Source organism: Ictalurus punctatus, chromosome 4 (genome assembly GCF_001660625.3).
Source record: "Ictalurus punctatus breed USDA103 chromosome 4, Coco_2.0, whole genome shotgun sequence".
Lineage (NCBI taxonomy): Eukaryota > Metazoa > Chordata > Actinopteri > Siluriformes > Ictaluridae > Ictalurus > Ictalurus punctatus.
In genome coordinates, this window is record NC_071284.1 from 32,382,207 (window position 1) to 32,500,396 (window position 118,190).

Sequence of the window (118,190 nt, forward strand, 5' to 3'; positions counted from 1 at the left end):
GTGCACGTAGGCATCGCCGCATGACACTGATTACTCTCAGAGGTTTCGTCCTTGGGTGAAACCCCCAACTTCTCAGCTACCACTGAATGGTCTCCTGTGCAATAGGTCCATAAGCTCCAATAGTCTCTCAAGATCCAGCTTAATCTTGCTCAATGTTGATAGGATTGACCCTACGCATGTTGGGATAGAAACCCACTCATTGTAGTAGAATTCTTATAACCCCTAGAAAAGTTGTCCACTGCACGGGGAACGCATACTTTTCTGAGGTTCAACCTGAGCCCCAACCTCCTCATGTGGGTGAGAACACCATTTCGATGTTGAACCGCCAGTTCCCTGGATCGTGTTAGAATTAACCAGTCTTCCAGGTAGTTTAGTACACGGATGCCCTGGAGTCACAATGGAGCCAGAGTGACATCCATGCACTTTGTGATGGTGCAAGGGGATAAAGCTAGTGATATTTCTCTGTGGAAACATTCACCTTTTAGATCTATCGTCACAAACTAGTCCTCAAACTGAATCTGTGGAATGATAAGTTTGGGCATCAACATCTTGAACCTGTATGTCTAAAGAGTACAGTTCAGATGACGCAGATCTAAAATTGGCCACATACTCCTCTATTTTTTTCGGACCAGGAAATAATGACTGTAAAAACCTCCCTCCCTCAGGGAGCTAGGTACATGTTCTATGGCCTCTTTGAACCAGAGGGGTCAGGCTCTGAACTGGACCTAGTAACCCTTTTCATTGGTAGACAGAACCCATGGAGACACATTTGACAGTAGTTTCCATGCTGCCATATGGTCTTTTACTGACGTTAACCATTCCACATTCTATTGGAGGGAAAGTATCAGATTTTTGTTGGCCTGTGACAGCTTGCTGACCAGAGAAGACTGAAAACTTGGGACAGCCTTGGCCAGGGGAGACCCTACAGTAGTAGTGGGGGCCAACTGCCCTAACAACCTCATGTCCCATGATACGTCCATCTGTGGCCCCTTAAGTCCACTCCTTCTTTGTCTGCTTGGCCTTTATGATCCTTCTCAGATCAGGCCTATTAGCAGGCTGCGACAGTGGCCACCCGGTTCCCCTGGCTCTGCACCATGGGAGGCAGGCTGCCACACTCGCCTTCTGTGCCTCCCTCGCACTAGCACTGGCAAACTCAACATGATAGGGAAGGAACTGTCTGAACACCACCGTATGTCTAGCTCACTCAGCAGGTCTGCTTGGTAGGTAGGCCTGCAACACTGCCATTGTATGCAGTGACCCACAAGTGAGACCCACTGCCACATAGGCCTTGCCCACCAATGCTGAGGTTGGCCTTACATGGCTTGGATGCCAAAGCCAGCCCTCCTAAGTTACCTGCTACCTCGATAGAGAGAGGTAACATGCAAGAACCTCCTCCACCTTCGGCATAGCTAAATAGCCATACCATTCATTCCCCACGATGGCCGAATAATCAAACATTGTGGGGTTATAAATACAGCTAGTGTATGGTTTTCCCCAGAAGGGTGATATATCATCATCCACTTACATAAAAAATGGGCGTTTTTTGCAGTGTGAGGGACATTTATTTTCACTGGTTCACAGGTGCCAATTTCATCCGTGGTGGAATGAACTTCTAACCTCAATCCGGACCGCAGAATCTCTCACCATCTTCAAAAAACAGCTAAAGACCCACCTCTTCCATGAACACCTAACCAACTCATAAATAAATAAATAAATAAATAAATAAATAAATAAATAAATAATATTGCACCTCTACTCTGTGCACTTTGCTTCTTCTGGAACTCAATTAATGGATCTTGTATGGTAGCACTACTTGTATTGTTCTCTGCTTGATATATCACTTTGCTTGTATTTTTCTCATTTGTAAGTCGCTTTGGATAAAAGCGTCTGATAAGTGAATAAATGTAATGTAAATGTAAAAAAAAACAAAACAGTGGAGAATGTAGTCTGCAATTGTCCAGGCGTTTCATCTACATATTCACTTCCAACTTCCAACATCAATCCGGACCGCAAAATCTCTCACCATCTTCAAAAAAACTGAATAAAAATGAAATAAAAGTGACAGGTTTGATGGGCCAGAGCGTTCTTTCATAAAAAAAAAAAAGCAGTGGAGAATATAGTCTGCAATTGTCCAGGCTTTTCATCTACATATTCACTACATGATGGTAAGTTCTCTGGAATTTGGGATAAGGAGGCTGGAGAATAATGCAAATAATTCTTTAAATATATTTTTTAATGATTCTACATTTTGTTTTTAGAATGTCTAGCATTGCTCATTATTCTTTCATATCAAAGATCCGTATGTATGGAGCATAGATGTTCAAAGAAATGTTTACCCAACATATAGTACTATTGTGAAAAAAGGAATAGAAAACATCACAAACATGGTAATGTGAAGGTAATGCAGGCTGTCATATTGTCACACCTCCTTTGATCATAGGCCACAAGTGTAAATTTACCATAGAGACTTTACATTTTGATTTGTATAAATACCACACATGCTTCCTGTTCAACTTGATGACACATCAGACCACACACACACACACACACACACACACACACACACACACACACACACACACATCTCATCTCTTGATCTGTAGTGATAAATGGAGTCAATCTTTACACTCTTGCATGTTGTAATGGCCATTATCAATTTTTCCAGAGCTAATATGACTACTTGTACCCTGCATGGAGAGTCTGTATACCCACATATATGGAAGAATGGTGACATCATAGTTGGAGCAGTTTTCCCCTTTCACAGTAGTTGGGAAATCACAGATTCATCCTATTCAGCCAGGCCATCTACAATGAAGTGTATGAGGTAAGTAGCAGAAGAAAAGGAGTATTTAAGGCATTTACTGAACATCTGTTGGAATCAAGATATAAATCCTGATGCATATGCCGTAAAGTTACTGTTAGCTAAATAATATTAACTAATGTAAGTGGACCTTTTTCTGATTTATAATCAGTCTGGATTTCAGAGCTTTCCAGTATTCACAGTCCTTGATCTTTGCAACAGAGGAGATCAACAACAGTTCATCTTTACTGCCTGGAGTCTCGCTTGGTTACAAGATCTATGACACCTGTGGTTCCACAGCATTGGGGGTTAAAGTGGCAATGACGCTTATTAATGGAAATGAGAACTCAGCTTCTGATGACATCTGCACAAAGCCAGCCCAGGTGCAAGCCATAATAGGAGAGACATACTCATCAGTGTCCATGGCTATAGCAAAGAGTGTAGGACCTTTCAGCATTCCCTTAGTAAGACTATATATATATATATTTGGTATTACAACACCATTCTAAAGTAAAATAAACAAACAGATGGGAAGAAATTGTTTAGTGTATTACTGATATTAGTTTGAAAAATCCTGACTGAACCTAATGCTTGAGATGCCTGTGAATCTTATTTTAGATCAGTTACTTTGCCACTTGTGAGTGTCTCAGTGACAAGAGGAAATATCCCTCATTTCTGCGCACTATTCCCAGTGATTATTACCAGAGCAGAGCACTAGCAGAGATGGTTAAGCACTTTGGCTGGACCTGGGTGGGAGCAATAAGAAGAGATGATGATTATGGTAACAATGGAATGGCCACTTTTACCAAAGTTGCAGAGCAATTGGGCGTTTGTTTAGAATATTCCCTTCCATTTTTTAGAACCTACTCACAGGAGAAAGTGCTGCGAATTGTTGAGCAAATTAAAAGCTCTACTTCTCGAGTGATAGTAGGATTTCTCACTCAGTGGGATTTGGAAATTTTGGTGCATGTGTTTTCTGAACACAACATAACTGGATATCAATGGGTGGGAACAGAGGGCTGGATCGCTGACCCAATAGTGGCCACACTGGATAAGCAGAACATTCTGCAAGGAGCCATAGGGCTAGCTATCCCCAAAACAAAGGTGGCAGGTCTGAAGGACTTCATTCTAGATATAAAGCCACTGAAGTCTGTAGGAAGTGCCATTTTTACCAAATTTTGGGAGACTTTGTTTAAGTGTAAATATACAGTGCAGAATGTTTCAGAGAACTCACCAGTCTGCACAGGAGAAGAGAAACTGTCTGAGATGGAAAACGCTTTCACTGACATGTCCTTGATGCCCATTTTCAGTAATGTATATAAAGGAGTGTATGCCATTGCCCATACACTGCATGAACTTCTTGGCTGCAAACAAACATGTCCTACAAATAAGCAGCCCAACCCTTTCACAGTGAGTTAATACTGATAGACAGTTTTTCACATAGACTTTTAGCCTTTGTCACATATGCTGATCTAGTTTAAAACAAATCTGTATTCATTTTTAACCAAAAAAACACAATTTAATTTTTAAATTAACATATACATATGTTACATATGTTATATATATGCTATTTCTCAAGTTTTTAGAACACCTCAGAAAGGTACGTTTCAAGACCAAAGAAGGTGAAGAAGTTTATTTTGATGTAAATGGTGACCCACCAGCAAAATATGAAATAATCAACTGGCAAGTAAATAAAGATAAACAAAGTGAATTTGTCACTGTTGGACTTTACGACTCCTCTTTTCCTGCTCCTGATCGATTATCAGTAAACATGGCCTCGATTGTGTGGGCACAAAATTCAAATAACGTGAGTATAACATAAATTGTACAAATTGCAATTTGGATTTTTATTTTTTTTTTAAACATTCCCTAAATGTCAAATATTTTGTTAAATAATGCCATGTCTATTGTTTATTTAAATTGTTTAATAATGAAATGTAGACAAAATGTTGAAGAACATATTTAGGATTTAATTATGCATATTTATACCGTTAATAGGTACCAGTATCAATATGCCATGAGAGCTGTCCTCCAGGCACCAGAAAGGCTGTACAGAAAGGAAAACCCATATGCTGCTTTGACTGCATTCCATGTGCTGCAGGAGAGATGAGTAATATGACAGGTAAAAAAAAAAAATCCTTGCAGCAGATTGTCCAGGATGCTCAGTAAAATAAAGATATTTTAAATACACTGTGAGAACTAGCATTAGGGTTAAACATGTGCATTACTCTGTCTAATTTTTTAAAAAGATTTTCTTTCTCTCACTCTATAACAGACTCTATTAAATGTGAACAATGCCAGCAAGATTACTGGTCAAATGCACACAAGGATGAATGTGTAAAGAAGGAAATTGAATATTTGTCCTATGAGGAAACTATGGGAATTTTGCTAACAGCAGTGTCCATATTTGGTGCATTTATGACAATGGTAATAGCGATCATATTTTTTAGATATAAAGATACACCGATAGTCAAAGCCAACAACTCTGAGCTGAGCTTCCTGCTGCTCTTCTCTCTGGCTCTGTGTTTCCTTTGTTCACTTACTTTCATCGGACAGCCCTCTGCATGGTCTTGTATGCTGCGCCACACAGCATTTGGGATTACTTTCGTCCTCTGTATTTCCTGTGTTCTGGGAAAAACAATAGTGGTGTTAATGGCCTTCAGGGCCACACTTCCAGGCAGTGATGTCATGAAATGGTTTGGGCCTCCACAACAGAGACTCAGTGTACTTGCCTTCACTCTCATACAGGTGCTTATTTGTGTACTTTGGTTAACAACATCCCCCCCTTTTCCATTCAAAAATCTAAAACACTACAAAGACAAGATCATTCTAGAATGCCATTTAGGCTCAAACTTAGGTTTCTGGGCTGTGCTTGGTTATATAGGACTTTTGGCACTTTTATGTTTTGTTTTGGCTTTTCTGGCTCGAAAATTGCCTGATAATTTTAATGAAGCTAAATTCATTACATTCAGCATGCTAATGTTCTCTGCAGTCTGGATCACTTTTATTCCAGCTTATGTGAGTTCACCTGGGAAATTTACTGTAGCTGTGGAGATATTTGCCATTTTAGCCTCCAGCTTTGGTTTGCTGTTCTGCATTTTTCTTCCAAAATGTTATATAATTATGTTGAAGCCAGAGAAGAACACTAAAAAGCAAATCATGGGAAAAGTTAAGTGAGCTAATAGTTTAAAAATTAATCAGTACTATGGTCCTATATAATTGTCCACTTATTCTTAAACTTAGTTGATCAATATATATTAAGACAACTAATTTAGTTGTCTAAATTAAATATGAAGTATTTTTTCCCCAAAACTTAAACCAACATTCATAATAAAAATATGTACACCCTACAATTCAGTAACATGTAGAACCATCTTCAACAGCAATAAATTGAAGTAAACCTTATTTGTAGGAATTTCTTTTTATTTGTAGGAATTTATCATTCACTCACATAGTTTTGGAGAAATTTTGGCCACTCTTATTTACAACATTGCTTCAATTCATTGATGTCTGAGGACATTTGTTTATGCACAGCTCTTTTTAAGATCCCACCACAGCATCTCCATGGGGTTGAGGTCTGCACTTGTGGCTGCAAAACAGGCCAAATCATCACCCCTCCACCAACCATGCTTGACAGTTTGTATGAGGTGTTTGTGGTGTTAGGCTGTGTTTGGTTTTCGCCAAATATGGTGCTGTACATGATGACCAAACATGTCCATTGTCATATATTTAGTAGAAAAAACAAATACTATGATGGATTGTATATTCGATTGATGTTTTTTATTTGCTGATTAACTAAAAGAATTAACAATAAAGAACTCTTGTACAAATGCACCTGGAGGAAAATTCAATTTCTGCATGCTGCCTAATGGTGCACCGCCTTTTTTTTTTTTTTACCACATGCTCTCACAGCCAATCACAAGCAAGGTCAAAAGTCAACTCAAAGTTAACAACATTCAAATATACATTTTGCTTAGAAACAAGATTACACATACATTTTAATACACAACATCAACTTGGTCTAATCGGTCTAAAGGATATTATTTCAGAACTTTTGTGGTTTGTTCAGATGAATTCTGCAAACCGTTTGCAAGTCATTCTGCCATATTATTTTTGGTGAGTAGGGGCTTTTTCCTAAGCACCCTGCCATGAAAGCATCTGGATCATACCAAGGGTACAGCCTGTTCAAAAAGACACTCGAGCCCGGGGTGGAATGAATATCCAGGCTGTAATAATGAATGAATTTGTGTGGTGTAGACCACACTGCAGCAGCACACACATGTAAGGATACCCGTTTGGACAAAGTATTCATGGGGGCGACCGCCCTAGTGGAATGAGCCCTTATGCCCAGAGGCGTAGCAAGACAGCGCACCTCATAAGCATTAGAGATTGCTTCCACTATCCAATTAGAGTTGCGCTGCTTAGACACAGCATCACCTCTACTGTCGCCGCCAAAGCAGACCAGCATCTTCTCCGCCTTATGCCACTGGCTGGAGCAGTGGACGTAAGTACAGAGAGCCATTACTGGACACAGCAGGTGCATTCTCTCTTGTTCCGGTATGGGGAATGGAGGAGGGCAGAAAGCCTGCAACACCACAGGGTGGGCAGCCGATGTAGGCACTTTAGGAATATAATCCGGCCTAGGGTACAGGAAGGCCTTGGCTAATCCAGGGGCAAAATCAAGGCAGGAAGGGACAACAGAGAGAGCTTGTAGATCTCCTACTCGCTTGAGAGATGTCAGGGCCATCAGAAGAGCTACCTTTAGAGTCAGAAGCTTCTCAGAGGCTGACTCTAAGGGCTCAAATGGGGCCCCTGACAGACCTTCCAGGACGACAGAAAGGTCCCAGGAAGGTATGCGTAGCCTGCAGATGGGCCTCAGCTGCCTAACACCACGCATGAACCTCGAAGTTATAGGATGTTCCCCCACAGAGGCTTCATCAACAGGGGTGTGGCTGGCCAAAATGGTGGCCACATAAACCCTGATTGTGGAAGGAGCCCTCACCGCTGAGAAACATTCTTGGGACATCCAGGACTGTAGCCATTGTGCAGTTCACTGGGTCTAGCTGACGTTCCTCACACCACAAGGAAAAAAAAGCCACCACTTGAGCGCATACAATTTCCTTGTGGATGGTGCTCTAGCGTTTAACATGGTCTCTACTACCTCAGTTGTGAGACCAGAATCTGTCATCTGGTGCTCCTCAGGGGCTAGACCCACAGTTTCCATAGTTCTGGCCGAGGGTGACAAATCAGCCCTCCGGCTTGAGACAGTATATCCACTCTAAAGGCTCAAATGGGGCACCTGATAGACCTTCCAGGACCACAGAAAGGTCCCAGTAAGGTATGCGCGGCCTGCTGATGGGCCTCAGCCACCTGACACCATGCATGAACCTCGAAGTTAGAGGATGTTGTACAGTGGATCCCTGTCGATGGGAATCTCCCAAGGAGTGCCATCTAGCAGGGATATTATCTCTGAGAATCATATTCGAGCTGGCCAATAGAGTGCTACTAGCAGAAGACATAGAATCTAGGTGAACTCTTGCTAGAATGTGTGGGAGCAGAGCGATCGGGGGAAAAGCATACAGATGTGACCTTGGCCACATGTGCACCATGGCGCCTCCTTGGAGGTGAACACATGCAGTCCCGCTTGGCCAAACCTCGCCATATGGACTCCACCACTTGTGGACGGAGCCACCAATTCCTGGGCCTCAGCCCCTGCCTCAACAAGATGTCTGCCCCCATATTCCCAGAATGTACATTGCACTCACTGACAAACTTTCTTTCTGCCCAGAGAAGAATTAGTTGCACCTGCCTGAACAGGGGGTGCAGACATAATCCTCCCTGGTGGTCAATGTATGAGACCACTGCTGTGTTGTCTGTAAACACATGGTGACCTCTCAATTGAGGAAGAAGGAATTTCAGTGCTAGAAATATGGCCCACATTTCTAGGCAATGTATATGCCGCTCCAGATGAGGGCCGCTCCAGAGACCGTGAGCTGGACAGCTGTCTAAGACCGTGCTCCAGCCCATGAGGGAGGTGTCTGTCATTACTGTCTTGCACTAAGGAGACACCTAGAGTGTGACCCAAAGCTAGAAACAGGGGACACTCTAATTCTCAGAGCATGTAGGCATCACCGCATGACACTGATTACTCTCAGAGGTTTTGTCCTTGGGTGAAACCCCCAACTTCTCAGCCACCACTGAACGGTCTCCTGAGTAATAGGCCCATAAGCTCCAATAGTCTCCCAAGATCCAGCTTTATCTTGCTCAATTTTGATAGGATTGACCCTATGGATGTTGGGGATATAAACGCCCTCTTTGTAGTAGAATCCTTGTAAGCCCTAGAAAAGTTGTCCACTGCATAATAGCCATGCCGTTCATTCCCGACAATGGCCGAATAATCCAACATTGTGGGGTTATAAAGCCTAATATTTTGTCATGCACTTCTGGAAGAAAGGGGAGTTTTCCGCAGTGTGAGGGATTTACTTCCACTGGGGAGAAAAAGGCTCATCCAGCTTTTGTAATCACTTCAAGCAGCTCTTTATATGCTGCTCTCAGTTTTTATCGCATCCTTCTGGCTCCTCGGAGTCAGAGAGGAATTATTAACATCATTTTTTATCAGTTTTTTTTTTTCTCTCAGCAGGGTTGGCTCGTTCTACAATTTTGGTCTATGTGGTTACCATCTCAGCCAGCCATGCCAGTGTTGTGCACCATGGTGCTATGTGTGTGTTTTCAGTTTTTGAGTTTTTTATAGTGAAAAGTGAAAAGCCTGTAGCTAAAAAAAGGAATAATGTACTGAGACCCTGTTACAAAAGGAGGTGGAGGACTCACAGGGGCTATGTAGGCTTGATATATCTAGGCAGTACCAGAGATGCAGCTGGCGTTCCCAGTCCTTGTGTCACTGTGATGAAAATGGCCTGAAGAATAACCAGAGGCATATTTGAACCTCTTCAAGCATGGTATGGGGATGGCCAGAGTCTCAGTTGTCAGTTTATGTCATTTAGTCCTTTACCAGTTTTCATGAAAAGCCCAACTCATGGCCCCACTCTACATATTGTGAATCAGCTGAACATCTCCAGAGGTTTCATTCCTCGATTCATCAATCTTTAGAAGGTTGGCTGCCTGTTTGTATCTGCACAACAGCTCTGAGACCCAGTGCAGTGATTGACGAAACTGGTGAACCATCTGATAGCATATTTGCGGCAGGTGGCACCCCCTCCTCTGTCAACATTCATTCCCAACCCTTCTCCCATTCCAGCATCCAGAAACAATGAGTAGTCATTCTTAAACCATTTTCCCAGAGCTGGGTTACTTACTGTCCTACCCCTGTTCCTATCCCCCTAAATCATCTTTCCATCTCTCCCACTATACAAATGAAACCTCCTGAGTGCAGGGATAAGGCCCAGGCAGTGAAGTGAATTGTGGGACAAGAGTTTGAGTTACACCATCAAATCAAGAGAGAGTAATCAATGATCAGTTTATCCAGCCAAGAGCTGTATTTTTCTACCAGGTGGTGAACGTGGAACCCCAGAAGTGCAATTGAATTGTGAAAGTATTGTCATGGACTTCTTTGTGGACTGAATGCATTATTGAGAATTGGTGCAAGCATTATCAGAAGGTTACAGAGTTTGCACCCTGCAACCCCCTAGCAGCTTACTTCTCCTAGAGCTTACAGTGAGCCTGCCAGCCTTGCCTCCTGCACTGTTCCACCAGCTCCTGGTACCTGCTGAGCTTCTGCTCATTGGCTGCACTCATGCAGTGCACCATGTCTAGGTTGAGTTCAGCTATTTTCCTAGATCCACTCTGAGTTGCCACTCTGAAGCTATTTTGAGGAGACTTGCTCTTGTCCATGGCTGTGGACAGAGCTTCTATCCAGCAAAAGAGAGGTATTCTTTCTGGTGTTGTAGTGTTTGCTGGAGAGGATGGCTGAGGTGACAAGTTTAATTACTGCACTGACCACCTGTCATGGCACCAGCAGTAGAACCCATCACCAAGGGCTTTAGGGCAGCTGCTAAGGAGATGTTTGAGAGACCCTGTCCTATGTGTGCATTTAGCAGGGCTTGCTATGGTGTTGTAGACAGCTTTGGATCAAAAATCAGATGCAGTGGACCCTGGGTAAAATGGCTTTCTGGTAGATCCAGGGCTTGAATCAACCAGGCAAACACAACGGAACCAGGTCCCCGCTGCCTTCTCATGCCTTCACTCTGTGTACTAACCCACCTTTACAGCTTCCTGGACCCCTATCTAACTAGATTCCTTCATGGCAAACTAAGCAGTTGGGGTGTTGGAATTACGTGGGCTTTATTATGGCCAAGCTCCTGCTCACTTGCTGGGTTAATCAGGGTGTTATGAAGGAAGGTGTTGATCTCTTCTAAGCACTCAGTGCAACTGCTCTGCATATCACCGGGAAGTTGCTTGGTGAAGCCTCAAGGGTTAGCAAGGAACAATACCCATTTATCTCTTTCCTTCCCTCGTCTGCTGTGCCGCTCTGCTATGTGGACCATCATGAGCTTCCTCCTCCGGATGTTCCACAGCTTTGCTTGTGGCTTCATTCTTCCTCATTTGCTGCCTTGTACTGCTGCTTTAGCTCCTTTTGCAGATTATGTATTTTGGTGGACCTGCCATTTACAGTATGGTGTAAGCTTTCTTGGTCAAATTCTCAGATGCATAGCTGACAATGATGGTGGTTATTGTCTGCATCAAATGCATTGTCCATGCATTGCCTTTGGCAGTTGTGTGTAGGATTCTGTATTAAATTGATTCATAAAGTCATGTACCATCTCTAAAGAATGGGCTGGTCCAACAGATTAATCAAATGCCTAAAAATATGAGTTGTTAGTTTGTATTTGAGGATGATAGGAATTGGATATGTGGCTCAAACCAGTTATTCACAGTATTAGTGGTCCTGCAAGTCTCCACAGGATTAATCCAGTTTCATTTGTTGTATCTGCAGAAGCCTAAGAGAAGTTTAACTTTTCAAAGGATTTCTTGCTCACTTGGATTAGGAGCATTGGTGCATGTATGTACTGATCACTGGCTACAAACGAGTGGTATCTGGAACAACAATAATAGATCTAAAGGACTTCATTCTAGATATAAAAAACAATTAAATCCATAGGCAGTCATTTTTATACAATTTTGGGAAGTTCTGTTTAATTGTAAAATTAACAATGCAGAATGATTCTGCACTGGAGAAGAAAGTCTGTTTGATGTGGGAAAACACCTTCACTGATATGTCCTTAATGCACATTATCAGTAATGTGCATAAATGAGTTTATGCCATTGGGCATACCCTACATGACCTGCTTAGCTGCACATAAACCTATACAGTAGCAAACTGATTCTCTCACTATGAGTTAAAAGTGGTGCTAAGACACTGTTTATGCACTGTTTAAGTCCCAATTCACTATATGAAAAATGCAGGATTCCTGTAGAAAACTTTTAAAGTATATAATTTTTATTAACACATGGACTTTATTTAATAAAGCTTTTATTTAAGCTTGATTAAAGAACATAAATAAGTAAATTATTGGTACACATACCAATTAAGTAAGCTAACAGTATTATTCATTAATATAGCCCTGTATAAAGCATATGGCCATGTAACCATAATTTAATACATTGACCATTTTAACATTATGTATTTTGTATTTTGTTTTCTCCCACACTTAAGATATTTAGGATGCTTGCCTTAATTATAATAATATTCTATTTTAAAATGCTTCTTTTGTATCTTTTTCCAATAAATTCCCATAATGTGGAGTGTGGTGTGTACTGGTTGATTGATTGATTTATTGAATCAATGAATGAATGAATGATTGAATCAAAACATCCTTTGATTGTGGCTCATGTGTCTAACTATACCATAGAGGATTTGCATTTCCATTTGTATAAATACCATTAAATCCTTCCTGTTCAACTAACTAACAGATTAGACCACAGACGTATGCATCATTTGTACTCTAGAGCAGCATAGGTAGATGGAGTCAATATTTACTGTCTTGCATATGGTAATAGCCATTATCAATTTTTCCAGAGCTAATGAGACTACTTGTAGCCTGCAAGGAGAGCTTGCATACCCATCTTTTTGGAAGGATGGTGATATCATAGTTGGAGGAATATTTCCATTCTATAGTAGTTGGGAATTCACAGACTTGTCCTATTCGGTCATGCCACCTCCACTAAAGTGCGCAAGGTAAGCATTACTGAAAAAGGATCATTTCTAATTTTATTGAATATTTACTATGATATATTATGATAAATTATTATGATCATTTTATTTTATACTAAAATAATGAATTTACTACTCTATCTGATTTTTTTTTTATCAGCTTGGATTTCCGAGCCTTTCAATACACACAGTCCTTTATGTTTGCAGTAGAAGAGATTAACAACAGTTCCTCTTTACTGCCTGGAGTCTCGTTGGGCTACAAGATATATGATACCTGTAGTTCTTCAGCAATGGGAGTTAAAGTGGCAATGACACTTATTAATGGAAATGAGAACTCAGTTGCACATCAGGTCTGCACAAAACCAGCCCAGGTGCAAGCCATAATAGGAGAGACATACTCATCAGTGTCCACAGCTATAGCAAAAAGTATTGGACCTTTCAACATGCCCATAGTAAGAATTTAAGCCATTTTATCAATAATATGACTATTACACCACCACTTTAAAAAATGAGAGAAAAGTTACAGCTAATAAGGCATTGTTACAACTCACGTTTGGTGCACTGTATTGTGCAAAATGAATGAACATAATGCCTCTGTTAATGTAATTTTAGATCAGTCACTATTCCACCTGTGAGTGTCTCAGTGACAAAAAGAAATATCCATCATTTCTACGCACTGTTCCCAGTGATTACCACCAATCCAGGGCCCTGGCAGAAATGGTCAAGCACTTTGGTTGGACCTGGGTGGGAGCAATAAGAAGAGATGATGACTATGGTAACACTGGGATGGCTTCATTTACTAAAGTTGCAGAACAGTTGGGCATATGCTTAGAATATTCCCTTCCATTTTTTAGAACCTACTCACAAGAAAGAGTGATGAGAATCGTAGAGCAAATCAAAAGCTCCACTTCTCGTGTTATAGTGGGATTTCTTGCTCACTGGGATTGGGAGATTTTGGTACATGTATTTACTGAACACAACATCACTGGATACCAGTGGGTGGGAACTGAGGGGTGGATTGCTGATCCAGTAGTGGCCACACTGGATAAGCAAAATATACTGCAAGGAGCCATAGGACTTGCTATTTCCAAAACAACAGTAACCGGTCTAGAGGATTTCATTCTAGATATAAAACCTCTGAAATCTGTAGGCAGTGCTATTTTTACTAAATTTTGGGAAGCTCTGTTTAATTGTAAATATACAATGCAGAATGATTCGGGGGGCTTACCAGTGTGCACAGGAGATGAAAAGCTGGCTGAAGTGGAAAACACCTTCACTGATATGTCCATGTTGCCCATTATCAGTAATGTGTATAAAGCAGTTTATGCAATTGGCCATACCCTACATGACCTTCTTGACTGCAAACAAACTTGTCCTACAAAGAAGCAAGCTGATCCTCTCACCGTGAGTCTGAAGTGGTGCTAAGGCACTGTTCATGCACTTAGGCTAACTTTGGCACACACATTCTCTATTGAAAGAACAAGTCACTTTATTGTGAATGCAGTATTCCTTACTGTAGAGAACTTTTAAAGTATATAATTATTATTAACACATATAAACTAACGTTCTTTGCTTTTAATTATTGTTATTTTTCAGTTTCTTGAACATATCAGAAAGGTGCATTTCAAGACCAAAGATGGTGAAAATGTTTATTTTGATGAAAATGGCGACCCTGCAGGAAAATATGAAATAATAAACTGGCAAGCAAATAAAGAACACCCACATAAATTTGTTACTGTTGGATTTTATGACTCCTCTTTTCCTGGGCAGAGTCGCTTATCTGTAAACATGACCTCTATTGTTTGGGCAAAAAGTACTGATAAAGTAAGTATAAGGGAAAATGTATTTTGGGCATGTATTTGTAATTTTCTATCATTCTTTTAATATTTGTGCAACATTATATATTTAAAAAAATATTTTTGCCTTGGTCCTAGGTACCAAAATCTGTATGCAGCGAGAGCTGCCCACCTGGAACAAGGAAAGCTGTGCAAAAAGGAAAGCCTATCTGTTGCTTTGACTGTGTACCATGTGCTGCAGGAGAGATTAGTAATATGACAGGTACAAAAATACTTAGATTTTGGGAAAGTTGCAGTACAAAGCTTGCAGCTGTCACCTAAAAGTTTGCAATTAATTAATACATTTATAAATTATGTTGTGCATATGTATATAAAATAATTTGAGTAGGATGCTTGATCTATGCAACTTTATTCATTTCAGATCCTTTAGATATATGATACAATTAACATTCAGAATGCCATGTATTTGAAAAGTTGTCAAATTTCTAATTTCTCTAAAGTATAATATACACAATTCTTGCTCTTTCCAAAACACTTAAAATGCAAAACAAAATTTTAAATACATTTTATATTTTAGATTGACATTATTTAAATGAACACCGTAAATTATACGGAATAAAATGAGTCTTTAATAAATAATGACAGATGAGAGAAACAGCTATTTGAATGGCAGTGTGCAATATTTTCTCTACACTAAGCCTACACTATTTAATGTCCAGACGTTTCAAGAGATGGCTACTGTTAATTAGAAATTAATCTTAAGACAGAAAAATAGCTTTAATAACCTTTCACAAGTATTGAAATCTGCTTATTATTATGCAAGCATATCTAATTTTTCTTTGTCTTACTCTTTTTATTTATCTGTTACAGATTCTATTGAATGTAAACAATGTCAGCAAGATTACTGGTCAAATCCACAGAAGGATGAATGTGTCAAGAAAGAAATTGAATATCTGTCATATGAGGAAACTATGGGAATATTGCTCACAGTTGTTTCTGTTGTTGGTGCATTTATGACAATGGTAATAGCAGTCATATTTCTTAAATACAAAAACACTCCGATAGTCAAAGCCAACAACTCTGAACTGAGCTTCCTGCTGCTCTTTGCACTTGCTCTATGTTTCCTTTGTTCACTTACTTTCATTGGACGGCCCTCAGAATGGTCCTGTATGCTGCGTCACACAGCATTTGGGATCACGTTTGTCCTCTGCATTTCCTGTGTTCTGGGAAAAACAATAGTGGTATTAATGGCCTTCAGGGCTACACTTCCAGGTAGTAATATCATGAAATGGTTTGGACCTCCACAACAGAGGCTCAGTGTACTTGCATTCACTCTAGTACAGGTGTTAATTTGTGTTCTTTGGTTAACAATATCCCCTCCTTTCCCCTTCAAAAACCTAAATCACTACAAGGAAAAGATCATTCTGGAATGCCATTTGGGCTCAACCATAGGATTCTGGGCTGTGCTAGGTTATATAGGACTTTTAGCTCTTTTATGTTTTGTTTTGGCTTTTCTGGCTCGGAAGTTGCCTGATAATTTTAATGAAGCTAAATTCATCACATTCAGTATGCTCATATTCTGTGCAGTTTGGATCACTTTTATTCCAGCTTATGTCAGTTCACCTGGGAAATTTACTGTAGCTGTGGAAATATTTGCCATTTTGGCATCAAGCTTTGGTTTGTTATTCTGTATCTTTTTTCCGAAATGTTACATAATTATACTGAAGCCAGAGAAGAACACTAAAAAGCAAATTATGGGGAAAATACCACTTAAGTAAACTAACATTCCATATGTTATTCATTAATATGGCCCTGTATAAAACATATGACTAAGTAACCATAACTGAACACACTGGATATTTTACCATTAAGATCTGTTCTGTACCTTTACTCACTTAATAATGGATTTTGCATTTTGTTTTCTCCCCCACTTAAGAAGCCCTATGGCTCACTGAAATAGGGCATCCTCCTAATATTTTAGAATGCTTATTTTCCAACAAATTCCCTCAATGTGGGGTGTCTGTAGCACAAGCACCATTTATATAAAATGATTGATTGAATGAATGAAAGAATGAATGAATACATTTTGAATACATTTAAACCAGGGGCATTTCTATGGTTTGATCAATACTGGGCAGGCCCAACAAGAATTTAACAGAAGTACTTATAAGAGGGTCTGGGGCATACTCTCCCAGGAATAATTTTTTTTTTGCAAAAACTGCACCAAAGCATTCAGTTCTGGTGACACTGGGATTAGTATTTATTTATTTTAATTAAACATACTAAGTAAGAATCATTAATGAAAGTATGTGCTGCGGATCATTTAATTAGTTCAATTTTACATTTAATTTACTATAAAGGGGTTTGTTAAAATTGACATAGACTTAGACATTTTTGTAGGTATCAAAACTGTTTGGTTTATGACAATGACAAACTGATGTCATTGAATGAATGTTTATACATTGGAATTCGGTTTTACTATGGTAATTTTTAAACAATTACTAACAACATTAACTTCATCAGTGCAAGTTTATATTTTATTTGATACTTGACCATACATAATTTTTTTATTAAAATCCCTGAAATATATATACATTGTTATAAACTCTGAAAAAAATTTATTTTGAAATACTAGGCTGGCACCTGAAATCCCATCACAATAATACAAAAGTGACTTTTGAAATAACCTGTATATAAATCAACAAATATAAAAACATTTTCATTACATTTACGATCCTAGTCTATCACAGCCCCCAAAAGAAATGCATTATGTACACGAATTTCACAATACACAAGCGTATACTGGAAGAGGCCACTGAAACTGTTAAATTAACTTCTAAACCTTCTAAATTTGTTCCTGAGGGCCGCCATCCTGCAGAGTTCCCTAATCAAACACACATTAAAAATCTGACCAAAGTCTTCAGGATTACTTAAAAATTACAGGCAGGTGTGTCTAACATTTTTGTGAGTAAACTAACTAGCACCCTAGATGCACAAATCACTTCAAAAGACTTTCAGTAGCCATGTTTCCGCCATCATATTTTTATGCAAATTTTGGGATACAGCATAAAAAATTCTGAATGGAAAAATTCAGTGAAGACCGCATGTCTATTGTTTGCGTGAACACTCCTAAAAACTCTTCACTTCCTCCTTATTTTTTCAGAAAAAAAAAAATCTTTACTTTTCTGTCCCTCACCTCTTTGCAAGTATGAGTCACAGAGTTCAGGAAGTGTGCTACTCCTTGCTCCCATTTTATTACAGAGGGGAACAGACACACTTTCTGTATGAAGTGTCTGGGAGTAGAGCATGCAGCAGCAGCCCTTAAGGGGACTGACTACACGCATTGTGTATGCTTCACAATTAGGCAGCTCCACTCTTGGCTCACTCTCTTCTCAGCTGAAGGGAGTCGAGTTTCAGAGCCTCAGGGCTCTGGGCTGGCTGGCTCACGTCCTGGGGATCCGGTATGGATCTGGAGGAGGAACCAAAGATGAATGCTTATCAATCTCTTGCTTTTTCCTGCAGATCCGACTCTCCACTTTCAGGTTTTGGAGCTTGCATCACTACTTCTCCTTCTGGGAAGTAGAGTCAACCCACCCTCTCTGAGTTTGAGGAGCAAGATGAGGGAGCCAGTGCACTAAAAAACAGAGATAAGTTCTCAATCATTTAAAGAGCTGCTTGAAGTGATCACTAGGGCTGTAGAAAAGCTAAGTTTAGACTAGCCCAGGGAAGAGGAAATGGCTCGTAGCAGGCTGGAAGAGCGTTTTCACCCCTGTGAAATGATGAAATATCATGCTTCTGGGGAAAACCATACACCAGCCGTGTTTATAACCCAGTCGTGTTTATAACCCGTGTTTAAAACCCTCTGTAGGAGGCACTTGCGAGCTACCTCTCTACATCAGAGGGCGGGAATTTATTGGAGCTGACTTTGCCATCCAAGCCGTGTAAGACACCTTGGCGTTGGTTGGCAAAGCCTATGCAGCAGTAGGTCTTACTTGTGGGTCACTGTGGCAGTGTTGCAGGCCTACCAAGCAGACCTGCTGAATGAGCCTGACAGCGGGGAGGGAATTGGGCCTGAGGCAGTGACAGGAGCTTTGCCACACCATTCATTTCTATCTTTGGGTGCCTTTCAATGGGTAGCTTGGTTGTGGTGGAGAGGCACCTATGGCTCAACGTCTCAGGTATGGGGGATAACGATAAAGCCTTACTGCTGGACACCTCTGTTGAACCTTCCGGCCTGTTTGGGGGCGTGGTTAACAGCATTGTCGACAGGTTTCGTGAGGCAAAACAACTGATGGCAGCATTCAGTCATTGAATATGGTTCTCAAAGATAATATCCCTGCTAAATGGCACTCCCTGGGAGATTCCCTTTTGCAAGCATCTACTGTCTCAAGCCAAAGGGTTGATTTATCACCCTTGACTGGAACTACAGGAAATGCTGGTCTGGCCCCTGATGGGCACCAGCTCATAGATTTTGGACTCTCAAGTGAGGTTGTAGAGATCATCTTGAACATTAGAGCGCCATCCCTGAGAAAATTGTATGTGCCCAAGTGGCAATTTTTTGTCTTGTCATGTGAGGAACAACACAACCGAGTAAACTTTGCAATAGCTACATTCCTGGAGTTTTTACAGGGACATTTCTCAGTAGGGTTGGTGCCTTCTTCAATTAGGGTCTATGTGGCCATCATTTCAGTCAGCCACACTCTTATTGATGGAGCCTCTGTGGGACAAAATCCTCTAACATTGAGGTTTATGTGTGGTGTCAGGTGGCTGAGGCACATCTGCAGACAGCGCATACCTTCCTGGGACCTATCTATGGTCCTGGAAGGTCTGTCAGGTACCCCATTTGAGCCCTTAGAGTCAGCCTCAGAGAAGCTTCTAACTCTAAAGGTAGATCTTCTGCTGGCCCTGACATCTCTCAAGCGAGTAGGAGATCTACAAGCTCTCTCTGTGGCCCCTCCCTGCCTTGACTTTGCCCCTGGATTTGCCAAGGGCTTCCGATGTCGTAGGCTGGATTATATTCCAAAAATGCCTATGTCCGCTGTCCAGCCAGTAGTGTTGCAGGCTTTCTGCCCTCCTCCATTCCTCACACCAGAACAAGAGAAATTGCACCTACTGTGTCGAGTAAGGGCTCTTTGTACTTATCTACACTGCTCCTGGCCAATGGTGTAAGTCGAATCAGTTGCTGGTCTGCTTTGGCGGCAAGAGTAGAGGTGATGTTGTGTCAAAGCAGCTCAACCTCAACTCAACCTCAACTCTCCCCACCTTCACACAGTATGTTAAATGCCACACTAGGGGCAATAAAACATTGTATCTGCTGTATGCAAACACAAAAGATGCATACAGTTCTTCACCCCTTCCCCCACTTGGCCGCTCAGATCACAACCTGGCCCATCTGCTGTCTGTCTACATACCTTTGGTGAATAAATAACCTCCAATCACAAGGTATGTGAGAAAATGATCTGAGGAGACCAGTGAGGCACTAAGAGACTGTTTTGAGTCTACAGAAAGGGAAATTCTCTGTAGTTCGCACGGCGAGAACATTGACAGTCTCACTCACTGTGTAACGGACTACATTAATTTCTGTGTGAAGAACACTGTGCCTAAGAAGAAGGTTCTGTGTTTTTCCAACAACAAACCCTGGGTGACTCCAGAGCTCAAAGCCCTTTATAAGAAAAAAGAGACTGTTCGTATTGGGGGAAAAAGATGAGCTGAGGAGGGTTCAAAAACAGCTCAGAGGGGAGATAAAGGAAAAGACAGCTACAGAAAAAAGTTGGAGGAGCACCTTCAACAGAACAACATGAGGGCGGTCTGGAGGGGACTGAAAACAATTTCAGGTCAGAACAAAGACAATGGGAGGGGCCTTGCATCTGGCAACCGTAGCAGGGCAAATGAATTAAATCTGTTTTTTAATAGATTTGATTCAGCTCCATCTCCTCCCCTCTCCTACCAGACCTCAGACCTGTCAGCGACTCAACTTTTTCCTCTTGGGCCATTAAGCACTGTCTCCTACACCCCCAGGGCTCCAGGAATATCGGCATCATCCAACTCTCACCTCAGAGCTTCTGAGATATCAGCACTACACAGCTCACACCTCTCCACTGCTCACCATCCCTCACTCGACGAGGTTTCACACCCCTCCCCCCAATGCCACTGATCAGGATTCGCCAACAACTCCCCCCTGCAGTCTCTCTCTGACACTCAGGTGAAGAAGGAGCTAAAGAAGATCCAGGCAAGAAAGGCCCCGGGCCTGGATGGAATCAGCCCCAGACTGCTTAAAGACTGTGCAGATCAGCTCAGTGAGGTCATCCTGCAATTCTTTAATCTGAGTCTGAGACTAACGCGAGTTCCAGTACTGTGGAAGACTTCCTGTGTGGTTCCAGTACCAAAAATTGTGCCTCTGAGAGAGCCAAACCACTTCAGACCAGTAACCTTAACTTCACACCTGATGAAGTCTATGGAGAGGATTGTACTGTGACAGCTGCGATCCCTAGTGAGCTCAGAGCTAGACCCCTATAGTTCGCTTATTGACCAGGCATGGGGGTTGAGGACACCATTATTTATCTGATGCACAGATAACTTCTACACCTGGAGAATTCTGGGAGCACTGTGAGGATCATGTTTTGTTTTTATTTTTCCAGTGATTTCAACACAATTCAGCCATCACTACTTAGGGGTAAGCTTTTGGGAGCTGGAGTTGACCGCCACCTAGCTGCATGAATCACCAACTATCTCAGTGACCGACCACAGTATGTGAGGCTTCACGACTGTATGTCAGATGTGGTGGTTTGCAGCACGGGAGCACCGCAGAATACAGTGCTCGCTCCCTTTCTCTTCACCCTCTGCACAGCAGACTTCAGGCATAACACTAACAGCTGCCACATGCAGAAGTTCTCTGATGATGTGGTCACTGTTGGATGAGTATCAGAGGAGAACGATCAGGAATTCCGGGAGGTCATCGCTGACTTTGTCAACTGGTGTGAATTAAACCACCATTGCCTCAATGCCAGCAAGACAAAGGAGATGGTAGTCAAGCTCTGTAGGAGGCCAACCCGGTCTACGCCGGTGAGCATACAGGGTATTGACTTCGAGAGGGTGGAGACATATAAATTCCTGGGTGTTCACCTCAACAATAAACTGGACTGGTCCACAAACACAGATGTCCTGTACAAAAAGGGCCAAAGTCATCTCCACCTGCTGAGGAGACTGAGGTCTTTTGGTGTGTGCAGGATCCTGCATAAAACTTTCTATGACACTGTAGTAGCATCTGCTATCTGATATGCAATAGTTTCCTGGGGAGTTGGGAGCACAGAAAGGGACAGGAAATGTCTCAACAAACTGGCTAAGAGGGCTAGCTCTGTCCTGGTCTGTCCTCTGGCCTGCATAGAGGTGGTGGGGGAGAGGAGGATGCTAGCTAAGATGACGTCTATCATGAGCAATTCCTCTCACCTCCTGTATGAGATACTGGGGTCCCTGAGCAGCTCCTTCAGCAGCAGACTGCTGCATCCTCAGTGTAAGAAAGAGCACTACCGCAGGTCATTCATCCCTACTGCAGTCAGACTCTTTAATGCAACAACAACATAATGTAGCACTGCTAGCTGTTTTTCTTTGCATCATTTACCCACACATTATTATTATTTGTTGCTCACTCTATTGTTAACTGTGCAATAATCAATTTATCCATTCATGTATATAAACAAGGTGTTACTCATCTGTATATATTCAAATTTGTATTCACCTGTACATACATCGAGGTGTTATATATATATATATATATATATATATATATATATATATATATATATATATATATATATATATATATATATTAGAATATTATATACTTTATTGCAATTCTATTCCTATTTACTGTGTATCCTTTCCTATCTGCTTTTTTGTGTAATTGAGCTGCTGTAACAAGGGCATTTCCCCAGTGTGGGATCAATAAAGGTTATCTTATCTTATCTTATCTTATCTTATCTTATCTTATCTTATCTTATCTTATCTTATCAAAATACAAGTATTATGAATTATTTACCTGATTGTTTGTCTCCAACTGTTCTGTACAGACATATCATATTAGTTATTCTTCTGGACTAATATTATGTCACACATATGGTCTATATGCAGGATTCACCTGAAGGAGAATTATGCCCACTATAAATGCCAGTAGCCTTGTGAGAAAGCAGTCATAAGCTCATTTCCATTTGTTATAAAATTTTAGCAATATATTCTATTAGATGAAGTAGTCCCTTTCAATACATTTTTCATTTATAGTTGAAAAGGCTTGTAAAGCAGGCATGACATAATGGTAAATACCCAAAGACATCACAAAAATAGCTAAATAGCTAAATAAATAAATAAATAAATAAATAAATAAATAAAATAAAAGAAAAACACACTCTACATGATAAGAAAAACTACACACAAGACAAAGAGATAATCAATAGTTTGTACTAGGCCATGAAAAAATACAAGCTAAAAAAGAGACCTAGCTATTTAGTCATACCTCCTTCATCCCACTAGTGTAATGTTCCCATAGAGATTTTTTTCACTGTTATAAATGCCACAAAATCATTCCGATTCAACCAACTAGGACAACAGCCCTACCAGACATAACTGATATCACCATTCTATAGCTGAATAGGTAGATGGAGCCTTTACTCTTTACTCTTTTACATATGGTAATGGCAATAATAAATTTTTCCGGAGGTAATGGGACAACCTGTATATTGCAAGGAGAACCTGCATATCCACAGATATGGAAGGATGGTGATATCATTGTTGGAGCAGCTTTCCCTTTTCATAGTAATTGGGAGATCACAGATTTGTCTTATTTGGTCATGCCACAACAAATGAAGTGTGTGAGGTAAGAACTTGAACATGCCAGATATTGATCATTATAATCTTAAACAGCATTGTATGACACACAATTAGACAGTGGTGCATGTTTTCATATATCTCATCCTAAATTAATATTACTGTATCTTTCTCTGATTTTTAAAACAGTCTTGATTTCAGAGCCTTTCAGTATTCACAATCCTTAATCTTTGCAATAGAAGAGATCAACAACAGTTCCTCTTTACTTCCTGGGATATCATTGGGTTACAAGATCTATGACACTTGCAGTTCAGCTTCATTGGGGGTTAAAGTAGCCATGGCACTTGTTAATGGAAATGAGAACTCAGTCTTGGATGAACACTGCACAAAGCCAGCCCAGGTGCAAGCCATAATTGGCGAGACATATTCTTCAGTGTCCATGGCTATTGCAAAGAGTATAGGACCTTTCAGCATTCCCTTAGTAAGAATTTTTTTTTATTGTACAGTTTTCTCAAATTTAACAAACTCAAAACAAAATTACCCTGTAAAATTATGTTGACGTTTTACACCTTATGGCAGTTCAAATTTATTAAAGTATGAAGAAAAATTATTATTAATCATAATGCCTGTGATAATTTTTTGTTAATATAATTTTAGATCAGTCATTACTCTACCTGCGAGTGTCTCAGTGACAAAAGGAAATATCCCTCATTTCTACGCACTATTCCCAGCGATTATCACCAGACTAGAGCTTTGGCCGAGATGGTGAAGCACTTTGGATGGACCTGGGTGGGAGCAATAAGAAGAGATGATGATTATGGTAACAGCGGGATGGCTGCATTTACTGAAGCTGCAAAGCAGTTAGGCATCTGCTTAGAATATTCCCTTCCATATTTTAGAACTTACTCAGATGAAAAAGTGCTGAATATCATTGCGCAAATCAAAAGCTCAACTTCTCGAGTGATAGTTGCATTTCTTGCTCACTGGGACTTGGAAATCTTACTCCATGTGTTTTTTGAACACAACATCACTGGATACCAGTGGGTGGGAACTGAGGGCTGGATCTCTGATTCAGAACTAGCTGCAAAAGATAAACACCATATACTGCAAGGAGCCATAGGATTAGCTATCCCGAAAACAACAGTGACTGGTCTAAAGGACTTCATTCTAGATATCAAACCACTAAAATCTGTTGGCAGTGAGATTTTTACTAAATTCTGGGAAGAATTGTTCAAGTGTAAATATGCAATGCAAAATGATTCAGTAGACTCTCCGTTGTGTACGGGTGATGAGAAACTCTCTGAGATGGAAAACACCTTCACTGACATGTCCCTGATGCCTATTTTCAGTAATGTGTATAAAGCAGTATATGCCATTGCCCATACACTACATGAACTTCTTGGCTGCAAACAAACATGTACTACAAAGAAGCAGCCTGATCCTTTCACAGTGAGTTAATAGTGTTGCGAAGACATCATTTTAGCACTATAGCTAAATCAAATGCTACTCTTTTACTGAGAATATACTTTGCAAACATAGAGCACTTTAAATGTGAAATAATTATTTCTATTTATTCAGTTCCTAGAAAATCTGAAAAAAATGCATTTTAAAACCAAAGAGGGTGAAGAAGTGTTTTTTGATAAAAATGGTGACCCTGCAGCAAAGTATGATATAATAAACTGGCATGTGAATGAAGAACATGCATTTGTTACTGTTGGACTTTATGACTCATCTACAACTGGTCATGATCGATTAACAGTAAATATGGCCTCAATAGTATGGGCACAAAATACCAAACAGGTGAGTACAAGTGAATTGCAAAACGCAGTTGCATTTGCCTTAATAAATGCTCACCTACAGTAATACACAGTATGAAGACACTGAAATACAAAAATACCTTTCTCAACCATAGGTGCCAATATCAGTGTGCAGTGGGAGCTGTCCTCCTGGCACAAGGAAAGCTGTGCAGAAAGGAAAACCTATCTGCTGTTTTGACTGCATACCATGTGCTGAAGGAGAGATCAGTAATATCACAGGTACTGAGACTTCTAAAAAGGGAAATAAACTAGAAAATGATTTCTGTTGTGAATATTCAAGATATGTTAATTCACAAAAAGTCTAAAGTGTGCGCAAGTTGTGTCTGGTTGTTTTAAGAGACAAGTAAAGATACTGTGTGTATTTTTTTTGTAACAGGAACAACTCAGGTTCTTTGTAGATCTAAATTTGTATTATATAATGCTGATTACTTCTCCATGAATCTAAACTTCCTTGTTTTTTCTTCCATGTATTTTCTCTCTCACTCTGTGACAGATTCCATTGAATGTAATCAATGCCAGCAAGATTACTGGTCAAATCCTAACAGAAATCATTGTATCAAGAAGGAAATTGAATATTTGTCCTATGAGGAAACCATGGGAATTTTGCTGACAGCTGTTTCTATTATTGGTGCATTTATGACAATGACTATAGCAATCATATTATTCAGACATAAAAATACACCAATAGTTAAGGCCAACAACTCTGAGCTGAGCTTCCTGCTGCTCTTTTCTTTGACTCTGTGCTTTCTTTGTTCACTTACTTTCATTGGTCAACCATCTGGTTGGTCCTGTATGCTGCAGCACACAGCATTTGGTATCACCTTTGTCCTCTGCATCTCCTGTATACTGGGGAAAACAATAGTGGTGCTAATGGCCTTCAGGGCTACACTTCCAGGCAGTGATGTCATGAAATGGTTTGGGCCTCCACAGCAGAGACTCAGTGTTATAACTTTCACTCTCATACAAGTCGTTATTTGTGTGCTTTGGTTGACAATATCCCCTCCTTTCCCTGTTAAAAAACTTAATTACTACAAAGAAAAAATCATTCTAGAATGTCATTTGGGCTCAACTATCGGCTTCTGGGCTGTGCTGGGCTATATAGGTTTTTTGGCAATTTTCTGCTTTGTTTTAGCTTTTCTGGCTCGGAAGTTACCTGATAATTTTAATGAAGCCAAATTTATCACATTTAGTATGCTAATATTCTGTGCAGTTTGGATCACTTTTATTCCAGCTTATGTCAGCTCTCCTGGAAAATTTACTGTAGCCGTGGAGATATTTGCCATACTAGCATCAAGCTTTGGTATGTTATTCTGTATATTTCTTCCAAAGTGTTACATAATAATACTGAAACCTGAGAAAAATACTAAAAAGCAACTTATGGGCAAAGTGTAATTTACACAAATTAGTAGCCTGTATGTATATGTGTATATGAATGTTTCTGTTGTAATATGAACCTCAATGACTGTATTTTGGCACTAATTACAACCCACATAAAAAGTATGACCAGTCTGTGTGCTTCCTTCTATGAAGGGAGAATGTCTCAGACTTCTACCACCACTGGATACAGTACGAACAAGCATTTGCTTACATTCAGGAAAGTAATTTATATTATCAGTAACTATCACTAATATTTTGTTATTTTGAAAAGCTTGTTCTACCAGAACACTTATACAGTAATGATATGTCATGACCAATATGTAAAGTATTCTTTTTAGTTATATTAGATTGCATTCTGGGGACATGGTGGCTTAGTGGTTAGCACGTTTACCTCACACATCTAGTGTTGGGGATTCAATTCCTGCCACCACCCTGTGGTGTGCATTCTTCACAGCCATCTCTGTGTGTGCAGAGTTAAACCTTAGGAGTCTGCAGAGGCATCTGCAGGATCACATGGATTAATTTTTTTTATAGCAAAAACAACGAGTTAAAATACTTATGGTTATGGCCATGTAAAGGGTCTACTATTATTTGTGTCCACTCACAATAAAAACAAACTGTTGTGCTTTTGTAAAATACAGAAAACAAACAGGATGCACTTTCCACTGAGTCCATCTCTATGAACTTTTATATGGAGCATGTATTTAAACTGAAGACAAACAGCGTATAATTGTTGCACAGACATGAGAAATGTGTCTATAGAAACCTTGAAATGCCTCCTTTTAAATGAACTGGTTAAAAACCAAATCTCTAACTCTAATTTTTATCTCAGCTCATGTTAGTGTTGATCTAGGCATAACTGTCATGAAACGGGAGGCGAGTTGGATGCAAGTGCAGATTTTAGTTTAACAAAGACCCAAACAAAAGACAAAATATAAACGATGAACTCATGGAGAAAGTTAAGATACATAATCATGATACAACACACATGAGACATGAAAAGAAAGACAAGCAAGACAGAGTCCTGTACAAAACATGACTTATATATCTATGCTAATTAACCAAAGTGAGACTCAGGTGTAACCAGTCATGTGACATGAGCATATGCGTAGCAGTGGCTGTTGGGAATCATAGTTTTGTAGTAGTTCCGGCAGTCCCGAGTAATGCAGGTGTAGTGATGTCCGAGGCAAAGCAGGGAGATGAAGTGACTTTTGTGGTGAGGCCGTGACCCGCATTGACATCTTCTGTGGAGCAGAGTGGTAGGGGAACATACTAAAAGGAGACATGCAGCGGAGCGACATCCTCAGCCGACCAAGGAGGCAGAGTGATGTCCTCAATAGAGCCAGGCAGAGGTGTGTAACAAAAATAGTGTTTTTTGTTAAGAGTGGGCAATATTCATTCAAAGACTTCAAGTGCAGAAATATAGAGGCCATACCACAAGATGCAAACCACTCATCAGCAGTAAGAATCAGAAGACCATATTGGAATTCTCAAAGAAATACAGATATCAACCGGCCAACCGGAACATGACCGACCTTCATCATTGAAAGATGGTTGAAATAATGTCAATTGTTGTTTCAACATTGAAACCCGAGGGTCACTGCAAGACACTCAAGCCTGGGGTGGAATCCATGTCCACACTGTAATATCGAATGAATGCATGTGACGTAGACCACCCTGCCACAGCATACATATCCTGTAAGGGTAACCCTTTGGATAAAGCCTTCAAGATTCCTAGTGGAATGAGCTCTTATGCCCAGAGGCGTAGTGAGACCGCGCGCCTCATAAGCGATAGAGATTGCTTCTACTATCCAATGCTTCACTGCAGCATGACCTGTACTGTCTCCACCAAAGCAGACCAGCATCTGTTCCGACTTACACCACTGGCCAGAGCAGTGGACGTAAGTAGAGAGAGCCCTTACTGGACACAATAGGTGCAATTTCTCTGTGCAATTTCTGGTGTGAGGAATGGAGGAGGTCGGAAAACCTGCAGCACTACTGGATGTGCAGCAGACATAGGCACTTTAGGAATATAATCTGGCCTAGGATATAATAAGGCCTTGGCTAATCCAGTGGCAAAGTCAAGGCAGGAAGGGGCAACAGAGAGAGCTTATAGATCTCCTACTCACTTGAGAGATGTCAGGACCAGCAGAAGAGCTACCCTTAGAGTCAGAAGCTTCTCTGAGGCTGACTCTAAGGGCTCAAATGGGATGCCTGAAAGACCTTCCAGGACCACAGACAGGTCTCAAGAAGGTATGCGTCAACATCTTGAACCTGTATGTCTGAAGAGTACGGTTGAGTACAGCTGTGATTGTGGTTTCCTGGTTCCCGGGCTCTCCACAGGGGGAGGTGGGCCACCACACTCGCCTTCTGTGTCTTCCTCACACTAGTGCTGGCCTGGGCTCCACTCGTGGATGCTCGGGTGAACTCGACATGTTGGGGAAGGAACTGGCTGAATGCCGTTGTTTGCTTTTTCACCTCATGAAATGAATCAGCGATGGTGTTAACCGCACCGGCCAGAAGCTCCAACAGGGGCATCCAGCAGCAAGAGCTTATCCTTCTCCCCCATCCCTGAGAAGTTGAGCCATAGGTGCCTCTCCGCCGCAATCAAGCTACCCACTGAACAGCCAATATGACGGGCCTCAAGAGCCCTCAAAGGCCACTGCAGCATGCTCCACCACCAGATACTTCACACAGAAAGTGTGTCCGTCCACCTCCATAATAAAATGGGAGCAAGTCATAACACACTTCCTGAACTCTCCCTGACTCATACTTTTCTTTTTTTTCAAAGGGATTGTTGAGTGAATACTCTACATGCTTTTTTTTAAATTTCTTCAAACTGAACCTGAAACTGGACACTTCTGTTGAGGGTGACAGTACGAGATGTTTTGTTGTTATGCTATTTATAATAATTACTAATTATGATATTACATAAGTTTATTATATATAGGACAGATAGTATATAAGTGTATAGTTAGTAATATTGTAATATTACTTCAGAGTAACATTATGAAAATGAAAAAGCAATCGAAACAATGTTCTTAAAAAAAAAATCAATAAATTAATTTAAATGATTAAAAACATTTTTAAAACATTAGTACTGTGTTTGTTACCCAGAGTACAGTGCGTCAGCAATTTTCAGTCCAATTATGCATGAAAACCTTTTAGGTGTGCAAGAATAAAGCTGAAATAAAAACATTCAAGAGAGGGGAACTTTTTGTTTAAACACGGCCATTTATTGCTATCCTCAAACCCACCCTCAATTGACAAAAAATATTTTTACCTCGCAGACTGTCATAAAACACTCTTCTGTCAAACTCGACAGAAAGAAAATAAAACTCACCAAAACCATCTTGGCTTCTCTTTCTGTACTGTACCAACAGTCATAGACTCTTTTTGGTTAAAATAAACCCTTAGCTACTTCACTCATGCGAAAACGGGAGAGCAGCAGGGTGAAACAGCCAGCAGACATGTAATTCTGTTCATTCACTGGCTACAGATGATGTAGTGATACACTATAGTGTAAAATCAGAAAAAAAAAATGAAAAATTCGAAATAATTCATGAAAAACATAAAAAAAAATGACAACCATAAAATAAACCGTACCAAACCAGCCAGTGAACAGGAGTTGTGTGACTATTTGATGTGAATCCTGTATTATTGCCTGGTATATTGTAGCCATGTTACAGCCAAGTTACAGCAAGACCAAAATATACTGTAAAAATATTCACGCTCAATCAAAATTACCCAGAATGCAATGCAAACTAAGGTATTTTACTGTATTGTTGAAATGTGGTATTGTACTGTAAGATTTTACAGTACTGTGCGGCTAAATCTACAGCCAACAGTGTAAGTTTTTTTTTTCTCTGGGGAGATGTTATGGATAAAAATATTAACATTTAATTAAAAATGTCTGCAAATACGCTACAAAACAGGCAGAAAGATTATATGTAATAAAACATACACACTACTAGGCTGCCACTGCATCCATTAGGTAAACAAAGGCTAAACAAAAGATTGAGGCCTACATATTTCACATTAGTGCTGCTTATATTTGCAAGTCACACCTCCTTTTTTCCCCACCAGTGTAATATTACCACAGAGAATTATTTCACATTCTATCTGTATAAATACTACTAAATCATTTCTAATCATCTAAATGAGACAGCAGGGCAGGCATATATTAACCATTTCCACTGTTCTATAGCTAGACAAATAGATGGAGCCCATTTTTACTCTTTTACATATGGTAATGGTCATCATCAGTTTTTCTAAAGGTAATGGGACTGTTTGTGTACTTCAAGGAGAGACTACATATCCACTGCTATGGAAGGAAGGTGATATCATTATAGGTGGAGTTTTTCCCTTCCATAGTAATTGGGAGATCACAGACTTGTCTTATTTGGTCATGCCACAAAAAATGAAGTGTATTAGGTAAGAAGTTTAACATATCTGTCACTGATTAATGCTATTTAACAGCATTACGTCATTCACAATTAGACAGCAATGACAAATTTTGTTGTAAATAATGTGACTATATTTTTCTCTGATTGTTATAAATTAGTCTTGATTTCAGAGCCTTTCAGTATTCACAGTCATTGATCTTTGCAATAGAAGAGATTAACAACAGTACCACTTTACTGCCTGGAATCTCACTGGGGTTCAAGATATTTGATACCTGCAGTTCATCAACAGTGGGAGCGCAGGTTGCAATGACACTTGTTAATGGAAATGAGAACTCCGTCTTAGATGAGATCTGTATGAAGCCAGCCCAGGTACAGGCCATAATCGGCGAGACATACTCTTCTGTATCCATGGCTATTGCACAGAGTATTGGACCTTTCAGCATTCCCTTAGTAAGAATTTACACAATTTTTTGCAGTTCTTAAAAGGTATGCAGTGTTGAAAAAGGAAAATGTGGAGTTGGAATTGTATCCTGTAATTTACTTTAATTTTCTCGTGGCATGTTATAATTGGCATTTATGAGCATGTACAAAAAATCATGATTAAACACAATGCCTGAGATTTTTTTTTGTAAATATAATTGTAGATCAGTCATTATTCCACCTGTGAGTGTCTCAGTGACAAGAGGAAATATCCATCATTTCTGCGCACTATTCCTAGTGATTATTACCAGAGCAGAGCACTTGCAGAGATGGTCAAGCACTTTGGCTGGACCTGGGTGGGAGCAATGAGAAGAGATGATGACTACGGTAACAGTGGGATGGCTGCATTTACTGAAGCTGCAGAGGAGTTGGGCATCTGCTTAGAATATTCTCTTCCATTTTTTAGAACCTACTCGCAAGAAAGAGTGCAAAGAATTGTCGAGCAAATCAAAAGCTCTACTTCTCGAGTAATCATTGGCTTCCTTGACAACTGGGACTTGGAGAGTTTACTGCCAGTATTTTTTGAGAACAACATCACTGGATTTCAGTGGGTTGGAACTGAAGCCTGGATCTTTGATTCAGAACTGGCAACAATGGATGAACACCATATACTGCAGGGAGCTATAGGGCTAGCTATCCCCAAATCAAAGGTGACAGGTCTACAAGACTTCATTTTAGATATACATCCACTGAAATCTGTAGGCAGTGCCATTTTTACTGAATTCTGGGAGGCTTTGTTTAACTGTAAATATGCAGTCCGAAATGATTCAGAGGACACACCAGCCTGCACTGGTAACGAAAAGCTGTCTGAGGTGGAAAACACATTTACTGATATGACCCTGATGCCAATATTCAACAACGTGTATAAAGGAGTATATGCGATTGCTCATACCTTACATGAACTTCTTGGCTGCAAGCAAACATGTCCTACAAATAAACAGCCTGACCCATTCACAGTGAGTTAATATTACTGATAAGACACTATTTTAACACAGGATAATCCAAATAACTATTCAAAATGCTTTAATATTGAATGCATTGTGCCTTACTGTGTACTCCCTTATCACGTTTTAATGTGCATTATTTCCATTTTTGTTTTATTTCTACAGTTTCTACAACACCTTAAGAGGGTGCAATTCAAAACCAAAGAGGGTGAAGATGTTTTTTTTGACAACAACGGTGACCCTGCAGCAAAGTATGAGATAATAAACTGGCATTTGAATAAAGAGAATCAGCATGAGTTTGTAGCTGTTGGACATTATGACTCATCACTAACTGGTCATGATCATTTATTTGTAAATATGACCTCTATTATATGGGCACAAAATACAAATCAGGTCAGTATTAGTGAGAAATGATACACATTCTCCATAAAATCTTTCAGAATATTTAAAAGGTACTGAATGTTTGCAATTAAATAATCAGGTTAGGTTGTTATATATGTTTCTTGAGTATAGGTGCCAGTATCTGTGTGCAGTGAGAGTTGTCCTCCTGGCACAAGGAAGGCTGTACTGAAAGGAAAGCCCATCTGCTGTTTTGAATGCCTACCATGCGCTGAAGGAGAGATCAGTAATATGACAGGTACTAAAAATTATTCCTCTATTACTTCATATTCAATAAACTGTATGATTAATTAGCTGACCAAGGGTTTATTCTTTTATTAAAGTATAGGTGGTTTTTGTAACACCAACAGTTTTATTCATCTCATCTTGATTATTATCTGCAGTATCTAACATCTTTTCTGCTGTATATTTCCTCTCTTATTTTGTGACAGATTCCATTGAATGTCAAGAATGCTATCAAGATTACTGGTCAAATCCTAGGAGAGATGAATGTGTGAAGAAGGAAATTGAATATCTGTCATATAAGGAAACTATGGGAATTTTGCTAACAGCTGTTTCTATTACTGGTGTATTTATGACAATGGTAATAGCAATCATATTCTTTAGACATAAAAATACCCCAATTGTCAAAGCCAACAACTCTGAGCTGAGCTTCCTGCTGCTCTTTTCTCTGACTCTGTGTTTCCTCTGTTCACTTACTTTCATTGGTCAGCCCTCTGAGTGGTCCTGTATGCTGCGGCACACAGCGTTTGGGATCACCTTCGTCATCTGCATCTCCTGTGTACTGGGGAAAACTTTAGTGGTGTTAATGGCTTTCAGGGCTACACTTCCAGGCAGTAATGTCATGAAATGGTTTGGGCCTCCACAGCAGAGACTCAGTGTACTTTTTTTCACTCTCATACAGGTCCTTATATGTGTGCTTTGGTTGACAATATCCCCCCCTTTCCCCTTTAGAAACCTAAAGAACTACAAGGAAAAAATAATCCTAGAATGTCATTTGGGCTCAAACGTGGGTTTCTGGGCTGTGCTGGGTTATATAGGTTTTTTGGCTCTGTTATGTTTTCTTTTGGCTTTTCTGGCTCGGAAGTTGCCTGATAACTTTAACGAAGCCAAATTTATCACATTTAGTATGCTGATCTTCTGTGCAGTCTGGCTCACATTTATTCCGGCTTATGTCAGCTCCCCTGGAAAATTCACTGTAGCTGTAGAGATATTTGCCATTTTAGCATCAAGCTTTGGCTTATTATTCTGCATATTTCTTCCAAAGTGTTACATAATAATACTAAAACCTGAGAAGAATACTAAAAAGCAACTCATGGGCAAAGTTATGTGAACTAGCAGCCTTTTATATTTCAGTATGCCCGTTTTTATACTTTTTAAAGCATGTGACCCATTCGAAATTAACCTCAGCTGTATAACATTTACGACTAAGCTCAGCATATTTTTTTCTTTTGTGAGACAAATTATGTAAAATGATTTTGAATTAAGTGTACTCTGACAATTTTAAGTGTTAATACAAAGTGTAAATACAAATATGCTAAGGAAGTAATGTTATAACTGAGATTCAGCTGACGAATGTTTACTTAATTTTACAAATCTAATGACAAGAAACATTATTATAGCATAGAAGGTTCCAACTTTGCCTAGAGAGGGCCCAAAACAAAAATGAACAAGAAACTTGTTTAAAGGAAAACAGCATTTCCTTTGTTATCACCCCTGTGTGTTATAAACACCGTTTACATCACTGGCTGCCGGATGCCCTGAATCAACAGACAAAATGAGTCAGTCCATTAATTCTGGGGAGCTGATCACAACTTGATAATGACCACATGCAAAAATGGCTGTATCGTCTCTCACATCACATCTCACCAGAGGTGGGTAGTAACACGCTACATTTACTTCATTACATTTACTTGAGTAACGTGTTGAAGGAAAAAAAAATAAAAAAAAACTTTTAAGAGTAGGTTTAACTGACCATACTTATACTCTTACTGAAGTAATTTTGTAATCACAGAAATGTACTTTTACTTTGCTACGTTCGCTGTCGTTCCTCCGCTCCTGATAAATGTTAATAAATATGTGATTTTAATAATTTGTTTATATCACATATAATGAGCTCGCCAGTCTCGCAATGCGTTGCAGTGGTCTGAATGCAGACGTAACAACCGCTCACTTATTTAGTGGCTCAGTCCTGGAGAGGGTAAGAAGCGAGCGTGTAGAGGGAAGCAGGACATGCGCATGCACACACACACACACATACACACAAACATACTAAAACACACTCATTCTACACTCTCTACTCATACTTTCTCTTCGGTTCTGTTCCATAGTCTGTTCTTTTGTTCTCTCTTGTCTTGTTTAAATGCAGATGCTGACAAGTTTGTGTTGTTAACATGTTAAGACAGTCAAGCATTTGGAAAATGTTTGTTGTTTCATGTGTGTGAGACAGGTTCTGTGTTGGATTTGCTGCTTCAGCTTGAACCCAGGTTTTATATAATATAAACTGAACAGACAGACTTTCAAGGAGAGGTGTGACTTACAGTTCTCCATGTAGTCTGAGATTCAGGATTTTCCCTTCATTTTAATCAGATCCAAAGTACCTAGTAACTTGCTACTTGATTAGTCTTCTCATTGCATACTTTATTACTATTACTCATTACTATTACTATTATTACTATTATTAACATCATTACTTTTACTGTTATTTAAATAATTATTTTTATAAGTAATTTTGCTTGTACTTGAGTAAAACATTCGGCTTCTCTACCTACCTCTGCATCTCACACTGTAGGCCTAAATGTTTAAATGTGAGGCAAGGAAGCACTGAAACTCAGTTAAAAGCTAAAAGCTCATTAACGTGTTATACCCAGCATCACTTTAATATGCTCTTTTTTTTTTAAAACCCAAAACATCTTCATATACACTAAGCTTATTTTGTCAAGCTAATAAAAATTTTATTGGATTGTATGCAGTGGTAACACATGGTTATAATTATCTGACAGTTCAATGTGTATATGTGCGCAATATATTTAACGTATATACATATACGTATATAACGTATATGTGCACAATATATTTATTTAGTTTATCATAGTGAGAAAGCACCTAAATGAAGCCCTGGGCTCCAAGAATGACATCAGATAGATCAGCACAAAGATGTGCTTTTAAAGTGTGGGCATGAACAAGCCAACCTCCAACCTTTTGCAAATGACCCTTTATTCGTTTTAATCACCCTTTAATCATATTGAACAGGAAATGAACAAAATGCGAGACGATACTGTTTAAAACCACCTTTTTAATCATTTTTCATGGATTTTACTGGAGTTACTCTTTATTGCTGTCAGATGTAAATATAATTATCTGGTTTTCAAATTGTTCACTTTGCTTTATTTTTTTATTTTTTTATTTTTATTTTTATTTTTTTTTAAGCGAAGTTTCAGGCAGCTGAGATGGCGACAGTTGCAAGTAAAAGTTTTATTACAAAATATAGGCAAACAGTTCCAAATCATGAGGCAAAGATCGAGTGTGATTGAGTCCAGGTGTGAATGGCCAGTAATCAGGAGAATGTAAAAGTGAAAATGGTTATGTCTCGATCAGCTCTCTTGATCCCTAGGTCATGAATCTGTGTCTACACGAGTTTGGGCACTGGTAAGGATCCTGGCTCACTACACATTGGGACACTTATAACTCAATTTCCGGTCACAAGATTATGTACTCCATTGGAAAACGTCATCAAAAATGAAAAACTTAAAAATATTTAAGTTTTATATGTCATATAAACTTGTTAGCTTAATCACATGCATTTCTTTCATGGTACTTCAAGCAGGATCATGCACTAGCTAGTGGATTTTTTAAATTATTAAACACTTAAAAGTCATTAGACTCAAACAAACTGTACACAGTAAAATCCCTAGTGTTGAATTAACAACCAGAGTGTTTATATGAGTCCAATGGATTCATATAGACTATTTTGTCTATATGCTACATCTGCCATGATTGTCTTGAGAATGATGAAACTTTTCCATGTGACACTCAAAGGAAAGTTTTTCTCTGATCGATTGGTCAGTAGTAAACAACCAACCAGTGGACATTGCCTTAATTTAGGCATTTTAAATAAGAATCCTTGAATAATGTTCTGTCCATTACAATGGACACAGTGTCTGAAGGGGTTAAAGTAACAAGCTAAACAAAGTCTTGAATCCTCCTTTAGGAATAGTGATGCTCATATATGCAAGTCACACCCCCTTTGAGTGTGGCCATCTAACATTATTGAGAATCTGCCTCACCAATTTGTATATAAATCCAGCAAATCCTTTTTGCTTACTGCACATCGAACTGAAATAAAACATATCGAGTATGCTCTTAAGAATTCTATTACTAGATAGATAAATGGAGCCAGTCTATACCCTGTTGCATGTGGTAATGGCCATTCTTAATTTTTCAAGAACTAATGCAACTACTTGTAACATACAAGGATGGCCAGTGTATCCACAGCTGTGGAATGATGGTGACATCATAGTTGGAGGTATTTTCCCCTTACATAGTAATTGGGAGATCAGAGATTCATCCTATTCAGTCATTCCACAGCCACTGAAGTGCATAAGGTAAGCATTTACATTTACATTTATTCATTTAGCAGACGCTTTTATCCAAAGCGACTTACAAATGAGAAAATACAAGCAAAGCAATATCAAGCAGAGAACAATACAAGTAGTTCTACCATACAAGATCCATTAATTGATTTCCAGAAGAAGCAAAGTGTGCAGAGAAGTGGTGTAAGTGCCAAAGTGTTTTTAATTATTTATTTTATTTATTTATTTATTATATAAAAAAAAAACAGCATGAGGAACGTAATATTTAAGAAATTGGTCAAACATGTATTACACTAGAGTTTCATGACTCCAAAATAACAACTCAGTGATTGAACTCTTTAAGATGATTTAAATTAAACAACTATCATTATATTTTTTTCTTGTTTTTTTTTTTGACCAGTCTTGATTTCACAGCCTTGCAGTCTTCACTGACCCTGATTTTTGCAATAGAGGAGATCAACAACAGTTCATCATTACTGCCTGGAATCACATTGGGCTATAAGATATTTGATACATGTAGCTCTGCAACAATGGGGGTTAAAATGGCTATGGCACTTGTAAATGGATATGAGAACTCAATCTCAGATGAGCCTTGTACAAAGCCTGCACAGGTGCAAGCTATAGTAGGTGAGGCATATTCAACAGTGTCTATGGCTGTCGCAAAGAGTATAGGACCTTTCAGCATTCCTCTAGTAAGAAATTATTTATTAACAATCAATTTTATAAGAACAACATTTAAATAATAAAAATAAAGGACAAAAATGTAACTTTTTATATTACTAACATTTAATTTTATGTACCATTTCAGATCAGTTATTTTTCCACCTGTGAGTGTCTCTCTGACAAGAGGAAATACCCCTCGTTTCTGCGCACTATCCCTAGTGACTACATCCAGAGCAGAGCCTTGGCAGAAATGGTCAGTTATTTTGGCTGGACCTGGGTGGGAGCAATAAGAAGAGATGATGACTATGGTAACAGTGGGATGGCTGCATTTACTGAAGTTGCAGAGCAATTGGGCATATGCTTAGAGTATTCCCTTCGATTTTCTAAAACATACTCAAAAGAAAGAGTGCTGAAAATTGTTGAGCAGATCAAAAATGCCACGTCTCGAGTGATTGTGGGATTTCTTGGCACTCGTGAGCTGGAGGTCTTGCTCCATGTTTTTTTTGAGCACAACATTACTGGATTCCAGTGGGTAGGAACTGAGGGTTGGATCTCTGATTCAGAATTGGCCACACTAGATAAGAACAACATACTACAAGGAGCCATCGGACTAGCCATTCCCAAAACGAAGGTTACAGGTCTACAAAACTTCTTTCGAGATATAAGACCACTGAAATCTGCAGGTAGCATCATTTTTAAAGAATTCTGGGAGACTCTCTTTAAGTGTAAATATACAGTGCAGAATAATTCAGAGGACATATCAGTGTGCACAGGAGAAGAGAAATTGTCTGAGGTGGAAAACATCTTCAGTGACATTTCCCTGATGCCTATTTTCAGTAATGTTTATAAAGGAGTGTATGCTATTGCCCATACCCTACACAACTTTCTTGGGTGCAAACAAACATGTCCTACAAAGACTCAGCCTGATCCTCTCACAGTGAGTCAGCAGTGTTTCAAATTCCTATTTTTTGCACTTGGGCCTCAGAGCTTTGATATATACTTGTAACAGTAAGCAGGCAGAATATTGTACTGTTATGAATAAAAAGCATGAGTTAAGCAACCTAATGTTAATTACAATATAGACTGTGCTCTGTCTTAACAGTTTCTACAACACCTTAAAAAAGTGCATTTTAAAAGCAAAGAAGGTGAAGAAGTTTATTTTGATGAAAATGGCGACCCTCCTGCAAAATATGAAATAATAAACTGGCAAGTAAATGCAGAATATCAACATGAATTTGTGACTGTTGGACTTTATGACTCCTCTGTCTCCTTGAGTGAGCATCTAATGATAAATATGACATGTATTGTGTGGGCACAGAATGACACTCAGGTGAGTAAAAAGGTAGACACTGTAAATTTGGTACAGTCAAATCAGTCCTCTAATGAAGTGAGTAGTTACAATGTGTATTTGAAAGTTAGAAGTTAAACATATCATGATATGCATTTTGAGATTATTAAATGTTTTTCTTTATCATAGGTGCCAAAATCTGTGTGCAGTGAGAGTTGTCCTCCTGGCACAAGGAAGGCTGTACAGAAAGGAAAGCCAATCTGTTGCTTTGACTGCCTACCATGTGCTGAAGGAGAGATCAGTAACATGACAGGTACAAAGACCCCAAAAGGGAAACAAATATGAAGTAGATTTATATTGCTGCTGTCACTAGATATTTGAATTCCTTATTACAAGAACTGCTGCAGAAGTAACAATAATATTTTGCTTTCTGCTGTTGTTTATTTCCTTTCTATACAGATTCCATTACCTGTGAACAATGTCAGCAAGATTACTGGTCAAATCCTCAGAGAGATGAATGTGTAAGGAAAGAAATTGAATATCTTTCTTATGAGGAAACTATGGGGATTTTGCTAACAGCTGCTTCTATTATTGGTTCATTGATGACAATGGTAATAACAATAGTATTATTTAAATATAGAAATACCCCAATAGTGAAAGCCAACAACTCTGAACTGAGCTTCCTGCTTCTCTTCTCGCTAGCTCTGTGTTTTCTTTGTTCACTTACATTCATTGGTCAGCCTTCTGATTGGTCCTGTATGCTACGTCACACAGCGTTTGGGATCACATTTGTCCTCTGCATCTCTTGTGTCCTGGGAAAAACTGTAGTGGTGTTAATGGCCTTCAGGGCTACACTTCCAGGTAGTAATGTCATGAAATGGTTTGGGCCTCCACAACAGAGACTCAGTGTTCTTGTATTCACTCTCATACAGGTGCTTATTTGTTTACTTTGGTTAACAATATCCCCTCCTTTCCCCTTCAAGAATCTAAAGCGCTCCAAGGAAAAGATCATTCTAGAATGCCATTTGGGATCAGCTATAGGTTTTTGGGCTGTGTTGGGTTATATAGGACTTTTAGCATTGTTATGTTTTATTTTGGCTTTTCTGGCTCGGAAGTTGCCTGATAATTTTAATGAAGCTAAATTCATCACATTCAGTATGCTCATATTCTGTGCAGTTTGGATCACCTTTATTCCTGCTTATGTCAGTTCTCCTGGAAAATTCACTGTAGCTGTGGAAATATTTGCCATTTTAGCATCAAGCTTTGGTTTGCTATTTTGCATTTTTTTCCCAAAATGTTACATAATTATATTAAAACCAGAAAAAAATAATAAGAAACAACTGATGGGTAAAATCCCAGATAGTTGAGTAAGTACTATAGGTATTCACTTAGAGTATAAAAAGTTACTTACTTATAAAAAGTCTACACATGCCTGTTAAAATGGTAGGTTTTTATGAAGTAAAAGAATGAAACATGTCACAAGCTAAATCTTGTCAGATCTTCCCCCACCTTTATTGTGAAATTACAAAGAATACAAGTAAAGTGAAACACAGGGGGATCCATCAAATTCTAAGGGCATCTCCTGTGCACAGCCTGCTTCAGGTCACCCCACAGATTTTTGGATGTATTCAGATCTGGGCTCTGGCAAGTTCATTCAAAAACTTTTTATCTTCTTTTGGTTAAGCTATTCCTTTGCTGTTTGTCGTTGTATGCTTAGGGTCATTGTCATGCTGGAAGGTGAAATTTCTTTTCATGTTCAGCTTACTAAAACTAACTGGTATTTGTAGCTATTCCTGATTCCCTCCACCTTACTGTATAAAATGAGTCTATATTGATCACATATACATATGCACAGTGAAATTATTTTCTTTGCATACCCCAGCATGTTAGGAAGCTGGGGTCAGAGCACAGGGTCAGCCATGATACAGCACCCCTGGAGCAGAGAGGGTTAATTGCTTTGCTCAAGGGCCAAACAGTGGCAGCTTGGCAGTGCTGGGGCTTGAATCCCTGATCAGTAAACCAGAGCCTTAACCACCAAACCACCACTGCCCATAAAAGCCTCAGTTCTGGCTGAGGAAATGCAGCCTTAAAGCATTCACTTATGGTATGGTGGCTAGACAGAAGCCCTTTCTCACTAAAAACATCCAAACTCAACTAAGTCACCCAAGACCACCCAAATTCCACAATTCCAAAAGGTATAATAATTAACCATTGTAATTGGTCTCATCAGACCATAACACCTTTTCTCCACTTGTTGATGATGGTCTTCACAATGTTCCTTGGAAATTATTTTATACTCATCTCCTGATTGATACCTTTTGACAAGTGAGACCCCATACATGCTGTGTAAGATCTTTGCGGACCATGGCTTCAGCAGTCAGATGAAACCAAGAAGATATCAAGAAAATGTATGGGTGTGAAGACTATTTATATCCATTGTACATTTGTGGCATATATATGGCCCTGAAATCCAACCTGGAAGCAACACCTCAATCTAGACACTTAAATATATATATATATATATATATATATATATATATATATATTTACTGTAAAAAGCTGTGTCAATTGGTTCCACACAACTACAATTAAATTATGTACTAGAGAAATTCAAGAAAACAGGACAAATGGTATTTAAATAGATGCAAACCATTTGTACTTGTTAACATTTTGTGTCGTGTATATGTCCCTTTTACTTGATAATGTTATCTTGAACTAAAGGAAACAGAGTAATAGCAACATAAAGTTATGTATTTCCATTATCTGATGTAGTTAAGTAAATGTAATTCAGCTGATTTTAATTTGATCTACAAAACTGCCACCACTACCAATAAATATAAACTGAGAATATTTTCAAAAGTTACATTTATTATAGCGAATATTTATTTGCTAATTGTTATAATGTCACATACACCACTTTTTAAATTTTCCAATAAACTTAAAATAAATTCACTTCAAAATTAAAATCAGTTTCTCATTGTTTAAAAAAAAAAAAAAACATTCTGCTGAACAGTAAGTTAAGAAAAAATACATGTTTTTGCAATTTCTTTCTTCCAAAAAGACAAAAAGTTAAAATAGTTAAAATAAGAATGTGTGTAAAGGAGACAAGGAGTATGCCCCAAATGCTCTATTATTCATTTAAACTTTTCGAGCTTTCAGAAATTTCAGAAGTAGTATACAGTTTTCAATTGTCCATACTGAAAATAAAAAGTCACAGTTCAAAACATTTTCAAACAATTTCAAAACACAGTCCTTTTAACAACAACAACAAAATCCTTCTTGCAATTGTCTTGGATGCTCAAATCATTCAATCATTTTTTTTTTCTTACAGTATCTGGATTTTGTGTGAATGCTTGTGTGCATCAAGTATTATTACGACCTTCTGAAACAACTCAAGCATGTACTTGAGGTCAGGTGGATCGTTCAGGTTCAGGAGCTCCATGCACCTGGAGATGCTGGGTCAGTAGCTTTGACAATGTAGATTCCATTACCTGTGTGAGCCATTTCTTTCTCAGTATTCTCAAAGTCCACATCCTAAAACAAGGCACAAAATAAGGAAAACAACTTTCACTTGAATTGTCCATTGCAATTTATCAACAACCCTCAAATATAATATACTCTTTTAGAGATTTGAGAGCCCAGCTGTATTTGCATTGTCATTTGGGTTTCAGATCAAAATACGAATATGAGCTTTTGTTTCCGGGTATTTTTATGTGGATGTGTTACAAGACACAGCACAATTTGTATCAGACCACCCAATTTTTAGCTGAGCAAAAGTATTGGAACATGTGACTGACAGGTGTTACTTGTTAAATTGATTGCTTAAACACTAAATAGCTACAACTGGTGAATATATACAATGTTTGATATATACAAAAATACATCAATGTGACTATATATACATGTAGTCAGCAAACCGATATCAAAGGGCAGATCACTCTCAGAGTCAGGACAGGTAGAGTTCAAAAACCAGAAACATCACAAGATAAATATAGATCAGACTATCAAGCACAACCACAAAGGCAAAATTGGTGAGCACTGGCTTCTGGCGTTGTTAAATATTGTCACCCATAGATGACATCATCTTTGGTTCGGAAGCAGCACACAAAGCTGAGGGAGCAGCATCCAAGGCAGGGCAGGAAGGCCTGGACTGGATTCTGGAACGGCCCAACCTGCACAGATTTAACACATCAAAACACACAAAACATACCCGCAGAATATTGCGATTTGTACCAATATAGACACAAAAAGAGTCGGAGAGAAACTCATTAGGTTTAAAGAGCTGACCATCTTTAAAAGAGCTATAATGTTTTTGACAAGCTGCATGATAATTAACAACTCAAGGATTTTAAGATGGGCACAACTTGGAAAGACTGATTTGTATATATTTTACTGAATCAATGACCTCAAAATTGTCTCTGTAATACTGCATGAACTTGAAAGCAGTGGATAAAGGATCATCTTTTGATGTAGCTTTCAGCAGAGGGTTACATGAAGATAATCACAGTTGTATCACCTTGAATCCGTAGTCAATGTCGATTCTCTCGCATATTTGTTTTTTTTTGTTTGTTTTGTTTTTTTTTGTATGAGAGTGTTTCATAGTGTTTTTGTATTTTTTGTTTCAAAGCTTCTTGCAAGTTAGTTGCCGTTCAGTTGTTCATCTCAGCTTCAGTGTGAACAAAGGGACAGACTGTATTGTTTTTCTGAATGTGTGCATTTCACTACAGACATTACATTGACTGAATAAACATTTGTTTGGTAATGCTGACAATACAGTTTCTCTGTTGAAACAACTCCGTTTAATTATTTTAAATTTTTAGGTTAGAACATGCTGACAACCCTCTTTCTAAGTCAATGTATTGGAGTTGGTCCAAATGTCCCCTTAGTGTGAAGGGTCACTGCAAATCAATATAAACTTGTTCTGACTGATCAACTTTATCCTATGATGAAACATTTCTACCCTGATGGCACTGGTGTCTTCTGGGATGTCAACACTCTCATCCACAAGACACAAGAGGTCACTGTTGCTTTGTTGTTGAGTTTGATTGTTTCTTTTTCTCATTAGAAAACTTGGTTATTTGGTTAAAAGCTGGTTACAGTGCATCGGGAAAGTATTCACAGCGCGTCATTTTTTCTGCATTTTGTTATGTTACAGCCTTATTCCAAAATGGATTAAATTCATTATTTTCCTCAACATTCTAAAAACAATACCCCATAATGACAATGTGAAAGAAATTTGTTTTATTTTTATTAAAAATAAAAAAACAAACAAAGCACATTTACATAAGTGTTCACAGCCTTTGCCACGACACTCAAAATTGAGCTCAGGTGCATCCTGTTTCCACTGATCATCCTTGAGATGTTTCTACAACTTGATTGGGGTCCAGCTGTGGTAAATTCAGTTGATTGAACATGATTTGGAAAGGCACACACCTGTCTATATAAGGTCCCACAGTTAACAATGCATGTCAGAGCACAAACCAAGCCATGAAGTCCAAGGAACTGTCTGTAGACCTCTGAGACAGGATTGTATCAATGCACAGATCTGGGTAAGGGAACAAAAGCATTTCTGCAGCATTGAAGGTCCCAATGAGCACAGTGGCATCCATCATCCGTAAATGGAAGAAGTTTGGAACCAGCAGGACTCTTCCTAGAGCTGGCCGCCTGGCCAAACTGAGCGGTCGGGGGGGAGGGCCTTAGTCAGGGAGGTGACCAAAAACCAAATGGTCATTCTGACAGAGCTCCAGCATGTCTCTGTGGAGAGAGGAGAACCTTCCAGAGGAACAACCATCTCTGCAGCACTCCACCAATCAGGCCTGTATGGTAGAGTGGCCAGACGGAATCCACTCCTCAGTAAAAGGCACGTGACAGCCCGCCTCGAGTTTGCCAAAAGGCATCTGAAGGACTCAGACCAAAGATTGAACAAAGATTGAACTCTTTGGCCTGAATGGCAAGCGTCATGTCTGGAGGAAACCAGACACCACTCATCACCTAGAGAATACCATCCCTACAGTGAAGCATGGTGGTGGAAGCATAATGCTGTGGGGATGTTTTTCAGTGGCAGGAACTGGGAGACTAGTTAGGATTGAGGGAAAGATGAATGCAGCAATGTACAGAGACATCCTTGATGAAAACCTGCTCTAGAGCGCTCTGGACCTCAGACTGGGGCGAAGGTTTTACTTGCAATAGGACAATGACCCTAAGCACACAGCCAATATAACAAAGGAGTGGCAACAGGACAACTCTGTGAATGTCCTTGAGTGACCCAGCCAAAGCCTAGACTTGAACCCGATTGAACATCTCTGGAGAGATCTGAAAATGGCTGTGCACCGACACTCCCATCCAACCTGATGGAGCTTGAGAGGTCTTGCAAAGAAGAATGGGAGAAACTGCCCAAAAATAGGTGTGCCAAACTTGTAGCATCATACTCAAAAAGACTTGAGGCTGTAATTGGTGCCAAAGGTGCTTCAATAAAGTATTGAGCAAAGGCTGTGAATTCTTATGTACATGTGCTTTTTTTGTTTCTTATTTTTAATAAATTTGCAAAGATTTCAAACAAATTTCTTTCACATTGTCATTATGGGGTATTGTTTGTAGAATTTTGAGGAAAATAATGAATTTAATCCATTTTGTTATAAGGCTGTAACATAACAAAATGTGGAAAAAGTGAAGCATTGTGAATACTTTCCGGATGCACTGTATGTCCACCATATGAGGAGTCATTTGGCTTTCTGTATATTTTGTCTTTATATCTTTTATTCTATATTTAGTAGTTGTGTTAGTAGTTGCATATATTTTTTCTATATTAGTAGTTATCATTTGAAATATCAGATATAAATGATTTATGTGGTAGTCTCACCAATACTACAAACAAAAAAGATAGAAACGATAAAGAATGCACAATGTGCTGTTTTTAAAACATGTTGTAACTGTGTGAAATAAACTGAATAGTTAATAATAAATCTTACAAATTGCAAATGTATCTTGATGTTCTCTTAAAATTGTACAAAATTATCTAATGTCTGGCCACTGGTTATTGTAAAGCTCAATACAAACAGGCAAATTAAATATATGCCAAAAATACTCTTTTTGGATGCAGTGGCCGAATACTAGAGCTTTACCAGCATACCATTTTTTTCACAGAAATCTTTCATTAAAAATAAATTAAAGGGTTAATAAATTAATTTGGTCTCTTTCTGTTTGTGAAACAAAAACCCATGGGTAAAATAGGAGGTTCCATTGTTACACCTCCACGTACTGCGACCCACTAGTGTAAAATTACGTTAGAGGACTTGTATTTCCAACTGTATAAATGCCAGAATGTTTTTCCAGTTCAGCTTGCTGAATCTTTGTTCCTAGTACATTCACTCTTAATCTCTACCTGAACATTTTTAGATGCATGGAGCCTGCCTTTACATTCCTACATGTGGTAATAGCCATGATTAATTTTTCTACAGCTAATGAAATGGCATGTAGCCTGCAAGGAGAGCCTGTATACCCACAGTTATGGAAAACTGGTGATATTATTGTTGGAGGGATTTTCCCATTTCATAGCAGTTGGGAAATCAGAGACTTATCCTATGTGTCGATGCCACCGCCACTAAAATGCATGAGGTAAGCAGCATTAGTGCATTACATCTGTGGTATTATTAACACAAAGATCAGCAGTGTTCAAAGTTTTGTCCTATCTTGTCTCTGTCTTTTAATTTATTTAGTCTTGATTTCAGAGCCTTCCAGTATTCACAGGCTTTGATATTTGCAGTAGAAGAAATCAACAACAGCTCTTCATTGCTACCTGGAGTTTCACTGGGTTACAAGATCTATGACACATGTAGTTCAATGGCAAGGGGGGTAAAAGTGGCACTGGAACTCATTAATGGAAATGAGAAATCAGACCCAAATGAGATCTGTACAAAGCCAGCCCAGGTACAAGCTATAATAGGAGACACAGCCTCCTCACCGTGCATGGCCATTGCAAAAAGTATTGGCCCTTTTAGCGTCCCTATTGTAAGTATTTATGTAATTATCAGTGTTATGTTTTTTTTTTTTGTTTTGTTTTGTTTTGTTTTTTTGCTTTTCATGCTTCATCTATGTGGCAAAAGTTCTGAAGGTTCATAATACCTAATCTTCCAGTGTCAATCCATCTAGATCAGTCACTATGCCACTTGCGAGTGTCTCAGTGACAAAAGGAAATATCCCTCATTTCTACGCACTATTCCAAGTGATTATCATCAGAGCAGAGCACTGGCAGAAATGGTCAAACACTTTGGTTGGACCTGGGTGGGAGCATTAAGAACTGATGATGATTATGGGAACAGTGGCATGGCCACATTCTCTAAAATTGCAGAACAACTGGGTGTCTGCTTAGAATATTCCCTTCCATTTTTTAGAACCTACTCACAAGAAAAAGTGCTGAGAATTGTTGAGCAAATCAAAAGTTCCACTTCTCGAGTGATTGTTGCTTTTCTTGCTCATTGGGACTTGGAGATCTTACTCCATGTGTTTTTTGAGCACAACATCACTGGATATCAGTGGGTGGGAACTGAGGGCTGGATCTCTGATTCTGCTGTAGCCACACTGGATAAGCACAATATTCTGCAAGGAGCCATAGGGCTGGCTATTCCCAAAACAAAGGTGATGGGTCTGAAGGACTTCATTCTAGATATAAATCCACTGAAATCTGCAGGAAGTGAAATTTTTACTAAATTCTGGGAGGCTATGTTTAAGTGTAAATACCATACTCAGAATGATTCAGTAGATACAAAAATTTGCACAGGCAATGAGAAACTTTCTGACATAGAAAACACATTCACAGACATGTCACTGCTGCCTATTTTCAATAATGTATATAAGGGTGTATATGCTGTTGCCCATACCCTACATGGCCTTCTTGACTGCAGGCAAACATGTCCTACAAAGAAGCAACCCGATCCTCTTACAGTGAGTTAAAACTCTCTTTTAATCATTAGGCCAAACCATTTTTTCCAAACACATATCAGTGAAAAATACACAAATGCATAATAACATCTTACTGTGACCCATTTTTGTAAATGTAAATTTTTGAAATTTTTACTCAATTCATCAGTTCCTAGAGCACCTAAAAAGAGTGCGTTTTGAAACAGCTGAAGGAGAAGAAGTTTATTTTGATTTAAATGGTGACCCTGCTGCAAAATATGAAGTAATAAACTGGAAAACAAGTAATGAACACCAACATGAATTTGTTACTGTTGGACTCTATGACTCATCCTTTCCTGTTCATGATCGATTAAATGTAAACATGACCTCAATTACATGGGCACGAGGTACCAATAAGGTGTGTACAAGCAATAAAAAGTGTATGGGACTCAATAATCAAATTAGCATTTCTCTTTGTAGTTACTTGATGTATTTGAAAAACATTATTTGTAAAAACCATCAATTAAAGTAATACAAATTATTTTGTAAATAATCACGTTTTTCTGGATAATAGATACCAATATCTGTGTGCAGTGAGAGCTGTCCTCCTGGCACAAGGAAGGCTGTACAGAAAGGGAAACCTATATGCTGTTTTGACTGCATACCATGTGCTGAAGGAGAGATCAGTAACATGACAGGTAAATATGGGAACAGGGAAAATATGAAATACTAATGTCAAAGCAATATACATGTATAATAATGTATTTTTTTTTTTTTATTATTCATTTATTTATTTATTTATTTATTTTCTTCTTGGTGATAGTAGTAGAATTTATTTTAATTGTCTATAATATTTTTTTTTTATGTGCTCTAACTCTGTTACAGATTCTATTGCATGTGATCAATGTGAACAAGAGTATTGGTCAAATCCACCCAGGAATCAATGTGTAAAGAAGGAAATTGAATATCTGTCTTATGATGAAATTATGGGAATTTTACTGACAACTATTTCTGCTATTGGTACATTTATAACTGTAATAATAGCAATCATATTCTTTAGATATAAAAATACCCCAATAGTCAAGGCCAACAACTCTGAGCTGAGCTTCTTGCTGCTCTTCTCATTGGCTCTGTGTTTCCTTTGTTCACTTACTTTCATTGGTCAACCTTCTGATTGGTCCTGTATGCTGCGCCACACAGCGTTTGGGATCACATTTGTCCTCTGCATCTCCTGTGTTCTGGGGAAAACATTAGTGGTGTTAATGGCCTTCAGGGCAACACTTCCAGGCAGTAATGTCATGAAATGGTTTGGGCCTTCACAGCAAAGACTAAGTGTTCTTGCTTTCACTCTCATACAGGTACTTATTTGTGTGCTTTGGTTGACAATATCCCCTCCTTTTCCGTTCAAAAATCTAAAACACTATAAGGAAAAGATCATTCTCGAATGTGATTTGGGCTCAACCATAGGTTTCTGGGCCATTTTGGGTTATATTGGACTTTTGGCTCTTTTATGTTTTATTTTAGCATTTTTAGCTCGGAAGTTGCCTGATAATTTTAATGAAGCCAAATTCATCACATTCAGCATGCTCATATTCTGTGCAGTATGGATCACTTTTATTCCAGCTTATGTCAGTTCTCCTGGAAAATTCACTGTAGCTGTGGAGATATTTGCCATTTTGGCCTCAAGTTTTGCTTTACTATTTTGCATATTTCTTCCAAAATGTTATATAATGTTACTAAAACCAGAGAAGAATTCAAAAAAGCATATGATGGGGAGGAATGCTTAAAAATCTTACTCTAAATATTTTTATTTATTTATTTTTTTTTTGGAAAGACCTTTTATATTAACAGTTTTAATTGCACATTGTACACATTTTACCACGCTCAGTTAATATGGTTGTGCTTGAAAGTTTGTGAACCAATTAGATTTTTTTTATATTTCACACAAGTCCTCAAAGTAACAATGCGAGTCCAGTTAAATGAATGAGACAAAATATTATACTTGGTCATTTATTCATTGAGGAAAATGGTCCATGGTATCACATATCTGTGTGAACAGATGTATGTGAACCTTTGCTTTCAGTATCTGATGTGCCCCCTTTGTGCAACAATAACTGCTAAATCTTTCCAGTAACTTTTGATCAGTCCTGCACATCAGCTTGGAGGAATTTTAGCCCTCATGAATTGCTTGCTTCAGGTCCTTCCACAACATTTGTATTGGATTAATGTCAGGACTTGCTCATTCCAAAACATTAAGTTTATTCTTCTTTAACCATTCTTTGGTAGAATGACTTGGGTGCTTAGGGCCGTTGTTTTGCTGCATACTCACTTTCTCTTGAGATTCAGTTGATGAATGGATGTTCTAACATTTTCTTTTAGAATTTGCTAGTATAATTCAGAATTATTTTTTTCATCAACAGTGGCAAGCCGTCCTGGACCAAATGCAGTCCAAAACCATGTCCCAAACAGTTAACATGTTAAAACAGTCCCAAACCATGATACTACCACCACCATGTTGGAATGCAGTGTTTTCCTTTCTCCATACATAGCACTTCTCATTTAAACCAAAAATTCTATTTTGGCATCTATCCACAAAAAATATTTTTCCATTAGCCTTCTAGCTTGTCCACTTGATCTTTAGCAAACTGCAGACAGGCAGCAATGTTCTTTTTGGAGAGCAGTAGTTTTCTCCTTGCAACACTTCCGTGCTCACCATTGTTATTCAGTGTTCTCCTGATGGTGGACTCCTGAACATTAACATTTGTCAATGGGAAAGAGGTCTTTAGTTGCTCAGAAGTTACTCTGGGTTCCTTTGTGAACCCATGGACTATTACATGTCTTGCTCTTGCAGTGCTCTTTGTTGGTTGACCACTCCTGGTCTTGAGTTTGTTCTTTGGTTTTGAATTGATTTCATGTTAACACAATCTGTCTGCCTGTGGATTGGTGGAGTCCAAACTCTTTAGAGATGGTTTTGTAACCTTTTCCAGCCTGATGAGCATCAACAATTCGTTTTCTGAGGTCCTCAGAAATCTTCTTTGTTCATGTCATGATACATTTCCACAAACACGTGCTGTGAAGTTCAAACTTTGATAGACCCTGTTCTTCAGACAGAACAGGGTTCTCACTCACACCTGTAATCTCATTTATTGAAAACACCTGACTCTAATTTAACCTTCAAATCAACTGCTAATACTAGAGGTTCACATACTTTTGCCACTCATAGATATGCAATTTTGGATCATTTTCCTCAATAAATAAATGACCAAGTATAAATATTTTTGTCTCATTTGTTTAATTGTGTCTACTTGTGTGAAAATCCAATCATGTTTTTGGTCATATTTATGGATAAATGTGGTCACACACGTTCAACAACCACTGTAGGTGAGACATATGTTGGTCCCATAGAACACAACTAAAATTTGTTTACCATAATAGTAAGTTTATTACAGATACTATTAGCAGTTTGGGCCTTGCCGATATAAACCATTTTAGGACCATTATTGTGAAACTGGAGCTGGCATGATCACTATTGTCCCTTTAAAAAAAACATACAAAAAACCCCCTTTATTTTAGATAACATTTTATAGAAATACTTATGTAGGGAATGAGCAATTGACAGAATTCTTACTGTATATGGTAATGTGCCTATATAAAACAATTTATCACCAAATTAATCAGTAATTGTAGTGTTTAGATTTTGAATTCCCAAAATTCCAGAGCCAATTCCCCTCATTTCCCTTGGATTCAAGAATGGTTTGAACCCTCACGCAGACCCTCACGCAAAAAATTACTTCACGTAACTTTCTGGCCTTGGTCCAGCACTGCTTCTTGTAGATACACTGCAGGTCAGGAAGCTCAGTGCGGATGGTGTGCTCAGCTGATCGCACCACCCTCTGGAAATTCTACCTAGCCTGCTTGATGCTGTTCCCAAATGAGGCTGTGATGCTTCTAGTCAGGATGCAATTGATGGTACAGGTGTAAAAGCTCCTTAGCACCTTGGTGGGCAGATTAAAATCTCTTAAGCATCTAAGTTAATAAAGACACTGCTGGGCCTTCTTTACCAGGGTGTTACTGTGACAGGACCATGTGTCTCCTACGTGTGTGAACACCAAGTTACTGACAACTGTCCTCCACAATGTCTCCACTGGGGTCCCACTGATATTAAGGGGGTAGTATCTCCTCTCCTGCTTCATGCTGAAATCCACTATCAAGTCCTTTGTCTTGCAGATATTCATTAAGAGGTTTTTCCCATGGCACCAGCTCTCCAGACTTTTAAGCTCCTCTAGGTAGGCCTTCTTGTCATTATCAGATATCAGGCCAAACACACTGTGTTGTCAGCAAACTTGACAATGGTAGTAGAGTTGTAGAGTTATTTTGTCTCTGTTTTTTGACTTGGGCAGTTAGGGAAGTATACTTTTTACTTTGTTGTTATTTTACTTTCAGGTAAACTAGCTACCAAAAAAATTCCTTTTGTTTATTATTTTAGCCTTGGCCCACCCTGACGGTACAATTAGTGTTAGTTCTTTGTACAGTTATATGTACATATTTGTGTGTTTTACAATATAGGGATGGCCTAGGTCCTAGTTCCTCCAACTTGGTGGTGAATTTTGAGGGAATTATAGTTTTAAATGCTGAACTGTAGTCAACAAAAAACATTTTAGCATAATTTCCTTTCATGATGTTGAGATAGCTCAGGGCAGTGTGTTGAAGGTGTGTTATGGCATCCTTGGTAGCATGATTGGAACAGTATGTGAACTGTGATGAGTCCTGGGTGTACGGTAATGAAGAGGTGATGAAGTCTCTGACCAGCCATTCAAAGCACTTCATAGGAACTGAGGTCAGGGCTACTGGGCGATACTCATTGAGGCAGGCAGTCTGGGTTTCTTTTGGGACAGGAGCAATAATGGACATTCTGAAGCATATAGGAATTACTAACTGTGCCAGGGAGAGTTTGAATATCTCCATGATCACTGCTGCTAACTGCTAACAGGCACTAAGGACCTAACCTGAGATATTGTCTGGTTCTGCTGCCTTCCTGGTGTTCACTGTCCTGAAAGACTTCCTCACATCATTCTCAGAGATGATGGAAGCATTTCTTACTCTGACACTCTATTGTCTTTGATCGCTAGTTTGACATGTTCCCTGACAGTCAATTAATGGCCATTGTGATCAATTTTTTCTTCTGATTAAATTCTGGCAGTGTCAGAACATTTGAGGCACAGTCCAATGGTGTGGCTTCTCCTACTCCATATGAGTCTTCTTGTGTGTATCCTTTTTTGAGTCTTGATTGTCATAGAGTCTGACATTAATGACAACTAAGATCCTACAGAGTGACATTATTTACAGCGGTGTTCATACAGTACAGTTTGTACAGTCTGACAAGCAACAGTTGCAAAGGACTATCAAAGATCACACAGTGTACGCAGCTTTATGCATCTTTTTCGTCTCTGAGACAGTTTTGTACTTGAGCACCATCAAGTCATACTTTTATGCAACTTTAGCAGCTCCGGGTACGTGAACAAAACTGTGAATCTCATTGGTTGGCCAGTTTTTAAAGCGGTGCATCAAAAAAAACAACTAACCCCTCAAAGTTAAAAAAAATTGACGCTTTGATGCCACGTGTTTTATGCCTGGGTGTGAATACTCCCATAGACAGCCATTGGGACATTAAATGGACCAATTTTCATGCTGCAAAATACATTCCGGTGTGAACAGGGTTTTGCTGGAAAATTGAGGAAAAAACAAACAAGCCCTTTGTGGTGCCAGACTCCCTGAACTGCCCTGAAATTTTAAAGTACATAAAAGCTGCTCCAACATTCAGATTTTTTGACATACCATAAGAAATATATAGTGTTGGTAGGGGCTATCAATTTACTTCACAGGTATGGAAAGCATTCATGGAGAAACTGGGTATCACCCTGAAGCAAATTATCATTTTGTCTTCCAAGATCAAACACACCCTATTCCACCATGCATTGTGGAATGTACACCCTGTCAATGTGTTCTTGGGTACCAATATCTATTGCTACATTGGACAGAAGGTTCCACCAGTGTGGAGAGATAGTGAGCAGTGGGAGACAACAGAGACCACACCATGTTTGGAGAAGAAATGGTACTGCACATCGCCATAAAAACACTATGCCAACAGTGAAGTTTGGAGGTGGAAGCATCATGGTGTGAGGCTGTTTTTCATCGCATGGTACTGGAAGACAAATAATTGAAGGAACGATGAACGGAGCCCTTTACTGAGAGTTTCTTGAGAAGAATTTGCAGCCATCCGCTAGGATCATGACGATGAGACGTGGGTGGAGCTTCCAGCAGAACAATGGTCCAAAGCATACAGCAAAGGAAACTCTTAATTGGATTCAGAGAAAATAAATGAAGGTGTTAGAATGGCCCAGTCAATCACCTGACTTGAATCCAATTGAACAAGATTTAAAGACAATATGTTTAGAAAAACTGGCAAAAATCACACCTCAATACTGCGGTCGATTAATTTCTTCCCACAGTAAGCATCTTAAAGCTGTCATTACAAACAAATGCACTAAGTATTAAATAAATTTGAATTAGCATGTTCAATACTTTTTTCCTCTGTCATTCCCCTTTATTACACACAACTTCATTTATGGACTTTAATGTTTGGATGTCTTTATGTGTTTGGATTTCTTGAGTTAATACCAAAGCTTGGTGAAAATTTCATGTGAATATCCTTTTTATTTCTACCTTAATAGTGAAAATATATTTACTGAAAAAATGTTGACGTGTTCAATACTTCTTTCCCCCACTGTATGATTAAGACCTATAAAGAGCAGTAAACAGCAATAAAAAACAAATAAAACCTAAAACTAAAAAACTAAAACTAAACAAAAACAGTATTTCATGTGACAACGCTTTTTTTAATGCATACAACTTTTTTATTTGTCTGAAAGTTGATGAATTATGTTCTGTGTTACTTTCTATTCTGATATACATACATTTTTCTTTACAACTGATTTTTTGGTTGAAAAAGTAATGTTTGGAAATCAATAATGCTGAAGTCATAAAATAAACAACTATAACAAAATTTGTATACAAAATACATAAAAAATAGTTGATTTTTAGTAATTTAGTGATTTACAATGGCGGTAAATGAAGTATATATGGACCATATAAGTGATAAATTGAATTAGTAACTTGTTCAAACATGTTCTAGGTCTCTTGAGGAAGTAATGTCACGTGGGCTAGCATAATATTTAAAGTATTTTCTGAGTTTCTCATTGTGCATAAATTCTGGGGTCAGTCGGGTGAAGAAACCATTACCTGAGCTGTCATGCTTCTCTTTCAGCTGTTTTTAATTGTTTTGCCTTCTCAGGCACAAGAGCCTGTCTGCAGGCTACACAGTCACATGGAGCAGCCTGAACTTCATGTTGATGGAGATCTCATCATTGGAGGTATTTTCTCATTTCGCACTGGACAAGATGGATACATAGACATTTTTAGGAGCATGCCAAAAGTGCGTCCATGCCGTGAGTATGTATATGTTTATACTAAAACGTTCCATGTTTTAATAATACAATGGTGAAGAAAAATATCAGTTTGTTAGTTATATGCTTATCTTTTGACTGAAATAATTCCTAATGAACATTTTTTCCCAAAGTTTTAATTTCAGAGAATTCCAGTTTGCACTGACAATGATATTTGCTGTGGAAGAAATAAACAAAAATCCCAACATTTTGCCTGGAGTTTCTTTGGGATACAGAATATACAATAACTGTGGATCTATGGATGTACTTAGATCTTCATTAGCGTTGGTGAGTCTTAATATAAACTCAACAATAAATGAAAAGTGCAAATCCCAAACAGCCCAAGCCATTATTGGACATTCTGGGTCAACACCAACAATAGCCATTGCAAGGACTGTTGGACAGTTCCATATACCAGTGGTAAGATACTACTACTACTACTACTACTACTACTACTACTACTACTACTACTACTACTACTACTAATAATAATAATAATAATAATAATAATAATAATAATAATAATAATAATAATAATAATAATGTTTCTTTAAAATAACATTTATTAATGGTAAAATGTTAATGTCACTAATTACTTAAGGACACAGTATACTATAGTTATTTTTTCATTTGAAGAGATATATCATGTAGTTTTCTGTTACAACAGATCAGTCACTTTGCAACCTGTGCTTGCCTAAGCAACAGAAAACATTTCCCCTCCTTCTTCAGAACAATTCCCAGTGATTATTATCAGAGCAGAGCACTGGCTCAATTGGTCAAAAGCTTTGGCTGGACCTGGGTAGGAGCCATAAGCAACGAAAATGACTATGGCCTGAATGGCATTGCCATGTTTATAACGGCAGCCCACGAAGAAGGTGTGTGTATCGAGTATTCTGCAGCTTTTGAGATCACTAGTCCACACCAAAAAATACTCCAAATAGTGGACATCATCAAACAATCCACATCGAAAGTAATAATTGCATTCATGTCTCACAGAGAGATTAAGATTTTGGTGGAGGAGTTACACAAGCAGAATATTACAGGACTTCAGTGGATTGGCAGTGATGCCTGGATCACAGACGACTCCCTCACAGAAAGCTTAGGACATATGTCTTTAATTGGCTCCATCGGGTTCACTGTGCCCAGAGTTACAATCCCTGAATTGGGCCCTTTTTTAGAGCAAGTGAATCCTTCACAATTCCCCAACAGCATGTTTGTTAAAGATTTTTGGGAAAGTGTCTTTAACTGCTCACTGAGTCCCAAGGAAGGCTTGAGGAGCTGTAATGGCTCTGAGCATTTAAAAGATGTAAAAAACTCTTTCACTGATATCTCAGATCTGAGATTCACTTACAATGTCTATAAAGCTGTATATGCAGTGGGACATGCACTACACAATTTAGTTTCATGTAAGCAGAGCAAACCTTCATTTTATAATTCAAAGTGTACAGATCTTTCCCAAATACAGCCTTGGGAGGTGAGGCAGGTTACAAGAATCTATTTCAAACATAAACAGAAAATGAAATTAATAGAACAGTCTAATGGTAATTTGTAACTGTGACGGTAATGTTTTTTTATACAACTTGTGTCTTCAAGGTACTATATTCCTTGCAGAATGTAAATTTCACTACAGATCACAGAGAAAATGTTTTTTTCAGCAAGGATGGAGATTCACCAGCAAAATATGAGTTAATCAATCTGCAAAAGTTCTCTAAAGGCACCGCAACAGTAGTAACAGTTGGCTACTATGACGCATCTTTGCCTAAAGACCAACAGCTTACTTTGAATGGAGCTGAAATTGTCTGGAAAGGAGGAAGCAGAATGGTATTTCCTGTCACACAAACCTTTTTGAATGTTCAATCTCTTACAATCAGCTGTCTAGAAAAGTTAAGCTTATTTATTTTTACCTGTGATATGAAGGTACCACTGTCTGTATGCAGTGAGAGTTGTACCCCAGGTACTAGAAGAGCTGTTCAGAAAGGGAGACCTGCCTGTTGTTTTGACTGTATACAATGTGCACCAGGAGAAATTAGCAACACAACAGGTAATAAAGTACAATAAAGAATACGGCAATCATTCAAAACCACGATTTTATACAAATGGTAAGGTCTGATCATTATAATGATGACATAGCACTATTAAATGTCTGCAAATGTGTTCATTCATATTTCCCATTTAGATTCCCTTAACTGCCTGAAATGCCCAGTGCAATATTGGTCAAACACAAGAGGAGATGCCTGTGTTCCAAAAGAAGTTGAATTCCTATCATACAAGGATATAATGGCAATATTGCTTGCATTTTTTTGTTTGGTTGGGGTGTTGTTTACTATTCTAACTATATTTATTTTCTACTACAATAAAAATACTCCTATTGTTAGGGCCAACAACTCTGGGCTAAGCTTTCTACTCCTCTTTTCTCTGACTCTCTGTTTCCTTTCTTCACTTACCTTCATTGGTCAGCCTTCTGAGTGGTCCTGCATGCTGCGCCACACAGCTTTTGGAATTACATTTGTCCTCTGCATCTCCTGTGTTCTAGGGAAAACCATAGTTGTGTTAATGGCCTTCGGGGCTACACGTCCAGGAAGCAATGTTATGAAATGGTTTGGCCCTCTACAGCAGAGACTCAGTGTTTTTGCCTTCACTCTCATACAGGTTCTAATTTGTGCACTTTGGTTAACGATATCACCCCCCTTCCCTTATATGAATATGAATTATTACCAAGAAAAAATATTGTTAGAGTGTAATTTGGGTTCAGCTGTCAGTTTCTGGGCTGTATTGGGTTATATAGGTTTTCTTGCCAGTCTATGCTTTGTTTTGGCTTTTGTGGCTCGAAAACTACCTGATCATTTTAATGAGGCGAAATTTATCACATTCAGCATGCTCATATTCTGTGCAGTTTGGATCACCTTTATCCCAGCTTATGTCAGCTCTCCTGGAAAATTCACTGTAGCGGTGGAAATATTTGCCATTTTAGCATCAAGTTACAGTTTACTATTCTGTATCTTTGCACCAAAATGCTATGTAATTTTACTGAGGCCTGAAATGAACACTAAAAAACAAATAATGGGAAATATAAATATAAAAGATAAATAAAGATAAATACCTTAATAAACACAACTGGTCTGTATTCCAAGACTCTTTTTTTAATTGCACAGTGATACATGCTATCATTAAGTAATATCTTGACTGGCTGATTAAAATTCTTCTAATTAATTAATCAATTAAAAATGTACCTTTTCTAATGAATTGATTAACCAATTAAGTACCTGGGTGCTGTCAGTGATTCTGATTCTGACTTTCCTGTTGATCAAGGCAGCTGTGGACTACTCATAAAAATATTTCCACTTTACTCAATTGATTTGAAATAATCTAATAGAAACATTGAACAGATATTGTACATCACATCCAGAACAAATCTGAAAAAAATTCAACCAATAGTAAAAGGACACGTTTCAGAGGTTAACACATACAGGAAAAGGAGTTAAAAAAATACTCAATTTGTATCCACATTCATTTATAATGCATTATTTGTTCAAGCCAAATAATGTATTCACATTTGGCTAAAGTATCTGCCAGTGGCATAAATTAAAGGAACTTGGGAGACAATACAAGGATACGGTCTAATCATATCCCAGAAGCTCAGTGGCAGGCTGTATGGGATTTTGCAGGGCTTGATGCACTTGGTGTTCTGCCCATACCAATATGCTGCAGCCTACCTGAACAATGTCATCATCTATTCATACGGCCAGATGCTGAACATCTGGTCCACCACTGGATGGTCCTGTAAGCACTATGAATGGTGCTTACATTTAGAAAAAAAAATGCCAGGGTATTATGGGAAATGTAACATCACATTTCCTCTGTAGCTGCTCTCCTATCAGATCTGACCAAAAAGGGCAACTGCAGAAGTGAACAAGAAATGGGCACTGGCAGCCCTCTCAACAAAGCCCAAACATTGGCATTGGTGATTGTGAATTCAACAGTTCTTTGTCCCTTTGTGCTGCTGACACTTTTAAAAACAGAGTGGGCGAAGTTCTCTCTTGAACATAAGATGTGAGAAACATCCAATAGTTTTAATTAGCTGTAAACTCTTGCTATCACCATAAAATGATACTTGTACTATCTGAGCAGTCATTAACATGGGAATTCATGTTATTAATGAATAAATATGTATATTAAATGTTATTATTATTAAATAATGGCTATTCATATAAGAATCAGTTATCTGTTATCGATTGTTAATATTATTAAATAATTGCTATTCATATATGATTAGTGTTGTGGATATACCGGAATGAACCTGAAACTACAATTCCCATCAGCCACTGCAACATCTCGCATGGCTGTCTGTACCTGATTGACTTTTGGGTTTAATGAGCAGTTGTATATAAGTCATGTTCCCTTTCAAAGGAAACTCAACGTTGCATAAGCCGTGATCAGGTGACGTGGAAATTAAGCGCGTCACGTGATATAAAAACGGCACCTGTGTACCACGCTGTCAGCCTTATTATCTTCAGCGAGACTGCATGTTGGTTGTTTGTGTAATTCTCGCAAAAAGACTCTTCACATCCTCTCTATCTTTTGAAGAAAAGAAAGAAAAATCTCTTTAAAAAAAGAGAAAAGTATAAGTGAGAGAAAATTCAGGAAGTGTGTCATCTCTTGCTCCCATTTCACAGGGAGGACGGACACACTTTCTGTGTGAAGTGTCTAGGGTAGGAGCATGCCAGGGCAGCCCTGGAGAGGCCTGACTGTGCGCATTAAGAACACCTTACAATTACGCAGCTCCACTTGCAGCTCGCTCTCTTCTCGGCCAAAGCGAGTTGGGTTTCAGAGCTTTGAGGATCTGGGTCCTGGGGATCTCATATGGATCTGGAAGAGGAGCTCTGACTTCTAGGTCCAGCTCTCCACTGGATTTTGGAGCTCGCATCACGACTCCTCCTTCCACTCCTCCTTCCTCCTTCCACAAAAAAAATTCTTCTCTGACTCTGAGGAGCCAGAAGGGTGTGCCAAAAATGGAGAACGATTCTCAAGCATATAATGAGCTGCTTGAAGTGATTACTAAGGCTGGATGAGCTTTTTCCTCCCCATCTCCCTCACACCGCACAAAACTTTCCATTTTTTCAGAAGTTCATGACGAAATATCACGCTTCTGGGGAAAACCATACATAAGTCGTATTTATAACGCCGTGATGTTGGACTATTCGGCCATCGTGGGTAATGAACGGCACAGCTATTTAGCTATGCTGAAGGTAGAGGATGTGCTTGTGAGCTACCCCTCTCCATCGATGACATGTAATTTAGGGGGGTCGGCTTTGCCATCCAAGCCATGTAAAGCCATGTAAAGCAGACCTGCTGAGTGAGCTCGACATATGGTGGCATTCAGCCCCGTCATGTCGAGTTTGCTGGGCATCCACGATTGAAGCCCGGGCCACTGCTAGAGTGAGGGAGGCACAGAAGGCGAGTGTGGTGGCCCGCCTCCCCCCATGGAGAGCCAGGGGTACTAGGCGGCCACACTTGCAGCCTGCTAATAGGCCTGATCTAAGAATGGCCATAAAGGTCAAGCAGACGAAGGAGGAGCAGTCCTGAGGGACCCTGGAGGGATGTATCAGGGGACATGAGGTTGTTAGGGCAGTTATCCCCCAGTACTACTGTATGGCCTCCCCTAGCCAAGGCTATCCCAAGTTTTCAGTCTTTTCTGGTCAGCAAGCTGTCACAGGGCAACGAAAATCTGATGCTTTCCCTCAAATAGAATGTGGAAAAGTCAACTTCACTAAAGAAAATCTGTCAGCGTCGGAACTTTTGACAAATGTGTCTACCTGAGTTCTGTCTACCATAGAAAAGGGATACTGGGTCCAGTTCAGAGATCGACCCCCCCGGTTCAAAGGTGTGCTCACCACAATAATCAGCACAGAGCAGAGCCTGCAGGAAGTAGGATCCCTCTTGGACAAAGGGGCCATATAACATGTTCCCTGTTCCCTGAGTGATGGAGGTTTTTACAGCTGTTATTTCCTGGTCTTCAAAAAAGATGGGAGTATGTGGCCAATTTTAGATCTGCATCATCTGAACCATACTCTTTGGACATACAGGTTCAAGATGCTGATGCTCAAACTTATCGTTCCACAGATTCAGTTTGAGGACTGGGGTGTGACGATAGATCTAAAAGACACATATTTGCACATATTTCCACATTCCAAATATCACCCTGTCAGAGGAAGACAAGGTTGGGGATCAGGTTGAAGCTCAAGAAAAGTATGCTTTCTCCAGTGCAGAGGAGGACTTTTCTAGGGGTTATATGGGATTCTACTACGATAAGGGCATTTCTATCCTTAACATGGGTAGGGTTAATCCTATCAACAATGAGCAAGATAAAGCTGGATCTGGGCATCCCCTCCAGTCTCTATGAGAGACTGTTGGGGCTTATGGCAGCAGCACCAGCCAACTACATACCATTGGGCCTATTGCACATGAGACCATTTCAGTGGTGGCTGAAAAGTCCAAGTCCAAGGACGAAACCCCTGAGAGTAATCAATGTCACATGGCAATGCCTACGTGTTCTGAGAATTTGGAGGTGACCCCGATTTCTAACCTTGGTTCACACTCTAGAGGCATCTCCTTATTGCAAGACAGTAATGACAGACGCCTCCCTCAAGGGCTGGGGCACGGTCTTAGATGGCTGTCCAGCTCGCAGTATTTGGAGAGGCCCTCATCTGGAGTGGCATATAAATTGCCTAGGAATGTGGGCCTTATTTCAAGCACTGAAATTCTTTCTTTCTTTCTTTCTTTCTTTCTTTCTTTCTTTCTTTCTTTTGCTTATGAGGCATGCGGTCTCGCTATGCCTCTGGGCATAAGGGCTCGTTCCGCTAGGGGGGTCACCTCCTCAAAGGCTTTGTCCAAAGGGGTACCCTTACAGGATGTATGTGCTGCGGCGGGGTGGTCTATGCCACACAAATTCATTCGATATTACAACCTGGATATACGTTCCACCCCGGGCTCAAGTATCTTACAGTGACCCTCATGCTCTGACCTTTTGACTTGACTCTGTTAATTTATATGCTCCATTATTTCCTGATGCATTTAAGATTAGTCCAGGGATTAATTCATCATTATGAAGGCATGTAATAAGTATTAATAGTCTGTGGACCTTACAGTAAAGTGTTATCATCTGCTTTTCAGTGTTTGATTTTTTTTTTCAGTGTTCTTTCAGCTGATTCATAATTTGTACTAATATCACATCTCATTTTGATGTTGTACAATGGTTTAATGTGTCTGACACAGACATAATAGTGTCTCATGACTATCCAACTTTGATGAACAAGGGACAAACTGTCAGAATACAAAGCTGAAACAATACCTATCACTGTCCAATTAATGTTTTGTTTGTTTGTTTGTTTGTTTGTTTGTTTTGGTGAATTGATGTTTACTGGTGATTTGGCTCAAATACATACAAATTTTACAATAATATTAATTGTGTACACTTTACTGTGTACACCATGTTAAACAAATATGTGCAACAATGTAATGCAATACAAATGTGTGCTTCTTTAATAGGCAACCGAACATAATGTGGTAATGCAGCTGCAGTTAAAGCCCTCCCCCTCGTTCTAATCATTTTGTGAGCCAAAATTATTATATAAAAGCTCAGAGGTCAAGGTGTTTTCTGAAGGGTGACAATGAAGTTCTTGCTCACATGCCTTCTGTTCACTGTGGTAAGAAGTGCTAATCTTCCATGTAGCTTAGGAGGGATGCTCAATCCTCCTCAGCTCAGCAGAGATGGGGATGTAATGATTGGTGGAATATTTTCCTTCCACAACAGCTGGGAACAGACAGTACATGCCTTCACATCAGGGCCACAGCAATCCAACTGCAAGAGGTGAGCTAACAAGGGGGGAATACAAAAAGAACTGATAAAAGAAAAAGTTAAAATGTTTGTGGGTGGAAATACCCATACATTTAATACACTGAATTATAAAAAGGAGCATAGGAAAATTATCATTTATTATCACATTTATTATAATATTTATAATAAATGTCATAATGTTTAGACATAAATTATAAGTTCCTTATGAGTTTTAATAGCATTCACATAAAATACATTTGTTGCTTACTTACTTGCTTGCTTTATGTAGTTTGAGCCTCCGAGAATTTCAAAATGCACAAACAATGGTGTTTGCCATCGAGGAAATCAACAACCGAAATGATGTTCTTCCTGGTGTCAAACTGGGTTATAAAATCTATGATTCTTGCGGCTCAGTAGAAATGGCCATAAGAGCCTCATTGTCCTTAATTAATGGCCATGAAGAAAATACAACTCTAATGTCTTGTTCCAATTCTGCAACAGTTCAAGCAATCATAGCAGAAACATCATCCACCCCAACAATTGCCATCTCTGCTACCATAGGACCTTTGCATATACCTGTGGTAAATTCTTTGTCTCTCTCTCTCTCTCTCTCTCTCTATATATATATATATATATATATATATATATATATATATATATATATATATATATATATAATTAAAAGCAACTGTGATAATCTAATATATATATGTTTACATTATCTCATCACTATTTTTTTAAATACTGAAATGAGTGCATTTGCCATTTCTATTGATGGTTATAAAGTGAGATACAATTACATAAAATGATACAGTCTATAAATTGTTTCTTTTTTTTATTTTTGCATGTTAATAACAAAATGTATGTATTACAGATCAGTCACTTTGCAACATGTGCATGCCTAAGTGACAGGAAGAAATACCCATCTTTCTTCAGAACTGTTCCCAGTGATTATTACCAGAGCAGAGCTCTGGCTAAGTTGGTCCGGTATTTTGGCTGGACATGGGTAGGTGCCCTATGCAGTGATAATGACTATGGGAACAATGGTATGAACACCTTTATTAGTGCAGCCAAAGAAGAGGGAGTTTGTGTTGAATTTTCTGAGGCATTCTTCAGGACAGACCCCAGAGAAAAGATCCTGAGAATAGTTCAGATCATTAAGACTGCAACCTCCAAAGTTATTGTAGCTTTTATCTCATACTCTGATATGGAGGTTCTTCTAAAGGAACTGGCCTTGCAGAACATCACTGGTTTTCAGTGGATTGGAAGTGAGTCCTGGATCTCTGACATGAACATTGCTACTACTGAATGGCAGACTATTCTGAAAGGATCCATGGGTTTTGCTATCCCAAAAGCTAAAATCAATGGCCTAGGGGAATTTCTGACCACGCTTAACCCAGCTTCTGATGTAGATCTTTACAAAAAGTTGTGGGAGACAATATTTGAATGTAAACTACCCACAAGAGAAAATTCTGAACTCAAAGACATGTGTAAAGGCAATGAAAAACTCAGTGAAGTGCAGAACCAATATACAGATGTCTCAGAGTTACAAATCGCAAATAATGTATATAAGGCTGTGTATGCAGTGGCTTATGCCCTGCATCATAGTTATGGCTGTTCAAAGGGGGACAGTGGAAAAGAAGGTGCTATTGTGTGCACAAACCTTGCAGATAACCATCAACCATGGCATGTAAGTGTAAAGATATAGCCCAGTTAAACAAAAACTAACTAACTATCTAACTAACTAAATACATAAATAAATGTTACTTCATAGGTTGTAATGCTTTATTTAGGTTGTCAATGAGTTGAAGAAACTCCATTTCACCACTACCATGGGAGAGGATGTATTCTTTGATGAGAATGGAGACCCAGCAGCGAGGTATGATTTGCTGAACTGGCAGCAAGGCAAAGATGGCAAAACAGTGTTTGTTAAAGTGGGTTTCTATGATGCTTCTTTACAAACACACCAGCTGTCATTTAACAATATCAGTATAGCCTGGGCCCACAGTAAACCACAGGTACAATACAACTATGCAATATCAACAGATTATGTACAATAATATATAGTAGTATATGGCCACTAAATTAATACAACAAACTGTGCTTTTCAGGCGCCAGTCTCTGTGTGTAGTGAAAGTTGTTTCCCTGGCACAAGGAAGGCTGTGCAGAAAGGCAGACCGATCTGCTGCTATGACTGTATACCATGTGCAGAGGGGGAAATCAGTAATACAACAGGTATAATAAAGAGCAATTTGTTTAATTACTGCATGAAAAAGAAGGGTTAAATGGAATTTTATAAAAGGGAAGCAGGCCTATAAACATAATAGAATGGTTAACATAATAGCTAAGATCATATTTATTTTCTTTTTCTCTAGACTCTATTACTTGCATCAAGTGTCCACCTGAACTGTGGTCTAATGACAGGAAAGATAACTGTGTCTTAAAGCTGGTGGAATTCCTGTCATTTGAGGAATTAATGGGAATCATTCTTGTGTTGTTTTCTTTGCTAGGAGTGTCTTTCACCATCGCCATTGCTATAATTTTCTTTACATACAAGGACACACCAATTGTCAAAGCAAATAATTCAGAACTAAGCTTCCTGTTGCTTTTTTCCTTGACTCTGTGTTTCCTTTGTTCACTAACTTTCATTGGACGGCCCTCTGAGTGGTCCTGTATGCTGCGCCACACGGTATTTGGGATCACCTTCGTCCTCTCCATCTCCTGTGTTCTGGGGAAAACATTAGTTGTGCTAATGGCCTTCAGGGCTACAGTTCCAGGTAGTAATGTCATGAAATGGTTTGGGCCTCTGCAGCAGAGACTCAGTGTACTTGCCTTCACTCTTGTACAGGTCATGATTTGTGTGATTTGGTTAACAATTTCCCCTCCTTTCCCCTACAAGAATATGAACTACTACAAGGAAAAGATTATATTAGAATGTAATGTAGGCTCAGCTATAGGTTTTTGGGCCGTGCTGGGTTATATAGGACTTTTGGCACTTTTATGTTTCATTTTGGCTTTTCTGGCCCGGAAGCTGCCTGACAATTTCAATGAAGCCAAATTCATCACATTCAGCATGCTGATATTCTGTGCAGTTTGGATCACCTTTATTCCAGCTTATGTCAGTTCTCCCGGAAAATTCACTGTAGCTGTGGAGATCTTTGCTATATTGGCCTCCACTTTTGGTTTACTATTCTGCATATTTCTCCCAAAGTGTTATGTAATTATACTGAAACCAGAGAAGAATACTAAAAAGCAAGTTATAGGTAAAGCATCTGTTAAGTGATTTAGCTCTCGATTAAGTGATTTAGCTCTAACTTATTTAAAGCACACGTTATAGTTTATCTGAATGTGAAAAGATGTACCCTGTTATGAATTCCAGTAAATACAGTTTTGCAGTACTTTTTATGGGACCATTTTGTATTAATTTCTCTAATAATTAAAAAATTCATTAAACAAATGCGTCTTTTGTAAAACAGCTTATAATTTGAAGGTTTTGCTCTTTTGGTAGCAAAGGTGATTACTTTGCAAGATATCACCTCAAAAATCTGTGAATTAAGAACACAAATGTGGTCATCAGCTAACATAATGCGCAATGTCTTTTCAGCAGGAGACATAGAAAAGGAATTTCCCCATTTAACCTCTAATCTGACCTCAATTCCTAAATGAATATTTAACACACAGGTGTCTTTCACAAACGTGTGAAAACATGTCACATTGCAGGTTAGTGTACACACATGAGTTTCCACTCATGTGGCAGGTGCTCTTGTGACAGGTGTGTTGTGGGAGCTGTCCCTCAGGTACAATAAAAGCTGCTCAGAAAAGAAACATGCCTGCTGTTATGAATGCAGACCAGCCCCACCAGGACCAATTAGCAAAAAAATATTTTTTTTAATGCTGCTTCCACTTACATTGCCTTTTGTAAACAGAAAATGAATATGTGCCAAATTAAATTGTAAGTATGATTTTCCTATTTAGACCTAATTAAATATGTTATGAGCTTCATTTTCCCACTACATTCACCAGAACTGGATGTAGGTAATGTAGACATGTAATCATCAAAACATGATTTAACTGCTCAACTGATGATTTCATTTAAATGTTTCCAAAATAGGTCAAGCTGCCACATGTACTATTGTTTAACAGTCCAAAGACGTGCATGGTAGGCTGATTGGCATGTCCAAAGTGTCCATAGTTTATGAATGGGTGTGTGAGTGTGTATGTGATTGTGCCCTGCGATGGATTGGCACCCTGTCCAGGGTGTACCCCGCCTTGTGCCTGATGCTCCCTGGGATAGGCTCCAGGTTCCCCATGACCCTGAAAAGGATAAGCGGTATAGAAGATGGATGGATGGATGGATGGATGGATATTGAAGGCCTAAGAGTGCTTCAAGGATTCCTACTGAATTTCAGCACTACATTGAGAGAAAGCATCCCTCTAGTGGAGAAAAAACTATAAAGCAATTATATTGTCTAAAACTCCTTAAATGCATAAAATTCTTATATGCTTTGCATATATTTGGTCCAACAGGGCATAGCCAAGGGGACCATGATTTATTTGTTTGTTTGTGGGTTGAAATCGCAGTCCAACATTATCATAGTTATCATTTTTATTATTAACATTTTATTATCAGCATATTCGTATGGTCATTTCACTCCAATTGGTTAAATCCAAACCTTAATAACTCAAAAATAAGTCAACCTGGAAAATTTGTCAATTATGTACTTTGTCAGCAGAAAGTTCAAGAATAAAAAGCTCTCTGGCTCCAATAAATAGTCTAATAAATTATTGTATATATTTAAATAGTTGGATTGTGTTATTTGTATTAATGGAGGTATTAGTTTAGCAGTCAGACACCCTTTTAACTGTAATATAATTTCTATGGACCCCCTTAATTTCCTTAATTTCCCCCTCAACAAATATATTACAGTTAAAGGTGTCCCTGACTGCCAAAAAATGCCTCCTTCAATACAAACATAAATTCTGGAAAGTAAAGAAATTTATTTAATTCAAGTAGTAAATAAATCTTACACTCTAAAAAATACTGGGTTATTTTTTTCTACCCAAACACTTGTTGGATAATTTAATTAGGTTATTTTGACAGTCTTGGGTAGTTTTGGGGTACTTTTGTGTAACCCAACCGCTGGGTTAGTGGCTGGGTCATTTTCATTAAGGGGTATATTGACAGTTGAATCAGTGTACCCCTCCCCCACTCCGACGCCTCAGCTCAGCTCCTTGGGTCAAATAAACTCAGTGCAGACTGTTTGAATTTGCCTCAGATTGAGGTTGTGGTTTTCAGATCGACAGACTGTTTTATTTGGAGACACTCAGAAAGGATGTGTTGATATCCTACACGCTTTTTGTGTTATTACTATTTCAACACATGTTAAATTATCCAATAAGTGTGTTTAAAAAAGAAAAGAAAAATCACGAGTGAGCCCAACGATCACGTTGCCGACTGCACTGCCAACGTCATCATTCAAATCTAAACTGGCCTCAAAGTGAATGTTCGTTGCTTTGAGTCCTGAGGTGAGGAAACAAAATGACCACAGGTATGTCACCGTCCATCACTATTCAGTGTTAATGCTGCTGAAAATGCCTGGCCGAGTTTGTGATATTTAGGCAGGGAGCTCTGTAAAATGTATTCATTGTTAAACAGTAACTCAGCAAGTGATAATTAACTTTACCTATCGCGACGGCTTCAAAAGTGAACATCAAGTACTGCTTCCTCAGTGTTACACTACTAGTGTCATGTGTTAATTTTGGCTGTAAGATATGGACTGAGGTTATTCTATAATTATCTGGGTCTGCATATTTTCTGAGGCTCTGAGTTAGGGTTAGCTAGATGGATGCTGTCACCAATCACAGTAGGAATGAGTGATGCTAATGGAGATGCTCACTTGAGCTGATAACATTACTTTAGCATACAGCTCATGGTAATGTTATACATTCCCACTCCCTTTTTGAAAGCTAACAATAACGTAGCACCATGATGTAGTACAGAGAGTGGTTTAATGTTACTTAAATTTATGAAGTGTTTTGCACAAGGCAAGCTGTAGTAATTAGCATTAGGTGGATGTGTTAGAGCCGCATTTCTTCATGTATTCCGTGAATGTTAATGCTGGTTAACAGGTGCGGACAGTCACTGGCTAACGTAACTTAGCTAGCTCCGTAATGTCGAGGCCAAAAGTTCTCACAAGGTTAACGTGACAAAAACAGAGGTCGTGGTTTAAAGTAGGTCCTAATGCTTTCCTCTATCTCTGTAATGTTGGGTGATTTAATTAGTTACTTCAAAAAAATTGGCGGTAAGGTGCTAAAGGTGGGAAAATAAATATTCGCAAGTTAGCTAGATATTCCTGGTGTCTACAGTGCCATTTTGTTCATTAGCAGAGCGGAGGTCACATTTCCAAAATGACACAATTTGAGATTCTGTAACGCAATTTTTCAGTTAAAGCCCAAAAAGGCATTTGTCCAAATGTTGTAGCGAACAACTAACCAACACTCTTTTTGCTCTTTTACCGCTTTTCAAATAGAAGGGAGTGGGACTCCTGTCTTCTCAGATGGCCGAGAGATTTGTAAGAAGATGCATCGACTCCAATTCTTACATTTGTCAAATGTTTTAATGGTTATAATAAACGTCACCTGAATTCCATGCAATTGTTTGTTTATGTTTTGTGCATTTTAGTAAAAATTCAGCCTACAAACAAATTGCATTTTAGGATAATTATATAAACAATACATCTTTGTGTTATTGTTGTGTTATTTTTTAACACACGTTTGTCTGGATATGTTTAACCCCGCATGTGTTACATGTACTAACACACTGATTGTGTTGAAAGCAACACAAAATGTGTTGTCTTTAACTCGACACAGATGTGTGTTAAAAATGAACACATGTCGTGTTAAATATTTCAATACAAACATGTTTTAAAATTAACACCAAGCACGTGTTAAATGTACTAACACACTGATTGTGTTAAAAGCAACACAAAATGTGTTGTCCTTAACTAGACATGTGGGTGTGTTATAAATTAATACATGATATTTTTAACACATCTGTTTTAAGAGTGAAGGTTTGTATCAATATATTTAACAAACCATTACTGTACACAGGAAAAAGCAAAACTGTGCAATAACAGTCCAGTTGACATGACATTAAATGTACCGCAATCTTTATTAGCTTTGGCTTACTTGTTTTGTAATGCCCATAGGATCGTAAGTTGTTTACTCAGTTTTGTGGATGTTTTAAAAGTCTCCTTGGCTTATTATATGACTTATGTGAGTAACATACATCAAAGTCTATATAGACGCACCACTTTAGCCGCTCTAGCAATACATTTCTGAACACCTTCATTATATAAATAAAGGAGATACCATGGTGACATATTTGTTGGTAATGTGGTATATTCGACATTTTCAAAGGGTAAAAATAGCTTGAAAATATTAACCCATTCATGAAATAAAATTAACCCAGTGTTGTTGTAAAAATAAAACCATCCATTGGGTTGAAGAACAACCCATTTGCTGGGTTAAAATGAACAACCCAAATTCATGTGTTAGTTTAGCCCAAAATGTTTTTACACTATATTTACCCAGCTGTTGGGCTAAAATAACCCAATTTGGGTTGTTTTTAAGCCAGTGTTTAGTGTGTGGTTATAGGTAGATCTAAATCGAATTAAATCAACGTACTGCCTGCAAAGCTTGAATTCAGGTAGTAAAATAATAGTGTAGCAAGCATCAAGTAGGTGACTGAAGAAAGTACATTTAAATGTGTCTTTTTTAAGTTGAGTTAACACATGCAAACACCCATCAATGAATGATTACAGTTTGACACATCTTGCTGGTTATTTGAGTGGTGTTACAACTTTAATTTCTAAAAAAAAAAAAAGGAATACATGTAACATGCATGCACTTCCATTCTTACCCAGAAATGATACTGAGCCGTTACAAAACAGACACACTTGGACTTCAGGCATTTAGGCCAGACAATTAGCAGAAATAATGGGAATCATGTCTCTGGGGCAGTTTTCTGGGCTTATCCAACAACAAATATACTAATGTTAGGTTCAAGACAGTCTTTAGTGGGTGTAACGTTTACCTCTGAGAATTTGGGTCTTCAAGATGAAAGTAAACTGGTCTTTCCACGTGGGTCACGGAGTAAAGGAAATAAAATCAGGATGCTCTTCTGCACTGAGACCTCATACGATCTGAGACTGAGATGAGTGGGGTTGCTCTGGTTCTGTTTGCTCTTCTCATAAGAGCACCAACGTCTTGCCATGAACATCCACATGATTGGATTTTGGTGGAAAAAACTCTTCTGGTTGACAAAGGCCTTAACATTTGTAAAAATGAATACAGAGATACAAATTGGTGGTGAGTAAAATTAAAATTTCAAAATGTAGTTTTCTATTTTGCTTTACTGTCCATTCTAGATAATGTTTGTAAACATGTATGGATAGAATATTATAATCATGTGCATTATATTTTCTTTTATATGTAGGTACAAATAATTAAATGGTCTAAATGGACACAATATTTTTTATATGAGTAGTTCTGGGGTGTAGCTAAAAAATAATAAAATGCAATTTATTCAATTATGAATTATTATGAAAGCAATTGACTTCCCATTTTTGCATTAATATATTTGATGTCTTATCTCCTTTCAGGTGCTCTCTAACAGAACATAATAAGGTGTTCTGTGTGGATGTGCTGAAAGTGAATATACTATTTCTTTACCATGTCTTTTCAGAATACCAGTGGCTCTGTATTTGTATATTTGCCTCCAAAAACTGGCAAGATTTGTTGAGTGACCATCTCACATCATATCATGTAAAAGCCAACATGTGTTTACAGATGGTATGAAGCAATAAATTCTCCAAATTCGCACAGTGCAAAGAATGAAATAAATAATATACCTAAATTGTTCTATATTAATTACTAATTACAACAAAACTTTAATATATTCATAATCATTGTTATATTCTGGAGATTCTATTAAAAAAAAAAAAAAAGGTCTGCTTACAATTTATATTCTATATAAATCCACATCTATTATTCTACAGTATTTTACAATGATTGATTACTCTAGCCTACTGTAGTGCTAAGTTTGGGTCTTATGTATTCACATTAGAGAAAAATATTGTTGACCACTCCAAAATGCCATTTTTTGTCACAAAGTAAAATATGAAAATATTTTTCCTTTTCCATAGGGCTTTCATTTTTCTGCCTGTATCTGTGGAAGCTATTTTTGTGTATGGCCCTTTTTCATAAGGGTTATGAGAAACAAAAATGTACAGCTCATAGAATGGCTGATAAACCACACAAAGTTGTCAAGCACCAGCATTTTTCTAACTGGACAAAGGTGCATAAAAATTACAATCAAACTATGCTGCATGATTGAGCACTGCTTGTTAATTGTAGTAGTTGGATTCACAACATCTGGGATTTTGTGTCTGACTGGGTTTTTACTGAGTCTGAAGATGTCAGTTAGAACGGAAAGCTGCCAGAGAAAAGGGGCTTCCTGGCAGAACATGTTCTACAAAATCCTACAAAAATCTTCTACAAAATCTACCTCTGTATATGTATGTGCTGATGTGCTCTATGGCTTCACTTTGAGACGCATGCCCATTGTGCATGGAAGCATCAACTTTTTGGCGAATAAGACTAGAAACAACTGTGCTTACATTTGCACTCTGTGCCCTGACTTTCTCAAATACAAGGTAAAGTTAAGAATAAATATGAGTTTATAAGACTAACCATTACTAATGCATGAATTTATATCCTTGTTTCAATTTGTATCCACAGAAAGATTTGCGTAAAATTAACTGCTTACCAAAGAAACAAATGGATGGGAGCCAAACAACTGAAAGCTGTTTAAAAAATTTGCATCCTTATAAAAATACAAGATGCAAAAAAGGTTACTTTTTTGTCTATCCATATATATGCATACACAAAATCTTGTTTTAGTGATTGGATATGATTCTAACATGTTTTCCCATTTCTTGACACAGAAGACATTTCTCACCTGCTGAAGTACTATTGGTGTGCTACAATTAAAGATACAGGCCATGTACGAATTATAGGATTGCTGAGTACATCTGTTTCACTGTCCCTGCTATCTAACACAGCAGCTGATATTTTCAGCAGTAATCAGCATCGATGCGTTACCAACCACAGAGCCAGTCACTCCAAAGTAAGGCTAATGCTGCTGTTCACAGTCTCATGGTGCTCTTTCAGTTCACTACCTGTAACTGTACAACAGTCTGGATGTTCTTGCAAAGTCCACCACACAGTGTTTGGGATCTCCTTTGTCCTGAGCATCTCCTGTGCTTCAGGGCTAAATTTCCAGGCAATATTAAGAAATGGTTTGGGACTCCACAACAGACACTCAGTGTTTTAGCCTTCATTATTTACCAGGTTCGCTTTAGTGTTCTTTGGCTTATAGATAATCCATCCTCCTTCAACAATAATATGAAGAGCCTGAAAGAAAAGATTGTTCTATAAAGCAGCTGAGGATCACTCATACACATCTGATTTATAGTGGGTCAGTTAGGACTTCTGGATGTATTAATTTCTTTTTATATTTTTATTATTATTTTTATAGCCAGGAAAATACTCTATACTGTGGCTCTTTTTTGATGACTAATTATATCCAAACTCATCTGCATGACATTGTCTGTACTGTTCATCAATTTTGGAGCATAACAGTGTATGTTTAATAAGTAATATTTGATAGTTGCCTTCGTATCTTATTATTGTGTGAGCACAGTTTAAAGTGTAATTAAAAACAGTTTTGATGCAATCAAAAGGAGTGACTATGAAATAAAAAATACTTAAAATATCTTACAGTTGCCTTTAACAACCATGGTGTGATGATTTCATTAACCTCAGTAGACAACACAATTACTGATATCAGCCTGCACATAATTTGGATTCTAGGACATTCAAGAACATTTAAATAAAATGCAGAATGTATAATTGAAGGAATCTAATGGCTAAAATGAACATCTGGACAGAAATTTACAAATTGACAAATATACACAGTCAGTAATATTACTTTTTCCCTCCATTTAAATGTTATTATGATCATATATGCAACATATTCAAAAACATAATGGTTCTAAATTAGAAAACCTGTTTCTGTTCAGTTGCATCATAATGTTTTCCAGAGCTATTAATGATTTCATTAAAGACCCTGATCTTCTTCTGGTACATCTGGGATGTATTATATACCTGTATATCATATACCTGTGAGTATCCAAGGGGTACATATCACACTTTGTTGGATTCAAGTTTGCAACCAAATCTCAATCCGTCAAAGCCTGATTCAAGGTGAAGCATTAAGGAGAGCATGGCGTGTGACAGTGAGGTATGTGCATAGGTACATACATGAATATTGGTGCCCAGCACCAGGGACAAAAGCATAGAACAGAAGTTGCATTTAGTCATTGCCTCACCCACAAAATAAAGACAAAGAATGAAATTTAATATGTGGTCGTAACTAACACAGAAACATTTTTCTACAGGCACAGGGACATTAATCTTGGATATATAACAGGGTCACTCAACTGTGTGAGTTCATCAAGAAATCAAAATCTTGTTTTACTACTCATATTGAGCTCCTAATTACTCGCCAAGTGGCAAGGTCCATTTCAAGTCACATGGCACGTTGGGGAAGTCAACTAGGAACAGACAGGAGTGATGCACTGCAAATATATCACCTCAATCTCCTGAAACCATCGAGAGGTGGTCCATGTTGATGTGGTAATGAAGAGTTGGGACTGGATAAGAAATGGAAAGGTGCATCTCAATCTACCCTGGTCCCCTGTGGAGACCATGTCTCCCTGTTCCAGAAAGTGGAGGTTGTCCAATGGCAATTTCTCACAGGTTTTTGTCCCTGCCTGGTCACACTAAACTCACAGAACAATACATACAGATTCTCCCAGAGGATCAAAAAAAGAGAAAAATAATCACAGCACTGTTCTCTCTCACACCTGCCTCCATCATCCTCAGTTCCAACACATACACACACAGACACACATACACACACTCAGGTTTGCTGTTGTAGCTCAGTAATTATTTCATAACCAATAACAATAAAATAAAAGAGTGTCAAATGCTGTAAAGATCTATTATCTGGGACACAGATTCTGGGCCAAAATTCACTTGTATTGAATCGGACATTTATTACATACAGTGTAAATACCCATTGACAAGTAATTATTTTACTCCTGTCAATGACAGGAGGATGTACTATAAGTTGACACCTCTAGTTAGCAAAACATGATGATGTTAATGTGTTTTGTGTGTCTTTGAGTGTGTACTAGTTTCTGTAACATATAGCTGTGGAGCTCTGAAGCTTGAAGGTTCTGCCAGTTGGCTTATTTGTTTGATAAAATGAAAAAGAGTCTTTTCTCATGTGGTGGAGAAGTTTTTGTGAAGGATGAGTGGTTTCTGTACAAATTCAATGTTCCTCCCCTTCATGTGTCCCTATGACATTTACAGGCACACAGAAAGGTACACATAGACTATGCAGGCATCATGCGACACTCAAGCAACATTAGTGTGATATAGCATGCTTAGGCTGTGAGATCATTCCCCCCTATACTCCTGTGGGCCCCATAATGCCAAACAATTTACTACAGTACTTATAAGAAATGCATGGTCTGCAGAAAACAGTAATTGGAAAGTGTAAATAGCAGGTGTCAGATACAGTGGCAAGAAAAAGTATGTGAACCTTTTGGAATTTCATGGTTTTATGAATACATTTGTCAAAAAATGTGATCCGATCTTCATCTGTCAATACCCTTGACACCGATCTTCAAGTCAAGGGTATTGACAAATATAATGTGTCTAAAATAATAACACAAAATAAATTCTGATCCCTCATGTCTTTATTGAACACATTCATTCAACATTCAAAATGGCAGTGGAAAAAGTAAGTGAACCCTTAGAATTAATAATCGGTTGACCCCCTTGGCAGCAATAACCTCAACCAGGCACTTCCTGTAGCTGATCAGACCTTCACACCGTTAGCCCATTCTTCCTGGCAGAACTGCTTTAGCTCTGTCATATTCTTTGGACGTCTCATGTGTATGGCTCTCTTCAAGTCATTCCATAGCATCTCTATTGGGTTGATGTCTGGGATCTGACTTGGCCACTCCAAAATGCGGACTTTGTTTTTCTGAAGCCATTCTGTTGTGGACTTGCTCTGGTGTTTTGGATCATTGTCCTGTTGCATCACCCAACTTCTACACAGTTTCAGCTGATGTACAGACATTCTCACATTATCCTGAAGAATTGTCTGATATACTTGGGAATTCATCGTCCCCTCAATGATTCTAAGCTGGCCAGGCCCTGATGCAGCAAAGCAGGCCCAAATCATGATGTTTCCTCCACCATACTTTACGGTTGGGATGATGTTTTCATGATGGTATGCCGAGCCCTTTCTACGCCAGATGTAGTGCTGTGTGTTTTTTCCAAATAGTTCAATGTTAGTTTCATCAGTCCACAAAACATTTTGCCAATACCGCTGTGGAGTGTTAGTGTGCTCTTTTGCAAACTTCAGGTGTGCAGCAATGTTCCTTTTAGTAAGCAGTGGCTTCTTTCGTGGTGTCCTGCCATAGATACCCTGCTTGTTCAATGTTTTACGTATCGTAGACTCATGAACAGAGATGTTAGCCAGTTCCAATGATGCCTTCAAATCTTTGGCTGTCATTCGGGGTTGTTTCTTTACCTCATTGATGAGTCTTCGTTGTGCTCTTGGTGTCATTTTGACTGGGCGTCCACTTCTTGGTAGAGTAGCAACAGTCCAAAGTGTCTCAATTTGTAGAATGTTCTAAAGTCTTTGAAATCACTTTGTAAGCCTTGCCAGCTTTATGTAAATCAATAATTATTGCTCGTAGATCCTCTGAAAGCTCTTTTTGGCGAGGCACGGCTCACATAAGCGTGTGCTTCTTGTGCAGTGCAAACTCCAAAAGTTTGAGGGGTTTTTATCAGTCAAAGTAACTGTAGTCCACACCTCCAAACTCATTTTCTTATCGAGACTCCAGGTGTGCTAAAACCTGACTCCAATTAGCATTTTTGAGGTGATTAACTCAAGGGTTCACATACTTTTTCCACAAGCACTATGACGTTTTTTTGGTTGTTCTCAATAAAAACATGAAAGATCAGATATTTTGGGGTGTTATTATTTTAGACACATTATATTTGTCAATACCCTTGACTTAGATGAAGATCAGATCACATTTTATGACAAATTTATTCCGAAAACCATGAAATTCCAAAAGGTTCACATACTTCTACTTGCCATTTATTTAGTGTCTATGCACTTAGTATCATGGAGTCTATCCAGTTAGCAAAATCTACAGTATAGAATTTTAGGGAGCTCATGAGGCTGTCCTACTCATATACTATATGGCAAAAATTAGTAGACACCTGACCATCACACCCATGTGGGCTTTTTAATCATACAATTTCAGATTTAATCTCCTCTTTGCTGTTAATATAACCTCCACTCTTCAGGGAAGGCTTTCCACTGGAATATGGAGTGTGGCTGCCCATTTAATCATAACAGCATTAGTGAGGTCAGGCACTGATGTTGAGTGAGAAGGCCTGTTGTGCATTCATCATTGCATCCAAAGGTGTTCAATGGTGTTTAGGTCTGGGATCTTTGCAGACCACCTGAGTTTTTCTTCTCCAACCTGACAAATAATAGCTGCATGGACCTTACTTTGTGCACAGGGTCATTGTTATGCTGGAACATAACAATGGAGTTAAAGAGAAGAAATAAGTTCATATAATTTAATTGAGCTATTATGTTTTACAGTGAGTGCAATGGATTTGTCCAACAGAAAACATTCTGAAGTACATTCACTTAATCATTTCATTTAATCAATCTCTTTGTAAACATCTTTATAAACATGTCTTTTCTTTACAGTGTCTGTCGATCCTTGATGTACATCGCTGAGACATACAGAAATGAAAACAGAACAGAAAGTTAATTGTTAGAATCTAGCTATAGCACCAAAATACGTTTTATTTTGTGTTTATGTGTTTTATTTTGTGTTTACACTTTACACATTCTGAATATTCTACAATCCGTTAGAGGTTAACTCTCTGAATTCTCTGTCAACCATGTCTGTTTTCATACCGTAAGGAAAGTTTCTTCAAATGACACACCTCTGACAAAAACCAGCCTATGGCATGCATGACATTTAAAGGCACTATATAAAACATGAAGCACTCATCCTGATCCTTCAGCCATGGGTAATCTTAATGTATTGTGTATGTGTTTGATGATCTTTACACCAACAGGGCTTGCATGTCAGCTGCTGGGTAAGTTTGACATGCAAGACATGTTTAAGGAAGGAGACATTATGATAGGTGGGATTTTTCCTATTTTTAACAAACAGGAGAATATTCTTGTTTCATTTGAAAACAAACCACCTAAAGCTGAATGTAAAGGGTGAGTTAAAAAAATATCCATACTGGAAATGAAGGGAAATATAGTTCAGTGCTTATTTATTGTTCATTGTTTTGTTTAATTTTGCTTTGTTTCTCTAACATTCTCTAACATTCATCACAGATTTGACTTACGAGCATTTCGCTGGACTAGAACCATGATGTTTGCAATAGAAGAAATAAACAGAGATGGTAATTTGCTTCCTAACATCACACTAGGATATACAATTTTAGACTCTTGTGCCTCTCCTACTAATGTTTTGCGATCTGCCCTCACTCTGGTGAGCATGTCAGAGCAAAATAAATCTTCAGCTCAGTGTTATCCATCTCCCATATCTGCTATTGTAGCTGAATCAGGATCTACCCAGTCATTAGTTGTGGCTGGGGCACTTGGACCATTCAGAGTACCAGTGGTAATAACAAACATTTAAACAAATTTTAAAAAGTATTTTAAATGTGAAAATGCGTTTGTATTTACACAAGTATGCTGTTTGTCTGAACAGGTGAGTTACTTTTCAACATGTGCATGTTTAAGTGACAAAACAAAATATCCTACATTTTTCCGAACAATACCAAGTGACTACTACCAAGCAAAGGCTTTGGCTTTCCTTGTCAAACGGTTTGGATGGACATGGATAGGAGTTTTACAGTCTGACAATGATTATGGACGAAATGGAATATCAGCATTCACAAAAGAAGTGCAGGCACTTGGTGTTTGTATTTCATTTGTTGGGACAATTCTGCGGACATATCCCCAAAGTAAAATCCTTGAAGTTGTTCAACTGATTAAGCAATCAACTGTCAAAGTGATTCTTGCATTTGTGCCAGAGGGAGATCTCTATCCTTTAATGACAGAAGTGGTAAAACAGAACATTACAGGAATACAGTGGATTGCAAGTGAAGCCTGGATAACTGCAGACAGACCATCCACTCCAGAAATGTTCAAATCTTTTGGAGGAACAATAGGATTCGTGGTTAGAAAGATGGCCATGCCCAAACTGGGACCAGTTCTCAAGGATATCAGCCCTTATAATGATTCCGAGTCTGGTTTTGTCAGTGATTTCTGGGAAACAATGGTGGGCTGTAGGCCTCCATCTTCAGTAAATGGTTTAATTAATAACACAAAAACATGCTCAGGATCAGAAAAAGTGGATTATTCAAACAAATTCTTTGATGTCACACAGCTTAGAGTGGCATATAATGTCTATCAAGCAGTATATGCAATTGCACATGCATTACACCAGGTGATGTTTTGTGAAGAGCCTGGGACCAATGCCTCGAAACTGTGTCTTTCTGTGTTACAGATAACCCCAAAACTGGTGAGCTAAGCATTTATATTTACATTTCAATAACATAATTTTAAGCCTCTTTGTAACACTTTTGCCCTTTTTGTTCCCAAGGTTAGTGAGCAATTAAAAAAAGTACATTTTGTCGACGCATTTGGAGAGGTAGTGTTCTTTGATAAGAATGGAGACCCCCCTGCTTCATATGAAGTCATAAACTGGCAGCTGAGAGAAGGACAAGTGCAGCATATTGGAGTTGGCCATTTCAGCACCACTGCAAATGGAAAATATGAACTTGTGCTTAATGAAGACATGATTGTCTGGAGAACAGGAAATTTGGTATTCTAAACATATTATTATTAAAAGCACAATTTTCTTTAATTCCATTACTCATCCAACATCTCTACTCTGCTCTACTATATCAGACTCCAAAAGCTGTTTGCTCAGAAATCTGTCCACAAGGCACAAGGAAAGCACAAATCAGAGGATTGCCTCTGTGCTGTTTTGATTGTATCCCATGCGCTGATGGTTCTATATCAAATACAACTGGTAAAGTAATGTTGAATTAATATTGCTTAAATAATGCATATTTATTAATCAAGCATTTTAAAACATTCATTTTTCTATTTTAGGAGCAACAGATTGCATCACCTGCCCTGAAGAGTACTGGTCTAATGAAAGAAAAGATAACTGCATCATGAAAATAACAGAGTTTCTTTCACACACTGAAACAATGGGGATTGTTCTAATAGCTGTGTCACTATTTGGTGCCTGTTTAACATTTTCTACTATGGTGATTTTCATACACTTTAGAGACACACCAATAGTAAAAGCAAATAATTCAGAGCTGAGCTTACTTTTACTTCTTTCTCTTATATTTTGCTTCCTCTGTCCTCTCACATTCATTGGTGAGCCCACAGTCTGGTCATGCATGTTGCGTCATATAGCATTTGGTATCACATTTGCCCTCTGCATTTCCTGTATCTTGGGGAAAACCATAGTTGTAGTTACTGCCTTCAGAGCAACATTACCAGGGAACAATGTGGCAGGAAATTTTGGGCCACTTCAACAGAGGGCCATTGTGTGTTCATGCACTGCAGTTCAAATAGTTACTTGCATTATTTGGCTAAATGTTGCACCACCATTCCCAGATAAAGTCTTTGAGCAACGAAGTAAAAAAATTATTTTAGAATGTAACACAGGCTCAGATGCTGCATTTTATGCCGTTCTAGGATATATTGGCCTTCTTGCCATAGTTTGTTTGGTCCTGGCCTTTTTAGCCAGAAAGCTACCTGATAATTTTAATGAAGCAAAATTCATCGCATTTAGTATGCTTATATTCTGTGCAGTTTGGATCACCTTCATTCCAGCATATGTCAGCTCTCCTGGAAAGTATACAGTAGCAGTAGAAATATTTGCAATTTTGTCATCTGCCTTTGGCCTACTCTTCAGCATTTTTACACCAAAGTGTTACATAATTTTAATCAAGCCAGAGAGAAACACAAGAAAACATGTAATGGGAAAAAAATAAAAAGTTACTTTATCCTTTCATGCATAGTGGTCACTACAGTGAACAGCTATTCAAAAGCCATGTTCTGCCTATTGCAATGATTTCAGTAGAATAACTGAAGAACAGCCACTGGAGTGGACACTGATTCTTCATTTGAATGCATGCAGTCCGCTAGAGTGTAAAATAATCACTGAGAGTGTAAAATAATATTTCTACAAAATGTATGTAAGGAAAATATGGTTTGTAATTCTACTGTAGAAGCTAATTCCCATTTGTCTTGCATTACCAAGGCTTAATAGTAGCATAAATATGAAACAAACAAACAAACAAACAAACAAACAAAAAAAAAAAACACAAAAGACATGGACACTTTTGAACAGTAATGGAAACAATCAGACTGTTGGTCATTTTGAAATGAAACATTACTTCCATAATGAGGAACTTCCATGATAGTGAACATTGTAGCTGTTTTACTTGTAAATTGTATCAGTATTATCTATAAAGTAAACAAATAAAAACCAAATGGGTATAATGTTAGCTCCTGAACATGCAACTTAAGTACATGTTTGGATCCTATGTGTCCATATTATTTACTCAAATGTTTTTGCTTTTATTAATTGCATACATAGGACTTTACCTGAAATCTTATTGTTCAAAAACAGTAATGATAATTTGAAATACTTGATGATAAATTTTAATAAAGCATATTAAATTAACACAGTTTACAAATACAACAAATTACTGACTCTAACTTGACCCCTCCCAACAACTAGGGATGGTGAATCTCACCTGGATTTATTTTGTGCATGTGCACGCATATGCCAAGACAATAGACAGCTACAAAGTTACTGAATGGCATAGCATTTGCAGTGACTAACTTTGTCATGCACTAATTTATCCCTCTCCTTGTTGCTTTACACATCAGTCTTCATGTACAGTTTATGAAGCTACAGTGCCCTTCACTAATATTGACACCCTTGATAAATATGAGCAAAGAAGGCTGTGAATTTTTTTCTTTATTGTTTAACCTTTTGATCATTTGTTCTCATGGATATTAAACAATTGCAAACACAACACAGGTTTATCAAAAAAAAAAATATTTGTTAAATATGCACTACCAGTCAAACGTTTAGACACACTCATTCTTTATTTTAATTTTTATTTTTTTTCCACATTTTAGATTAAAAATAAAGTCATCAAAACTCTGGAATAACACAAATGGAACTATGGGAATTATGTTGTGATAAAAAAAATAAATAAATAAATCCAAAATAAATAAAAGATAATGTAGTATTTTAGCATCTTCAAAGTAGATGCCCTTTTTGTCTAGAATTTTCCAGAAATGTATTCTTGGCATTTTCTAAACCAATTTCTTGAGGAATCTCACCGAGATGCTTTTTAAACAGTATTAAAGCAGTTCCCGCCTACGCTGGACTCTTATCGGCTGCTTTTCGGAATATTTTGCTCCCAGTGGTCCGTTTAAAAAAATATTTTTTTGTAAATAAAATGTTAGTTTTCTAATTAAATAATGGAATATATTGACACAATTATAATTTTGTGTACAACACATATTTCAAACATTTAATCATACACGTTCAGATATTTGAAGTATATTCCAATTGATATTTCAAAAAAATTTAGTACACTTTTTAGTAAACCATGACTTCCTGTTTCACAGGGCTATAAATACGAGGTAACGCATAGGCCAAATTCCCTTAGTAATTCATAACAATGGGTAACACCAAGGAATATTGCTGTGATGTGAGGCAAAAGGTTGTTGAGCTTCACAAAATGGGAAGTGGTTATAAGAAAATAGCACAAGCATTGAAAATGTCCATTTCCACCATCAGGGCAATAATTAAGAACTTCCAGTCAACTGGAACTGTTTTGGGGCTGTTTTTCTGCCAGAGGACCTGGACATTTTGTTAGAATGCATGGCATCATGGATTCTATCAAATATCAACAGATATTAAATAAAAACTTGACTGCCTCTGCCAGAAAGCTCCAAATGGTCCGTGGTTGGATCTTCCAGCAGGACAGTGATCCAAAACATACATCAAAATCAACACAAAAATGGTGAACTGAAGAGGAGAGTCCACCATCATGGAGCTCGAAATTTGAAGGAACTGGAGAGAATCTGTATGAAGGAACGATCTCAGATCCCTTGGCGTGGATTCTCCAACCTCATCAGGCATTGTAGGAGAAGACTCAGAGCTATTATCTTGGCAAAGGGAGGTAGCCCAAAGTATTGACTAAAAGGGTGCCAAAGTGTTAAATGCCGCATTAATGCAGTAACACGTGCAAGGAGCCCCAACCAAGTATTGAGTGCATAAATTAACATACTTTTCAGAAGCTTGACATTTCTACATTATAAATTCTTTATTCTAATATTTTGAGATATTGGATTTTTTGTTTCTATGAGCTGTAAGCCATAATTATCAAGATTAAAGCAAAAAAGGCTTGAAATATTTCACTTTATGTGTAATGAATCTAGAATATATGAAAGTTCCACTTTTTAAATTAAATTACAAAAACTTACAAAAATTACAAAAAGAACTTTTCCAAGATATTGCAATTTTTTGAGATGCACCTGTATTCCAAAAAGTTGGAAGCACACAATTGTATAGGATTTCTTTGTAGACTGTAACAATATGCTTTGGAATATGAATTTGATTCCACCTCCTTGCCTGACATCAGTGCCAGATTTCACTAATGCCCATACTAATTCTGGCTGAATGGGCAAATCCCTATAGCCATGCTCCAAAATCTAGCGAAATGCCTTACCAAAACAGTGGAGGTTATTATAAGAGCAAAGGAGGGGAACTGAAACTGGAATGGGATGTTCAAAAAACACATATGAGTGTTATGGTTAAGTGTCCACAAATGTTTTGCCATATAGTGTACTGTATATGTTTAATTTCCTAAAAATTAGTTTGTTTTGGCATATTTATTTTTGTCTTGTGTAGAAAGTACCAGATAAGTCATTATAGACTGATCGTTTATTGCAGCATAAAATGTTTTGCAATTCCAGACCTAATTCATTTAAATTTCTTGTTCATGTGTGTAATTAATGATTGTATATGTGTGTAATTATGTTGGCAAATGATTCTGCACTATTTTTTCATCATATGCTTTCTGCTGTTTTTTTCAGGTCTCAACAGGACAATATAGCACTTTGGAGCAAATATGCACAGAAGCAGTCCAAATGCAGAAGCTAAGATGGCAAAGACATGCACAGCAACCATATATTTTCCATTTGTGCTCACATAAACAGGGATGAATGTTATCCACACAGCAAAAAAGATAAGCATACTGAATGTGATAAATTTGGCCTCGTTAAAATTGTCTGGAAGTTTTCTGGCCAAAAAAGCTATTAAAAAGCACATACATGCTAGTAGGCCAATGTATCCCAACACACACCAGAATCCTATCTCAGATCCCACTTTACACTCTACAATTATAGTAGGACTCAAAAAAGCTGTGGTATAGGCAGCAGATGGAGGTTTAGTTATCAGCCATATGATGCAAATAAGTACTTGAACCAAAGAGCATAATATGACAAAAAATCTCTGTTGTACTGGACCAAACCATTTCATGGCATTACTACCAGGTAAGGTGGCCCTGAAAGCCATGAGAACCACTACAGTCTTAGCCAAGATGCAGGCGATACAGAGTGCAAAGCTGACTCCAAAGGCTGTAAATCTGATCTGGCAGAGCCAATCAGTGGGCTTCCCAATGAATGTCAGACTAATTAGAAAGCATGCACATAGGAACAAGAGTAGGAGGAAGCTGAGTTCCATGTTGTTGCCTCGAACTATTGGAGTATTTCTGTAGACCATAAATACACAAATCACTGCAGCAGTCAGACAAGCTCCAAATGTAGAAACAGCCAAGAGAATTATTCCCAAGGGCTCCTGAAAGGACAGGTACTCCAGACCTTTTGGTATACATTTGTCTCTGGCTTGGTTTGGCCATGTTTCCCTTGAACATCTTAAACAATCATTTGAGTCTGTGAGGAAATAATATATATTTTTTAAAAATCTGCATTCCAATTTCCTGATCATAAATATCAGAGTAATAAGACCAATGAAATCAGTTTCACACCTGTTTGATTGCTAATCTCTCCCTCAGCACATGGTATGCAGTCAAAGCAACAGATGGGTTCACCCTTTCGCCTGGCTTTCCTGGAACCTGGCAGACAACTTTTGCTGCAGACTGATACTGGTGCCTAACAATCCCATTAGAGGGAGGGTTGACACATGGTTTTCAGTTTTACACACACACACACACACACACACACACACACACACACATATATATATATATATATATATATATATATATATATATATATATATATATATATATATATATATATATATATATATATATATATATATATATATATATATATATGTATATAGTGCCCTCCAGACTGTTCAGAAATACTCTCATGGATATCACACAATTACAAACATAAAACAGGTTTATAAAAAAATATATATCTTTGTTAAATTTAGGTGTACAGCAATTATTAGCATCCCTATGAATTCATATGAGAAAAATCTATTTAAAGTATGGTTAAAATTTTATTAGTACACCTGGGTGACTAGGAACAGGAAATTGATTATAATTATGAAGTAACACATAGGTCAAATTCCCTTAGTCATTCATAACAATATGTAAGACCAAGGAATATAGCTGAGATGTTGTTGGTTGTTGAGCTTCACAAAATGGGAAGTGGCTATAAGAAAATAGCACAAGCATTGAAAAAGCCCATTTCCACCATCAGGGCTATAATTAAGAAGTTCCAGTCAACTGAAAATGTTATGAATCAACCTTGAATTGGACACGTGTCTATATCGTCTCAATGCACTGTGAAGAGGATGGTTCGAGTGACCAAAAAATCTCCAAGTAGCACAGCTGGAGAATTGCAGAAGTTAGTTGTGTCTTGGGGTCAGAAAATTTCCAAAACCACAATCTGAAGTCACCTACACCACCACAAGTTGTTTGGAAGGGTTTCATTAAAAAAGCCTCTACTCTCATCCAAAAACAAACTCGAGCGTCTTCAGTTTGCCAGACACTACTGGACCTTCAAATGAGGTCGGGTTCTATGATCAAACGAAACCAAAATAGAGCTTTTTGGTAATAAACACCAGAGGTGGTTTTGGCACACACAAAGAGGTAGCCTTATGGAAAAGTACCTCATGCCCACGGTTAAATATGGTGGTGGCTCTTTAATGTTAATATTATAATATTATATTATTATATCCATGAGAGCACAGTATTTTTGTGAATTTTTCAACAAAAGATCGAAAGGTTAGTAGAGGGCACTGTATATTCTATATTCTATATTCTCTCTCTCTCTCTCTCTCTCTCTATATATATATATATATATATATATATATATATATATATATATATATATATATATATATATATATATATATATATATATATATATATGTGTGTGTGTGTGTGTGTGTGTGTGTGTGTGTGTGTGTAATTTATATGTGTGCGTGTGTGTGTGTGTGCACATGTGTGTATAAACCATAAACCAATAAATAAATCGGCTATGTTACATATATTTATAAAATGATATGTTAAACATATTTAGCTGATGTAGTGAGATCAAAATGCCTAGTGTAAAATCAACTGAGTGGACAGTATTATGCCATTTTAAGATACAAAACATATCTTCTATCTGAATTACAATAATGCAAAAAAACTGAATAATAAATAAACGAATGAAAGATGATCTGGTGATGGATGAAATAGCACACACCTTATTGTCTCGTTGCCACATAATCATTGATTCATTTATGACCAGGCCACTATCCTCCTTCAGTGATGCATCATAGAATCCCACCTTCACCAGCTGAAGTAAGCCATCACTCGCCCCCTGCCAGTTCATCAGATCATAAGATGCAATGGGATCTCCATTCTCATCAAAGTGCACAAACTCCCCCAGTGTTGTGAAGTTTGTTCTCTTCATGTAGCTTATCAACTTTGAGGAAGATTTGGAAGTCAGTTTGATAGCATGTAAACAGCAATTGTTTCTAGATCTCACTATATATGCTCCATCAATATAATTGTTATTACCAGATTTGCAATAAAAAAAAAAATACACATTAAAATAGAACAATGTTAAAATATATTCACAAATACTTACACACACATTCATTCATACACTCAAACACACCTGCCAAGGCAGAAGGGGATTTAGATTCCCACATGTCCCATTTTGAAAGGGGCCCTGCCCTGGAACGCAGGTACTCATATCATGTAAGGCATGTGCAATGAGATACACAGCTTTGTATACATTGTAGGACACTCTAAGCTGTGATACATCTGTAAAGGTAGAGTACACATTGTACAGACTCTCTCTCCCACTACAAGCTTCCCTGAACTGGGCCTCCTCTCTGTGTACGTGAGTGTTTAATGATCCATTGAGGTGACAGTTGAATGTTTCCTCCCAAAACTCTGCTAAAAAATGTGAGGTTTGAGCACTGGAAGCGAGTATCTCTCTGAGGTATCCACCAAGGTTTGGGATTTCTCCCTTCCGGATGGCAAACCCTAAAGTTCCCTGTAAGAGATCATGGAAATCACCCCACAATGCCTGTGATGTTGCCCAAGCTTCACTGGCAATCCACTGTAGATGCGTGATGTTTTGTCGCCTGCATTCTCTTAGAATAGTTTGCAGTTCTGATTCTCCAGAGAAGTTAAGAATGACTGTGGCAGTGGAGGCTTTAATAGTACCCATCAACTCCTGCACTGCTTCTGTAGTGAGTGTTACGGGGTAAAAGTGCACATATGCGGGGCATACGTTGTATTTGGTTGATTCCTTTAGAAAGAGCTGGATGGCAAAGCGAGCATAGTCTGATTCCACTCCTATGACCCCCACCCAGTTCCACTGAAAGTAATGGACCAGCTTTGCTAAAGCCTTAATCTGAAATTCGTCACTTGGCATTGTCCGCATAAATGTGGGAAACTCTTTCTTGTTACTCAAACATGAGCAAGATGCAAAGTAGCTCACCTGCGAGGATATTAAAATGAGCATGTGAGAGCACTAATGAGCATGTGAGAAGTCCAAAAAATTACAGTAAAACCTAAAAAAAACATAAGTGGCACATAATAGTAATTTGTTGCTATTCATTAAGATAAATTGTTGATACATGAATAGACATTCATGAAGTACAAAATAAAAAGAAAATATAAGGAAAGTCCCATTAGTGTTAGTAAAAAAATTTACACCAATACAAATCCTAATGGAGACAATATTTTGTTTGGGCAATAAGTAAACAAGTCTACATTAACAGCATGGGTTCTAATTTTAAATTACGCTTTTGCTTTATATGGCTTATTCAAAATAACAAACTCTGCTTACCAAAGGTATATTGAATGAGCCTAGTGTTCTCAGCACAGCCATGGATATCCCTGATGCAGCATCTCCTACTATGACAGGAGAGGGCTGCCTGATAACATTTGCACATCCAGATCCTCTTGCTCTCTCTGGCTGCCCATTGACCAGGAGAAGTGAGCTCTTTAGTGACACAGGTATGTCATCACAGCTGTCCCGTATGTGGTATCCCAGGGACAGATTTGGTAACAAGTCCTGTCTCTGATTTATCTCTGCCACAGCAAAGGTCATTGTTTGCATCCACCTCAGGGCTCGAGGACTAAAGCTGCAGTACATTCAGAGAAAGTACATGAACTCATGTAGACATGACCTCTATTAAACGATTATTCAAGAAATTAAAGAAAAATAAAACATTTACATTGATAAATATTACATTACAAATGAAAGAAAGTAGATAAATATAATTTAGCCATGAATATATCCCTTTACATCTTTCAAAGTATCAGTCACATACTACTTGTAATCAGTCGGTTCAGGTTTGCTTTGGAAAGACTGCACTGCTGAAACAGGGCTGTAGTGCAAGGGGAACAGTCCTCCCAAAATCACATCGCCACCCTTGTAGAAACTATGGGTCCCTTCGTCTCCCTGGTAGATGCACTCATTGTTGTTTGTGGACTGACAACATATAAGTGTGTTTAAAAGAAACCAAAATGTGATCAAATTACCATGGCATGCCATAACTGACACAAAACAGAAAGATGGGCAGAGATGGGCTTATATAGGTACCACAATGAGCAGGGGACAGTCTTGTTTTGTCCCAGAGAAACACATGAACCAATAATATTAGCTGTTCCTACTGTCATTCCTAGCGTTCCAGATTCTGTTAATTTAATCAAATAATATATTGTCTTCAAAATAATGCTTATGTTTTCTACTTAAAGAATAGTAAACAGCACTAAACTAAACAGTATTTGATGTGACAGTGTCTTTAATGTCTTTAAAATGCATCAGTAGTACTTTGCATTTTTATGAGAATATTGGCTGATAAGTTTTTCTAAGCATGTTGGAGAAACAGTTCTGGAGACTTTGACTGTCACACTTGTTTATATTTTTGCAGATAAAATCTGGCATCCAGTCTATTATGTAATATGTCACTTTCTTTAATGACATTTTCACATTTATATACATTTTAAAAAAACAAGTCATACAATAAACATCTAAGACTCAATAAAAAGGAGTCTTAAGACTGCCTAAGCCTTTATAAATATGCTAAAAGAAAATAAATTTAAAAAATATCAGTTTGCATCTCTCTTTAAAAATGTGATACACGATATAATAACAATATAATGTGCAAAATATGAATAAATCATTCAAAATGTGTGAATTGCATATACTACAAAAATGCATTCAGCATTTTTTTAAATTCTAAAATAAGTCACTATTTACACACAAAGTACAGTAAAGTTTGCATATCCCTAAGACAAAACGAAGAAGCCAACTTACAGCTTACAAAATTAAATAACATTAAAACAAATAATAATGATGGTTAACACCTAGTAAAACAGCAATTGAAACAAATGACAAGCTTTTCAAAAAATATTAATGCAAAATGCAATTTGTCAAGATTAGAAAACTTTTAAACAGTATTTTAAAGCAATTGTTAAGTGTCAAATAAAAATTTGACAAAGACAGTAGTTTGAATACAGTTTAACTCATGTTAAAATAAGTTATAAATCTATTGCTCTAAGTGCTTTTCCTGATGTGTGATGTCACAGTACGTCTTTGTGAGATTTAGAAACATATTTTAAAGGCCCCATAGCCTACATTTTTCTTCTGTTTCATTTTCATTCCCTGAGGTCCACTTACAGTGTATGCTTGGGTTTGTGTACCAAAAACAGGTATACTGTAGTTAATTTTTACACAACCATTTACAAACCCCTCTTTGTTCCTTACAATGAAAAAGTTGTGTAAGGTGTGTTAGACTAATTGATAAGTTCCCTTTCAAAGGGAACTTCGACGTTGCGTTTAGCATAACACTATGGGAGTGCCTCTCGCGCGCGACCGGCATCTGAAGCTTGTGTAAAATCATGCCTATTTATAGGCCTGCCATGATCAGGTGACATGGCAATTAAGCACGTCGCGTGATATAAATATGGCACCTGTGAACCATGCCATCAGCCTTTATTATCTTCAGCGAAAGACTGCATGTCAGTTGTTTGTATAAAGAAAGAAAAAGACGCTTCATTTCCTCGCTATCTTTTCTCAAAATCTCAGAACTTTTCTATGCCTTTAAAAAATGAGAAGAAAAACAAAACGGAATGAGCGAGAAAAATATGAGTGAGAGAATTCAGAAAGTGTGTTACGGCTTGCTCCGGTTTCATCATGGGGAATAGTGCACACTTTCTGGGTGAAGTGTCTAGGGATGTAGCGTGCGATGGCAGCCTCGAGAAGCTGTGCATGGTAATGCCTACATTAAACAGGTTGGCTCGCGACTCGTGCTCTTCTCGGACGAGTGCTGCTCTAGCTCTTGCTCTGTCCTCCGGGTTCGGCTCTCCGCTGGATTTTGGAGCTCGCGTCGCGACTCCTCCTCCCGCTATGGAAAGCCAAAAGGGAAGAAAAAAAAATAGTAATAATCCCTCTCTGACTCCAAGGAGCCAGAAGGATGTGCTAAAAACTGAGAGCAGCATATAAAGAGCTGCTTGAAGTGATTACTAAGGCTGGATGAGCCTTTTTTCCCTCCAGTGAAAGTAAATCCCTCACACTGCAGAAACTCCCCATTCTTCCAGAAGTGCATAACAAAATATTAGGCTTCTGGGGGAAAACCATGCATAAACCGTAATTATAACCCCACGATGTTGGATTATTCAGCCATTGTGGGGAATGAACGGCATGGCTATTTAGCTATGCTGAAGGTAGAGGAGGCGCTTGCAAGCTACCTCTCTCCATCGACGGTGGGTAATTATGGGGGCCGGCTTTGCCATCCAAGCCACCGTGTAAGGCCACTGTGGCATTAGTGGGCAAGGCCAATGCGGTAGTAGTCTTGCTTGTGGGTCACTGCAGACAATGACAGCGTTGCAGGCCTACCAAACAGGCCTGCTGATTGAGCTCGACATATGGCGGCATTCAGCCAGTTCCTTCCCTGTTGTCTCGAGTTCACCCAGGCATCCACGAGTGGAGCCCAGGCCAGAACTAGTGTGAGGGAGACCCAGAAGGTGAGTATGGCAGCCCGCCAACCCCTGCAGAGAGCCAGGGGAACTGGGCAGCTACAGTCGCGGCCTGCTACTAAGCCTGATCTGAGAATGGTCATAAAGGCCAAGCAGGAAAAGAGGTGTGCAGAGGTGTGCTCATCACAGTAGTCAGCACAGACCAGAGCCTGACGTTAGTGCAGGAAGTAAGATCCCTCTTGGACAAAGGGGCCATAGGACATGTACTCCGTTCCCTGAGGGAGGGAGGTTTTGACAGCCGTTATTCCCTGGTCCGCAAAAAAATAGGAGTATGCAGCCAATTTTAGATCTGCGTCATCTGAACTGTACTCTTCGGACATACAGGTTCAAGATGCTGATGCCCAAACTTATCGTTGCACAGATTCAGTTTGAGGACTGGTTTGTGACGATAGATCTAAAAGGTGCATATTTCCACACAGAAATATCACTAGCTTTACCCCCTCACACCATCACAAAGTGCTTGGATGTCACTCTGGCTCCACTGTGACTCCAGGGCATCCATGTACTAAACTACCTGGACTACTTTTCTAGGGGTTATAAGGATTCTACTACGATGAGGGCGTTTCTATCCCCAACATGCGTAGGGTCAATCCTATCAACACTGAGCAAGATAAAGCTGGATCTTGGGAGACTATTGGTGCTTATGGGCTTATTTCACAGGAGACCGTTCAGTGGTGGCTAAGAAGTTGGGGGTTTCGTCCAAGGATGAAACCTCTGAGAATAATCAGCCTCACGTGGCGATGCCTACGTGTTCTGAGAATTTGAGTGTCCCCGGTTTCTAGCCTTGGGTAACACTCTAGGGGTGTCTCCTTAGCGCAAGACAGTAAAGACAGACACCTCCCTCATGGGCTGGAGCACAGTCTTAGACAGCGGTCCAGCTCACGGTCTCTGCTGCGGCCCTCATCTGGAGTGGCATATAAATTGCCTAGAAATGTGGGCCATATTTCTAGCACTGGAATTCCTTCTTCCTCAATTGAGAGGTCACCATGTGTTTACAGACAACACAGCGGTGGTCTCATATATTGACCACCAAGGAGGATTATGTCCATGCCCCCTGTTTAGGCAGGTGCAACTAATTCTTCTCCGGGCTGAAGGAACGTTTGAGTGCAATGTACATTCTTGAAATATGGGGGCAGTCATCCTGTTGAGGCAGGGGGTGAGGCCCAGGAATTGGTGGCTCCATCCACAAGTGGTGGAGTCCATATGGCGAGGTTTGGCCAAGAGGGACTGCATGTGTTCACCTCTGAGGAAACAACACACGGCCCGTTGTGGTTCGCCCTCACTCCTCCCACACAATTAGGGCTGGACACCATGGTGCACATGTGTACACATCTGTATGCTTTTCTCCCCATCGCTCTGCTCCCACACGTACTAGCGAGAGTTTGCCAAGACAATCTATGTCTGCTGCTAGTATTGGCCAGCTCGAATATGGTTCTCAGAGATAATATCTCCGCTAGATGGCACTCCTTGGATTCCCATCTGCAGGGATCCACTGTGGACCCAGTGAACTGCGCAATAGCTACAGTCCTGGAGTTCTTACAAGAACATTTCTCAGCGGGCTGGGCTCCTTCTACAATCAGGGGTTACGTGGCTGCCATTATGGCCAGCCACATCCCTGTTGATGGAGCCTCTGTGGGGCAACTTTGAGGTTTATGCGTGGTGTCAGGCAGCTGAGGCACAACTGCAGACCATACATACCTTTCTGGGACCTTTCTGTGGTCCTGGATGGTCTGACAGGTGCCCCATTTGAGCCCTTAGTGTCAGCCTCTGAGAAGCTTCTGACTCTAAAGGTAGCTTTTCTGCTGGTCCTGACATCTCTCAAGCGAGTAGATCTACAAGCTCTCTCTGTTGCCCCTTCCTGCCTTGACTTTGCCCCTGGATTAGCCAAGGCCTTCCTGTATCCTAGGCCGGATTATATTCCTAAGGTCTCACTACGCCTTTGGGCATAAGAGCTCATTCCACTAGGGGGGTCGCCTCTGCAAAGGCTTTGTCCAAAGGGGTATCCTTACATGATGTGTGTGCTGCTGCAGTGTGGTCTACACCACACAAATTCATTCGTTATTACAGCCTGGATATTCATTCCACCCCGGGCTCGAGTGTCTTGCAGTGACTTTTTGAACAGGCCGTACCCTTGGTATGACCCAGATGCTTTCATGGCAGAGTGCTTAGGAAAAAGCCCCTACTCACCAAAAATAATATGACAGAATGACTTGCAAATGGTTTGCAGAATTGCATCTGAACAAACCACAAAAGTTCTGAAATAATATCCTTTAGACCGATTAGACCAAGTTGATGTTGTGTATTAAAAAAAGTGAAATCAGATTTAAAAAAAAAAGAAATATGTTTTTAATATGATTTTGAAACTGTTTTGAATTGTTATGAACATTGATAAAATGAATCCCACTTTTTTATGATGATTATTTTATGATTATATTTCCATCACAAATACACAATACACAACCCTAGGGACATGGGAAAACCTATCGTGTTTGATGATTAAAAACAATGCAAATTCTGTAAAATTATTTACTGGGATGGACTACATAATGTTTAACATTTGAAAAATGTCAATTATTTTATTAAGACTTTTAGAAATTATGTTGTTTAACATTTTACATAATACATATGCCTCAGTACATACCTGTACTGAGGATGCAAAAGGCACTGGATTGTAGGAATGATCCATTAATGCCACATTAAGGCATATGTGAATCATTATGGTCATAAAGTGCATTATAACTTTTAACAAGATACTTTTTGGGATATGATGGATTTTTACAGTTTTCAAGCTTTCTTATGTGAACAGGTCTATGTAGGAGATAATAAGCAGAGTAATCATCTGACTAATGTTATCCAGGGTGATGTCAAATCATAGTGAGAGTCATGGGGTCAAACCTCCTATATAAAGCCATGACAGTCAGTGTTATCTTCATCAGTGTGCAAGTTTGCAGCACAATGATTTATCTTTTACTTACTGCATTTTTTATCCCTTGCTCAGCTGTATCTGATCCATCATCAAAGTGTTCATTACAAGGAGACTTTGATCAACCTGCATTCATGTCTGATGGAGATATCACAATAGGAGGAATATTCCCTTTGCACTACAGAGTGGAGCTACCAACAACAGACTACAGAAGCAAACCTTTGGCAGCACAGTGTCAGGGGTGAGAATATTAAATATTCATTTGATGTATTTTATTTTTTTAAAACACTGTGTGTCTCCACACACCATATTATTATTACAAAAATATCAGTTATACGTCTGCAATAAAATATTGTGTATATAAAATATTTGTCAATATTTCATGCTCTCATTAGATTTTAATATATATATATACTACAGGTTTGATTCCAGGGCATTGCGCTGGGCTTTGACAATGAGGCTTGCTATAGACCAGATCAACAACAGTACAGTTCTTCTGCCAAACCACACCCTGGGTTACAGGATCTTTGATTCTTGTGCTACTCCGGTTACAGCTCAGAGGGCAGTCCTGGCTGTCCTGAATGACGAGGATGTTGGTCAGGGCTCATTGTGTAATCGTGGTGGTCCTTTACTCGCCATAGTTGGAGAATCTGGTTCCTCACAATCAATTGTTGTTTCTAGAACACTGCAACCTTTCAGAATACCTATGGTAAAGGGAGATATTTTTGTTTGTACACTACTAAGTCAGTATGTTCTTCTAATCTGCACAATGGTTACAAATACAAGTTGGTCATCTAAAAATGCAAAAGGTTATCAAATTTAAGATGTCAAGATGTTGTGTTTTTTTTTTTTTGTTTTTGTTTCTGTTTTTTTGCTTGTTTGTTTTACAGATAAGCTACTTCTCAACCTGCTCTTGTCTAAGTGATCGTAAACAATTCCCAACATTTTTTAGAGTAGTCCCGAATGATGACTACCAAGTGAAAGCCATTGCTCAGCTCTTGAAGAGATTTCACTGGACATGGATAGGAGTGGTCACTGAAGACCATGATTATGGCAGGTTTGCTTTACAAGGCCTGAAGCGAGAGATAGAAAACACCGATATATGTCTGGCATATCATGAAATGATCCCTAAAGATTTCAAGCAGGAGCGGGTCCATGAAATTCTAAATGTAATGAAACATTCCACAGCAAAGGTTGTGGTTGTGTTTTCAGGAGAAGGGGAGTTTTACCCTTTCTTAAGAGAATTTTTAACTCAAAATATCACAGGAATACAGTGGGTAGCCAGTGAGGCCTGGGTTACAGCCTCAATATTAGCAGAAACCTATCCATTTTTAGCTGGTACAATTGGATTTGCTATCCGCCAAGGGTATGTGCCAGGGCTGAAAGAATATCTGATGACAGTGAACCCAGAGATGTACCCATCTAATCCCCTAATTCAGGAGTTGTGGGAGGCTCTATACAGCTGCACATCCTTCTCTTCCTCTGTCAATAGTGCACAACTGCCCCCCTGCACAGGGCAGGAAACAATCAACAAGCAGCACTCTGCCTACATGAACACCTCCAACCCTCGTGTCTCTTATAACGTGTATAAAGCAGTATATGCCATTGCTCACTCCCTACATAATCTCTTTCAGTGTATACCTGGAAATGGATCTTTTGACAATTCTGCATGTGCAGACTTGAATGATGTTTATCCATGGCAGGTAGAGTATTTGGCTGATCTGATCCTTCTGTGATGATAAGAGTGCATAAATCCAAGTATGTCATTAACATAGCTGTTATCGTTTATTTTAAATCCTCTTTTTCAACATCAAAGCTTCAACATTACCTTCAGGAACTGTCTTTTTCGATCTCTGGTGAACATGTGAAGTTTGATATGAGAGGAGATTCGATTCCATCTTATGATCTCATCAATTGGCAGAGACTCCAAAATGGAGACATTGACTTTATCAAAGTGGGACTTTATGATGGTGCAATGGATGCTGGGAAAGAACTGGTTATTCAGGATCAAAAAGTAAAGTGGCCTGATAATCAGAGCAAGGCAAGGTGCTCACACAATGTGCATTGTATGTTAAAATACAAATATAAAATATAACTGACTGCAGTGTGATTGTTGATTGGCTCACTTATCGCACATTTAAATCCCGTTTTTTTGCTATTGAGGCCATTGTTTTTTTAAAAAAAATATTCATTATTATTTATTTTTTTTATCTTTTATGTTGTGTAAAATCAGGTGCCAGTATCCATTTGTAGTAGCAGCTGTGCTCCGGGATTCAGGAAAGCTGTTCGTCAAGGGGAGCCTTTGTGCTGCTTTGACTGTATACCATGTGACAGTGGCAAGATTAGTAATCAGACAGGTAATGTTTGAACGTGTAAATACTGTGTTTAAAAGTAGCTTTTTAAAAATGATATTAAAGCTTGTCAGTGTATCACACAATAGTCATAAAATGCTAATGCATCATGCCATATAAACTGATCATTTGTCTTCAGATTCAATAGACTGCATGGCTTGTCCTGATGAGTACTGGTCCAATGTGAAAGGAACAGCATGTATCCCCAAAGTCATTGAGTTTCTGTCCCATAGGGATACAATGGGAATTGTGTTGATGGTGATAGCTATAGTGGGGTCTTCTCTGACAATATCTGTGCTAGCAATATTCTTGCATCATCGAGGAACTCCGATAGTGCGTATTAACAACTCAGAACTGAGCTTCTTCATCCTGTTCTCCTTGACCCTGTGTTTCCTGTGTGCACTGATCTTTATTGGGGAGCCCACTTCTTGGTCATGCATGCTGCGTCACACGGCTTTCAGCATCACCTTCTCCCTCTGCATCTCCTGCATCCTGGGTAAAACCTTAGTGGTTCTTGCTGCTTTCACAGCCACCGAGCCTGGAAACAATGTGATGAAATGGCTCGGGCCTACACAGCAGAGGATCATTATCTTTAGCTGCACCCTAGTCCAGATGATCATCTGTACTGCATGGCTCACATCCTCCCCTCCATTCCCTTACAGAAACACACAGCTTCAGCGCTCTAAGATAATTCTAGATTGCAGTGTGGGATCTGAGCTGGCCTTCTGGTGTGTACTAGGCTATATTGGCATCCTGGCCTGTTTGTGTTTCATTTTGGCCTTTCTGGCTCGTAAATTGCCTGGAAATTTTAATGAAGCTAAATATATTACTTTTAGCATGTTAATATTTTGTGCAGTGTGGCTGGCATTTATACCTGCCTATGTAAGTTCACCTGGTAAATTCACTACTGCAGTTGAAATATTTGCTATTTTAGCCTCTAGCTTTGGCCTCCTTTTGTGCTTATTTGCTCCAAAGTGTTACATTATTTTAGTCAAACCTGAAAAGAATACCAAACAGCATCTAATGGGAAAGGCAACAAAATAATTATTCTTTATTATATACTGTATGTAGGGTGGCACTTTTATTTGTAGTAAACTGCTTGTTATTTGTCTGGTAGTTGTATATTATTATTATTATTATTATTATTATTATTATTATTATTATTATTATTATTATTATTATTAATAGAAATAAATGTTTATAAAGATACATGTCTACTGTAAACATTTAAAATGCTTTGGAGGAGGTGGAATTAATAATTAATGGATATATTATAATGACTTTACATTTTATTGTTATAAATGGACGTATTTTTTGATAAAACTGTATACTTGCAAGACAAATTAAACTAAATAGTACAGAACATTCACCTGTTAATATATGATATTGCAACAGATTGATCAAATTAAGAAATGTGAAGAAACATACATTTTGGAAACTACATAATAATATACACATTACACACATCTAGTTTTACAAATAAACACACAAAATCCAGGTAGTTGCAGTGATATGCATAATATATCAAATCAAGTAGGATTATAATTGTGGGTAAGACCATGACACCATGTGACTGTGACACATGAATAGTTTGGGAACATGCCTATAAAAATGGCTGCCTGCCCCTCTTGATACACTGTAAGAAAATAGACATTCATCACTGAAGATGACTCTTCTACTTCTGTGGCTCCTGTTGCTCCACTTCTCCATCTTCAATGTAACCTTGGAATCGCAGTGCACTCTGCAGAATAATTTTGAGCCAGGATTCATGGCTGGTGGAGACTTTGTCATTGGTGGCATTTTCCCCTTGCATTACAATCAGGAAATGCCAGATCTGAACTGCACATACAAACCAGGACCAGTGCGGTGTAATGGGTATGAATGTCCTAATACAACTGTGAAAACCGCTGAATAATTTTTTCTGCCTGAAATGAAAGGAATTTGTTTGAATGAATGAATGTGTTGGATATAGGTCAGAATGGAAAATATACACTATACACTGCAAATTATGCCTTGGTCACTTTTAGTAATGTGGCTGAGCATTCTCATTCTGATGTTCTCAATCCTTCTTTGTTCAGGTTTGATCCCAGAGCTTTCCGCTGGGCTCTGACTATGAAGCTTGCTGTGGAAGAAATTAACAACAGTACTGAGCTGTTACCTAACCACACTCTAGGTTATAAAATATTTGATTCCTGTGCATATCCTTTAACTGGTCAGAGAGCAGCTCTGGCTGTTATGAATGGACCAGTGGAAGCAGATAGACCCATGTGTTCAAGTGCTAGCCCGATGCTGGCCATCATTGGTGAATCTGGATCTGCTCAATCTATTGTGGTGTCTAGAATTTTACGACCTTTCAGGATTCCAATGGTGTGTGTGTATATATACATGTATATATGTGTATATATATATGTATATGTGTGTGTTTATATATATATATATATATATATATATATATATATATATACACATAATGTATGTATATTTATGTCAAAGCAGATTTTTTTAATGTACATACAGTAACTGACATAGCCTTTACTTACTTGTGTAAAAAACAAAAACAAGTGAAACACTTTTGCAATATCCAAAACTCTTAAAATTAAGCACACTTCTTATTCACATACTAAATATTACTGACAATGAAATAATATCTGCTATTCAAGTCACTGTATGAGCTCTATTGTTCATTGTTAAATGTTGTACATTTCTATTTCAGATCAGCTACTTCTCATCCTGTGCCTGTCTCAGTGACAGGCGAGAATTCCCCACCTTCTTTAGGGTCATCCCTAGTGATGCGTACCAGGTGAAAGCCATTGCCAAGCTACTGATACATTTCAACTGGACATGGGTGGGTGTGGTTAGGGGTGACCATGCTTATGGGCGCTCTGCTCTGCAGGGTCTACTTAAGGAGCTGGAGGATACAAGTGTATGTGTGTCTTATCAGGAGATGATCCCCCTGCTGTATGACAGCCAGAGAGCAATAGAGATCATCCGTGTGATGAACAGCTCCAGTGCTCGTGTGGTGGTGGTGTTTTCAGCTGAGGGGGAGCTCACACCTTTTCTGAAAGACTATATGAAACTGAATGTTACTGGAATTCAGTGGATTGCCAGTGAGGCCTGGGTAACAGCTTCAGTGTTCACAGGAAGTGAGTACTACCCATTTCTGGGAGGCACGATCGGGTTTGGTATACGGCAGGGCTATATTCCAAAGCTGAAAGATTATATAACAACAGTAAATCCACAGACATACTCCTCCAACACTTTGGTGCAGGAACTGTGGGGTGCTCTGTATGGGTGCTCTCCCTTTTCCTCCTTTACCCATAGTGCTCAGCTGCCCCTCTGCACTGGACAGGAGATACTCAATAAGCAACACTCTGCCTACATGAACACATCTAGTCCTCGCATTGCTTATAATGTATACAAAGGCGTGTATGCTATTGCTCACTCCCTCCATAATCTAATTTCCTGCAAACCTGGAAATGGTCCATTTAATAACTCCATGTGCGCTGACAGCACTAAAGTCTATCCATGGCAGGTGCAGGTCATTCTGTCTATTGTCCCAATAAATAATATGAAATTATATTTCCTATTGTGAGTTACAGTGATGGATTACAGTATATCATACTATTGCTCTTCATCTGCATATCTTATGTGATTTCATAGCTCCAGCATTACCTACAAGAAGTCTCGTTTACTATCTCTGGTGAGATGGTCAACTTTGATATGAATGGTGACTCAATCCCATCCTACGACCTGATCAACTGGCAGAAGGGCACAGCTGGCAATATTGAGCTAGTTAAAGTGGGCATGTATGATGGAGCTCAAGAGGCTGGGAGTGAGCTGATCATTTATGACACAGCTATCACATGGGCCAGAGACAAAAGTGAGGCAAGCTGCTCTCAGAATGTAGTTCAGTACATGAGAAACCAACTGTTGAAGTTCTGTAGGGTGAAGTGGAGGTAAGTTGCTTCAAAGCAAACAGACGTCAGATGAGACCTGCATCAGGCTTCTCTATGTGAGAAGTCAGTGAATACTATTTTGAATGCTGCACACCTTTCAGTGACTGGGATGCACATGAATGAACAGAATGAACTCAATATTTATTGAGCAAAGATGCAAATCAAATTTAATACATATTTATTGTTTCCTATTTTACTGACAGGAAAGTACATGCTAAAATAGACAAGTAAAAAAACAGGAATAAACCAAACAGTTGTGCTGTTTTTATTTTATTTTACATTTGTTCATAATAATGAATAAAATATGAGTGGTTTGTATTTACCTTTATTATGTCCTGTTACCTATTACGTGTGTAGAACTTTACTGACCTCTGGGTTTTTTGTGTTAAGCAGGTGCCAGTCTCTGTTTGCAGTGACAGCTGCCCTCCGGGATCTAGGAAAGCTGTCCGTCAAGGGGAGCCTTTGTGCTGCTTTGACTGTGTACCATGTGACAGTGGCAAGATTAGTAATCAGACAGGTCAGAAGGCATTGTCAAATTTTCTAGAGAAAACTCCCATATAGCCAATATGACAAATAACTGTTTAAATGTTTATACTAAATAGTCTTTTTCTGCTTGTTTTCTAAAGATTCAGTAGACTGCATGGTCTGTCCTGAAGGTTATTGGTCCAACGATGATGGAACAGCATGTATTCCCAAGGTCATTGAGTTCCTTTCCCATGATGCAATGGGGTTAACATTGACAGCTATTGCTGTTGTTGGGGCCTGTGTGACCTTAGCTGTATTTACAGTCTTTCTCTACCACAGAAATACTCCTATTGTACGTATGAATAACTCAGAGCTGAGTTTCTTCATCCTGCTCTCCTTGACCCTGTGTTTCCTGTGTGCACTGATCTTTATTGGGGAGCCCACATCCTGGTCATGCATGCTGCGTCACACTGCTTTCAGCATCACCTTTTCCCTCTGCATCTCTTGCATCCTGGGTAAAACCTTAGTGGTTCTTGCTGCTTTCACAGCCACGCAGCCTGGAAACAATGTGATGAAATGGCTTGGGCCTATACAGCAGAGGATCATTATCTTTAGCTGCACCCTAGTCCAGGTGATCATCTGTGCTGCATGGCTCATATCCTCCCCTCCATTCCCCAACAGAAACACACAGTACCAGCACTCTAAGATCATTCTAGACTGCAGTGTGGGATCTGAGCTGGCCTTCTGGTGTGTACTAGGCTATATTGGCATCCTGGCCTGTTTGTGTTTCATTTTGGCCTTTCTGGCTCGTAAATTGCCTGGAAATTTTAACGAGGCTAAATTTATTACTTTTAGCATGTTAATATTTTGTGCGGTGTGGCTGGCATTCATACCTGCCTATGTAAGTTCACCTGGTAAATTCACTACTGCAGTTGAAATATTTGCTATTTTAGCTTCGAGCTTTGGCCTCCTTTTGTGCTTATTTGCACCAAAGTGCTACATTATTCTGCTCAAACCAGAAAAGAATACCAAACAACATCTAATGGGAAAATAATAATAATCAAATGTAGTATATCAGATTGTAATTTATAAGCAAGCACACCCACACAGATACATACATACATACATACATACATACATACATACATACATAGATATTCACCATCCATTTTATTAGGAACACCATGTACACACATGTGTACACCTGTATCAAACATCAGAATGGAGAAGCAGTGTGATCTTTGTGACTTTGATTGTGGCATGGATGTTGGTACCAGATTAGCTGGTTTGAGTATTTCAGAAACTGCTGATCTCCTGGGAATTTCCCACACAACAGTCTCTAGAGTTTACACAGAATGATAGAAAAAATAAATAAATAAATTTGAGAGACAGTTCTGTGGGTGGAAACACCTTGTTGATGAAAGAGAGGTCAGAGGAAAATAGCCAGATAGATGCAAGCTAGCAGGAGGGATATAGTAACTCAAATAATAACTCTTTACAAAATCTGAGGATATCATGGGCACGGGCTCACCCAAACTACACAGTTGAAAATTAGAAGAAAAAAAAAATCAACTGTTCTTATTCCAGTCTTTAACTGTCTAGTTTATGTGAGTATGTGCCCATGATAGAATCAGATACATGTTCTTGGCTGACAGGAGTGGAACTGATGTGGGTCTCTGCTGTTGTAGCCTATCCACCTCAAGGTTTGATGTGTTCTGCATTCTGATGTGCGTTTCTGCTAACTACAGTTGTAACGAGTGTTTATTTGAGTTACTGTAGACTTCCTGTCAGCAGTCTGGTCATTCTAATGTGATCTCTCTCATTAACAAAGTGTTTCAGCCTGCAGACCCTCTGCACACAGGATTTTTTTTTCACACCATTCTGTGTAAAATCTAGAGACTGTTGTATGTGAAATTCCCACTAGATCAGCAGTTTATGAAATGCTCAAACCAGCCCGTCTGGCACCAACAACCATGCCATGATTAAAGTCACAGAGATCACACCTTTTCCCCAATCTGATGCATGATGTAAACATTAACTGAAGCTCTTGACCTTTAGTAACATGAGTGGCTGATTAGAAAACTGCATGAATGTGCAGGTGTACAGGTTTTCCTAATGTGGACGGTGAGTGTATACTCATATGTACATATATATGGTGGGGTACAAAAGTCTGAGACCACCATTGGAAACCTGGGACTTTTTTCCTCATTTAAAATCGGAAATAAACAGAAAGTAAGGAAATAAAGAAAGGGAATGTTCTAGCTTGAATAATCAATAATCAAGATTTCACTTTTAAGAACTGCTTATCATGGTCAGGGTCATGGCGGCTCCAGTGGCTGGAAACATGGGGCAGGATACGGGAATGCACCCTCTCAGTGCACTCACATTCACACTTAGAGGCATCACTGAGATCATCATGCCAGCAAATATAAAAAAAGCAAATTAAAGCAAAATATATCGAATAGTAAGAAATTCTGAAATTCATGTAAATATTTTAATTTCTACATTTTGCTCAAGCTGTTGTTGATAATAGAATTTTTAATGAAAGAAAATGTAATAAATTAGAAAACAGTGCAATATAGAAACATTTTCACTACTGGGCTCAGACTTTTGGACCCCATTGTGTATATAAAAGACACAGACTGTATAATTGTAAAACTAAACACATGTTAATGTTTAAATGAATTCTGAATACTTGTAATCCTTAGAATAATAAAGATGCCTTGCACCTCTGGGGTTGGAGGTTTGAATCCCACCTCCGACCCTGTGTGTGCGGAGTTTGTATGTTCTCCCCATGCTAGTTTGATTGTAGGCTGATTGGCATTTCCAAATTGTCTTGAGTGTGTAAATGTGTGCCATTGTGCCCTGTGATAGTTGGCACCCCATCCAGGGTGTCCTCTGCTTTTTGCCCCGAGTTCCCTAGAATAGGCTCCAGGCTCCCCCTGGTCTCCACCTGGACTACTTTCACAATTTACATTGATCCTCCTTATCAAACATAGAAAGATGCACTAATAAATACCAATGATTTATTCTCAACCCATTTTGTGTCATTCTCCATTTATTTCAAATCCCACTGTACTACTAGTACATGCGTTGGATGGCTAGGGCATGGTGTGACCAAAGACATCCAAGTGCAGTGTCAGTAAATTTTTAATTAAATCTGAGTCTGACTACTGCTACAACACATGTCTAAAATCCACTAATAGGTGCATGGTATGGGGTTACACAAGACTATAATTTATACTAGGAAAGCTATAAATACAGTAGTGACAATGGCAAAACATGAACAAAACATAGGGGATTTTTTAAAAGTGTGGTTTGTTGAATTGTGGCAGCAAAGAGAATTCAAATATAATGTCTCATGACAATTGAAAAATACAGGAGAAAAAGGTACACCTCAGGGAAAGAAACTGTGAATTACTTAGAGCATCTAGGCATGTAGCTAGCTAACTAGCACAGAATTACTGTCATGGTCTGGGTCAGAGCCCTGTGTATTTCCCAGTTTTTCCCGTTCTCCATGTTTCCAGTGTCTTCTCTCCCACTTATTTCTGTTTGTGTTGGTGTGTGCAGGTGTGTGTGTCCCTGGGCATGGCGCTCCGCTGCTGACTAATTGCTTCACCTGCTTCTCATCTACTCACCTCAACAGCTACGTATATAAACCCACAGTTCTTGAGCCACTCGTCACCAGATTGTTCCGGCTTCCAGTGCGGTACACTTCTGGCTCTACTCGTGGTTGCTTTCTATGTTACTCTTTAGCATCTTCTCTCGTTGTGTTATTCTGTGCTCACTGTGTTTTCCTTGTGTTCCAGGTCCAATGCTCATCCTGCTTGTCTGTTCATCCTCGGCTCAATTCCTGCTATGACCATCACCACTCTGCCTCCCTCATGGCTCATCAGCTCCGCACTCAGCTCTCATGCTGCCAACCCCCAGTTCAAGCCCCCATGGAGCTTTTGGATTGAGCATCCGACCCTCACACTGCAGACCTGTTCGAATCCCGAATACTGACCACGACCTCTCCAATTCACCATTCTCACACATCCTCACATTCGTTACTAAAAATCGTTTCACCTTGGATCCCTCTGTCTGTGCATTTGGGTCCCCTTGTCTCTGTGCCCACAACAATTGCTTGGTTCATCATAGATTCAAATTCTATTCACAAAACAGAATTCAGTTCAATTTTATTTGTATAGTGCTTTTAACAATGGATGTTATCAAAAAGCAATGAGTAAGAATAATTTATGACTAATAATGATGCGACAAGTTTAAATAAGAATGAAACAGATATGAAACATATGAAAATCGTCTATTCATAATATATAAGGAGACTCCAAATGTCCTAGTCCCTCAAGAGGTAGGTTTGTTCGAGGCTTGCCAATCTACCTACTGATGCATCAGCGAATAATCCAAAACTTTGAGAACAACATTCCCAAAAGGCATATCAGATTTTGGGCATTTGACCTTCTACAGTGCACAATACTGTATAGTTAAAGGAATTCAATGAATGCAGTCAAATTTCTACGCATAAAGGGCAAGGCTGAAACTTTTAACATACATGTGATGCACTTGGACACATCATCGGTGATGTTCCCTTTCAAAGGGAACTCCACGTTGTATTTAGCATAACACTATGGCGGAGTGCCCTCGCGTGTGACCGGCATCTGAAGCTTGTGTAAAATCATGCCTACCCATGCCATGACAGACGCTGGCTTTTGGAGCTGATGCTTGAATGGTCCTATTCCTCTTTGACCTGGAGAACACAACAGCTCTTTTGTCCAAAAACTATTTGAAATGTGGACTTGTCAGACCACAAAACATGATTCCGCTGTGCCACTGTCCATCTCAGATGAGGACGACTCCAAAGAAGTTGGGGGTGCTTCTAGAAAGTGTTGATGTATGGCTTCTGCTTTGCATAATAGAGCCTTAAGTTGCATCTGTGGATGCAGTTGTAAATAGTGTTGACTGGCAAAGGTTTACCAAAGTATTCCTGAGCTCATGTCAGTATATCCATTACAGATTCTTGATGGTTTTTAAGACCGCGATGTCTGAGGGATCGGAGAACACAGGCATTCAGAATTGGTTTTGCACTCGCCATGAACATACTAGTGAAGTCTGCTGAGGTGCAGTTTAGAGGCCCCCCTCTCGAAGTCTGGCTTCCTACAACCAACGATTAGGGCTTTCATGTACGGTCTAACAGTGACAACAGCATCTGTTCCAGGAAGTAGGTGGATCCTAAAGGGCCTTGATGAGCTGATGACTTGGGCATGCATGAGCTTCAAGCCAGCAAAATCCAGATCCCTGGTGTTGAAGAAAGGGAACGTCACTGACAAGTTCAGCTTTACACTTGGCAACACCCAGATACCATCCATCAAGGAAAAACCACTTAGGAGCCTGGGGAAGATGTTCGACTATAGCCTGAGAGACACAGCAGCCATCTGAACCACCAACCAAGAGCTAGAAGCCTGGCTAGTTGCAGTGGACAAGTCAGGCCTACCTGGCAAGTTCAAGGCCTGGATATATGAGCATGGTATCCTACCAAGAATTCTCTGGCCTCTCCTAATCTATGAGGTCCCAATTACCACAATGGAGAGCTTTGAGACAAGGATCAGCAGGTTCTTACAGCCTACCTCGAAGCCTGAGCAGCAATGCTTTATACAGGCAAGACAACAAGCTGAAACTCCCCATCAGCAGCCTAAATGAAGAATTGATGGTGATGTGTTCTAGGGAGGTGCTGCAATACCATGAGTCTGGTGACCCAAAGGTCTCTCAGGTGGTGATTGAGGTCAGGACAGGGTGGAAATGGAAGGCAGCTGAGGTTGTGGAGGATGCTAAGAAGCAAACGGTCTTGGTGGGTACAGTGGCTCAAGGAAGACCAGGCCTGGGTAGCAATATGTTATCTCGATATGGCAAGGTAAGGAGGAAAGACAGGACATCTCAGCTCCAGGATGAGGTGTGGGCAACGCTTAAGGAAGTGCGAGCCAGCAGGATGGTTGAGGTGTGGCAAAAGGGAGCCTGGAGAAGGTGGGAAAAAAAAAAAAACCAGTAGAACATAAACTGACTTGGGCTGAGTTATGGAATTCCAAGTCACACTGAATAAAATTCTAATCCAGACTGTCTACGACGTACTACCAAGCCCATCCAGTTTGTTCTGCTGGGGGAAGGCAGAGTCACCAAATTGCCCTCTGTGCTTGAAGAGAGGTACCCTGGAACATATCCTCAGCAGCTGTCTAAAAGCACTGAGTGAGGGGCACTATTGTTGGCTTCATGACAAAGTTTTGACCCACAGTTTCTATAGTTCTGGGCGAGGGCAATAAATCAGCCCTCTGGCTTGAGACAGTAGATCCACTCTAAGGGCTCAAATGGGGCACCTGACAGACCTTCCAGGACCCCAGAAAGGTCCCAGGAAGGTGTTGGCGACCTGCAGATGGGCCTCAGCTGCCTGACACCATGCATAAACCTCGAAGATAGAGGATGTTGCCCCACAGAGGCTCCATCAACAGGGGAGTAAACCCTGATTGTAGAAGGAGCCCACCCCACTGAGAAACATCCTTGTTAGAACTCCAGGACTTTTGCTATTGCACAGTTCACTGGGTCTACAGTGGATCCATGCAGATGGGAATCTCCCAAGGAGTGCCATCTAGCAGGGATATTATCTCTGAGAGCCATATTCGAGTTACAGAAGTGGTTTTCGGCCTTACCCTATACGCACCAAGATTTGACTAGATTCCTTGAATCTTTTCATTATATTGTGCACTGTAGAAGGTGAAATGCCCAAAATCCTACCGATTTGTCTTTGGGGAATGTTGTTCTCAAAGTGTTGGATTATTAGCTGACACATCTGTTGACAGATTGGTGAGCCTCGACCAATCCGTGCTCTTGAAAGTCTAGGCCTTTTTGGAGGCTCCTTATATACTATGATTAGACGATTGCCTCAGATGTTTCACATCACCTTCCTATTTCAACTTGTCACATTGATATTAGTCCTAAATTGTCCAACTTTTTTGGAACATGTTGCATGCATCAATTTCAAAATAAATGTTTACTTTCAAAAAACTATGCTGTTGATTAGGTAAAATATCAAATACCGTCTTTTTTTTTCTATAAATATAAGTCAAATTACATTTGCAAATGATTCCTCTTTGTTTTTATTGGCATTTTCCATACTGTCCCAACTTTTTCGGAATTGGGTTGTATATCACGCATGTATCTTTGAAATAATAGAATTGTTTTTTTTGTTTTTTTTTAATTATTTGGTTGTTTGTTTTTCTCTATTAATTGTAATAGTACCCATTTGTTCATTCTTGTTTAATAAGTGCTTTAACCTGGTCAGGGCTGTGGTTGTGGCAGATCTTGAGCAACCATACTGGGAACACTGAATGTGAGGTATGAAATATAGTTGGAAAATTAAATAAATCAATAAATTTAAAAAAAACTTCAATTTAATAAGACATTTACAGTGTATATTAGCAGTGAAAATCACAAAAAAATACTCTGTTTCAAAGTCCACATACTCTGGCATTATTATGAATATTCTGCAATGCACAAGAAGATATTGATACAATAAAACAGAGGGAACTATCTTGCCTCTATGGAAAAGTCGATACCAGGAAAAGTTGACACACCTCTAAGAACCAACCCACACCATGCACAGTATGCAGAGAAACTGTCTATAAAACAATGAGTGCTAATTCATGTCGTATTCAATTTCCTGACAAGACATGTGCATACGTAATATATTTCATCTGTGTTTTCTGCTCTGTATACAAACCGGCTTTACATGTAAGCTGCTGGCTAAATTTGAAGTGCAAACCATGTTGAAGGAAGGAGACATTATGATAGGTGGCATTTTCCCAGTTTATTCAAGACAGGAGAATATACTTTTTTCATTTGATAACAAACCCCCAATGGCAGAATGTAAAGGGTAAGTAAAATTAAGCTGAAATATAACAGGATTCATTTACAAACCTTTACTTTTGTATTGCTCTAATGTTCTCCACAGATTTGACTTACGTGCCTTTCGTTGGACGAGGACCATGATGTTGGCAATAGATGAAATAAACCAAGATGACTATTTGCTTCCTAATATTTCTCTGGGATATATTATTGTGGACTCTTGTTCCTCTCCTACTAATGTTTTGAGAGCTGTCCTCACTTTGATGAGCACATCAGAGCAAACGGTCTCTCGATGTCATCCACCTCCCATATTAGCTCTTCTAGCTGAAACAGAATCTACTCTGTCTTTAGTTGTGGCTGGGGCAGTTGGACCATTCAAAATGCCACAGGTAATGCACTGGTAATACTTATGCAAAAACTTTTAATGTGAAAGTGCAGATTATACAATGTGTTGATAATTGTTACTTTGTCCCTGAACAGGTGAGTTACTTTTCAACATGTGCATGTTTGAGTGACAAAACAAAATATCCTACATTTTACCGAACAATACCAAGTGACTATTACCAAGCAAAGGCTTTGGCTTTCCTTGTCAGACAATATGGATGGACATGGATTGGAGTGATACAGTCTGACAATGATTATGGACGAAATGGGATATCAGCATTCACAAAGGAAGTGGAGGCTCATGGGGTCTGTATTGCATTTGTTGGCACAGTTTTGCGTACATATCCCCAAAGTAAAATCCTTGAAGCTGTTGAACTGATAAAGCAATCAACTGTCAAAGTGATTCTTGCATTTGTGCCAGAGAGAGATATTGATCCTTTAATGAAAGAAGTGGTAAAACAAAATATTACAGGAATACAGTGGATTGGAAGTGAAGCCTGGGTAACTGCTGACAGTCTTTCCACACCCGAAATGTTCAAATATTTTGGAGGAACTATAGGATTTGTGGTCCGAAAGATGGCCATACCCAAATTGGCACCACTTCTCAAAGATATTAACCCTTATAATGATTCCAAATCTGGTTTTGTCAGTGATTTCTGGGAAACATTGGTGGGCTGTAGGCCTCCATCTTCAATAAATTATTTACATAATGGCACAAAAGTATGCTCAGGAACGGAAAAAGTTGATTACACAAACAAATTTTTTGATGTCACACAACTTAGAGTATCATATAATGTTTATCAAGGAGTGTATGCAATTGCACATGCCCTACACCAAGGGATGTTTTGTGAAAAGCCTGAAAGCAATGTCTCAGAACTATGTCTTAATACTTCACAGATAACCCCTACACTAGTGAGTTTTAACTGCAGTGAAGCATTAATTGGGTTCATAATGGAAACCTTTTCATTAAGTATGTTGTATTTTTTATTCAAAAGGTAAGTGAGCAGCTAAAAAAAGTACATTTTGTCGACGCATTTGGAGAGGTAGTGTTCTTTGACAAGAACGGAGAACCCCCTGCTTCATACGAAGTCATAAACTGGCAGCTGAGAGAAGGACAAGTGCAGCATATTTCAGTTGGCCATTTCAGCACCTCTGCAAATGGAAAATATGAACTTGTGATTAATGAAGACAAGATTATCTGGAGCACAGGAAATTTGGTAGTATAAGCATATTATAATTAAAAAGTGCATTTTTCTTTCATTCCATTACTCATTTAACATGTGCCCTACTGTCCCAGACTCCAAAAGCTGTTTGCTCTGAAATCTGTCCACAAGGCACAAGGAAAGCACAAATTAAAGGTCTACCTCTGTGCTGCTTTGACTGTATCCCATGTGCTGATGGCTCTATATCAAATACAACAGGTGAAGAGACCTGCTAACTAATATTGCTAAAATAATTACATTTTAGTAATCAATCATCTCTCACCATGCCATTTTCTACTTTAGGAGCAACAGACTGTATCAACTGTCCTGAGGAGTACTGGTCTAATGAACGAAAAGATAACTGCATCATGAAAATAACAGAGTTTCTATCATACACTGAAACAATGGGGATTATTCTTATGGCCCTCTCCCTACTGGGTACCTGTTTAACATTTTCTATTATGGTGGTGTTCATACACTTTAGAGACACACCAATAGTGAAGGCAAATAATTCAGAGCTGAGCTTACTTTTACTTCTTTCTCTTATATTTTGCTTCCTCTGTCCTCTCACATTCATTGGTGAGCTAACAGTCTGGTCATGCATGTTGCGTCACACAGCATTTGGCATTGCCTTTGCCCTCTGCATTTCCTGTATGCTGGGGAAAACCATAGTTGTGGTAACTGCCTTCAGAGCAACATTACCAGGGAACAATGTGGCAGAAAAGTTTGGACCACCTCAACAAAGGGCCATTGTGTGTTCATGCACTGCCGTTCAAATAGTTATTTGTATTCTGTGGCTAAATGTTGCTCCACCATTCCCAGATAAAGTCTTTGAGCAGCGCAGTAAAAAAATTATTTTAGAATGTAACACAGGCTCAGATGCTGCATTTTATGCCGTTCTAGGGTACATTGGCCTTCTTGCCATAGTTTGCTTGGTCCTGGCCTTTTTAGCCAGAAAGCTACCTGATAATTTTAATGAAGCCAAATTCATCGCATTTAGTTTGCTAATATTCTGTGCAGTTTGGATCACCTTCATTCCAGCTTATGTCAGCTCTCCTGGAAAGTATACAGTAGCAGTAGAAATATTTGCAATTCTGTCTTCAGCTTTTGGCCTACTGTTATGCATCTTTGTACCTAAATGTTATGTCATTTTAATCAAACCAGAGAGAAATACAAGAAAACATGTAATGGGAAATACTACAAAGGTTAGTAAATTGTAAGTTTTACATAATGCTGTTCCAAAATTTTAAATATTATATTTATGTGTAAATATGTTGTCCAGCATCATGGTACAATTACAGTGTTCTACAAACATTATAAACAGTATAATTGATTGTAATGAATACTGCATTTTGTCACTTCTATGTCCCTTCTTTGATCCAAAATTTTTCCAAAATAAACAGTATACAATAGTATAAATAGCATTATTTCCCCTCTGTAATCAAATTAAATGGAAACAAAATACCTGTCACGGTTCAAAGGTAGAGACAGAAGTAGTGTTCAAGTACTTCTCATCTACTCATCTCACCAGTTGCCTGTTTTCTTGATTTACTTCCTTGTTAATTATGTTTCCTCACACTCTGGACAGTCTACATAAATGTTCCAAAAATTGGTGTACAGCTCACCCTCAAATGGTAAAAACATGTTACAATTAAAATTGGGGCAAATTGAAATATGTCTTCAATTGCATTTATTTTTTCCTGTAAAATGGTTTGTCAAACAGACTGTGGATAATATAATTTTGTGGAATCAGAGGAAAAGGTGCAGTATTCATCCCAGGGTTCCCAACTCTCTTGTATTCACCAGGATGATAAATCACCCCTCCGGCTTGAGACAGTATATCCCTGTGGATGGGAATCTCCGAAGGAGTGCCATCAAGCAGGGATATTGTCTCTGAGAACCATATTCGAGCTGGTGAATAAGATGCTACTAGCAGTAGACTAGTGAACTTGGCGAACTCTTGCTAGAACTTGTGGGAGCAGAGCGATTGGGGGAAAAGCATATAGATGTGACCTCAGCCACATGTGCACCATGGCGTCCAGCCCTTGTCTCCTTGGAGGCGAATACACCTACTCCCGCTTGGCTCAAACCTATGCCATATGGACTCCACCACTTGTGGTTGGATCCACCAATCCCTGGGCCTCAGCCCCTGCCTCAACAGGATGTTTGCCCCCACATTCCAGTTGCCCAGAATGTACATTGCACTCACTGAAAAAACTTTCCATCTACCCAGAGAAGAATTATTTGCACCTGCCTGAACAGGTGGCGCGAACATAATCCTCCCTGGTGGTTGATATATGAGACCACCGCTGTGTGGTCTGTCAACACATGGTGACCTCTTAACTGAGGAAGAAACAATTGCAGTGCTAGAAATATGGTCCACATTTCTAGGCAATTAATATGCCACTCCAGATGAAGGGTGCTCCAGAAGCTGTGAGCTGGATAGCCATCTAAGACCACCCCCCAGCCCGTAAGGGAGGTGTCTGTCATTACCATCTTGCGCTAAGGAGACACCCTTAGAGTGTGACCCAAGGCTAGAAACCGGGGACACTTTCAAATTCTCAGAGCACATAGGCATCGCTGCCTGACACTGATTACTCTCAGAGGTATCGTCCTCGGACGAAACCCCCAACTTCTCAGCCACCACTGAAACAGTCTCCTATGCAATAGGCCCAATGGCATGACAAGCTCTTCATGTGGGCAAGAACAACATCTCAATGTTGAACCGCCAGTTCCCTGGATCATGCTAGAATTAACCAGTCGTCCAGGTAGTTTTGTATACGGATGCCATGGAATCACAGTGGAGCCAGAATGACATCCATGCACTTTGTGAAGGTGTGAGGGGATAAAGCTAGCGATATTTCTATGTTTAATATGCACCTTTTAGATCTATCGTCACAAACCAGTCCTCAAACTGAATCTGTGGAATGATAAGTTTGGGCGTCAGCATATTGAACCTGTATGTCCAAAGAGTACAGTTCAGATGAAGCAGATCTAAAATTGGCCCCATACTCCTATTTTTTGTGGACCAGGCTGTAAAAACCTCCCTCCCTCAGGGTACAGGGTACATGTTCTATGAACCCTTTGTCCCAGAGGGATCTTACTTCCTGTGCTAATCTGTGCTGATTGCTGTGGTGAGCACACCTCTGAACCGGGGGGGTCGAGCTCTGAACTGGACCCAGTAACCCTTTTTTACGGTAGACAGAACCCCTGGAGACAGTAGTTCCCATGCTGCCAGATGGTCTTTTAGTGACATTAACTTTTCCACATTCTATTGGAGGGAAAGCATCAGATTTTTGTTGCCCTGTGACAGCTTGCTGACCAGAGAACACTGAAAACTTGGGACAGCCTTGGCTAGGGGAGGTCCTACAGCAGAACTGGGGGCTAACTGCCCTAACAACCTCATCTCCCCTGATACATTCCTCCATGGCCCCTCAGGACTGCTCCTCTTTTGTCTGCTTGGCCTTTATGACATTCTCAGATCAGGCGTAATAGCAGGCCACGACTGTGACCACCCGGTTCCCATGGCTGTCTGCAGGGGTTGGTGGGCTGCTGTGCTCGCCTTCTGCGCCTCCTCGCACTAGCACTGGCCCGGGTTCCACTCGTGGATGCCCGGGTGGACTCGACACAACCGGGAAGGAACTGACTGAACTGTCGTATGTCGAGCTCTCTCAGCAGGTCTGCTTGGTAGGCCTGCAACACTGCCATTGTCTGAGGTGACCCACAAGCAAGTACCACCTCTGCATAGGTCTTGCCCTCCAATGCCACCGTGGCCTCACACGGCTTGTATGTGTGTGATTTTTTTTGGTTGTTTTTTTATGTTTTTTTGGCTTTCCATAGCGGAACGAGGAGTCACAACACGAGCTCCAAAGTCCAGTGGAGAGCCAGACACGGAAGACAGAGCAAGAGATTCCAGATCTCTTCCAGATCCATATGAGGTCACCCGGACTCGAGACGGCTAGCTGCCTCGGCAGCGGCTCTGAAACCTAACTCGGTTCGGCTTCCGAAAAGAGAACGAGACACGAGCGGAGCTGCCTAATGTAAGGCGTTCACATTGCACACAGTCAGACCTCTCGAGGGCTGCCATGGCATACTCCATCCCTAGACACTTCACACAGAAAGTGTGCACTCCTCCCCATGATGAAACGGGAGCAAGGCATAACACACTTCCTGAATTCTCTCACTCATACTTTTCTCTCTCACTCATTCTTTTTTCTTCTTCTTCTCTTTTTTTAAGGGATAGAGAAATCCAGAGATTTTGAGAAAAGATAGAGAGGAAATGAAGAGTCTTTTTGCTTTCGTTAAACAAATGATCGAATTGCAGTCTCTCTGAAGATAATAAGGCTGACGGCACGGTTCACAGGTGTCATTTATATATCACGCAACGTGCTTAATTGCCATGTCACCTGATCACGGCAGGCCTATAAATAGGCATGATGTTACACAAGCTTCAGATACCGGTCACACACAAGGGCGCTTCCCACCGCATTCAGCTAATGCAACATGAAGTTCCCTTTGATAGGGAGCACATTATTAATATATTATTTTATTGTTTTACTTTGTGAATTTAATCTATTTTTGAAAATACAGTATACACTTATTTCAAATAGGATGACTGCAACACACTCCAAAAAAGTTGGGACAGTTGACTGTTTACCACTGTGTAACATCACCTTTTCTTTTAATAACACTTATTAAGCATTTGGTTGCTGAAGACACCAGCTGGTTAAGTTTAGCAAGTGGAATTTTCCCGCATTCATCCATTATGCATTTCCTCACCTATGCAACTGTATGGGGCCTTTGTTACCTTATTTTGCTCTTCATAATGCACCACACATTCTCAATCTGAGACAGGTCAGGACTGCAGGCAGGCCATACTAGGACCAGCACTCTCTGCTTATGCAACCATGTGCTTGTAATCCAAGCAGAATGTGGTTTGGCATTGTCCTGCTCTGGATGGCAGCATATGTTGTTCCAAAATGTGTACATATCTTTCATATCTTAATGGTGCACTCACAGATGTGCATGTTAACCATGCCATGGGTACTGACACACCCCTATACCATAACCGATGCTGGCTTTTGGAGTTGATGCTTGGCCCTATTCCTCTTTGACCTGGAGAACACGACAGCTGTTTTGTCCAAAATAAATGTTTACCTTCAAAAAAACTATACAGTTGATTAGATAAAATATCAAATACCTTGTCTTTTTTTTTTCTTTCTACACAAGTCAATCTACAAATCACCACTCTTTGTTTCTATTAGCATTTTCCATACTGTCCCAACTTTTTCAGAATTGGGGATGTATATCCATGCAGGTACAGTGAGGGAAAAAAGTATTTGATCCCCTGCTGATTTTGTACGTTTGCCCACTGACAAAGAAATGATCTGTCTATAACTTTAATGGTAGATTTATTTGAACAGTGAGAGACAGAATAACAACAAAAAAATCCAGAAAAACGCACGTCAAAAATGTTATAAATTGTTTGCATTTTAATGAGGGAAATAAGTATTTGACCCCTCTGCAAAACATGACTTAGTACTTGGTTTAAAAACCCTTGTTGGCAATCACAGAGTTCAGACGTTTCTTGTAATTGGCCACCAGGTTTGCACACATCTCAGGAGGGATTTTGTCCCACTCCTCTTTGCAGATCTTCTCCAAATCATTAAGGTTTCGAGGCTGATGTTTGGCAACTTGAACCTTCAGCTCTCTCCACAGATTTTCTATGAGATTTAGGTCTGGAGACTGGCTAGGTCACTCCAGGACCTTAATGTGCTTCTTCTTGAGCCACTCCTTTGTTGCCTTGGCCGTGTGTTTTGGGTCATTGTCATGCTGGAATATCCATCCACGACCCATTTTCAATGCCCTGTCTGAGGGAAGGAGGTTTTCACCCAAGATTTGACGGTACATGGCCCCGTCCATCGTCCCGTTGATGCGGTGAAGTTGTCCTGTCCCCTTAGCAGAAAAACACCCCCAAAGCATAATGTTTCCACCTCCATGTTTGACGGTGGGGATGGTGTTCCAGGGGTCATAGGCAGCATTCCTCCTCCTCCAAACACGGCGAGTTGAGTTGATGCCAAAGAGCTCCATTTTGGTCTCATCTGACCACAACATTTTCTCCCAGTTGTCCTCTGAATCATTCAGATGTTCATTGGCAAACTTCAGACAGGCATGTATATGTGCTTTCTTGAGCAGCGGACCTTGCGCGCGCTGCAGGATTTCAGTCCTTCACGGCGTAGTGTGTTACCAATTGTTTTCTTGGTGACTATGGTCCCAGCTGCCTTGAGATCATTGACAAGATCCTCCCGTGTAGTTCTGGGCTGATTCCTCACTGTTCTCATGATCAATGCAACTGCACGAGGTGAGATCTTGCGTGGAGCCCCAGGCTGAGGGAGATTGACAGTT

The 118,190-nt window shown here is 39.0% G+C and overlaps 12 protein-coding genes across 12 annotated transcripts; 11 read left to right on the forward strand and 1 right to left on the reverse strand.

Moving 5' to 3' along the window:
• The first annotated feature begins 2,609 nt into the window (after positions 1 to 2,609).
• Positions 2,610 to 6,211, forward strand: LOC108263989 (extracellular calcium-sensing receptor-like). The gene is made up of 6 exons (XM_047153611.2): positions 2,610 to 2,824; positions 2,973 to 3,264; positions 3,419 to 4,210; positions 4,380 to 4,607; positions 4,799 to 4,922; positions 5,076 to 6,211. The coding sequence occupies exons 1-6, from the start codon at positions 2,610 to 2,612 to the stop codon at positions 5,975 to 5,977; spliced, it is 2,553 nt and encodes an 850-aa protein (XP_047009567.1). The 3' UTR covers positions 5,978 to 6,211.
• Positions 6,212 to 12,777: 6,566 nt separating this feature from the next.
• LOC124627758 (extracellular calcium-sensing receptor-like) lies at positions 12,778 to 16,542 on the forward strand. The gene is made up of 6 exons (XM_047154485.2): positions 12,778 to 12,992; positions 13,129 to 13,420; positions 13,581 to 14,372; positions 14,565 to 14,792; positions 14,903 to 15,026; positions 15,635 to 16,542. Exons 1-6 carry the CDS (start codon positions 12,778 to 12,780, stop codon positions 16,540 to 16,542), a joined length of 2,559 nt encoding a protein of 852 aa, XP_047010441.2.
• A 1,528-nt stretch (positions 16,543 to 18,070) lies between these two features.
• LOC124627760 (extracellular calcium-sensing receptor-like) lies at positions 18,071 to 34,337 on the forward strand. Its single transcript, XM_053678323.1, has 8 exons — positions 18,071 to 18,225; positions 18,902 to 19,038; positions 20,923 to 21,060; positions 21,684 to 21,972; positions 23,771 to 24,062; positions 24,239 to 25,030; positions 25,494 to 25,617; positions 33,436 to 34,337. The coding sequence occupies exons 1-8, from the start codon at positions 18,071 to 18,073 to the stop codon at positions 34,335 to 34,337; spliced, it is 2,829 nt and encodes a 942-aa protein (XP_053534298.1).
• A 3,056-nt stretch (positions 34,338 to 37,393) lies between these two features.
• Positions 37,394 to 40,914, forward strand: LOC108264112 (extracellular calcium-sensing receptor-like). The gene is made up of 6 exons (XM_053678339.1): positions 37,394 to 37,608; positions 37,997 to 38,288; positions 38,405 to 39,196; positions 39,362 to 39,589; positions 39,737 to 39,860; positions 40,007 to 40,914. Exons 1-6 carry the CDS (start codon positions 37,394 to 37,396, stop codon positions 40,912 to 40,914), a joined length of 2,559 nt encoding a protein of 852 aa, XP_053534314.1.
• A 6,032-nt stretch (positions 40,915 to 46,946) lies between these two features.
• On the forward strand, positions 46,947 to 50,229 carry LOC108264113 (extracellular calcium-sensing receptor-like). Its single transcript, XM_017465415.3, has 6 exons — positions 46,947 to 47,161; positions 47,263 to 47,554; positions 47,696 to 48,487; positions 48,633 to 48,860; positions 49,017 to 49,140; positions 49,328 to 50,229. The coding sequence occupies exons 1-6, from the start codon at positions 46,947 to 46,949 to the stop codon at positions 50,227 to 50,229; spliced, it is 2,553 nt and encodes an 850-aa protein (XP_017320904.1).
• A 5,713-nt stretch (positions 50,230 to 55,942) lies between these two features.
• Positions 55,943 to 59,010, forward strand: LOC124627836 (extracellular calcium-sensing receptor-like; the record flags this gene model as incomplete). The annotated part of the gene is made up of 6 exons (XM_047154584.2): positions 55,943 to 55,947; positions 56,079 to 56,364; positions 56,612 to 57,418; positions 57,538 to 57,765; positions 57,862 to 57,985; positions 58,121 to 59,010. Coding segments are annotated over exons 1-6 (2,340 nt in total), but the record flags the coding sequence as incomplete, so codon positions are not given.
• Positions 59,011 to 63,683: 4,673 nt separating this feature from the next.
• On the forward strand, positions 63,684 to 67,061 carry LOC108264116 (extracellular calcium-sensing receptor-like). Its single transcript, XM_017465417.3, has 6 exons — positions 63,684 to 63,811; positions 64,068 to 64,359; positions 64,653 to 65,468; positions 65,572 to 65,796; positions 65,890 to 66,013; positions 66,154 to 67,061. Exons 1-6 carry the CDS (start codon positions 63,684 to 63,686, stop codon positions 67,059 to 67,061), a joined length of 2,493 nt encoding a protein of 830 aa, XP_017320906.2.
• Positions 67,062 to 80,220: 13,159 nt separating this feature from the next.
• LOC124627838 (extracellular calcium-sensing receptor-like) lies at positions 80,221 to 82,051 on the forward strand. Its single transcript, XM_053678324.1, has 4 exons — positions 80,221 to 80,556; positions 80,638 to 80,854; positions 80,938 to 81,069; positions 81,153 to 82,051. Exons 1-4 carry the CDS (start codon positions 80,221 to 80,223, stop codon positions 82,049 to 82,051), a joined length of 1,584 nt encoding a protein of 527 aa, XP_053534299.1.
• A 3,092-nt stretch (positions 82,052 to 85,143) lies between these two features.
• Positions 85,144 to 94,360, reverse strand: LOC124627839 (extracellular calcium-sensing receptor-like). The gene is made up of 7 exons (XM_047154586.2): positions 94,313 to 94,360; positions 89,905 to 90,065; positions 89,418 to 89,715; positions 88,233 to 89,066; positions 87,816 to 88,037; positions 86,135 to 86,258; positions 85,144 to 86,039 (listed from the first exon to the last, which is right to left on the reverse strand). The coding sequence occupies exons 1-7, from the start codon at positions 94,358 to 94,360 to the stop codon at positions 85,144 to 85,146; spliced, it is 2,583 nt and encodes an 860-aa protein (XP_047010542.2).
• Positions 94,361 to 95,475: 1,115 nt separating this feature from the next.
• On the forward strand, positions 95,476 to 98,932 carry LOC124627840 (extracellular calcium-sensing receptor-like). The gene is made up of 8 exons (XM_053678325.1): positions 95,476 to 95,488; positions 95,613 to 95,778; positions 95,958 to 96,246; positions 96,428 to 96,962; positions 97,038 to 97,240; positions 97,354 to 97,551; positions 97,771 to 97,894; positions 98,028 to 98,932. The coding sequence occupies exons 1-8, from the start codon at positions 95,476 to 95,478 to the stop codon at positions 98,930 to 98,932; spliced, it is 2,433 nt and encodes an 810-aa protein (XP_053534300.1).
• Positions 98,933 to 99,554: 622 nt separating this feature from the next.
• Positions 99,555 to 103,363, forward strand: LOC108263925 (extracellular calcium-sensing receptor-like). Its single transcript, XM_053678340.1, has 6 exons — positions 99,555 to 99,763; positions 99,967 to 100,255; positions 100,602 to 101,420; positions 101,549 to 101,773; positions 102,238 to 102,361; positions 102,471 to 103,363. The coding sequence occupies exons 1-6, from the start codon at positions 99,555 to 99,557 to the stop codon at positions 103,361 to 103,363; spliced, it is 2,559 nt and encodes an 852-aa protein (XP_053534315.1).
• A 4,650-nt stretch (positions 103,364 to 108,013) lies between these two features.
• LOC108264120 (extracellular calcium-sensing receptor-like) lies at positions 108,014 to 115,775 on the forward strand. The gene is made up of 6 exons (XM_053678326.1): positions 108,014 to 108,301; positions 111,579 to 111,800; positions 111,881 to 112,004; positions 112,092 to 112,994; positions 115,324 to 115,472; positions 115,626 to 115,775. The coding sequence occupies exons 1-6, from the start codon at positions 108,014 to 108,016 to the stop codon at positions 115,773 to 115,775; spliced, it is 1,836 nt and encodes a 611-aa protein (XP_053534301.1).
• The last annotated feature ends 2,415 nt before the right edge of the window (positions 115,776 to 118,190 follow it).

Excerpts from the sequence above, each read along its gene's own strand:
- LOC124627840 (XM_053678325.1), top strand. Across the intron at positions 96,963-97,037 it reads CCCAGAGATGTACCCATCTA|TGCCCCCCTGCACAGGGCAG; the intron begins ATCCCCTAATTC and ends ATAGTGCACAAC. Across the intron at positions 97,552-97,770 it reads TGGTTATTCAGGATCAAAAA|GTGCCAGTATCCATTTGTAG; the intron begins GTAAAGTGGCCT and ends GTGTAAAATCAG.
- LOC124627758 (XM_047154485.2), top strand. The coding sequence starts at position 12,778 with ATGGAGTCAATATTTACTGTCTTGCATATGGTAATAGCCATTATCAAT. Across the intron at positions 13,421-13,580 it reads GACCTTTCAACATGCCCATA|ATCAGTCACTATTCCACCTG; the intron begins GTAAGAATTTAA and ends ATGTAATTTTAG. Across the intron at positions 14,373-14,564 it reads AGCAAGCTGATCCTCTCACC|TTTCTTGAACATATCAGAAA; the intron begins GTGAGTCTGAAG and ends GTTATTTTTCAG.
- LOC124627760 (XM_053678323.1), top strand. The coding sequence starts at position 18,071 with ATGCAGCAGCAGCCCTTAAGGGGACTGACTACACGCATTGTGTATGCT. Across the intron at positions 18,226-18,901 it reads GCTCACGTCCTGGGGATCCG|CTTGGTTGTGGTGGAGAGGC; the intron begins GTATGGATCTGG and ends TTCAATGGGTAG. Across the intron at positions 24,063-24,238 it reads GACCTTTCAGCATTCCCTTA|ATCAGTCATTACTCTACCTG; the intron begins GTAAGAATTTTT and ends ATATAATTTTAG.
- LOC124627838 (XM_053678324.1), top strand. The coding sequence starts at position 80,221 with ATGGCCATGCCCAAACTGGGACCAGTTCTCAAGGATATCAGCCCTTAT. Across the intron at positions 80,557-80,637 it reads TACAGATAACCCCAAAACTG|GTTAGTGAGCAATTAAAAAA; the intron begins GTGAGCTAAGCA and ends TTTGTTCCCAAG. Across the intron at positions 81,070-81,152 it reads TTCTATATCAAATACAACTG|GAGCAACAGATTGCATCACC; the intron begins GTAAAGTAATGT and ends TTTCTATTTTAG.
- LOC108263925 (XM_053678340.1), top strand. The coding sequence starts at position 99,555 with ATGACTCTTCTACTTCTGTGGCTCCTGTTGCTCCACTTCTCCATCTTC. Across the intron at positions 99,764-99,966 it reads GGACCAGTGCGGTGTAATGG|GTTTGATCCCAGAGCTTTCC; the intron begins GTATGAATGTCC and ends TTCTTTGTTCAG. Across the intron at positions 101,774-102,237 it reads GGGCCAGAGACAAAAGTGAG|GTGCCAGTCTCTGTTTGCAG; the intron begins GCAAGCTGCTCT and ends TGTGTTAAGCAG.
- LOC124627839 (XM_047154586.2), bottom strand. The coding sequence starts at position 94,360 with ATGGGGCACCTGTCAGACCATCCAGGACCACAGAAAGGTCCCAGAAAG. Across the intron at positions 88,038-88,232 it reads ATCCCCTTCTGCCTTGGCAG|TTGATAAGCTACATGAAGAG; the intron begins GTGTGTTTGAGT and ends TCTTCCTCAAAG. Across the intron at positions 86,040-86,134 it reads AGAGATTAGCAATCAAACAG|ACTCAAATGATTGTTTAAGA; the intron begins GTGTGAAACTGA and ends ATTTCCTCACAG.
- LOC108263989 (XM_047153611.2), top strand. The coding sequence starts at position 2,610 with ATGGAGTCAATCTTTACACTCTTGCATGTTGTAATGGCCATTATCAAT. Across the intron at positions 3,265-3,418 it reads GACCTTTCAGCATTCCCTTA|ATCAGTTACTTTGCCACTTG; the intron begins GTAAGACTATAT and ends ATCTTATTTTAG. Across the intron at positions 4,211-4,379 it reads AGCAGCCCAACCCTTTCACA|TTTTTAGAACACCTCAGAAA; the intron begins GTGAGTTAATAC and ends CTATTTCTCAAG.
- LOC108264113 (XM_017465415.3), top strand. The coding sequence starts at position 46,947 with ATGGAGCCTGCCTTTACATTCCTACATGTGGTAATAGCCATGATTAAT. Across the intron at positions 47,162-47,262 it reads CCGCCACTAAAATGCATGAG|TCTTGATTTCAGAGCCTTCC; the intron begins GTAAGCAGCATT and ends TAATTTATTTAG. Across the intron at positions 47,555-47,695 it reads GCCCTTTTAGCGTCCCTATT|ATCAGTCACTATGCCACTTG; the intron begins GTAAGTATTTAT and ends CAATCCATCTAG.
- LOC108264120 (XM_053678326.1), top strand. The coding sequence starts at position 108,014 with ATGGTGATGTGTTCTAGGGAGGTGCTGCAATACCATGAGTCTGGTGAC. Across the intron at positions 112,995-115,323 it reads GGGAAATACTACAAAGGTTA|GGGTTGGTGGGCTGCTGTGC; the intron begins GTAAATTGTAAG and ends GGCTGTCTGCAG. Across the intron at positions 115,473-115,625 it reads TCTCTCAGCAGGTCTGCTTG|CGGAACGAGGAGTCACAACA; the intron begins GTAGGCCTGCAA and ends GGCTTTCCATAG.
- LOC108264116 (XM_017465417.3), top strand. The coding sequence starts at position 63,684 with ATGCTCAATCCTCCTCAGCTCAGCAGAGATGGGGATGTAATGATTGGT. Across the intron at positions 65,797-65,889 it reads GGGCCCACAGTAAACCACAG|GCGCCAGTCTCTGTGTGTAG; the intron begins GTACAATACAAC and ends TGTGCTTTTCAG. Across the intron at positions 66,014-66,153 it reads GGAAATCAGTAATACAACAG|ACTCTATTACTTGCATCAAG; the intron begins GTATAATAAAGA and ends CTTTTTCTCTAG.
- LOC108264112 (XM_053678339.1), top strand. The coding sequence starts at position 37,394 with ATGGAGCCAGTCTATACCCTGTTGCATGTGGTAATGGCCATTCTTAAT. Across the intron at positions 37,609-37,996 it reads CAGCCACTGAAGTGCATAAG|TCTTGATTTCACAGCCTTGC; the intron begins GTAAGCATTTAC and ends TTTTTTGACCAG. Across the intron at positions 39,197-39,361 it reads CTCAGCCTGATCCTCTCACA|TTTCTACAACACCTTAAAAA; the intron begins GTGAGTCAGCAG and ends CTGTCTTAACAG.